General features: G+C 40.5%; 1 protein-coding gene across 3 annotated transcripts; it reads left to right on the top strand.

The window, feature by feature from the left end:
* Positions 1-29,802: 29,802 nt before the first annotated feature.
* Positions 29,803-132,954, top strand: LOC126174963 (uncharacterized). Of its 3 annotated transcripts, none has more exons than XM_049921432.1 (7): positions 29,803-29,883; positions 56,317-56,490; positions 56,685-56,775; positions 64,283-64,450; positions 89,967-90,109; positions 129,470-129,559; positions 130,936-132,954. In XM_049921432.1, the coding sequence occupies exons 2-7, from the start codon at positions 56,324-56,326 to the stop codon at positions 131,132-131,134; spliced, it is 858 nt and encodes a 285-aa protein (XP_049777389.1). In that variant the 5' UTR covers positions 29,803-29,883; positions 56,317-56,323; the 3' UTR covers positions 131,135-132,954. The 3 variants fall into 3 exon arrangements, with proteins under 3 accessions (XP_049777389.1, XP_049777390.1, XP_049777388.1); XM_049921433.1 differs by lacking the exon at positions 29,803-29,883 and adding an exon at positions 29,890-30,027; XM_049921431.1 differs by lacking the exon at positions 29,803-29,883 and adding an exon at positions 29,890-30,031.
* Positions 132,955-144,179: the final 11,225 nt, after the last annotated feature.

Raw genomic sequence — 144,179 nt, 5'->3', positions numbered from 1 at the left:
CAGATAGGCCAAGGGCTCTAAGATTTACTGTCAGTTTATACCATCCAACAGGGAACAGTATTTCAGTAGAGAGAGGTGTTGCTATCATCAGGTTTGCTAATGAACTGAGGTCCTGTCCTCATGGTCTTCTAGAGGTTTCCTAACATCAGTGTTTTGCAGGTTGTAGCAGTATGACGGCTGTTCTTCTTTCTTGGTTTGATGTTTGTTTGTAATCTCTTGCATTGTCCTCTTCTCATTGCACTTTGTTTTTCGGCTTTTGTTGTATAATGTGTTCTTGGATACTTGTGCGGCAGGTTTGGCCATCCTGTTGGTCGCCAGTGCAACTGGTTGCCCAGGCCACTGACCAGTTGGTTTTCAAAGTCCTGTACTGACAAGTAGCATTTCGTCACTGTCTGCCGGATCTGATCTTTCATCATTGGAATTCTAGCAATCTGGTGTTTCTCTCTGATGCTGAAGTTTTTGGGTAGGTGCAGCACCAGCCACACATTCTTTTGGGTTATCTCCACTTTATTCAGGGACATACCTGCAGCCTTTCCACACAATGTGGGAGTGTGCTCCAGCACTGGTCTGAAAAGTGCTAAGTACAGTGTGGTTCCGGATGTGCCTCTGCAAGGTTAGGATTTGGTTCAGTATGACACTGAGATATTTGCTAGTGTGAGACCAGGGTATGCGACTCCCATGGTTCGCACTGGCTGAAGCTGTGCTGGAATGTTATCCCTAGTGATGATCATGGCCTTGCTCTTGGCTGCCTTGAACTTGAGCTACCATTTGTTGGTCCAAGCCCTCAGTTTGTTCCAAGTCAGCTGCTGGTGTCGTCACATCAGTTGCACATTCATGGTTTGCATGGAAAGCTCAATATCAACCATGTAGAGTGCCTTTTGGATTCTTAGTATCTTCGAGAAGTCTGCTGTGACACGGGAGTACAGGAGAGGGCCAAGTTCGGGCCCTTGTTTTACTCCTACTCTGATGGAATGTATTTTAGGTTTCCCACGTGCATGTGCGTACAATCGAAGCAGGTGGGTGAGACACACTGGTAGCCCATGTGCAAGTAGATTGTACAGTAGGCTGTCATGCCAAACACTGTCAAAGGCCCTGAGACACAGAGTACTGCCTGCAAGGGACTGGCAATGCACCATCACCTGCTCCACCAGTCGTAAGAAGTGATGCTGCGTAGAGTGACATCTTCTGGAGCCAAACTGTTCTTCAGGCAGCAGGCCTTCATTCCTGATATGTCACCACAGTTACTTGGCAAAGCCTCTCAAATTTTGGACATAAGACAGATGGGGTGGTACATGTGCACCAACCTGATGTCTTTTCCAGCTTTAGGGTTGTCTACTCCCACAGCGTTTCCACTCAAGAGGTGTAGTTGCAGGTCCTGAGGGTGGAATTGAATATCTTAGTTTGGTTAATGCTTGTGATGGCAGTTGCTTCTTTTGGTTGTTCTTGATGTTGTCGCTCCGTTTGTCCTTGCTTTTCTGAGCTGAAGGTGGCATATGTCAGTGGTGTCTTCCACCAGTGTGAAGTTAGCTGTGAAGGCCTGAGCTAAGGCACTGACTTTGATGTCTGGCTCCACAATGTAACAGCCCACTTGCAGCGATGGGATGCGCTGGCATCACTGCAAGAAATTATTTGCTATATTCCACATGGTTCCGGTGATTGATTACTGTGGATTGGATCTTGCGACATAGCCAGTTTAGCAGGTTCTTTGTTCTCCCATTCCCAAAACACTTGGTTTTTCTCCTGGATAATCTGGATTGTCTGTGGGCAGCTGACAGAAGTAATCTCCAAACTTCCGTATTATGGGCTGCATCAGTTGTGTCCAGCGTGTGGAGTGTGAACACAGTGGGCTGCTTCTACACTTATGGTTCGGGCATTGTGGCGACTTATCTTGGCCAGGTTGGTCATGAATTGCTCCCAGTGAGCGTTGTGGTACTGCTTGAGACTCCATTGTCTGGACCCCGACTGTGCTCAGATCAGAGATCACTAGCAAATGATCTGACAGGCGCACATGGGTGGTCACAATGGCGTCGTGGGCAGCTGCCTCGATAGTAGCAATGCCCAGAACTTCGGGGCAACTGTGTTGTGGGTAGTGCAAGGGATCATATGGCTCCATCATTATCATGTAGTGATTGTTGGCCATTTGGAGTAGCCATCTACCACTAGTGGTGGTCACTCGAGAGCTCTGCTCCGGATATTTTGCTTTGAAGTTGCTGCCAGTGAAGAGACTGGCATACATCAACAGCAGAATGTTGAAGTTCCCATGTTGCAGGAGGCATTTCAGCTGTTGATATGCTGCAGTAAACATCATTCAGTGTGCCGAGGTGCTTGACAGCGCCTGTAGCATTGAGTGTTGACTACCTGCTGTTTTGTAGTCGGTGTAGTAGTACCGGGGGAGGTATAGTCCGTGAGATGAGTGATTGGTACTGACAGTTCCGGCGGGCAGACGGCGCTGTTGCCGAACGTGGCTCACAGCAGGCGGCACCCTGTCTGCTACACGCATTCTCTAGCAGAAATAAAAGCGAGACAAAATACAAGTCGTATTGGTACGCGTGAATTTATTTAAAGTTGATGCTTGAAATATATTAACTCGAAAACTGATAAGAGCTATTTAGTACAAGTATCTAAGATGCTGAAATATAATAAAGTTATTTGTTAAACTTCACAACTGAAATGAAAACTATTTTCGCAAGTTGTTGAACGTTAGCAGTTTTGGTTTCCATTGTTAAGTATTAGCATTATTAATTTGTTCTACTACAAGCTACAGAATAATTGGTCAGTGTATTAAGAGTTATAATCTGAAGAAAGTACTCACAATATGATGATCTGGTTGTAGATCGATAGCAAACTCCCTCCTTACATTCCTGAATACGTTGTAGTTACTGTAATGGAAAAACACCACTCACATCACTGTTAGAATCTGATTTGACATTTTCTTCCTCAGCACTACTCGAACTATCACTGCTCTCTCCCAGATATATAATTAAATTTTCGATGCATTCTTCCACAACCCCTTCGGTTTTGGCCTCTCTGATGGCACTTGCAGTGCTGTTTACAATTTTATCCCACGTCTCGCTTGTCACTTTATTGATAGCTGTTGGAAGGAGAGTTTCCACTTCAGAGATCGTGAATTTTTTATTGTTTGCAGCAATGTAATTTTTTATCTGCGCCCACACTCCTTCAATTGCATTGAAGTGACAGTGGTATGGAGGAAGCCGAACGATTTCATGCCCGTGCCTTTTAGCAATCTCGTCAATTACATATGTTGGAAATTGGGGTTTCTTTTGTGCCACAATTTCGAGCAGTTCCGCCTTCCTTAAATCTTCTCTGAAATCTACTTTTTTCCATTTCAATCACTCAATGATATCGTCTTTTTTTGTTGCCAAGGTTGGTGCCTTATCATGAACAACGGAATGATAAGGCGCATTGTCCATAACAATCGCTGATGGACTTGTCAGATTCGTCATAAGCGATGTCTCGAACCATTCTTGAAATACTACACTGTTCATTTCTTCATGGTAATCTCCCGTCTTTTTTGACCGAAACATTTTCAAGCAGTTTGGCACAAAACCTTTCGATGTTCCTGCATGTAAGACAATAATAACGCCCTCCTTTGCCAACAGGCACTGCCATTGTCCCCTCGGGCGTTCCATCATTCCAGCCTCTACGTAAAGAATGGCTGGCATTGACCGAAGTTTCATCTAACCACACTATACTTTCGAATTCCACACCCATGATCCTGCGCAGAAATCTGCACCGCCATGCAACTACATCTGTCCTTTCCATTAATATTTTGCGTTCGTTAAACAGTGAATAGCTGAAGCCTATGTCTTTCAACACTGTACGCAATGAAAATTTGCTCCCTTTAAAAAGATCGTCTTTCTGAAGCGACACCACTAATTTAGATAGAGTGGGATGTTCCCTTCTCTTATAATAGCTGTATATATGACGACGAATAGCGTCTTTCTGAAAATCGTCCAAAGCTGTCACCTGCTTATTTCTCGGTCGCTTCTTTCCTGGTGTGTGCAGCTTTGTTGTGCCACTCTCGTCACAATCTACCCTATACTGTTCTTTCCCTATCTTTACAACAGTGTTCTTACATATTTTCAATGCTGCTGCAGTTCTCTTCACAACCTGAACAATAGGAATTAAGGGCCCACCTTTGTCCTTTTCTTTCTCAAAGTAATCCCTCACAGAGCACACGAATTCACGGGCCTGGGTGTGTAGCACACTTTTCTTCCTCCGTTTCACTTCTTGTGTTGGGCTGGTACTACCCGCACTAGAAATTGTTTACAACGAAACATAAACAAAGAAACACTAAAAACAACAAAAACGAAATAAACTGTGAATTCAACTTCAGACGAACGACCGCACCACCTGCACGCGAGACACTGGTAAGTTTCATAAGCACGCGTGACCGGGTTTCAGAGCGGCAACGTGGCCCTTGCTACCCGCTCAAAGTTAGGCCGTCGTTGGCTGCCTGCCTGTGGTCGCTAGGCAACGGAAAGACGCTACCGAGCTGCCAATACCAAAGACTCGTCTCCCAGACTATAGTTGGGTACTTTTGTGGTGGTAGCCTCCTGACCATGCAGGGATTTGCACTGCTTGTGCCTGAGCTGGGAACTCCCCAGGCAAGCCAAGGAGTGTGTGCCCATCATGGCTGGGGCATAGGGCCTATTGGCAACAGTTTACTGACAAAGTAATTGTTGCTGTGACTGGGTGGCAACTGTGGGGAGAGGCCCCATTCAGAGTGGGTGGTACCATGGCAGAAGATTCACACATGAGGTGACTCGAACTTTATTTTGCTGGGAAAGATTATCATTAATCAGAGATATGATCCCATGATGTTTCCTTTGTGTAGGAGACACCTGTGACCGTTGTTCTACTCAAAACTTTGAATGTGGTCCAAGGAGTCATCTTCCACAGAGGCCTTACATTCTAAACAGATGAGGAACTCCTGACTAATCTCCAGTAGCGAGACATACATTTTATCAGATGTGTACAAAAAGGACCCAAGGATAATTCCCCCCCCCCCCCCCCCCCCCCCCCCCCCCCGTGGGTCCGGGGGTGAGAATAGGCCTGAGGTATTCCTGCCTGTCGTAGGTGGCGACTAAACGGAGTGTGTCACATTTCGGCCTTTGTGATGGTCCCTTGTAGGGTTTGACCTCCATTCTTCAAAATTTTCCCAAAGAGCGAGCCAATTGGGGATGAGTGCATTACAAGGTGCATCGTGAACCTAAGCCCACTTTCTCGTAGTCACATTGCAGTCCTGCCCATTCTCCGTCTGTTGGGCGAGGACACCTTCCTGGGTGTGTTTTCCACCATGCACTGCGCAGTGTCGATTTCTGTATCAACGATGCCTATGGTCTTCTTCGCACCTGATATCCAGCATGGTAGTCAGTCCGTTGTGGTGGGGCTGCCATGTACCCTGTTGGTTGTAGCCTGTAGCCCCCTGACCACACAGGGATCGCTCTGCTGATGCCTGCGCCGTTAACTCCCCACGTGTGCCAAGGGGTAGATGCTCATCTACATGGGGCATCGGGACTCCCAGCAATGGCCATCCTGCCAGGTGGCCTTTTCTGCAGCTGGGTGGCACCCGTGGGGAGGGCCCGTGGGTGGCATCAGGGCGGATGACACGCGATGAAGTGTAGTCCATCTTCTCTTGCTGGTGGTGAAACACCAGCAGTCTCTAAGCGATCACGAGCTCAATTCACCGCACAGAAGTATGATCCCAAATTGTTTCCCTCGCTGGCCACACCATGGGAGGAACGTCAGCAGCAGATCTTATTTGCCCCGATACCTTGTATGTTCGAGAGCTGATAGGGAATCTTTCATGATGATGAAGCCTCAGTTTTTTGTTGAGCATTTAGAGGACAAGTTTGGGGAGGTGGAGGGTTTGTCCAAAATGAGATTTGGGACAGTCTTGATCAAAACAGCATCCTCTGCCTAGTCCCGGGAGTTACCGGTCTACTGGTGTGATGTAAAGCCCTACATTCCTCCCCTGATGCGGTGCTTTAAGTGCTGGAAGTTCGGTCATATGTCTTCCCGCTGTACTTCCAGTGTCACATGCTGAGATTGCGGACACCCATCACATCCCAATACTCATTTGGCCCGCGTACCATCTGTATCAACTGCGGAGAGCACCATTTGCCTCGCTCGCCTGACTGCAGTATTTTCCAGAAAGAAAGGAAAATCATGGAATACAAGACCCTGGACAGACTGACCTACACTAAGGCTAAGAGAAAATTTGAACGCCTGCATCCTGTGCGTATAGTGTCTTACACCACCGCTACAACAGTTGTGGCACCATCAGCGCCGCCAATCCAGGTCACCTCTCAGAGCCAGAAGACTACACCTGCCCCCTAGATGGTGGGGAGCAACACCCTCCCAACCATCAGGGATGTCCTTCCCGACTTCTAAGCTGGAGAAGCGTTAAGTCTTCTTCGGCTTCTCTCGCTAGGAAGGGGTCCCTTGGGTTACTTCCTTCCCAGGTTTCTGCTAGTGGGAAAGACGACACCTCCCAGTGGCTGAAGAGCCCAAAAGCAGCTGGTTGTAGGGCTTCATGCTCATCCTCAGTCCCAGAGACCAAGCCAGTGAAGTCCTCCCAGCCAGGGAAACCCAAGGAGCAGTGAGAGAAATCTAAAAACAAAAACCCCTAAGACCAAGGAAATTGTGGTGGCACCCACACCACCGCTACCTACAAGCTGTGTGGCTGATGAGGTGGAGATTTTGGCATCTGCTGAGGACCTAGATCTCGCCAGACCCTCGGACACAATGGAAATAGACTGCTCAGGCAATAAATCTGTGGCAGCAGGTGACTGATGTGTAAACTGCCTCATTGAATGTTCATGCCTTCCCAGCCTCACGATGCCATCCTACAGTGGAATTGCGGCGGTTTTTTCCACTGGCTGGCTGAGCTACAGCAACTGTTAAGCTTTACACCTGCTATTTGCGTTGCCCTCCAGGAAACCTGATTCCCGGCAGTGCAGACCCCTGCCCTCCACGGCTATAAGGGATATTACAGGAACCAGAGTGACTATAATCGAGTGTCAGGTGGAGTTTGTGTTTATGTCCTAAACTCTGTCTGTAGTGAACATGTGCCTCTTCAAACCCCTCTTGAAGCTGTAGCTGTCAGAATAAGGACAACACAGGAAATAACTGTCTGCAATGTATATCTTCCTCTAGATGGTGCAGTACCCCTGAATGTATTAGCTGCACTGATTGATCAACTCCCTAAATCTTTCCTACTTCTGGGATATTTTAATGCCCATAACCCCTTGTGGGGTAGTGTAGTACCATGCTTACTGGCCAAGGCAGAGATGTCTAAAATTTACTGTCGCAATTCGACCTCTACCTCTTAAATACTGGGACCGTCACACATTTCAGTGTGGCTCGTGGTAGTTACTCAGCCATTGATTTATCAGTTTGCAATGCAGGACTTCTCCCATCTATCCACTGGAGAGCACACGACGACCTGTGTGGTAGTGACTACTTCCCCATCTTCCTGTCACTGCCCCAGCGTCAGGCACACGGACGCCTGCCCAGATGGGCTTTGAACAGTGTGGACTGCGGAACTTTCACCTCTGCTGTCACCACTGAATCTCCCTCATCGGTAATATCAATGTGATGGTTCTGCAGGTGACTAGCACAATTATTTCTGCGACAGAAAATGCGATCCCTCGATCTTTAGGGTGCCAGAGGCGTAAGGCAGTCCCTTGGTGCTCGCTGGAAGTCGCTGAAGCAAATTAGGAGCATCGGTGAGCTCTACAGCAGCATAAGTGGCACCGTTCCCTGGAGCACCTCATAGCCTTTAAATGGTTCCGTGCTTGTTTTCGCTACCTTATCAAACAATGGAAGGAGGAGTGTTGGGAGAGATATGTGTCCACCATTGAGTGCCACACATCGCCTTCCCAAGTCTGGGCAAAGATCAAACGTCTTTTCAGGTACCAGGCCCCCACAGCTGTCCCCGGTGTTACCATAAATGGTGAGTTATGTACCAACGCCATTGCGATTGCCGAGCACTTTGCTAGAGCCTCTGCATTGGAGAATTACCCTCCAGCCTTTTGCACTCTCAAACAGCAGCTGGAAAGGAATGTCTTCACATTCACTATACGCTGCAGTGAATCCTATATTGTCCCATTTACAGAGTGGGAGCTCCTAAGTGCCCCTGCACATTGCCCTGACACACCTCATGTGCTTGATCGGATCCACAGCCAGATGATTAAACATCTCTCATCTGACTACAAGCGACTTCTCATCATCTTCAACTGGCTCTGGTGTCTTTTCATCACAATGGCGGAAGAGCATCATTCCGGTGCTCAAACCCGGTAAAAACCTGCTTGATGTGGGTAGCTATTGGCCCATCAGCCTCACCAACGTTCTTTGTAAGCTGCTGGAACGTATGGTATGTCGGCGGTTGTGTTGGGTCCTGAAGTCACGTGGCTTGCTGGCTCCATGTCAGGGCGGCTTCCGCCAGGGTTGCTCTACCACTGATAATCTTGTGTCCATCGAGTCTGCCATCTGAACAGCCTGATTGCCATCTTTTTTGACTTATGTAAAGCATACAACATGACATGGTGACATCATATCCTTGCCACATTGTATGAGTGGGGTCTCCGGAGACCATTCCCGATTTTTATTCAAAACTTCCTGTTGCTCCGTACTTTCTGTGTCCAAGTTGGTGACTCCCATAGTCCCATCCATATCCAGGAGAATGTAGTCCCGCAGGGCTCTGTATTGAGTGTATGTCTATTTTTAGTGGCCACTAACGGTCTAGCAGCAGCTGTTGAGCCCTCTGTCTCACCTTCTCTGTATGCAGACGACTTCTGCATTTCGTGTGGGTGCTCCAGTACTGGTGTTGCTGAGCATTGCCAGCAGGGATCCATCCACAAGGCAGTCATGGGCTCTAGCCCATGGCTTCCAGTTTTCAACTGCAAAGTCGTGTGTCATGCACTTCTGTCGGCATCGTACCGTTCATCCGGAACCTGCACTTTACCTTAATGATGGTCCACTCACTGTAATGGAGACATACCAATTCCTAGGACTGGTTTTCGACACTCGATTGACTTGGCTCCCTCACCTTCGTCACCTTAAGCAGAAATGCTGGCAGCACTTCAATGCCTTCCGTTGCCTGAGCAACACCAATTGGGCTGCAGATCGCTGTACGCTGCTACAGCTCTACAGAGCCCATGTCCAATCCTGAATTGACTATGGGAGTGTGGTTTATGGTTCGGCAGCGCCTTCACCATTGCATTTACTCGACCCTGTGCACCACTGTGGGGTTCAATTAGGGACCGGAGCTTTTAGGATGAGTCTGGTGACCAGTGTATTTGGTGGAGGCTGGTGTCCCTCCACTGCAGATCACCAGTTACACAGCACACATTCATAGTGCCCCTGAAAATCTGAATTACCGTCTCTTTTTCCCACCCAGAGCAGTCCATCTCCCACATCGGCGGCCCAGATCGGGGCTAACGATTGCGGTTCGCGTGCCGTCCCTTCTCTCCGAACCGGAATCCTTCCCTTTACCACCTCTACTTGCGGTCCGTTCACGTATGCCTCCATGGTGTACGCCCCGGCCGCAGCTTCATCTGGACTTTTTGCATAGCTCTAAGGACTCTGTTAACCCCACTGCTCTTCGCTGTCACTTCCTCTCGATTCATGATGTGTTCCGGGTCTCTGAAGCGGTTTACACCGATAGCTCAATGGCTGATGGTCACATATGCTTTGCTTATGTTCACGGAGGACATATTGAGCAGCACTCCTTGCCAGTTGGCTGCAGTGTTATCACTGCAGAACTGGCAGCCATATCTCGTGCTCTTGAGTACATCCGCTCATGCCCTGGCGAGTCATTTCTCCTGTGTATTGACTCATTGAGCAGCGTACAAGCTATCGACCAGTGCTACCATTGCCACCCTCTGGTAGTGACCATTCAGGAGTCTGTTTATGCCCTGGAACATTCCCGCCATTCTGTGGTGTTTGTGTGGACCCCAGGACATGTTGGAATCCCCAGCAATGAACTTGCCAACATGCTGGCCAAACAGGCGACACGGAAACTGCTTCTGGAGATAAGCATTTCCGAAGTTGACCTGCATTCTGTCTTACACTGCAGGGTTTTCCAGCTTTGAGAGACGGAATGGCATAACAGCACGCACAACAAACTGCTTGTCATTAAGGAGACTACGAATATGTGGAAGTCTTCCATACAGGCCTCTTGCAGGGAATCAGTTGTCCTCTGCTGGCTCCGCATTGGCCATTGGCCATACGTGGCTAATGCATGGTTACCTACTCCATCGTGAGGACCCACCTCGGTGTTGCTGTGGCTCCCAAATGAGTCGTCCACCCCTTGCTGGACTGCCAACCTTTAGCTCTTCTGTGGCAGACTTTTGACTTTCCCAGTACCCTGCCTTCGGTGTTGGGCAACAATGTCTCCACATAGCTTTAGTTTCACGTTTTATCCGTGAAAATGGGTTTTATACTTCTATATAGGTTTTAGTGCATGTCCTTTTTACCCCTGTGTCCTCCACCCTAGTGCTTTTAGGGTGGAGGTTTTAGTGTGTTGCAGAGTGGCTGGCTTTTCCTTTTTATTCTCATGGTTGGCCAATCACTGTAATCTGCTGTCATGTTTTACTCCCTTCTGTTTCTAGCATCTCTGTTTTCTTGTCCTATTTTGTTCCTTTTAATGTTTGTTGCCTTCCCATCGTTCTTGTGGCTTTTCCTTACTTTCCGTTTTGTGTTATATGTTTCGTCCATTTTATTCTCACACTTGTGGCATTGTTTTATTAGGAACAAGGGACCGATGACCTCATAGTTTGGTCCTTTCTCCCACCTTTAAACCAACCAACCAAGGATAATTGTACGCATATAGATGCTTTTATGTTGGCCTTTGAAGGGAATGTCCTCCTGGAGATAGCCAAGGTCTTGGTGTACAGGTGTGATGTGAAACTGTATGTCTCCACCATCTATGAAGTGCTTCAGATGTTTACAATTCGGGCATGTCATCACACTTTGTGGCAGACCCAAAGTGCAGAAACTGTGGACGATTCCTCAACAAAGATAGTCCTTGTGAACATCCACCTTTGTGTGTCAACTGTGTGGAACATCACCCTCAGAGTTCATCAGTTTGCCCAGTTTTCAGGAAAGACCACAAGATCCAGGAATACAAATCTGTTGACCATCTGAATGAAATATGAACACTTACATCCTGTGGATGTGATGACCAATTACACTATCATGACCATCATCCCCTCCCCTACCTCAGCTATTCCCAAACCATATCTCGCGCCACCATCCTTGTTCGTGGTTCCCACGGTACTTTCTTCGGGAACTGCTCCTTGCACCTGGCCAAAGAAGCATACTCCTCCTCCATCATCTAACGATGACAGGGTGCTCTCTCTGGATCCCTGTCCTTGGCAACCCCCAATCCAGAGGCCAATCCTAGATGATGACTGAAGGAGCCACAGCCTGTGGGTCCCAGGGCTGTACACCCTTCATCTGTCCCCTTAAATGAACCTTGCCAATGTTTGTAGATGTAAGAAAGTACATTACACAAGAGCCTGCAGTTGAAGAAATGTTATGTGAAGTGCATTAAGCTTCTCCAAATAGTTTCAATCACGACAGCAACAACAGAACAGCCCTTAGACATTTGAAGTCATATCTCTGATCAACAATGGGACAGAAGCGATTGAACAACTTGGCTGTTCTTCATGCCCACAGATGTTTTGGATGAACTGGATAACCAACCAGTCATAAACGACTTCATATTCAGTAATCTACTCGACATTTGCACCTTTTTGATGACACGGTAGCCCTAATATTGGCATTTAGAGCAATATTAAAAATCTTAATAAAATATGGAATTAAATACATGCATAATGTTAGATCTTCAGTTTCAAAATATTAGTACTACTATAGTACTGTATTAGTTATTTTCAAATACTTAAATATTTTTAGGGTGTAAGACCCAATTAAAACCCGTATTTACATACTTTTTGACTGAAAGTATTAGGCATACTATATTAACTGTATTAAAGCATTAACTTTGAGATATTGTTTTTATTTAATGTACCCTGAGCCTTATTTAAAGTAAGCTTTATTAGCTATTTCACTTGTTAATCAAAGTGCTATTACTGTGCAACAGCAATATTTTGTTTTATTCTTTTAACGAGCATTTAGAATTTATTTAAATATAATTTCAGTCTTTTCAGAGCTATATATTCGCCAATCATATGACTCTAAAATGCTTAAAAAACTTTGACTCACTATTTTTCATCTAAAATTTAGCAAATTTCCCGGGGCAAGACCCCCAGTATGGACACCCACCCCCAATTATTTTGTATAAGTTGGCACCCCTGGTGACCAAAGAAATCATTGAAGGAGGAGGCACGGGGGATGGGTGGCCACACAAGGCAGGCAAACGGCATGCATACTTGCTGAGGATCCACTATCCTACTGCCATGAGTTTCTCCACAGTTGTAGATTTTTATCCATTTGTCACATATTAGTTGGAACATCTTCAAATGATTGAAAGACCAGTTGTTTTTTATTAGCGGTATCAGCTAACATATTAAAGTGTAAGTGCAGTCTCTCAATGTCTAGGTCATTTTTGAAAAACTCAGTTGATTTTTTTCAAATTTGTTTCACCTCTGTTTACTAAAAGCAAGGCACTCTTGTTCAACTGCAATGACCTGTGAAAGTCCAGTTGAAGCAAACTGCTCAGTAATACAAGACTGCACCCTTTCACAAACTTCAATGCTTTGGGGTTTTGAAAGAGTATGTGAGCTGGCTTCGTTGTTTTCGTACTTCTTTGGTATACTTAGATTCCGAGGAAGTGAAGGATCATCAACTTGTGAAGGTTTTTCTTTTAAACACAATTCCCAATTCTACTGGGTTCATAGCATGGCAGTAAAGACGTAACAAGAAATAAGTCTTGAATTGTAACATTGACTCATGGTAGTTTGCACATTTGTAGCCTGCCTCTGTTTTGTCCTCTGCAGAAAATGTTTAAAAAAAAACTCTAGAAGTTCTTCAAAGTTTTTCAATATTTTCAAGATAATAGAACTCGCATAGTCCATCGAGCTGGGCAAAGGGGTCGTAGACCAGCTTGGTCGTTCACACTCTCACAGCATACGCTTCTGAAAAGTTCCATCCTTTTGTTGGATTCCCTTACGGTGTTTATTAAGTCCTTGGCTAAAGCAATAATATCCCTCATAGACATAAGACGGCAGAGACTGTCTACAATTGCCAAGTTTAAATTGTGAACAGTGCAGTGCACATAATGTGCTTTTGGTTGTATATCCAAAACTAACTATTTTAGTGCTTTGAACTAACCTCTCATATTCGAGGCACAATCATAACACTGTCCTCTTAAGTTATCAATTGACAAATCAGTATGAGCAAAAACGTCTTTTAAAATACTAAACAGAGTTTATGATTCAGAGTTGGGGGTGACGTATAAGCCAATAAAATCTTACTTTATGATTAAGGAATCAACAGTACGAATACAAAAGACACTTGTTTGTGAATCAAAGAATCACTTGTTTCATCAACCATAATAGAAAAATATTCAGTCTTCTTGACTGAAGTCAATACCTTTCTCAACACAGACTTCCCTAGTAGATCAATGATCTCGTTTTGAATATTGTAGAACGTCCACTTATACCCCGAATATCCAAACCAATCTTTAAGCTCAGGTATGTCATTGTTTTGGAGTTCCAAAAATTGAAAAAAAATTGAGTTTACATCTTCGTGCGCTCTAATTGCTAGTCCTTGTCAGCATAGAAATTGCATGGTAGTAAAAATTGTCTAGAGCTAAATGACCTTTCTTCATATCAGTATCTAACTGTTCATTCAATTGGGAGGCCACACTTTGGTTAGCGATAGAATTTAGTTTCAGAACACCTTCATGTGTAAACGTATTTTCATGAAGACAGAATTTTTCCAAAGCCTTTTTCCAGTTAGAAAACCCGATAGAAGTAAATGCATCTTCTTTTCTTGAAGAAAATTGTAATAGATTTTTAGCGTCTGCCTCTTTGCAGATTTTACAAAAATTTTTTTCGGTAGATGCTCCATATTCTAGCCATGTATATTTGATCAACCAAGACTTCTGAAATTATCTTCCCTTACCAGACTGTCCAGGTTTTGACTGTGAACAGTTCTTGCATGAAGACGACAAAGCAATTGACGACACAATAATTGTTGGAGGTTGACTTGCAGTATCAACAATTTTCAAGCGCGCCCTTTTGGCAACAAATTTATCCATTGCAAACTTAACTCACAATACACTAAGAGACTAAAGTAAACATATAAAATAGTCGTATAAAATAGTTCACTAGACAGTCAGAACACTAAACAAGTCTGCAGCATGCACTGAACGAAACTATCCACACTGAATGACTGCAGCGGCAGGGTGGGCTGTATATAGTTGCGGCATCGTAATGTCTCGAAGCGTTAAGGCAACATGAGGCAGAGGGTTCCAGTCGCCTCTGCTGCAGTCCTTTTGATGTCATCACGGCCACAGCACTGGCGCCCGACTTTACCTGAAAGTTGGCGCACCGGGACAAATTCTAGGTGTGCCCACAGCACCATAACACTATCATGATTGACACCACTGGTTTTCAGTTAACCTGCTTACTACCGTAATTATTTGTTGTAATGCATTACTGAATGTATTTCAAAAAGTAACTATTGTCAAACAAGGAAAAAAATTTAAACATAATTTTGTGATTTTACGAAGCACAATATAACATAATTTTCTTAAAATAATTTGGCGGGGGGGGGGGGGGGGGGGGGGGGGGGGGACGGCGGGGGGGGGGGGCTCTTCCTCCCCACCCCCCCCCCCCCCACCCCCCGAAACGAATTTTTGAGGGGGCTCGCGTACCTCTTCTGTTATCTCCTGGAGTCTGCTTTCAGCACTTGCTACAGCAACTTTCCAGATGGGTTTTTGAACCCTTCACCGCCTTGCCTTCAAGCAGTGGCCCATGTTAAACTTGGCCTTCATTCGCTTCCTATGGATGCTACTCCAGCCTTGCTCTATTGCCTTCAGTTTCATGACCTTCGCATGGAAGTTTGCAATAGTATCTTTGTATACACTGATGGCTCTTGGACTGACCATGGGGTCGGTGTGCCTTCGTCATTGGGCACACATGTCTTTCAATACTGCTTCCGGCACACTGCTCAGTATTTACAGCCAAGCTCTTCGCCCTGTATCAGGCCATGGAGTATGTCCAGCGACACAGACTTTTCAATTGTTTTCTGCTCACTCGCTCAGCGCACTTCAAAGTCTATGTGCACTGTACACTGCCCGCTAGTTCCTCTATTCCCTCTGATTATCTCTGTGTTGCTGTCTGTCAGGAGGTGGTGTCCCTTTGGCATCGCCGGTGGTCCTCCCTTCACGGGAATAAGCTCCAGCTTATTAAGCCTCTCCCAGCGGCTTGGACGACCTCTCTTTGGCCCTCCTGCTGGGAGGAGATAATTTTAACTAGGCTGCGTATTGGGCACTGCCTTTTTAGCCAGTGTCATTTGATAAGTGGCGCCACCCCACCACTTTGTACATATTGCGCCCAAGTTTTAACTGTCTGATGGAACTTTTTTTAACTGTTGACGTTCCTGCTAGTGTTTGCCATTTTAGTAAATGAAGGCAGGCTGTTGACCGCATTTTACTTTTTATCTGCCGAAGCAATAAGGCGAAGGTCATTTAATTTTGGGCCTCTGTTTCTGTATGGTGTCTTTTTTAGCCCTTTCTCCACGTCCCTTTTTAGCTGTCTTCTCTTGTGTCAATTGGGAATGACGTATAGTCGTTTTTTTAACTCCTCTCCATCTTTGTGTTCTATAGTTTTGAATTGAGTGTGCATGGACCCAGTTGTTTTTTGTGCCCTAAAGCAAACCAAAACCAGTCGACCTCTCACTCACCTGGCACTGTATCATTTATACACCACCAATGCCAAGTATCAGATAGTGAGTAACACCCCAGTCGTGCCCTGCATTCCACCAACCACAGCACAGCTGGTCAAGTGCAGCTGCACATTCTCTCTATGATCAGTGACACCTGACAAGCATCACTATGCACAGTGCTCCACATTGAGGGGGAAGGGGGGGGGGGGTGGTCTGTAAGATCATCAATGTTAGCAACATTGCTTTCAGGAGTGTGTCTGCAGCAGCATGGAATATCTGCAAGCAACAGAGCAAAGACAGTTTGATCTAGGACCTCATCTGATGCAGATGTGCTGTTTTGTGCTTTGTCATAATAAAGTGTTGTTAACTTAATATCGCCTTGTTTGCATTCTTGGTACTTATCCCTATACTGATTTGGAAAATCTGCCATCAGTTATGTCAGCCAGAGTCCCAGCCACACCTCTACAAAGTGCATCAATTGCAAGAGCTCTGAAATCCATACTGACTCCAGCTGGAACACAATAACTCTTGCTCTTCCTTCAAGGTGCCGTCACTGGTCTGGCAATCAATGACAATATGTACAGGTAAACGAGGAAGTGATCTCGTATTCTACTTGGAAACTGAAGACATTAACATGGATCTACTTCTGGAGAAAGACTGCACCAACTGAGGGGACTGCAGATGTGATTCTTATGGCTACTGGATGTAAACATGAAACCATTTCTGAAATCAGTATTCCGGAACAGTGAGGTAATTCATATGTAATGCTAGTATTGGCACGAGATGCACACAGAAAGGACTCAACAGAATTTCTCTTGATCTCAAAGTCGAGACTCCAGCCCCACAAGATGCATTCAGTGTTGCTCATCTATGCAAACATATAATTGCAGTGAGAACAAATACAAATGCTTTTTGTCTGATTCTCAATGCATTTCACGTGTTTCAGGAATAATAGTTTTAGATAACACTGGTGTGAGCTGGAGTTTCGTTTTTTCATTTTCATTTTTATTTTGGGCTCTGCTGTTTTATCTGGTCATACTGCATGATGTGCAGTGCACTAGTTTGCGGGACAGGACTGTGAGGTAGACTAGGAAAGAAGCTGCACAGTGGGTCAATGACTAGCTAGTGCACCTGCCAGACGGTGATTTTTTTTTTTTTTTTTTTTTTTTTTTTTGCCAACACAATTCACAACTAGGTACCATAACTGATGATTGCAGTAATAGGAAACGCATCCAGCTGTGAAGTTAAATACGGATAAATTTGTCAAATTTTGAGTACAGTGGAGCTTGTAGCTAGACGGGGTAAACACACAAAAAAAAACTCTGCCTTGTTATGCTACTGGGTTTTCAAGTATACCCCCTTCCAGACGTTTACCTACACTACCACTTAGAACAGCGGTGCTTGTATTTGGACTTCACTCAGTGATCACCACTTTCAATCATTTGAAGATGTTCAACTAATATGTGACAAATGGTTAAAAAATCTACAACTGTGGATGATTGTTAAGATACCAGTTGTCCACAGCTCATAGAAACATGTGGCAGTATGGAAACCACCTTCAATGAGCATTGCAAACAGCACAAGCCATAATAGTCACAGCTGCTTTTATGAAAGTTATTTATGTGTATGCAAACCCAAAGACTGTCTCATTATGTGACGACATAGTGACACTGTACATGGAAAGTACAGGGGGGGGGCCTCAATAAACTGAATGTTTTGTTTTTTGATAAGTCACACTTTAAGGCTAGCACGCAACATTATTATAGCCACTGTAACAAAAAATTGAATAGGGCTAGCATGCAAAGTGATTTTTGTTACTGTGACAAAAAAAGTTTCACTGTCATGTCACATCTTCACAGTGGAATACACTCATGAAGGATGATGGTGACTAAACCTTTTTTTTGAAATACAACAGTCATTTGTCGATATGGAGTTTTAACAGACTGTCATTATTTGCAACCACATGCAAGGTAGAAAAAATCATGAAAAAGGACAGTGGGCACACCCCCTCTAGAGTGACAGGCAGCTAAGTAGAAAGTTTTACACAGTGTTTCATAAACTTTAACAACATCCAAAGAAACATTTCCCATATTTTCACATGAGTGTTGATAGTTTTGACAAATTACTTCACATTTTACCTGCATTAACACACACAAATACAAATGTGAGATTGCTTGTCCCAGCTGAACCCAAATTGTCCAAAGCACCTGAAAATATTGTATTATTGAATGATTTATTCCAATTTTTTGTGAGATGACAGTTGGAAAGCAAATAGGGAGAAGAGACTGTATGGAGAGTAATGATTTTTGTCATCAGTGTGCACAGCTACCAGAACATAGTTACACAGTGCAGTTTTGTCACAGGTCAGCAGACAAAAGTGTCATCTGGCTGTCACTTTGTAGCATGAGCACACATCTGTGTACATATGTAAAGACTGAACAAGAGTGCTGAAAGTGTCACGGTGCCAAAAGTCAACCATGCATGCTAGCCCGTAGTGTTGATCCTGACAACCGACATGTTTAAATATGCAGTTAGTGTGGAGTGCGAATTCACATTTGTGTGTGAAACATACCAGTGTACCAATTGCAAGCTACTGGTCTGACACGGAGAATTGAATGGCAGATAAACTATCCACATCTTCTGAAAAGATTCTTTGAAAACTAAACGATAAGGATCGATATTTTTCGATCCTTTGTTCTGCCGCATAATTGGAACTTAAATGTCTATAAACGGAAATTGTCTTGCCTAGTCTGCAGACAGTACTCAGTCACAACAAAGGTCAATGTACTATTCTGTTTCTTGAACAAAGTCAACTGCTTGGTACCAGTACAACATTTTACTTCCTCCACAATGATCTGCAACAGCAGCATTTATTAGATACCTACTTTTTCCAACCCAGTCCCAAATTTTCTTGCTGTTATGTAACTTTTCATCAAATTGAGGCCCATATTGATTTTAGATAGCAAAAACTTTGGCCCTCATACATTATCAAACTTGTTTGTCAAATTTGCTTTTTTCTATCCAGGGGTTTGTAAACCAATAAAGTTTGTCAGTATAACCTCACTTTTTTGAAGCATTTGCTGTTTGCTCAATGAAGTAAAAAAGAAGTGTGTGTTTAACATCCTTTTGACAATGTCATTAGAGAAAGTGCAAAAGTAGCTAGGGGTATATCAAGGATGGGGAAGGAAATCGGCCACACCCTTTCAAAGGAAGCATGCTGGCATTTGCTTTAGGCTGCATTCGCAGTGGAAGCCTTTAACAAGTATTTCACACTGTAGCCAGAGGTGATCCAATAACATCGGTCAATTGCTTGATCACAGTGCATCCGATCCGCATTATAGGTCATTGGCAGCCGTAGGCTGTGTTCAGTGGCATCAACAATGGGCATCAGAATTTGCCTGACAACATTGGCTGATAGCTTGGTCACAATGCATCTGACCCCCTTTGCCAGTTTTGGGTGGTGTCAAGGTGATTACGTAATGCTGGGTTAGAATCAATTCTATGTATGGAATAAGTTAAGATTTTAAACTCCTAGGGTGAGACGGATACCATGAAGCCTCTCTGCTTGGAGACAAGTGCTATTAAAAAGACACTGAATGTGTGACAGCTATATCTGTCTTGAAAACGATGTGGCAAGTATGGCACAGTTTTCAAGTTTTGCGAATATGTGAGAGGAGGGGAGAAACATTCTTTTACATACTCAAGATAATTCTTGGTTACCTAGAAAAACAGGATTACAAAGACAATTTTGCTGTATTTGTTTGAAGTTGTTCAGATGTACATCAATCAACCTAATAACTATCATTTGGCATATGTGTAAAAGAAAAGCATAAAGTTTAGAATAAGATGCTCTAAACATCTAAAACACTGAAAAGTGAAGGAAAGTGGAAACATGCTCTCAAATTTGTCAAAACATTCATATAACACAATCACCACCCTACTGTCATAAAAACGCCTATAGCAGCAACAATAACTTGTAGACATTTAAAACCCACTTACAACAACCTAAAAATGAGATTCAGTACAGTAACTATAAACATAAGATACGCCACCATTCTCACTTGAACAGTTTATTGACGTTATAATTTGCCTATATGCTCAGAATTTCCGGTAAATATTTGTCTGCTCGCAGTTGCCAACAAACCTTATCCTCAAGACACTTTCTTGGACTAAACTTGGCAGTTCTCACGGTTCATATTTCATGTGTAAGAACGTTGGTTCATTCGACCGAAGAAAACAAATTTGAATTTCACCTACTGTTGACTGAAGTATTTAATAGCGCACGGTAAGTTGACACTCAGCGTGCTGAGTAGTGTACGGTTGCTCATTCGATAAGAATTAAAGAGTTAGAATGTCATCTGTTTAGGCGGTAGGAAATGTGAGAGAGTTAATGATTGCTTAAGAATAATATGTATTTCTTGCTGAAATTTTCATTGGTACAAATTACTTATTGTAGTAGCCACAAAATATCTATATGAAGTGTAATGAGGCAGATGTGGTACATACAACAGAGGTTTACTGTCGATTTCTACTTGCGTTAGAAATTCTTCATATATAAACAACATACAATGTGTGAATCAAACAAGAAACTATATTAAGCCTACGAAAAGTGGGTCTAGTTAAGCGGGGGATACAACCCATCGGCTTTGAACAATGACGTCATTTCTTAGTCATAGATAGTAATGTCTTCACTTCAAGGCATAGATAATAAAGCAGTTCTGTGTTCTAATAAGCGCTATCATTAAAATAATTGAATGTGAATCTAAAAGCGATCGCTTGATATTAGATACAGATGCTTCAGTAGCTGATAAGTGTTTTTTGGCTTTTTTAAAAAAATCTCACGAAATAGAATAAACTGATCCTAAGATACAGATGCTTCAGTAGCTGATAAGTGTTTTTTGGCTTTAAAAAAAATTCTCACGAGATAGAATAAACTGATCCTACTTTATTAAGCAATCAATAAAAAAACTAAACTAAAACATAACAGCAAAATACAAGTGAAACGCAAAAGTTAAATAAACAATCAAAACATATAAAATGAAACGGGTTGCAAATGTAACGTACGTGTATTTCCACCTATTCGTGAGTAGGATCAGTTTATTCTATTTCCTGAGATTTTTTTTAAAAAAGCCAAAATACACTTATCAGCTACTGAAGCATCTGTATCTTCTAATGGGTGCGGGAGTTCCGACTCCTGGGGAGGTGGGTGGGTGTGAGTCGGAACTCCCGCACCCATTAGAAGATACAGATGCTTCAGTAGCTGATAAGTGTTTTTTGGCTTTAAAAAAAAATCTCACGAGATAGAATAAACTGATCCTAAGATACAGATGCTTCAGTAGCTGATAAGTGTATTTTGGCTTTTTAAAAAAAAATCTCAGGAGATAGAATAAACTGATCCTACTTTATGTTAGTAATAGCGGAGACGAAATAAACAGCACATCTACAATTTGTATCCCGTGTTCCACTTAGGGTTTACTGAAGCGGAGGATACATCGTTCAGGTGAAGAACGGAACAGTAATGCTAGTGAAAACGAAGAAATCGCCTTACAACAAACTCGTATTCCGGACTGTACTTAAGCAACACACTTCGAATGAGCTTTTAATTTGTATCGGGTTTCATTTGCGGTTTAGTGAAGCAGGGGATACATAGTTCAAGTGAACAACAGGACAGCAATGCTAGTTGAAACTAAGAAATCGACTACGCTGAACTTGTATCCCGTACTGCACTTAAGCAATACAGTTCGAAAGACTTTCGAGATAACAACTGACATACATGTAACGTGATGTATTCTTTGCTAGTAATTTCATTCATTTCTTTCCATTGTATTTTGCGGAGAAATACTAAGATACAAACACGCGATATCGTTAACGTGAAAATACTACTGGCCCTTACATATGTGAAATAAAGTTTATCTCTCTCGCATTCCTTTGTTTCTCAACATTCTCCTCAGCTCTTTCGTCTTTGTAATACATGCTCTCTGGCGACTTGTGACGTCATTGTTCAAAGCCGACGGGTTGTATCCCCTGCTACACTAGACCCCAAAAAGTTAGTCAACTTGAAAACAATAAAATTTATGTCGTCAATGGCTGCTTCAATTACACCATCACTCGTCCAATACCCTTTCTCCAATTGTACCACGTTCCGGCAGTAACCTACCCAGTGCTCTTAAGTTACAGACGAGGGAATCGTCTGTGTGTTTATGGAGATTTTCCCCAGTGACTCTGTGTTCCCGGAAAACACTTTTTCTTCCACTCACACAAGTTCGACTGGACAGGTTTATGACGTAATGCGTGGACAAAGACTTCAAACATGCACTTGGTTGGTGTGGAGGGAGTAAATGAGCGGGGCTTGTGCCGTGTCCGGGTCTGTCGCTAACGTTTCCTGGTTTATGTAGCCAAATTAACGAGCAAAGATGGTTCTTTCTCATGGTGTCCTCGCTATCCTTAGTATTTCTTTTTCTTCCGTATTCTCTTGAGGATATGTGGGAAGCATGTCAATCTACCCACTGTGGTAAGGTACAGTGTCTAAGACTATAACTGAGTTAGGTGGAAGACTTGGTAAAACTTTTTCAAAGTTATTCGAGTTCATCTGACTATGGTAATCACTTTGGTACAATTTCACAGAGAAGTTAAGCTCAGCTGCCCTCACAAAATCGTTCTTTGAACTGACAGATGCTAGTATCAATCTTTTGCAAACTCTTCTGCAAGCTACATCTTTGTTTTGCCAACGTTTTCTCCAAGTGCAAGGTAGCTGAAATGGGAATTCCTAATAAGTACTTTTGGTACTGAACTTCACACTAATCACCCACTGCAGTCCACGCAGGTTCTTAGGTCCTGATTTGGCAGCAAATGGCACTCCCAACAAAAATCTAAGCAACTTTGAATGGTACTTAATTTGGGGATTAAGTCACGTCATGTAAGACTAGCACTATTCAAAACACTACTTCCTTCGCTTGTCTCTATTACACTAGTGCCGGTATACGTTGAATTGTGAAGGAAACTCTACTGGGAAAAGTCACAATTCTCTGCCAGTGTCATAATGTAACTAGCTTTCCGCTCATGACGTGGCGATTCTCACTATCAAAATCTGGCTGTCTTACAGTCTCACCTTCGATATATATGTCGTGCAATTGTTCTTCCAAACTATCAGGAAGACCTTCGCGGTCTGAAGATCATTTAAATGCATTAATCCACAAAGATCCACTTCAGTGCACTGGAGAACTGGCAAATGTGATGAACTGTGATCATTCCACCATTATGCCACATTTGCGTCCAATGGAGAGGGTTGAAAAATCGGGTGTATAGGTACTGCATGTTCTAAATCAAAATCTCAAAAGTCAGCAGGTGCATCTCTGCTTACCATTCCTATCTTGTATTGTTACTGGTGATGACAAATGGTGTGTTTATGCTAATAAAAGGAAAAGAAAGGAAAGATTGAGCCCAAACAAGCAGTAACCCCGCTTACAAAGACCTGCTTGGATCCACAAAAGATAATGTTATGCATTTTGTGGAACATTTGCGGTGTAGTGTACTACGAATTGCTAGCTTGAGATGTAACCATCACTGCTGACATTTATTGTCAACAATTGAGGCATCTTGCAGATGCATTCGAAGAACAACGACCAGAAAGACTCCATGAAGGACGCTACACCATGATAAAGCCCGCCCATATTCTGCTAGAGTGGCAAAAAACATTATAGAGAAGTTGGGTAGGAAAGTCTTTCTGCACCCACCTTATTCACCTGATCTTGCGCCTTCACTTTTTCCACCCTCTATCGAACAGTCTTCAAGGACTTCCTTTCCAGATGAAAATGAGTCAGAACGTTGCATTAGAAAATTGTAGCGAAATGCAGGAAGATCTGCAGCGGATAGGCACTTGGTGCAGGGAGTGGCAACTGACCCTTAACATAGACAAATGTAATGTATTGCGAATACATAGAAAGAAGGATCCTTTATTGTATGATTATATGATAGCGGAACAAACACTGGTAGCAGTTACTTCTGTAAAATATCTGGGAGTATGCGTGCGGAACGATTTGAAGTGGAATGATCATATAAAATTAATTGTTGGTAAGGCGGGTACCAGGTTGAGATTCATTGGGAGAGTCCTTAGAAAATGTAGTCCATCAACAAAGGAGGTGGCTTACAAAACACTCGTTCGACCTATACTTCAGTATTGCTCATCAGTGTGGGATCCGTACCAGATCGGGTTGACGGAGGAGATAGAGAAGATCCAAAGAAGAGCGGCGCGTTTCGTCACAGGGTTATTTGGTAACCGTGATAGCGTTACGGAGATGTTTAACAAACTCAAGTGGCAGACTCTGCAAGAGAGGCGCTCTGCATCGCGATGTAGCTTGCTCGCCAGGTTTCGAGAGGGTGCGTTTCTGGATGAGGTATCGAATATATTGCTTCCCCCTACTTATACCTCCCGAGGAGATCACGAATGTAAAATTAGAGAGATTAGAGCGCGCACAGAGGCTTTCAGACAGTCGTTCTTCCCGCGAACCATACGCGACTGGAACAGGAAAGGGAGATAATGACAGTGGCACGTAAAGTGCCCTCCGCCACACACCGTTGGGTGGCTTGCGGAGTATAAATGTAGATGTAGATGTAGATGAACGTGACTTGACAAGTTCTTTGCCTCGAAACCATGTGATTTCTACTGTCGCAGAAACGAAAAGTTACCCCCATGTTGACAGACTGTTGTAAGTAGTGAAGGAGAATATATTATTGATGACTAAAGTCTTTTTTATGTGTACCTGTTGTGTTTATTAAAGTTATGGATAAACGCTACGCATTTATGCACCAACCCAATACAGTAAATGCTACACTACTGGCCATTAAAATTGCTACACCACGAAGATGACGTGCTACAGACGCGAAATTTAACCGACAGGAAGAAGATGCAGTGATATGCAAATGATGAGCTTTTCAGAGCATTCACACAAGGTTGGCGCCTGTGGCGACACCTTCAACATGCTGACATGAGGAACGTTTCCAACCGATTAATCGTACACAAACAGCAGTTGACCGGCGTTGCCTGGTGAAACGTTGTTGTGATGCCTCGTGTAAGGAGGAGAAAAGCATACCATCACGTTTCCGTCTTTGATAAAGGTCGGATTGTAGCCTATCGCGTTTGCGGTTTATTGTATCGCGACATTGCTGCTCGCGTTGGTCGAGATCCAATGACTGTTATCGGATTATGGAATCGGTGGGTTCAGGAGGGTAATACGGAAAGCCGTGCTGGATCCCAACGGCCTCGTAGCACTAGCAGTCGAGATGACAGGCATCTTATCCGCATGGCTGTAACGGATCGTGCAGCCACGTCTCGAATCCTGAGTCAACAGATGGGGACGCTTGCAAGACAACAACCATCTGCACGAACAGTTCGACGATGTTTGCAGCAGCATGGACTATCAGGTCGGAGACCGTGGCTGCGGTTACCCTTGATGCTGCATCACAGACAGCAGCGCCTGAGATAGTGTACTCAACGACGAACCTGGGTGCACGAATGGCAAAACGTCATTTTTTCGGATGAATCCAGGATCTGTTTACAGCATCATGATGGTCGCATCCGTGCGCGAACGGACATTGGAAGCGTGTATTGGTCATTGCAATACTTGCGTATCACCAGGCGTGTGGGGTGCCATTGGTTACACGTTTCAGTCACCTCTTGTTCGCATTGACAGCACTTTGAACAGTGGACATTACATTTCAGATGTGTTATGACCCGTGGCTCTACCCTTCATTCAATCCCTGTGAAACCCTACATTTCAGCAGGATAATGCACGACCGCATGTTGCAGGTCCTGTATGGGCCTTTTTGGATACAGAAAATATTCGACTGCTGCCCTGGCCAGCACATTCTCCAGATGTCTCACCAATTGAAAACATCTGGTCAATGGTGGCCGAGCAACTGGCTCGTCACAATACACCAGTCACTACTCTTGGTGAACTGTGGTATTGTGTTGTTTGACTCAATGTCCAGGCATATCAGGATCGTTATTACAGCCAGAGGTGTTGGTTCTGGGTACTGATTTCTCAGTATCTATGCACCCAAATTGTGTGAAAATGTAATCACATCTCAGTTCTAGTATAATATATTTGTCCAATGAATACCCATTTATCATCTGCATTTCTTCTTGGTGTAGCAATTTTATTGGCCATTAGTATATATTTTTCCCATTCAAGAAATATTTTGTAGAGACAAAATGTGCATGCAACTCTTTGGACAGCCCCTCATATTCTACAGCCCAACAGGTGCCACTAATGTGGAAATTTTCGTCAGTTTCTCACAGTCGATGTACCTTGTTTTGTTGGCCAACATCATTTGAACTTCACCTATTATCGTCCAAAGCCCGTATGTTCGAGCTACATTGTGACTGCGCACATAGTGGCATACTGATTTGAAAAGTTCCGACATCTTCCGCTGATGTCGATCGTTGGCAGAATCCACCAGCATCGGTACTACTTAGGGAAATCATAGGAAACATAAATCAGGACAATCGGAAGGGTATTTGACGTAGTCCTCCCGAATGTGAGTCCAGTCTGCTAACCACTGCACTACCTCACTAAGTGTGTTGTGAAGCATTTTGATTATCTTGAATGCTAGTGATGAAGGAAACGAAGCCTTCCTTGCATTGACTTTAGCACTGTGTACAGAGAAGAAAAAGAAAACAAGACGCTTACCCAGGAAATGATTGAAATCGAGAGTGAAATATACCGATGAAAATCTGTTAACAGGAAATATTACATCCAGAACTTGATGATTACATCAACTTTTTCCGAATGGACAGTGAAATTTTTAATAACCGAGTTACCTAGTCCTCGCATTCGGAAAAGAAGACAAAGGTATATGAAAAATTGTTCTCTTCTACTTCGTCGTTTAAAGGGAGTTCATTAAAATAGCACAACATACGAACATACACATCATGTGTGGATGAGCTGGAGAGCTCAGACCTTTTTTATTTTGTTTTATTGCGCATCCACTTGCATGTTGTGTATAGAATGTTGATTTTCTTCCTAACCTCTTAAATATATGACCAGGAACAAAGAAATACCTCTACCATTTTGATAACTGCCAGAGCTATTTTGCTCTGAACAGTGTTCACTGTTTCCATATTTGTAGAAATCCGCATTACAGTGAGATAAGTTGTGACATAACATTTTTCCTTAAACATCAACCAAACAGTACCTGACATCTTGTCAAATCTGCTGTCAATCAAAATTCCTCTCAAAGGCGCTCTATGATCGACAAACATGGTAAACAGTCAAGTTTCACAAACTGTTTGATCGTGAATGGGGTCTTTAATGAGTTAAGATCTCTTTAAACCGAAGCGAACGCGCAACAGCGAATGAGAACTGTCTCTGGTGTAAATGGTTGGCATGTGGTGTTCAGTCGCAAATGGGTCAGATTCACAAGTTTTGGGTGTCGGTTTTAGAGCGAAACATCAAAGGAAGTTCGCGTCCTCTCCGCTTCGGCGCTACCTCTGATGATAGACACAGTGCACTCGCTTTCCCGCAGAGTGCTGTCGTTAGTGTGCGAACAGTTATTAGTGTTGCTTATTGAAAGTCTTTTGTTTGGTGATGGAGCTGTCGTATGAATGTGTAGCCTACTTCTGTTGATAGAAGACTACAGATCCCATAGGCGCGTTTGGGATCCTAAAGATCCACACCACAAAATGACCAACAACAAAAAAGATGTTTGGCAAGAAATTGCCGGCAGTGCCACAAAAGAAGTTTAAGTTGTTTCATGTAATTGATGCAAGAGAAATAAATGTCATCAAAATAAACAGATAACGTAGATTAATGTAAAATAGAAATGCATGTAAGAGCTTATCATTCTCGTGGCTTACATTCAAGGTATCTGTCTTAACGTCATAGTTTAGCTGTTATTTTACGAAATTTAAATACGGTAGCAGAAAACTTAAGAACTGTTTTCCCTCCAATAAATATGTGGCTGGGCTTTCGTATTTTTTTTTTTTTACATCACAATACTCATTTTAATTACTGTATCTCCTTTGAATTTACATTTATAAAATCCACAAGTGTTTCGCATATGACACTGCATACTTCAGTTATTTGGAAATGGATGATATACGAAATAGATATTTGAGGCTAGCGTAGTTGTCGCCTATTGCTAAGAATTGCAGCGTTAGTGCTAACCTCTCTCCTGCTGATATAGATCGTCGATAATTGGTGTCTTACTTTCAAATCTTGGGCTCCATCTGAGGCATAACAAGATGAAAATAGTCCATCGATATGTGGGGGAAGCTTTGGAATGAAGTAAGCGATGGTTGCAGCTGCAGAGCGCCATTCAGATCCAAGGCACCACTTCTTAAATGCTTGCAAAAAAATTTAAACACCCACATTTTTCTGTGTCAAGCCGTTTTGCTTTCATGACCAATAATACACTCGCTACACAAAATAAACCAAATTGTATGTTTCGTTTCTTCTTCACGCTATAATGAAATGGGTTAAACAATTTTGCAACGACAACATTTTTGCGCCAAAAGGCAAAACGCATCATATGCTTCCTCTTCCTTTCGCTCTAGTGCATATGCTTATATTCGCAATTATATGTAGATGTCCATACCGGTTCTCCCCCACTAGCTTTCAGGCCAAAAAAAAAAAAAAAAAAAAAAAGTAGTGTAGTCAGGTGTTCTTCTTTCAAAGAATTGATTAAACGTCGATATTACGCAGGGTTTTAACAGAATCAGAACTAGAGCTTATTTATAGTTACTTAATAGCCACTCGTATTCCAAAGTACTAAAAATACCCCATACCCCTCAGGTCTGTCCCCTCCACACACGCACACACACCTACACACTAGAGTTGGGCATGACGATTCTTTTTCCCGTTTCGATTCGTACGATTCAATCTCACATTGCGAATCGATTCCTACGATTCGTTCACGATTCTTTCACGATTCGTTCTAGACTGCGATGGCTAGATTCTTACGGAATGCAAAAAGGTCTACATCTACTCGCAGATGGCAGGACATGTCTGAAATTTTCAATGGTGTTAGAATCGAACTGTGTCATGATAAGATATGCCAGAAATAATTTATGAGTAAACATGCATTTAACGTTACAAGTGTGATTCTCGATTTATACGTGTAATGCCTTGATTGATGGAAGGTCACGTTTGATTTGATTGCATCTATTGTTTTATTTCAGTATGCGAGGAAAGAGGAGTCGATTTGTGCGAAAGGTGGTGCAAAATTGCTTCCTTTGTTCACACGCATCCTCCACTTGACTGCCATCTGGCGGTCGTAATCATTCGGTACGACTCGGCATGATTCGGAAGTTGCCTTCAAAGCATAGCGTACTAAGAATCGATGAATCTTTGGAACTTGGAATCGTCACGACTCGGAAACACGCAATCGTTCTTACGATTCTTTTGAACGACGATTCGTCCTTATCACGATTCGGTTCTTACGATTCTTTATTTAGAGTCGTTCAAATGAACGACTCATTCACGAATCGCCACAACTCTACTACACACACACACGAGCGCGCGCGCTTGTCCCATCAATGATGTCGTTACACTTACAAGTCACTGGAGCACGCAACCTGTTCATTGCGTGCCACTCCGCATTTGATTGTGTTCGCTCGTATTCGCTTTGGTGTAAAGGGGGCTTTACAGCTGCCTCTCACTGTATGTATTCTTTTGTGGCCTATTACTATCGTTTGTGGGACGTACCCAAATCTCTATTCAGTTCTTCCAACGTATTGTCGGGTGAATCACCAAACTGTGATGCCCCGTTATTCCCCAAAATCTATGTCCTGTGTCCAGCCCTTTCAGGCACGAGAATACTAGAGTAATTTCTGAACACATTCAGTCTTGCGTGGACAAACGCGTTGGTGTTGTTAAGAGTTTCATGAAAACGATCCGCGAATTATCAATCATACCACATATTCGATATATGCTGTCGACTGTTCGATTGTTAATACTTGTGGATACCTTGTTCGCGGGAAGTCGTCTGCTATTGAATAGGGTGAGAGTGTGCTGATGTTCTATGTTAATCCCCGAATTGTAAATCATACCACATATTCGATATATGTAGTCGATTATTCGCTCGTTAATACTTGTGAGTTGTGAATTGTGATACGTTGTTCGCAGGAAGTCTTCTGCTATTGAAGTGGGTGAGAGTGCCCTGATGTTATATATTAGTGACGTCTGTTGATTATTGTTGAAATTTGCGCATTTTATTTAGCGTCTGTTGTGAATCGTAACTGAGATGATAATTTCTCACTGCCTTTGATATATCGTACCTTTACTGGGTGGTTGACAGATGGGCAGACGTTCATATTGCTACGTGAAACACGTCATTTGAATGTGAAGAGTTGTCATTCATTGCTACTGATTAAATTTGTTGATACTGAAAAACAGAAATTAATGACGTTATGTAAATGAATAGTTCGTGATCTAAAATGATTCACCTGCATCTATTTTCATCAACAATGGAATAACTTGTTTTTCCATGTCTCAGTTAACTTTATCTACTGAGATGGTATCAGTGATCTCGATAAAGTACTAGTACAGGAGCGAACATTGGGTGGTATCCAACTGTACACGTTCGGGAGTAACAAGATTTTGAAAATCACCCATTTGTTATGCAGAACTGTCGGTATAGATAGCAATTAAGTTGGCCAAGGATAATTTTACAATGATACAGATTTTGTTTATTACAATATTACGTGAAGACGGCAATTTTATTTCATAAATGACTAGGTTCCGCTGTTATCATCAAATTCAACTTTACATACTTAGATTCGGTTAAGTTATATCCTCCCAGATGCTGGCCTCCATACCATAGAGAAGTGTGACATTGATGACAATAAGTAGTTATTAATGAAATAAAATTGCATCTTGACAGAATGTAGAAATAAAAAATGTAAAAAATGATAATGGGCTCTTAATCAGTCTGTACATTTTTGTTTGTATTAAATTGATACACCCTGTGCAGTGAGTTTAATGTCACATAAACACATATGTAAATATATACACATGAATGCATTTGGGAGGATGACAGTTCAAAACCATGTCCGGCCAGCCTGATTTGGGTTTTCCTTGATTTTCCTAAATCGCTTCAGGCAAATGCCAGAATGGTTTCTTTGAAACCTGATTTCCTGCCCAATCCTTACGCCATCTGATGGGACCGATGATCTAGCTGTTTGGTCCCCTCCCCCTAATCGACCTACCAACCCAACACATTTATGTAACAGGAAGAGGACAGGTGATCTGCCATAGCCTTGTTGAAAGAACCATCACAGCATTTGCTTCAAGTGATTTATGTATACTGTTAATGATCTTGTGTAGTGTGTATTATTAAGAGGCATCAGTACGTTTAGGCTATCTTTCCAAATAACTGTGTTGTAGTTCTCATTTTCATCTCCTTGTACTTTTTTTTTTTTTTTTCTTCTAACTACTTCTTTTGGTTACTATTCTCATGACCATTTTCTGCTGTCTGAAAATTGCCTCTCTGAATAGAAACCCATAGCTAAGAACTGTGTGTGGCTGTTACACAGAAACACCCTAACAGGTCATAACATGCTGATGAATTCAATTTGGTGGTATCTTGATGTGTTCAATCAATTGTCTGTCACTATTAATCACAAAAAACTTTGTGTTTGCTACACAGCATATAAATATGTTATTTATGTTTAAAATGCTTTAAGCTGAAAGTCATGCTATTTGTTTTATTTATGTTCATGTAAGTGCTCAGCCAGTAACATTTCCCTGTGCTGTTATTTTATCTCCTCTGTCATTTTACCTATGTTTTAATCCCAGGTATGGCACCTTTCGCCCTTTCTCATGTGTCTTACAGTATAATACTCTCTCTCTCTCTCTCTCTCTCTCTCTCTCTCTCTCTCTCTCTCTCTCTCTCTCTCTCTCTATGTTCAGTATTAATTTATTAAATGCTGTCAAACTGTGAACATCCTTGGGGGTTTCATTTCATTTTCAACTAGCAGCTCTGGTTTTTAAATGTTTCTGTCTTCAGTAAAGAGAATTTATTCTCAATCTCTTATATTGTCTGGAAAAATATTGATATACACCGGTCTGCAAAGCTTAAGAATGAAATTAACTCTCACATGATGTGCCACTGCCAGCTAACTGAAAGAAATACACAATGAACTATCTACATTGTACTCCACAAGTCACCTAACGGTGTGTGGTGGAGGGTACTTCTGGTAACACCAACTGATCCCCTCCTTCCCTGCTCCGCTTGCAAATGGTGCATGGGAAGAATGTTGATGAACGTCAGTTTCAGCTCTTATTTCTCGAATTTTCTCATTGTGATCGTTTTGTGAGACATATGTGGGAGGAAGTAATATGTTGTCCTTCTCTCCTCCCTAAAGAACTCTCTCGAAATTTCACTAGTAAGCACATCTATGATGCGTGACACCTATTGTAATGCCTGCTACTGGAGTTTCTTGAGCATCTCTGTAGCACTCTTACGTGGACTAAATGACCTGCTTTTCATTGGATCTTCTCCAACTCTTCTGTCAGTTATACCTGGTAAGGGACCCAGATTGATGAAGCATTACTTGAGAATTGATCGAACAAGTCTCTTGTAAGCCACTTCCATCATGGATGAGTTAAATTGTCTCCAGATTTTTCCTATGAATCTCAAGCTGGCATCTGATTTTACTACTCTTTGTTTTGTATGGTCATCCCACTCAAGATCACTTAATGGATAGTTACTCCTAGATATTTTATGGCAGATACGGTTTGCACCAATTTGTCAACAGTAGTGTAGCTGTACAGTAGTGGATTTCTTTTCCCATGTAAATGCAATATGTTACATTTATTTATGTCTAGGGTCAACTGCCAGAGACTACAGTGTTCATCAGTCCTCTGCGGGTGATATTGCAAATCAGTACTGTCTTCCGGCACTGCTACTTGTAGAAAATTGCATCATCCGCAAACAGTCTTAATGAACTTCCAATGCCTTCTACTAGATCATTTATGTACATTGTAAACAGTAATGGTCTTATGACACTTCCTTGAGGCACTCTGGAAATTACTTTTATGTCTGTTGATTTTGTTCCATTAAGAACAACATTTTGAGTTCTGTTTGCATGGAATTATTGACTCAACTCACAAAACTGGTCTGGTACTCGGTAAATAAACAGCAAATGACACTTTTATTCAAAGATAACAATTACGCTGAAGTCACTGCAATTCACGGTGGCCCCCTGGGTGTTACAAAAGATGGGACATGCTTCTTAATAGCATGTGTGATCACAACAGATGACAATGCATGCCCTGTAAGGTGCTCCCATATTGGCCACCTGTCTGTAAGGAGTAATTGGCATAGGATGTTCCCATTCCTCCACCAGCACAGTTTACAACTGCTAGATGGCCATTGGTGCATGTGGACATGCTGCAATACATCTCCTCAATGCATCCCACAAACGCTCAGTGGGATTTTATCAGGGGAATGAATGGATGGGCCAGTACATTTGCCAAATATCATCTTATTCGAAGAGCTTCTCTACCTGCACTAGTTGATGCAGCTGTGCAGTGTCATCCATAAAAATGAAGTCTGGGCTGAATTCATCCATGAAAAAAAGATGTTCATTGGGAAGGAGTACAATATCACAATATCATTGACTGTCGAGTGTACTATCTTCAAAGATTTGAAGTTCAGTATCTCCATGCAACATTTTCCTTCCTCATTTCATATAACATCTGGACCACCAAAACAATCATGTTCAGCAATGTTCCCGGGTGCATTAAGTGTTCTCACATCTTGCCAGATGAGGATACATCCAACATTGACGAACATGATCAAATGAGAGAAATATGACAGACTTCTGAATTTGGCTCCAGTGGCATGTGTAATGCTCCATAGAGAAAGGTGGTCACTGCAGAGAAAGAATGTTAGTTTTTGATGACTACTACACTATCAGGCATCAACTGTTGCGGCAGTTCTATTCACAGCAATCAGTTGCAGGTTATAGTTGATCTGTAAGGCAAAGCCCATTGCTGTACTGTGGTTGAGGTCACTCCCCGACAGACTGCAACCATTCCCTATCACTGTACAGATGTACTAGCCACTTGTCTAGCTGCTGACTTAGGAAAACTAAGCGAGGCGACTATTCATTGAAGTGAGGCTGCCACACATGACTGTGGAAGATAAGTGCTCCAGATTGACAAACCTGGAAGAAGCACTTAACAGATTGCTCTGGATAGTTCTTTGCCTGTGAAGATGTTGTTATCTTGCCCTCATTGAGTTAAGTTACACCTGGAAGCAATGCCGCAAGCTGTGATGGGTGCAGTGTGCCGTGACGGTTGCTGGCAGGTATACTGCAGATTGCCAGTTCAAAACTGACCACCAGTAATTATTTATTATTTATCATTTGAAGAATAGCCTTGAAATATCTTAGGTTTTTAATGTTTGTTTATTCTGGAATATTTGATGTTTATATAAATACGATATATAAAATGCGTAATATTCAAAGATGTGTATATAACTGTGTTCTCTGTTGAGGAATTCGGTTCTGTTCTGGCTGTGCGGTGGTGTTTGTAATAGTTGTGTTTTCAGTGCTAAGTTTTGCATTTCATTGACAATCCTGATTTCGAATTTGGACTTGTGTATGGTTACAGCGTGTCAGTATGCATGTAACACAGTTGTCTCTGTTGAGGACTTAAAGGACCACTTGTGTAAACCCTGTTGTGATCAGCACTGTACCTTTGGTACCGTAGAAACCAAACTGTGCTGTGTTAAGAAGGTTGTGTTTATAACTTATTGGTCTGTCTTCCATAAACTTAAAGAATGGCGAGTGCAGGAAAATTGGCTTGTTGTTTACAATATTTTCTGTGTTCCTTTTGTTTGGTAGGAAAACTTGTGCACGCCTTAGAAACTCTGGAGAAAAAGCTTGAATTAACAGATTCTTATATTACATTTGCTTACTAGTTAGTCTTATGTTCCATGTATAATTAGTATGATTAATTGTAATAATGTGAAATGAACCATTTTGTGTTCTTATGTAAATATGGCTGCAAGCTGAGCATTTATAAGTTCTAGGCAGGCACAACAAAAAGACTGTTACACACTGAGCTTTTGTCCAAAGCCTTCACCAGAAAGAAAAAGAAAAACACCCACACGTTCACACAAGCAAGCACATCTCATGCACACATGGCCACTCTCTCCGGCCATTACGGCCGGTTGCTGGCTATGACATAGCGGTTGGAGAGAACGTCCTTTCTGAAAAAAGATTTGGCTGAAAGCTCAATTTATAACAGATATTTTGTTGTGCCTCTTGCAACACAATGTGTCATCTTAATGTTAAATAGCAATCTATTTGTTTCATAATATAGTTGATATTCCAATCTGGACTTTCTGTAGTTTCAGTTACAAGTTTCTTCCTTCCTCCCTCCCTCCCTCCCTCCCTCCCTCCCTCCCTCCCTCCCTCCCTCCCTCCCTCCCTCCTCCTCCTCCTCCTCCTCTTCCTCCTCCTCCACCTTCTTATAATTGCAGATTGCTTTAAAATGGCAATGTGCCTTGATGGTCACTGGAAATTGCTGTGGCCATTTAAGACCATAGGCGGGCCCTCTAACATCATAAGCGCAAATTTCCACACATGGGGTTATGTCTTCTGATCCCAACATAATCACAGAGTGTCTTGCCGAGCATTATGCTCGGACCTCTGCAACTGAGAATTACCACCCCGCCTTTCGCATCCTCAAACAGCAGGTAGAACGACGACACCTGTCTTCTGCTCCATGCCACACTGAGCCATATGATGATCCCTTCAGTGAGTGGGAATTTCTCAGTGCTCTTGCCGACTATTCTGACACATCCCCTGACTCAGATCGTTTCCATTCTCAAATGATTAAGCATCTCTCAACAAGTAACCATTGCTACCTCCTTGCCATCTTCAGCCTCATCTGGAGTGATGGCGAATTCCCATTGCAGTGGCAGGAAAGTATCATCGTTCCTGTGGTAAAGCCTGGTAAGAACCTGCTAGATGTGGATAGCTATCATCCTATCGGCCTCACCAATGTTCTGTGCAAGATACTCAAACGTATGATGAGCCGGCGGTTTTGTTGGCTCCTTGAGTCTTGGGGCTTTCTGGCTCCGTTCCAAGGCAGTTTTCAACACCACCACCACCAACTTGGTCCACCTGGAGTCTGCCATTCAATCAACCTTTTCCTGGTGACAACACGTTATTGTCGTCTTTTTTGACCTGACAAATGCCTACGACACCAATTGACAACACCTCATCCTGACTACTCTGCATGAAGGGGGTTGCTCCACACTTTCCAAATTCGTGTTGGTGCTTCCCGCAGTTCACCCCATATCCAAGAGAATGAGCTCCCGCAGGGCTCTGTCCTGAGTCTCCCACTCTTTTTAATTACTATTAATGGTCTCGCACTAGCAGTAGGGTCCTCAGTATCTCCTCCCTTATAAGCTGACAATTTTTGTATTTCCTTCTGTTCCTCTTCTATTGGTGTGCCTGAACACTGTTTTCAGGGAGCCATACAAAAGGTGCAGTCGTGGGCCCATACTCACAGAGTAGTGGTTCTGCCTGCTTTTATTTCTTCGTTTGTTGTCCTCTGTGTCAAAGTACTGCGTTGCTACAATGGCTGAAAAATGTGTTGTCGATTCTGACACTGACTACTGTAAATCATGTAGCCGACAGGTGCACAGTTACATTTCACAGTATTTTAATTTCACTGCTTACAACCCCCTAATAATATACAGGTATATATGTATGGCCAGTACACTATTGTGTAAACTTTCGATAAGCCTCATTAATAGTTAGCTAGCAAACCATCCACATACTGCTACAATAGTTTACAGTTGAACATCTATGAGCAGTAAAAGCTAACAACAAAGTTCAAAGTTCTTGAAGAATAATCAGGTACGTATGGAGCAGACACTGTCATTGTTTTTACGCATGGCCTATTGGTGTATCACTTATTTCACTGTTAAGTTGATCATTGTTGTCATTCTAAGCAACACAGGTTCCTCATCTGAGACTCGGCCGTGGACTGACTGTCTTCTGACCAAAAGTCGGGCCCTTATATATCATCACAATAATATGTACTGAAACTACAAAGTGTTTAAAGTTAAATTTATGGAAATTACAATTAAAAATTAACCCATTAAATTAACTGAATACATCGAAAAATCGGTTCTTTTTAACAGTTTCTTCTACTACAAGAGTTAGGCTGAATTATCTGTTTAAATAGTGAAATTAACAAATATAGTTATGCAAACAATACTTTGGACAAAACTGTTAATTATTTTGGAACTGATGAAGGGCTGGCTTTGCTAACGTGTTTTTGAAGAGAGCTAAATAGATACTTTAAGATTACTAGTATTTTGTCTTCCAAATGTTTATAATTAGTACAGAATTTATATTTGTTTATACGTCAACAATAGAATGTAAGTTACAAAACAATTACTGATTTCACCCCATAATGAAAGATACTAACAGGAATAGTCAAAATAAATTAGAAAATCAATTACATACATAAAACTAAGCACAAAATTAGATCTGGTGTTATATTATTTAAAACTAAGGGCCAATATTTCTCTTTTATGTAAATGCAGATAATATTCATGTATGTTAATGGTAAATAGTTAAAAGTAACAAAATGAATTTAAGGAGGCAGATGGCAAAACAAGAGGGGAATTAAAATTATTCCAGCTTGCTTCGTCAAAACAGCTTCCAGGTTTGGCCACCAATGCTTGTGTTATGTAGTTCTGTTGTCATATTACTGTCCACCCCCAACCAGAACTTTACCTAAATGACCAACTACTTGATGTAGTGGAGACTTAACACTTTTTGGGACTAGTCTTTGACACCCACTTAACTGGACTTCTGCATCTCCGTCAGATTACGGAAAAGTGCTGGTGGCTTCTTAATATTATTCGATGCCTGAGCCACACCGACTGGGATGCTGATTGCCCTACACTGCTACAGCTGTACAAAGTCCTCGTGCAGTCCCGTTTTGACTATGGGAGCCTGGTGTATGGTTCAGCATCGCCCTCCACGCTGCAGCTGTTAGGCTCTATCCACCACTGTGGAGTTCGGCTTGCGACGGGAGCTTTCCGAACAAGCCCAATGAACAGCCTCCTCTTGGAAGCTGGTGTTCCTCCATTGTGGCTACGGCACAAACTACTGCTTGCAAATCACACTGCCCACTTTCATAGTCTGCCTCACTACCCCAATTACTGTGTCATTTTTCCTCACTTCTTACTGAACTTGACACTTTCCCTCTACCACCTTTCCTGCGGGCCCTCCGCTGACAAATATTCTCTATTCTCGGCGAGTTTCAGGGCTCAGAAATAGTCTACACTGATGGATCAATGGTTGACGATCTTGTGGGCTTCGCATATGCTCACATTGGACATACTGAACAGTGCTCTTTGCCGGCTGGCTGCAGTGTTTTCACTGCAGAGTTGATAGCCATCTATCGTGCGCTCGAGCTTATCTGCTCCTGCACTAGGAAGTCCTTTATCATCTGTACTGACTCCTTAGGTAGCCTACAAGCTCTCGACCAGTGCTTCCCTCATCATCCTTTGATACTGACAGTCCCAGAGTCTCTTTGTACCCTCGACAACAGTGGACATTCAGTGACCCTAATTTGGGCCCCAGGACATGTTGGGATCCCAAGCAATGAACTCTGTGATTGCCTGGCCAAACAGGTTACCAGTAAACCAACTCTGGAGATAGGCCTGCTGGAGACTGATCTTGGATTGGTCTTCTCCCACAAAGTTTTCACGATCTGGGATACTGAATGGCACACCTTCAGTACACCAAATAAACTATGTGTTGTTAAGGATACAACACATGCATGGTGGTCATCCATGCAAGCCACTCGCAGGGACTCCATTGTCCTTTGTCGGCTCCGCATCGGCCATACTTGGCTAACACACGATCACCACCTCTGTTGCGAGGACCCACCTCGGTATTGCTGTGGCTCTCATATCACTGTTGTCCACATCTTGTTGGATCTGTTGTAGCCACTCTGCAGCGGCCTTTTAACCTTCCCAGCACCTTGCCTCCAGTGTTGGGTGACAATGCCTCAATGGCTGGTAGTGTTTAACATTTTATTTGTAAGGAGGATTTTTATCACGCAATCTAAGGTTGGGAGCCTGGCCTTCTCTCCCAGGCCCCCCTTCCCTCCATTTTAACTCTTCCTCACTCTTTCTTTGCTGTTTGTTTGCCTTGGTGTTCTTGTCCCTATGTGTGTTCATCTCACCTTCTCTTTTAGGCTGGAGATTTTAGTGTGTTGCAGAGTGGCTGGCTCATTCTTTTTTATTCTTGTGATCAGCCAGCCGCAGCCATCTGCTATATTATTTTAATACCTTCCACTACTTTTCCTTTTAGTGTATGTTTTCCCCTTTTGGTTAGCTTCTTTCATTTTTTCTTTCCATGTGGTTCCCCATTAGTTTTCTGCTCTTTTACTTTCCCTGACTCCTTTTGGGAACTGTTTTAACTTGAGCCCTGTTTGCATGAGGAAAAAGGGACTAATGGCCTTGTAGTTCGGTCCCTTTATACCCCAAACAAACCAGTCAACCAACTCATTGGAACTAGTCTGTTATGCAACCAACATTTTCTGTATTTACCATACACTTTCCGTTTTATAACAATAACTGTGTTGAATATGAAAAAGAGTGCTAAAAAGTCATGTACAAAATACATTGGGCTATGCTACAGATCAGTCTGTTTCCACAACCTTTATTTCACATTCACGTGTATTGGATTCACCAACTAACAACCAAACTGTCGTCCTCCACCTAATGTAGACAGTGGTAATGAAGCATTCTAAACTAGTCAGTGGGTTATGTTACAGAACAATCGTGCACAACAACTAGATTTGAACGGGGACACACTATCCCACTCTATGTACTCTGTAATAGGCCTTATTTAAAAAGTAGTCATTCCTCCACCTAATGTAGACAGTGGTAATGTAGCAGTCTAAACTAGTCAGTGGGTTATGTTACAGATCAGTCTTGCACAACTAGATTTGAAGGGGGACACACTATCCCACACTATGTACTCTGTAATTAGCCTTATTTTAAAAGTAGTCGTTTACAAAATTTGCTAGGTCCTGCGAATTTTCCATTAATCTAGGTCCATCTTTTATTTTTATGTTATCCTTAGCTACTGCTGTTGATGTGGCCAATTTTATAAATATATCCCCAAAAATTAATGTGAAGAATGTAGAAAATATTGCATCATCTGTTTTTTTCTTAATATGCTTCACCCTAAGTTTAGTTTGCCACAGCATTGGGGAAAAAAGTGCATTTCTATGTTTAGAGACAATCTTTATTAGGGATGCAGTTTTGTAGCCAGTCATGACTAATATTCAGGTGAAATGCTCCTGTGACACTTAGTCATAGAAACAGCCTATGCTTTAGGACACTTATTGCACAGACATCATTGTGAAAACATGATGTAAATTATAATTTTAACAGAAACTTTCATAGTTACTTTCTATTGGAAAAACTTTTGAAAAATGTAGGGAATACTTCTAGGGAAAAAAAATTATTCATATTACATTTGATATGAGAAAATACTGACAATAGTCTGACCCGAAACTTTTATATTCCCAAACTTATTTTTTCATACATTAATGTTATTTATTCTAGTCAAATACAGTGTAGGTAATTTTCCCACCACTTTTCATTTGCGAATGAAATGAGACATCTACATCTACATTCATACTCCGCAAGCCACCTGACGGTAGGTTAATTGTGATATGATGATGATAAATCCATGCTGCTGTTTGGCACACACTGCTATAAGTGCAGCTTCAATGAAAAATAATAATTAAAATTTATTTCTTCAAGTCAAAGTCAAGATTTTTTGTTGCGAGTTCCTGGTCACTAATTTATAATACAAGGTTAGTAAAAAAGGGCTTTCCAACTGTGGAATGATACAGAATTTTTTTGAGATTACTTACAGAATCAGTAGGCATGTCATTTTCTAGCAGACAACCTTAAGTTTAATTCATTATTGCATCAGTACCCAATTCCACCACCAGGACTGCCAGCATAGTGCACAGTTGAAATTTTAAATCCGCAGATCAGTGAAGATGCCTGAGATGGGATAGTTTACTACCAGAAAGATTGTGCATCACCTCATTTTCTCATGGAAATTCAATTTCCTTGACAATTGCTTCCCAAGTCAGTGAACTGGCTGTGGAGGGCAAATTGCATGGCCACCTTGCTCCCCAGATGTGGCACCATTGGATTTCTTTCTCTGGGGTTTCATTAAGGACCTTGTGTATGTTCCTCCCTGACAAACAATTTAGCCAATCTGAAAAATCGAATCTACACTTCCATTGCACAAGTTATGCCCGATTTGCTGCAACGAGTGTGGGAAGAAAACGGCACCTATTTCTACTTGGCTGTGCGGCCCTATTTTGCTAACGCGCCACTCCGAGTGACCTACACATAACACTTAGGTTGGCCAGTGGCCTCCTTCTGCCTGTGACTTGCGCCATGAAAACAGCTGTGTGTGCCCTCTCCGGCAGTTCTATGCCCCTGTGGCCTCTATTTGCCTTCGCAACTGCTGTGGGATGTTTGCCGCATCACAAATGGTAGTCACATTTAACCAAAATGACACTTGAGACTTGTATGTGAAACTTGAGGTTGTTTGCTACAAAATGATACATCTAACAATTCTGTAAGTTATCTCAGTAAATTTCCATGTCATTCTAAAGTTGTAAAGTCCTTTTTGATTCAATCTGCACATGGCTGTATGAGTCAGAATTTTTATAAGCAGTAGAGTTGATTTTTGTTTAATGCTTCTACTAATAATGACAATAGTTCATATAATGTAATACTGTATCTCCTAGTCAATGTGCCGCGCTACTGTTGAGTGATCTGCTGTAGGATGACTGAGAGATACGATGTGAGACAGAACGATGAATCATACGGGGATGTGCAGAGATACACAGGCAAGTTTGTCATTGACTTTATACATGCAAAGGCTACACTGTGCCACTACTGATCCAGGAGACAGTGGCACAGCATGTGTACGTTTGTCAGTGCAAATGCCAGCACTGGAATCTGCTGCTACACCACCAGGCTGCTCTGTCCTTGCAGACATAATGACCCCTGTCCTCATCTGGTGGCATGGCCAGCAGGGTGTATCAACCAAGCTGGAAGTCCGCTCTTGCCCTCTGAAGTGCAGCTGGCTATTCCCTCAAGCACTGCTCTCTTGGTCACCATGTAGAGGGCAAAGGAAAACAAACCAGAAGCTGTCATTGTAGTAGAGCCACAGCAGCTCCAGTCACTCATCCAGGGCAGCTCAGTTGGTGATTGAGTACAGCCTTGTACCCGGGAGGCCGCAGGATCACACCCATCCTTGCAGGCAGCAGCTTGCAGTCTGTCAGAATATGTAACACAGAGAGCAGAGACAGGCCTCTCCCTGCTCTCTGCAACTGTGCAGTGCCAAATTTCAGACCCACCTTGCCACGGTTGGCTGCTGAAATTCATCACCAGTTGGTCGTCATGGCTGGCCTACAGCTGAAACAATCATTATTCTCTCTGGTTCGAGACACATACAGAATGTGGCAACATGACTGCTTGCCTTGAATCTCTGGGTTCCCTTATTTATACTCCTGTTCCTATGCCTCTGACTTAGTCCCTCTAGAAGAGACGAGTGGAGTGTTCCGTAATAATTATAACATCAGCTTTTTCTGGCTCACTTTGGCCCCCACATAACAGGTTGCTACGTTCTATTGTAATTGCAGCATACACTTTTTTTGTAATGTGTTAGTGCCCCGTGCTGCACCTGATTACTCCGCACCCATCTCCTCACTTGTTTATAGTGCCTGCCAGGTCGTTCTTTCTGACCTATGAGTGATGTCATAAACCTGCCTCACGGAACCATTTGCTTAATGTCAAAATCACCAGCGCTTACTATCCAAAGTGCCCATCAGTCCCTTCACGTCTACCTTCTGGCCATAGCTGTGCAAAATTTTCAAGAATTCTCCAAATCTATGTATATACTTGTTTGTGACGCAGCAGTAATTTAGGAAAACTATGGAAAACTGAATGGTTAGAAAGGTTTTTGAAGTTTAGTCCTCCCCCATGTGAAAGCCCTGTCAGGATTAGTTAACACCGGCAATACCATACCAATAGACCAATGACTTCATTAACGTGGCAGAGAGATGACTCTTAGAAACAATGAATGGTTGAGTTACTAACAATACAAAAATATTAGTAAAATAAAATCTGACAAACGAATGAGACTTACATGGGAATATGGACTTTCGGGTAGGGTATTTTCTTGTTATTAATGCTGTTAAACATATTAAAAACTAGAAAATATCGGACTGCAGTGGGAAAATAGGGATTCTCAATCAGTGACATAAATGTAAATATGGAATGGGCAATGTACATATAAAAAACATAGAAACATTTGTTGGCAACCCATCACCTTTCAACGTAATTTGGACCTGAAGCTACACTGCAGTTCAGTTTCTCACAGGACAGGGGGGGGGGGGGGGGGGGGGGGGTTAATCACCACTGCATAAACAATTGCTGTAAAGGACTCGATCATGGCATGTATTTTCGAAGAGTTTGTTTCACAATATATCTAGTGGTCTACGGAGTATATTTTTCTTCTAAGAAGTCAGGTGCCGCCCCACTAAATCTATCTCATAGCTGTGAGAGGGTTGTTGTTTTTCCAGCAATTTTTAGGTAGTAATACCATCCGTTTGAGTTGCCCCTGAAGAGTGTGATGGAGAGTTCATATTGTCGTAATTAATGACAAAAAAACCCTGCACAAGCCCTGTCCGCTGTGGTATTGGATCACATAAGGCAGAACTGCATCTGCTACTATATTCACAATCTCAAACAATAGAAACTCACAAGTAGAAATATCAACAATGTAAGGAAAGACAGATTGCTACTTACCATAAAGAAGACGCATTAAGTTGCATACAGGCCTCGAGATACTGGAGATGGTGGTTGTGTAAGCTTTATATAAGTGTTTGTCTACAACGTAACATGTCTTCTTTATGGTAAGTAGCAATCTGTGTTTTCCTACTTTGTTGATATTCACAATCTCAAAATTCATATACCTACAAGAAAGAAAACTGCAGACTCAAGGCCAATTTGACCTACAACATTTCATCCCTGTGTGCTTTGCTCTACCTCCTGAGGAGAGGACTCCAGCTCAGGAAAGTGTAATGATGCTCATCAGAGAAATTTCCCATGACATACCCACACTACTTGTCCTTCCCGGAGCAGACATATTACAACTTATTGCCCAGCTTACAGTTCCTCTATTGCTGCTCGGCAACTGCAGTGCACACCATCCCATTTGGGGATCTCCCAGTGCCTGTGCAACGGGCACATTCCGATCAGATATTCTGGAGCAGCTTAACATTGTTTCCCTTAACACAGGTGAACCCCCATTTCTTTCAGATTCTACACATTTGTTGTCACCTAGGTCTCTCATTAGCAGTGCACCATTCCCCACCATCTAGAATGGTCCATTGTCTCAAACACACACTCAAGCGGCCATTTCCTGTGCATACTTCACTTGCTGAACCTTGTACAATCCATGCGTAAGATGACTTGGCAATTTTCTAGAGCTGCAGGAAATTCTACTTCTTATTGGCAACCTTTGACAAATAATTCTACTGCAGTGAGCACCAGAAAGAGTACTGTATGGACATCATCCTCTCCCTGAATGTACCATACCCCGAATGTCTTCTCTCCTGCAATAAACTCCTGTCATCTAGTGGACTGAGGAATGCAAAGAAGCAGTTCACATGCTGATAGATGCTCTATGTGTCCTTAAATACCACCACATAGTGGAGAACTGTCCGATTAAAACAGATGTGTGTAAAGAGCTGTTGAATTACCAGAGCTCGCAAAAAAGCTTCTTGGACCTGTTAACTCTCTCAACTATTTTGCACCCTCTTCCATCATTGAGGATAAACATCTTCATGTTGCTGTCAAAAAGATCTGTCTTTTAATACCTAGTCTGACCATTGCAAATAATATTGTAGTGGATCCCATTGATATCTCCAGTATCTTGGACTGGCACTTTGCAGAGATCTTGATCTTGCTTCCCATTACCATTCCGCCTTCCTATTTCGGAAGTGAGTGTTTCATTTTCATGAAGGCTACAATACTGTTTTTACTGTGAAGAAGCTGAAGCACGCCCTTCCATTACTACATTTCTCTGTTCTGGGACTGGATGACATTTACATTTAGATATTGCAGCACCTTTCTCATAATGACAAGTATTTTCTCCTCTATACATAAAACCGTACCTGGAAGAATGACACACTTCCTACATGGTGCCAGAAAACCACCATAACCCCTATACTTAAGCCTGGTAAAGGCAGAGAGTTTCCTTCCAGCTACCATTCAGTTTCCCTCACCAGTATATTTAAAATGCAGTCAACCATCTCATCATTCTGTTGACCCACATCATGGACAACTTTCTGCGTAAGAGCGATATTATGGCCATATTTTTTGATTTAGAGAAGGCATATGACACTTCTAGAGGATGGGAATCCTCCATAAGTTGCAAAGATGGAGCTTCTGAGGCTACCTGCCCCAATTTATTGTAGAATTTTTGAACGACTTGGTTTCTAATATACACATGTGAATGGGTTACCTCAGGGCTCCTGTGTTCAGCATGACCTATTTGCTATAGCATTCAAAAATGTTATTTTTGTCTCCAACCGGGCATCTTAGGTGCCTCCATTTGTTGATAATTTTGCAGTCTTTTGCAGCTCTCGGCAAACTCAAGTGGCAATCTCCGTGTTGCCTCAACAATGTAGCTTCTGAGGCTACCTGCCCCAATTTATTGTAGAATTTTTGAACGACTTGGTTTCTAATATACACATGTGAATGGGTTACCTCAGGGCTCCTGTGTTCAGCATGACCTATTTGCTATAGCATTCAAAAATGTTATTTTTGTCTCCAACGGGGCATCTTAGGTGCCTCCATTTGTTGATAATTTTGCAGTCTGTTGCAGCTCTCGGCAAACTCAAGTGGCAATCTCCGTGTTGCCTCAACAATGTCTTCCCGTGGAGCATAGGCAGTGCCTTCCAATTTTCCACTGGGTATGGGGGAGGGAATCATCCATTTTACTTTACTTTAACACTATTCACCATTGCAGAATCTGTTTAGCTACTGGTGTACTCCCCACCAATCCAGTTATGATACCCTGTGTGACGTACTCTGCAAATATGCTTGCCAATGGTCCTCAGTGCCTAGCCACCTATCTGATACTTCCTCTTTTGTTTATTCCATCCTCCGCCAGTATGAGGCAAGCTCTGCTTCCTGGTTGCCTCCTGGAGATTGCTTTCATATTCTACTTTGAAAGCTTAATCTCATGTTATCTGCTTTGTTCCCAGGATTGAGAGTCTTTCCCCCATTTGATCTGTGCAGAGATCTCTGCCCATCTACTTTGCTTCCAAGGAACACTACTCTGGCTTATATCATTTGCTTGACATTTCTGGAGCTTTGTATGAGTTTGGGGACAGCAACTCCATTTACACTGATAGGTCTAAGAACGACTATGGCATGGGATGTGCCTCTGTTGTCAGTGGAGAGGTTTTTACGAATTGCCTTTCAGACCAGTGCTCAATTTTTATTGTAGAGCTGCTTGCCCTTTATCAAGCCTTGTTGCACATCTGGCGATGTTTAATCTGTCAATCTCTTGTATGCTCTGATTCCTTCAGTTTCCTCCAGAGCCTCTGTGCAATGTACACATACCACCCTGTAGTTTAATGTATTCAAAAAGGCTGACACTCATTCTTCAATGCAAGCACTAATGTGTCATTTATATGGATTCCTGGACATGTCGGCATGTAGGGGAATGAAGCTGCTGATGCCGGTGCCAAGGTTGCATTTTTACTATCCAGCCTTATAGCAGTTCTGCCCCCTGGATGATCTCAGCATTGCTATATGCTGTCATTCTGGCACGAACAGCGTTCATCTCTGCATGGAAACGAATTCCGGGAGAGTAAACCCCTCTCTATGGCTTGGGCAACTACATCTTGTCCATATTGTGTGTGGAGGTAATTTAACCAGATTACTTATTGGGCACTATCATGTCAGCTATTGTTACCTGCTAAGCAGTGACCATGCTCTACTTTGCTGTCACTGTAACAAACCACTGACAGCATACCACATTCTAATCCAATGTAAGTTTTTTAACACCTTACACTTTCATGTACATTTGACATCTGAGCTATCTAATGTTTTAGCAGGCACAGCACAGGCTGTAGAACATGTTCTACTCTTTACTCACTGTAGCAATTTGCAAAGATTTAATTTTCGACTGTGGACTACAGTTATTCTAGAGACTTACACTGAGTGGAGTCTTAAAGGATGGTCATTGTAGTTGTTCATTTTACATGTGTGCTTTGTTGCAAAGAAAGGATATGGTACATCAGGATCAAAGGTAAATACAGAAACATCTCATTTAGTAAGTGTTCATGCCCCAACCGAGGACAAGGAGGAAGACATAAAAGATGAATTCTATGACACCTTAGACCACATGCACTCCAGATCACCACAGTGTGACATAGAAATTTTGCGGGAGACTTAAATGCCAAAATAGGACAAGTATGCCAATGGCAACCATATACAGGCATGTTCAGCTTGCACTCTGAATAAAATTATAGTGGTATAAAAGGCTCATCAACTTCGCCACAGCTAGAGATATGAACGTAGTCTGTACATCATTTCCCCAAAGAGACATACACAAAGCAACATGGACATCACCAGATGGGCTAACTAGGAACCAAATAGACCATGTGTTGATAGAGAAAAAACGTAAAAAGACAGTAACAAATGTTAGGACAATGAGAGGGGCTGTGATAGGAATGGATAATTCTCTCATGCTAATAAAGATGAAACAATCATTACCAAAAAAAAAAAAAAAAAAAAAAAAAAAAAAAAAAAAAAAAAAAAAAAAAAAAAAACAAGTAAGAGCAACACTGGCAAAATAACCCAAAGAGTAGGTGTGAGTAGGCTAAAAGAAGAGGAGGTGAATAGACATTTAAGATTAAGCTTAGAAATAGATTCACAGAATTAGAGAACAAAAACGGTAGGAAAGAAGATGAATATACAAAATGGAACAATAACAGCAGTTATAAAGACGACAGCACAGGTGCTATTAGGAGATAACAATAATGGCAATATCAAGTGCAAACCATGGGTCAATGAAACATGTAGAAAAGCTGTTCAGGCCAGGAAGGCAGCCAGACTGGCAATGATGAGCAATAACAAACATGAAAATCAAATAAAATACAGGACAGCCATGAGATAAATGAACAGCGCAGTTAGGTGAGAGAAAAGATCATTTATAAATAAACAGATAGAGAAGGCAGAGGAGGACTGGACCCAGAACAATAGTAAATAGTTTTACAGATCAATGAGAAGCTATAGAAAGGAGTATAGAGCTAATCCTGTGATAATGAAGGACGAGAATGGAAAACTGATCTCTACAAATGAAGCGAATCTAGAGAACTGGAGGAGATACTTAGAGAACTGCTGTACAACCCGGTAGCCATCTATAGGAATGAAAACAGGGCAGAAAACAACAAGAATGTTCAACCATTAGTCAAAGAACCAATCCTGATGAAGGTGAAGGAGGCAATGAGAAGACTGAAAAATGGGAAGGCCCCAGGCATAGATGTGATATCAGCAGAGCTCGTCAAAGAAGGGGCAGACAAGACATATGAATGGTTAGGCTAATTGATAAAAGAGGTGTGGCAGAAAGAAATAGTGCCAGAGGAATGGAAAACTGCTGCTGTATGTCCCATATACAAGAAGGAGACAAAATGTTGACACAGAACTGTAGAGGAATATTTCTACTACGGATGTGCCATAAAATAACATCAAGAATTATACTGAAAAGCCTCAACCCATATCCTAAAGAAATATTAGACACAGCACAAGCAGGTTTCAGAATGGATAAGTCAACAACCAACCAAATGTTCACACTAATACAAATATTGGATTAGAACTGAGAGCATAGTCAGGCTACCTTTTGTATGTTTATAGACTTCAGCAAAGCATAGGACAGCATAGTGAGAGAGGGGATGTGGAGGGGTAATGGCAGAGGGTGCAATACTGGACAAGCTGATGCTAACTAAAATGTGTGTGATGGAATCAAAGTGTACAGAAAAAGTACAGGGGGTGTACATTTGAGGCAAAAAGACGAGTGAGACAGAGAGACATTATATTGCAAACCCTTTTCAATTTGGCACTCAACAACACCCTGAGGAGAGTAAAACAAGAATGTGCAGGAGTCACAATGGGGAAAAAGGTATCTGTTCTGGCTTTCACAGATAATATTGTGGTGATAGGAAAGAGCATGGAAGACCTGGAGAAGATGGGAACTGTACTGATGGAAGAAGCTAAGACCATAGATCTAAGTATAAATAAAAATAAAACAAAGTTCATGATATAGGAAGAAGAGCTCAGTTAGGACCAAACCATCTAACAATCAGGAACCTAACAATACAGAAGTCGGACACATTCATATACCTCATGTCAACATCTATCAGCAAAATCTTATAGGACAAGAGATCATAATGAAAATTCAAGCCAAGGAAAGATGTCTAGGAGCTATACGTAACATCCTAAGATTGAAGTTACTATCCAGGCAGGCAAAAATAAGAATATAACAAACTATTGTCAAACAAAAAGTGTGCTTCACAGGTGAGACATGGACCCTGACAAAAAAAAAGTAGAAAATGAACAGTGGAGAATACGGAAAAACAGGGAAGTCAGACAATAATACACTCTTTTACATAGTAACGTGTGAAAACTAAAAGACTTATGTGGTACAGACCTGTGAGGAGGAGGGGGGTAAACACGGTAATACAGGCAATGATGGGTGGAGAAGCCGCAGGTACAGGACCACTAAGATGGTCGAGAACAAGATGAAAAGAAAATACCATGGGAGGCGTACAGATACTGGGTCTGGGAGATAAAGATGCAGCTGACAGGAAGGCTGGCATGAATGAGGCCAAGGGCTAGATGCAGTTTGCGTGGCCTGTATAAGTAAGTAAGTTGCTGCTTTTTAACAAGTGTTCCAAATTCATTGTCTTTATATTTTATCCAACTACTAATGCTGTTTAGGCTTCTATGTGTCAACTAACTTCCCTAGAAAATGGCCTATATTAAATCCTTATCTGGGCAATTTTAACTTCAGCTGTTTTGTGGCCTTTAAAATAAGTGCCATTGTTGCATCATTAGCATGACAGAGCACATATTCCTGTTGTAGTCTTTACTGCAGCTTTTATCAGTTCAATGACACACTTGAGCATGTTATTCACTTGAGATTTTCCCTATGGGGTCACAACTCTTGGTGGCCAGACAGTAGATCTGCTGAGGTGATAACATGTGTCTCCATGTTACTATTATCGCATTTGTAGTTATCACATTTGTAGCATTGTTTACAAGACATTGTCTAAGTGCAGAACACTATTCTTTGACTGTGGGCTAGGTTTAAAACAAAGTCCAAATGATAATGTTAGGGGCGTTTACTTTCAGTATTAATACAGTGTTTCTTAAAAGATAAGACATTGAGAACTATTCCCAGGTATTTGCAGTTAGCATTGGGGTGTTTAAATTCAACTTTTGGATTGCAAATAGCTTTACTTTTATTATAGGGTAGCTTGATAACATGACTGTCAGTTTTCTTTTGGGTATGTGCTGATATAGATGATTAACATGAACTTCATTGTGCCTGTAGCACTTGGTGAGGTGTTGGAGTAGTGTTTCTATTAATTTGTTTTCTGATAGTTGGAAGCTTCAGCTGAGAGCAGCTAAAATTAGATTTTTAGCACAAATGAGAGACCTGAGTTACTTATTGAACAGATGATCATTTGTAGATATGAAAATTGTGAAGTTTTACAGAACTGCAGGTATTACAAAATTGACAGACCAGAGCAGGAGGAGTGAACCACATTTCTGGTGGGCTGGTCTTTTGTAACACTGTAGTCTTCGAACTAACTTTCATCCTGAAGAGCGTTTTACAGCAAGAAGGGCCATGTCCGGAAGCTGTTTTATATATGTCTTTTATGTCTTTATATATGCCTTTACAAATGTCTGCTTGTGTCTGTGTATATGCGGATGGATGTGTGTGTGCGAGTGTATACCTGTCCTTTTTTCCCCCTAAGGTAACTCTTTCCGCACCCGGGATTGGAATGACTCCTTACCCTCTCCCTTAAAACCCACATCCTTTCGTCTTTCCCTCTCCTTCCCTCTTTCCTGACGAGGCAACCGTTGGTTGCGAAAGCTTGAATTTTGTGTGTATGTTTGTGTTCGTTTGTGTGTGTCTGTCAACCTGCCAGCACTTTCATTTGGTAAGTCACATCGTCTTTGTTTTTAGGTATATTTTTCCTACGTGGAATGTTTCCTTCTATTATATATATTATATATACAGCATATATGTGTGGATGGATATGTGTGTGTGTGTGCGAGTGTATACCCGTCCTTTTTTCCCCCTAAGGTAAGTCTTTCTGCTCCCGGGACTGGAATGACTCCTTACCCTCTCCCTTAAAACCCACATCCTTTTGTCTTTCCCTCTCCTTCCCTCTTTCCTGATGAGGCAACAGTTTGTTGCGAAAGCTTGAATTTTGTGTGTATGTTTGTGTTCGTTTGTGTGTCTGTCGACCTGCCAGCACTTTCATTTGGTAAGTCACATCATCTTTGTTTTTAAGTATATATATATATATTAGAAGGAAACATTCCACGTGGGAAAAAATATATCTAAAAACAAAGATGATTTGACTTACCAAACGAAAGCGCTGGCACGTCGATACACACACAAACAAACACACACATATATATATATATATATATATATATATATATATATATATAATTATTTTTCCATTGTGATATGTTGGTCAAGAGAAATCTTTTTCATGCAGTTTGCAGTTGTGTTTTGGTTCTGCCTCCACTATTTTCTTTGACAAGGATATTCACAGTTAGGAGAAATGATGAGGCTGTAGTATTTCTACAAAAGAGTGAGCTGATCCTAAGTAATATTCCACATGGATTTTCAGTTAAAGCTTTTTGGTAGTATAAATAATGGAAGGAGTAATCATAAACCATCAATGTATAATTGACTCATTGGGCAGTTGGCAACACTGGGCTCACATTCGGGAGGACGACGGTTCAATCCCGCGTCCGGCCATCCTGATTTAGGTTTTCCGTGATTTCCCTAAATCGCTCCAGGCAAATGCCGGGATGGTTCCTTTCAAAGGGCACGGCCGACTTCCTTCCCCGTCCTTCCCCAATCCGACGAGACCGATGACCTCGCTGTCTGGTCTCCTTCCCCAAAAACAACAACAACAACTGGGCAGTTGGCAGACACATAACTAAGACTGAAATTCTTTCCAAGTTTTTGGAGAAAATGTGCATCTTTGGAGCTGCACACACACACACACACACACACACACACACACAGACACAGAGAGAGAGAGAGGGGGGGGGGTTGCACTGTCAATGCTTTGAGGGGTTGGGCTATATGTTTGTTTCAGAACGTTACAGTAAGTATTGATATCTCCTCATTTACATTATATTTAGAATTGTTGCTGATGTAATTTGCTTTAATGCTGTGCTTTATACCACTTTTATATTCTCATTTCTTTAAAAGTTTACCATGTACCAACAGTGTGGAGTTTCATTACTGAAGGTCATATTTTTTTATTTGTTGGAGGATTACTCTTAATTTTTTGCTGGAAGTATAGGTGTGAAAATTAACAAAATTTATTAAATACATCCTGCTTGTAGAGATATAGAGCATTTACAGCAGTTTCTTGATCAGTATTTCACTAATTTGCGTTGTTTGCAGTTAAAAAAAAGTAATGTAAATTTCAGGAGAGAAACAATGTACGAAGAAAATACAGTCAACCACTCTGTTTTAGGTGAAATGCTTTATACAGGCAGTTGCATGCACATACACATATAACTAGGTTTTCAGCTCCACCACCATCACGGGAACATTTACAGTTGTAACATGGATTTCAAACCATGATATGTCTTAGCATACGCAAAACTTTGCCAGAGGTACTTATTTTAGTAGAGCTCATAATCTGGTAAAACCATTTGTTAGGGTATTACTTAAAGTGGCATGTGTCCACCTTGTCAAATGTCCAGCTGTATATTATCTGTGACTGTGATGAGTTCTTGTACTGTGTAATAGGAGAAGTGTTGCGACTCGCCGATTATTCAAAGTGCCGCCGCGCAATTACGCACGTCCTCTACGTGCGGCGCTGTCTGCCAGCCACGCAGCAGCTGCGCCACCTAAGCGGCCAGCCGAGCAGCGGCCGCTAGACTGAGACTCAGTGTTTAATCGAATGCCGACTTGTACACAGGTCAACTTACTCAGTGACTTATATGTGTTGTTGTTCGAAATATGTGTTACATTTGAAGATATAAAAATTGGCGACGAGGATGGGATTTTTCCTTTTCACCGTTGACTCACAGGGTTCCATGGCTACTGTCGAGCAGCTCTTGCAAAATCTCCTTGAACAGCAAATGCTTCTAACGACGGCGATTCGCAATCAGCAAACGCTTCTAACAGCGGCGATTCGCGATTTCGTCGCAGCATCAAATGCGGGGCGTTTCTCGTCGTTGGCTGTACCTCCTTTTCCACCTTACGACAAGACGGCGGAAGACTGGTCTGATTATGAAAAACGTCTTCGACAGCACTTCCTGGCATTTCATGTCACGGATGAACAATCATGTAAGTCTCTGTTCCTTTCCTGGATTTCACCTCAAATGCACACCGCCTCCAGCATTGGGCTCTTTACTTGTCCTGTTTCAATTATGAGATTCACTTCCGGCCAATGGCTCAACATGCGAATGCTGATGCTTTGTCTCGCCTTCCCATGGGTCCTGATCAGGCATTCGATAGGGACGAACTTTTGTGTTTCCACCTGGATGTTGCCGAGCAGCGGGTTGTGGACGGGTTCCCCATCACTGGGGACAGGCTGGCGGCTGCTACGGGTTCTGACCCTACCCTCTCCCGGGTTTTACGCTGTATTCAGAAGGGTTGGCCAGATCGCCCGTCCGCTAAGACTTCTGATCCGTTGCGGAACTACTACACTTTGCGCTACCGCCACACGGCTAGGGATGGTGTTATCCTCCTCTCCACTGACAATGCTTCGCCGCGTGTTGTGGTACCTGTGTCTTTGCGTGCTTCGGTCTTGCGCCTCCTTCACCAGGGGCACTGGGGTGTGTCTCGCACAAAATCTCTGGCACGCCGTCATGTGTACTGGCCTAGCATCGACTCTGACATCGCACACATGGTCGCTGCCTGCGGCCCTTGTGCGTCACAGGCCGCTGCCCCGAAGTCATCTTTGTCACCGTGGCCTTCACCTGAGAAGCCCTGGGAGCGCATTCATGCTGACTTTGCGGGACCCTTTATAGGTACTTATTGGCTCCTCGTAATTGACGCCTATTCTAACTTTCCTTTCATTGTCTGTTGCACGTCGCCTACCACCGCGGCAACCATCAGCGCTCTGGCCCGCATTTTTTCTTTGGAAGGCCTCCCCTCTACTCTTGTTACTGATAATGGTCCGCAATTTGCCTCTTCCGACTTTGCGGATTTTTGTGCTCGTCACGGCGTTACGCATGTCACGGCCCCGCCGTTCCATCCACAATCCAATGGTGAGGCTGAACGACTGGTCCCCACATTTAAGGCTCAGATGCGGAAACTTCTGACTTCTCCTGCTGCTGATGACGCGCTTCTCCAGTTCCTGGCGTCTTACCGTTTCACCCCCATGGGCGATCACATCCCGGCTGAGCTCTTACATGGCCGACAGCCCCGCACGCTACTTCATCTTCTGCGGCCTCCCACCTCACGGCCGCGGGTGCCTTCACTTGGTCGGTTCACCGCCGACGACCTCGTCTGGGTGCGGGGATATGGCCGGCGGCCAAAATGGAGCCCGGGCCGCATCTTACAACACCGTGGCAGACGCCTGTATGAAATCCAGATGGACACGGGCGTTGCAGTGCGTCATTCGGACCAGCTTCGGCCTCGGGTGCCAGCAACGCCTGTTCCGAATGCCGCCACACCACCTTTGGCTCTACCTGATGCTCGGGATCTTGGCATCTCTCAATACTCACAACGCAGTCCTCTCACCGTCATCGCGATGCCAGTACCAGAACGGACGCCACCAGGAGACGTGCGCATGCAGGAACCGGAGGACCGTCCTCTGTCAGAGTACATCTGCTCGCCTCCTCCTCCAACAGACGCCGACACATCGCCCATGTCTCCTGTCATACCCAACTGGACTTGCCGCAACGGGCAGATTGGTGCAGGGGGCCCCAGCAGATTCAACCCCTACGTCTCCTGTCATCTCAACCCGTTATCATCGGGGACACTTCCGTCCGTACGGGAAGCCTCCTCCTCGAGACTTTACGGCGAGTCAAACAACGCCTAAGGACGTTAGCCATCTCCAGGACACCTCCATCAAGACCAGTGCAACAATTTCAAAGGGGGGAAAAGTGTTGTGACTCGCCGATTATTCAAAGTGCCGCCGCGCAATTACGCACGTCCTCTACGTGCGGCACTGTCTGCCAGCCACACAGCAGCTGCGCCACCTAAGCGGCCAGCCGAGCAGCGGCCGTTAGACTGAGACTCAGTGTTTAATCGAATGCCGACTTGTACACAGGTCAACTTACTCAGTGACTTATATGTGTTGTTGTTCGAAATATGTGTTAAATTTGAAGATATAAAAAGAAGTCAGTAAATGAAAGTCAAAACACAGTGCTGGCACTCAGCAGTTCCCTCTCAAATCAAAAGAGGGTGTTCAAGCTAAACATCGTCACCCAAGTAAAAGGCCCACCATTGACAGCATCTTATGCTCTCACTCCTCTAGGCACTGTAGAACTCCTGAAATTTACTTTTGGAGACAGTCAGATAGTGTTGTTAAGGAGAACTACTTGCAACCATATGTTCATCTCTGCTGATAAATTCTTCCACCACCAGCAGTCAGATGAGCTAGCGGAGGGACATTTTATTATCCATTTATGTGCTTAGTGATTGGTTTGGATTAATCTAAAAACTATAGCCTTTTTTAAGTTTTTGGGATGATGTCTTAGAGGGATTTGCGAATATTCTTTGGAAGAGACTAAGTTAAATATTAGCAGATGATTGGGGGGGGGGGGGGGGAGACAGAGAGGTAAGAGGAGGACATTAAAATTGGACTGTTGTCTGTTGTCAGATTTTAACTATTTTATCGATCTTTGGAAAAAGAAACCAGGGCTGGATATGATCAGATTGCGATCTAGTCTTCTGTGAAAAATTTTTGTGTGTTTTCTAAAAATTTGCAGTGAATCTAAGTTCATAGTTTGTAGAGATAGTAACCAGTCCATGTTGATTTTGTAGGCCTTTTATTTGTTGTCCTAATAACCTGCAATGACAGTGCTTATTTCTAATTTCAGGATAGTAATGGAGAGCCTTGAAGAGATGGGAAAGAAAGCATACCAGAAACAAGTTTTTGAATTGTATCGTGAAGCCATAGATATCTATTCTGTGGCTATAAAGAAACATGGGGAAGATAAACGGTTTTTAAATAACAGATGCATGTGCTACATCAAACTTAAGGACTATACGAAGTGAGTAAGAATTCTTTTAAAATATTGTTAGTAAGTTCCATGCTTTTTCCTTTTGAAATACTGTTCATATTCCGTGGGAAAAAGGCAAAAATGAAATATGTGGGAATGTGAGGGGCCAAGACATTCACAATTTACATTGTTACTGTATTTGGAAATACTTTCTGTGTTGACACAGCACTATGCTTCAATTTCAGTGCAATGAAGGATGCTGATAAATTAGTTAAATATCATCCCAAATACAAAAAGTCGTTTTATCGCCAAGGTGAAATTATGAAATTGTTGAAGGTGAGTTGCATAATACTAACTTCAGAATGTAGAATATTTTGTAACTATGGCAAGGGTGGCATAATGAATCTAATAATATAGTATCTAAGTTAACAGCAGTTTATACAATAATTTTGATGATATTTTAATCAAGTAATGTAACTTTGCTTTACACAAACTGAATGCTGGTGGTACCTACAACATAATATGCATGCTTGTGTAGGATATATTTGTGAATATTTTTCAGTTTATAAAAAAATTAGCTTCTCTAACTGATCTCTATATTTTTAATATGTGGGGGAAAAAAAACACAGCCCATGGGCATAGAGTTTGATAAGAAATGAGCAGATCAGGATTTCCAGTGAAACTTCTTGTTATTTCAATTTTAATTGGACACTCCTGCTAAACCTAAGAAATTACGAAGAATGCAAAATGATAGTTCATAAACTATGGGAGACTGAAAAGATATTTCTCTAAAGTTTCATTAATCTATTGTTCTGTAATGGCAAATGATGAAAAATGCTTACTATTTCTGTAATGCATTAAGCCAGAGCCCCAATCCCAGTGGTTTCAAACAGCGAGTACTTCAGGGAATTCTGACATTGGTGGTGGATTGAGAGTTTGCTGGACAGGATCCCCCCTGAACATTTAACACCTGAAGTGCCTTACACTGTAAAGGCCCCACACATCAGGAGCACTCAGGAATGCTCTCTGCCATGGCTCAGAGCCTGTGTGGAGGATGCAGTCAGTAGGGAAAGGTGTACTTACTGCCCCCCCCCCCTCCCCACCCCTGCCCTATCCTGTGAAGCTGAAACTGTCATGTTGTGGTCTTCAGTCCTGAGACTGGTTTGATGCAGCTCTCCATGCTAATCTATCCTGTGCAAGCTCCTTCATCTCCCAGTAGTACCTACTGCAACCTACATCCTTCTGAATCTGCTTAGTGTATTCATCTCTTGGTCTCCCTCTATGAATTTTATCCTCCACGCTGCCCTCCAATGCTAAATTTGTGATCCCTTGATGCCTCAGGACATGTCCTACCAACCGATCCCTTCTTCTAGTCAAGTTGTGCCACAAACTTCTCTTCTCCCCAATCCTATTCACTGTCATAGCAACCATTTTTCCTGTTAGTGTTCTGAAATTAATAATGGATATGATTAGTCATGGAAATCCGATTTCTCTGTTTTGGGAGTAGTAGTTTTTGTTTATCCATATGGATTGACATCCACAGTGTCTTGTACATCACAAAATATCCAATCAGTTCTACTAAGAAGTATAACATCCAGTTTTATTAATAATGTTTTATTGTACACTCTTCATGCAGTACATTAAAAGTAGATAGAAATAAAAGCATACAGAGAGTTGTTAAGCTGGAATTAAAACAATGTACTAAGTTGTGTAAGTTTAAAAAGTTTTAGAAATATTCAGCAATAGCTCATGTACTATAACATGTTTTTGCTGTGAAGGTGAGTGGCAGTGCAAAGAAGGAAGCACTTTGAGAAAACTGTTAAGTTACTCACATTATGGTGTATATGCCAAGCTACTTTCATGTGAACCTCTCATAAAATCGTGTATGTTGACACTTGCACAAAATTTATTTCCAAGGCGGAATTGTGTAGTCAAGAGAAGAAGTTTGCCTTTGAAACAAAATGAATTGTTGAATCCTGGGTATGGAGGGATATTTAGAGAGACAGTTCAGGAAAGTGGGTCAGAACTTTGTTACTTTTTCACGCGCACTTGATGAAAATACACACACGTGAGACTGTGCTCAGCTTTCAATATTTGTGTGTGGTGTTGATGTGAAGCTGCTTGTAACTAATACACATTCACAGCTCTGGTCAGGCATACTGGCAGATGCCTGCAGTGGTGCTGATGCCGCACTTGTGCCTAGCCTTGTGTAGCACTCTCACTCTTAACATGAAAGAAATAGCAATGCTGAGCATCTGTAGTTGCCTAGATCGAGTGCCAGTGAGCGTCAGTGTCGAGAGGATGTGTTGATTTGTGCCATTCTTGTTTTCTATTCCTTATTTGACAGTTTGACTCGAAGTTAAGAGTCTACTTTATGTTATTATTAGTGCAATTTATTTCCTGAGTGGAAGTGTTTGTGTTAAGTTGAAAATGAAAAAGCCTGTAGGTCGGGTTTACAAACAAATTGGACACGACAGACTTTGACAACAGAAAAAATGCAGTTGAGGAAGGCATTTGTGTTTTGGTGGTGAAGCAAAACCATAAACAGTGATGGCGAAGTGTCAGTATCCGCATGCACACTCATTAGGAAATATTTGCAGAATGTAGACATAATCAGTAGTGGCATATCAAGAAATACAGTGATATCTTACCAATAAAAGCAACCACTGTAAGAAAAAAAAAATTGTGGGTAACATACAGGCTATTTGTGCTGCAGCTTGTGGCGTTGGATTAAGAACTGTCCAGAGCATGTGCCATGAAGAGAAAATCCCCAACATTTGGTCCTCTTCGGAAAAATATTCTACAACACAACTTTTTAACCAAACTAAAATAGTTTGAGAAAGACATTGTCAGGCGTACAGTCTATGAATTTTACGATACTATCAAGTGCACATCAGAAAAACTGAAAAAAAGTTAATTGAACAAATAAATTGTACTGGATCTGTTAAATCTGTGAGACACATGTTAAACAATGCAGGATTTAAATATAAGTGTCCAAATGATGGTAGGTTAAAGTTTAGTTGAACACAGCAACATAGTGTCTTCCAGAATCAAGCTGTTGTGGATGATTAATTCGCTGCATACTTAAAGGTGTCATGTAACCTATATTCTGTTCGGATGAAGCTTTGGTTACTCACACCCACTCACTAAAGCATATGTGGCAGTTTTTGAGCCAAACGGGGGGCATGTAAGGTACCTGCTTGGAAATGTGCCAGGCTGATTATTATGCAAAGGGGGTCAGTGAAGACTGGTTTCCTTAATGAAGAAAATTAGTTTTCAGATAAAGAAAAACTAAAACTCAGGTGCTTGTCGTTCTAAAACTAACACAGGAACACAGATAAGTGTATAAATCAGTTTGAGGCCAATTTTTTGAATTTAGTGGATGAAGGTTCCATCACCACCATCAACAACACTAAATGTCATTTGGTAGTCATGAACCGAGCTCCAACTGCAGGAGCTGAAATGTTGGATTACTTATTTATCGGTTATAAGTACTGGTAAATGAAAAGGGTCACCAAGTAGTACACTTAACAGCCTTATTATTGCCACTACAACATGACTGATCTCATATGGGCCCAAATCAAGAGAGAAGTAACCACGAAAAACAAGTTTCAAACCGAAGATGTTGGGTGCTTAGTTCATGAGACCTTGGAAAATTCAGAAATGAACAGTGTCAGAAATGTGTTCAGCATGCAGAAAATCTACAGAAAGAACTTATGAGAGACACTATAATGAAGCTTATAATCATCAACTGCAATGATGACTCAACAACCATAGGTGATGAGAACAGCAAGGAAGAAAGATAAGAAGAATGCCATTGAGGAGAACTTGAGCGAAGACAGTTGAGGTGGGACACCTGTTAGATTTTACACTTTTCTCTCAACAAGTTTCAAACCGAAGATGTTGGGTGCTTAGTTCATGAGACCTTGGAAAATTCAGAAATGAACAGTGTCAGAAATGTGTTCAGCATGCAGAAAATCTACAGAAAGAACTTATGAGAGACACTATAATGAAGCTTATAATCATCAACTGCAATGATGACTCGACAACCATAGGTGATGAGAACAGCAAGGAAGAAAGATAAGAAGAATGCCATTGAGGAGAACTTGAGCGAAGACAGTTGAGGTGGGACACCTGTTAGATTTTACACTTTTCTCTCAACAAGTTTCAAACCGAAGATGTTGGGTGCTTAGTTCATGAGACCTTGGAAAATTCAGAAATGAACAGTGTCAGAAATGTGTTCAGCATGCAGAAAATCTACAGAAAGAACTTATGAGAGACACTATAATGAAGCTTATAATCATCAACTGCAATGATGACTCAACAACCATAGGTGATGAGAACAGCAAGGAAGAAAGATAAGAAGAATGCCATTGAGGAGAACTTGAGCGAAGACAGCTGAGGTGGGACACCTGTTAGATTTTACACTTTTCTCTCAATTTACTGTGCAGTTACAATGTTAATATTTTGTGAGTAATAACGCAATAAATTATTGTATTGTAAACAAATTAAATCATTAGTGTTTTGTATTCCTTCACAACTAAAACCCATTTATATGACACTGAATTCCAAAGTGAACTGGTGAACTGGTGTGCTCAGTGCCTGTACAACAATTTGGAAAACAGGGTGGGTGTTTACAATAACCAGTTTGTTAGTAACTTTTTTCCCACAACTTCAGATTTCAGCTGTCTTATAGCTGGTATTAGTTTATTTAGAATATGTCATATAGACCGATTATGCATTATTATTAGTGTGGTAATCTACTTGACGGTCTTGGGAGAGCCAGTCCTGACAAAACTCTACCATCTGGTGAGCAAGATGTATGAGACAGGCGAAATACCATCAGACTTCAAGAAGAATATAATAATTCCAATGCCAAAGAAAGCAGGTGTTGACAGGTGTGAAAATCACCGAACTATCAGTTTAATAAGTCACAGTTGCAAAATACTAACGCGAATTCTTTACACGCGAATGGAAAAACTGGTAGAAGCCAACCTCGGCGAAGATTAGTTAGGATTCCGCAGAAATGTTGGAACACGTGAGGCAATACTGACCCTACGACTTATCTTAGAAAATAGATTAAGGAAAGGCAAACCTACATTTCTAGCATTTGTAGACTTAGAGAAAGCTTTTGACAATGTTGACTGGAATACTCCCTTTCAAATTCTGAAGGTGGCAGGGGTAAAATACGGGGAGTGAAAGGCTATTTACAATTTGTACAGAAAGCAGGTGGCAGTTATAAGAGTCGAGGGACATGAAAGGGAAGCAGTGGTTGGGAAGGGAGTGAGACAGGGTTGTAGCCTATCACTGATATTATTCAATCTGTATATTGAGCAAGCATTAAAGGAAACAAAAGAAAATTTCGGCGTAGGTATTAAAATCCATGGAGAAGAAATAAAAACTTTGAGGTTCGCCGATGACATTGTAATTCTGTCAGAGACAGCAAAGGACTTGGAAGAACAGTTGAACGGAATGGACAATGTCTTGAAAGTACAAGACGAACATCAACAAAAGCAAAACGAGGATAATGGAATGTAGTCGAATTAAGTCAGGTGATGCTGAGGGAATTAGATTAGGAAATGAGACACTTAAAGTAGTAAAGGAGTTTTGCTATTTGGGGAGCAAAATAACTGATTATGGTCGAAGTAGAGAGGATATAAAATGTAGACTGGCAATGGCAAGGAAAGCGTTTCTGAAGAAGAGGAATTTGTTAACATCGAGTATAGATTTAAGTGTCAGGAAGTCGTTTCTGAAAGTATTTGTATGGAGTGTAGCCATGTATGGAAGTGAAACATGGACGATAAATAGTTTGGACAAGAAGAGAATAGAATCTTTCGAAATGTGGTGCTACAGAAGAATGCTGAAGATTAGATAGGTAGATCACATAACTAATGAGGAGGTATTGAATAGAATTGGGGAGAAGAGGAGTTTGTGGCACAACTTGACAAGAAGAAGGGACCGGTTGGTAGGGCATGTTCTGAGGCATCAAGGGATCACAAATTTAGCATTGGAGGGCAGCGTGGAGGGTAAAAATTGTAGAGGGAGACCAAGAGATGAATACACTAAGCAGATTCAGAAGGATGTAGGTTGCAGTAAGTACTGGGAGATGAAGAAGCTTCCACAGGATAGAGTAGCATGGAGAGCTGCATCAAACCAGTCTCAGGACTGAAGACAACAACAACAATCTGCATGAAATTGCAGTAGTTATATTTTTTTATCCGGATAAAGAGTTTTTACCTCTGATTTGTGTTGATATCTACTTCATGTAAACATATAATACCTGATGTTGTCTATAATAATTCTACACACTGTAGACTGGAAATAAGGAACTGAACGAGAAGGCTTTAAATTAAAAAAAAAATGAAATTAAAATATTATACACTTACATTGCTCTGAAAATGATGTGACTGACAAATCCTAAATCAATATTTTGCTGCAAAAATGAAATTATATAATTACATTGATTTTTACATTTGAAGAAACCATTACAGTGATAACGGAGGTGCATGTGACTATCAAGTACATGTGAATCACAATCTGGCAACAGCTTGCCAACAGCCACCTGTTAGTACACCTGGCCAGAGCTATATACTACTCAGTTACATTCTCCACTACTTTATATTTTTGAAACTGTTTGTAAATCGGTGGATAACAGGGAACACTTCATGCTGTAGCTCCAGATGGTGCACTGAGAATAAAAAAAAGAAAAACTCAGAAGTGAGTTTTGAAAGGCGGTTCGAGCCATTATTGCTTCATTCATCGACAGTCATTATGTGCTGAAACAGAGGAACTCCGCTATTGTTCTACTTTACAATAATGGACGTAGACACAACAAAAATTCTACAGATTTGTCAGTCTCCTCTGTAATGTACAAGATGTTCACTAAACTTATCACCAACTATAAAGGAAAAAAATGCATTTTATCATGGAAAGAAACAAATATGCTTTAGAAGTGAATTTGGCATATAGAACAGAACAGTGAGCACGAATTACCACTTTACCCGGGATTCCTAGATTTTGAGAAAGCTTTTGACTCAATTTCTACAAAATCTATGATGACAGTCTTTGACAGACAAGGCACTGACTCATTCTGTCTTTGTATACTGGCTAACATGTAAATTAATGCTATAGCTTCCATCAGACTTCATCAGAACAGAGCAATTCATAATTGAAAGTGATGTGAGACAAGGTTATATCACCAATACTCTTCTCAGTAGCCCTGAAGGAAGCCTGCAGGTTCATGTACTGGAATAAAAGACACAAGTACTTATTAAGAAGTGCATATGTATTTAATTTTATCAAAAGGAAAATTACACACACACACACACACACACACACACACACACACACACACACACACACACACACACAGAGAGAGAGAGAGAGAGAGAGAGAGAGAGAGAGAGAGAGAGGTTGGCCAGTGCTTCTTTCCTCGAGGGAGGTAAACTTCTGGTACTGCCGGTAGACACATTTAAAAGTGAAGACTCTAATCCCAGTTTTCTAAACCATTAATTCCTCCCAAACTATTAGTTCCTTCCTCAGGGACGAAAGAGAGAGATGTTGGGGAAGGTTAAAAAGAAGTAGTAAATCACCCAGGCTCCAGGATGAGTGGGCCTACACATTGTGAGCAGGAAAAGAAACAAAGTTCCAACATCGGGGATTTGTTTTTTGTGTTTAAAATGTGTCAGTACTGGAATTTTGCTTCCTGGAGTAAATATTGCCCAGACATTTTGCCTCTTTGTAATTTTGTACTATCCCATTCGTTCTTGAATAGGCCTACATACTGTACAAATAAAATGGTACTCAACTACATTTTAAACATTGCTTCTTTCTTCCTTCACAGCGGTACCCGTTAGCAGAGAAAGCATTTCTTGAGGTTTTAAAACTAGACCCTTCTTGTGAAGAGGCTCGTCAACAGTTACTGGAAACACAAATTTTAGAGATATGTTCAAACCATCCATTTACGGAGCTTCAGGCTGCTGATGCACTTAATGCAACAGGGACAGTTGAGGTACTGTAGTACGTAGGAAAGCAATCTCTAATTCATTATAATACATGAGTACATAACTTTAGGCTATAGTGTCTGTGTAATATTTCATGTCTTAAATTAAGGCAATTTTAAATGAAGATAATGATGTAATTTGATTCTACTTGTAGAGTAAAACATTCGTACAGTATTTGGCGTTGCAAGAATTAATTTGAGGGAAGTATAGTACTTCTTTAAGAAAAGTGACAATTTTTATGTACTACTACATTGATACAAAAGCAATGAATGCTCATTTTAGAAAGGAACAATTTGACTTGGCATATAACAAGTTTCACCAAGATTGATCAACTCATTGGCAGTAGATGAACAGTGTACTACAGACTTGAAATTGCTCTCTGTCATAAAAATGTAGTGTAAGAGGTTTGACTCAAAAGTTATTAAACTCATGTTGCTAATTTGTGTACCTTCCAAATATGTTAAATTAATGATGTCTTTCTACAAAGCAGAATCTATTCCAGACCACACACATCTGTGTTAATTCCTTTGACGGCCTAAAACATTTCTTTTAGTCATTTTTCTGTAAGCTTACTTATGAATTCCACCATTTTCCAGCTCCAGAGGATGCAAAAACATATGTGTAGTAAACTGCTTGTCCACTGCCTCAGAGTTCACTGAATTTGGTGAAACTTCCCGCAGTTAAAGAGGGGGGAGACTGAAAATCTGTTGTAATATTGATTACTGGTTTTTCTCTATTGAATGATTATGTTCATATTGAAAAATGGTTTGCAAAGTGCAGTTTGAAAGAACACCGACCGAAGTCACAGAAGACATATTGTCTTCGATTATGAAACTTGAACACCATTTAAAACACTTGTACACCAATAAACCATGACAAATAGCTATTCAGTATTTTGAGCAGTCTCATTTGTTTAAGTTGAAGTAGTGTATTCTGTTGCCTGCAAAATGAACTTCTGTAGAAATGGCGATAAACCAAAGTGTCTGCTACAAACTGTTGAGAATTTAGTCAGGAGAGAATAGCAAGAATCATGTAAGATTGAATGCTTTCACAACTGTTGTCAGTTACCATTAAATTTTGACCACCTATCAGTTCATTGCTTCTATCATTGTATTCTCCCAATGTTTCAAATCTGTGGTGAAGTAATTTTCCAGAATTGAGTAAGGCACATGGTAATTAGAACACATGCACAAAAACAGAAAATGGTGAAAAATGTTATTATGCAACAAGTAGTTGCTTCTTATGCAACAGGAGGAGAGATACAAGAAAGGGAAAGGTTTTGTAAACAGATAAAGTTGTAGCAATGAGAATTTAAAAAAAAGGAATTATTTTTTAAAAGCTATATATTTCCAAATTGTTTACAAAATAACCTTGTCTGCTTCAAAATACTTTCAATTACAACTAATGGATTTGTCTCACCTGTGCTTCCACTGTTCGAAACATTTTTTTTGTAATCATCTTTAGAAATGGCTGACAGCTCCTGCCTCATTTTTTTTTTCCTTGAGTTCTTCAGTATTGTCAAATCATTGTCCTTTCATACCCCTTTTCATACTTGGAAATAAGAAAAAGTCACATGGAGTAGATCGGGCAAGTAAGGTGTGTGAGCAGAACCCTGCCATTTTTAGCAAAAAACTGTCCAACAGAGATGGCTGTGTGAGCAGGTGTGTTGTCGTGGTGGAAGAAAAAATCTCCTGTCTGCCACAAATTTGCTGAGCTGAGCTCCAAGATAAACCACTAATCTCTGACTGTTGATCATTTGTCTGTCGACTGTCTGTGAGCACAAGCTCTCAAATTTTTTCAATATTTCCATTGATTTGGCAGTAAATTGGCAGCAAGGGGGACGTTTTCTGTCAGCTACTTGAAGAAAATTAAAGTGAACATAACCTCTTTTGTTCTTTTGTAAATGTCAATTCTTGAAATGTGTATACCAGAAGAGCAACATTTATTGATAATATTTTTGTTATTTGAAGATGTGAACCTGCCCAAAATGAGCTCAAGAATGTTGGAACAGTCAGAATTGTATATGCTAGGAAGATGTGTATAACTGGTTTGAATAGTTTATATTCATTTCTATGGACAACTGATAAACATTCAATTGACACGCCACAAAATCTTAAAAATAGTTAGTTCCGCATACTGGTGATTAAGTCTTAACAGTTCATTGACAAAAGTGCAAGAGTGTAAAACGTAACCAGCTTTTGTCCTATATTTAAATTATTAACTTGCTGATTGTTGTAGAGATGATTGAGGTGTGTAACTAAGATTTAATGTAGTTATTCCACTTAAAATGGCATCTGGGTTCAGTTTTGTATAATGTAAGGCAGTTTGCAACGGGTTTGCCAAAAACAGTAGTTGAAACATACAGAATGCTTTTAAAATATGTTTATTGCATGACGACACAGATAAAACTGACATGAGTTTATTGCCAAAAAAGCTGACATAAGACTGATTCTCCACGGCTACTGCTGTAGCTGCTTGTATAAGAGGCAACAATTACCTGATCATGTTACGTATTGTTTAAACTGAACACAGTTGAATTTACAATTGCTATTTATATGTTTTCATAGAGCTGGTTATGGATTTTTAACTTTACAAATCATGACAATATCTGTAATAGTTAGTTTAGTGAAATATTCACTAGTAACAATGCCTTAATTATTTCTGTTAATTACTTTACAATTACTGCACAAATTTTGTTCCTAATATGAATCTTGCATCTTTACAGTGTCTCTATCATAATTACTTTTTCTCTTCTGTGCATTAATTTTACAAAGGATAATTTAGGGCTATGTTTACATTATGTTTGACATATTTTGGCTTGTAATAGGATCTTTTTATAAATAGGTCAGAATTGGATATTACTTGTTTAATTGCATGATAAGTCTACTAGTTTTCATAGATACAGTAAGCTACAAATGTTTACAGCTTAAACTTCTGCACACATACAATTTCCCGTAAGTGATAGTGTCACAATCTCCAGTATGTGTGAAACCGCACTTATCGTTTGATATTGTTTTATTCTACTACATTACAAATCCCCCACTAAATGTATCACATTTAAGAATTATTGCGAGAGTTTTGTCATGGCATACATGCACCAGAATGGGAAGTTTGCTTTTCAAAGTGACTATAGTGTCTGTATCTGTTTGTGAAATAAAATATTGAAAAATTCTAACCTATTGCTTACATTACATTGACATTTTATTCAAAGTTCAGCTTTAACATTACAAGGGTGGTTTGATAAATCTGGTAAAATAGCAAGAAAACTGTTTCTTCAGTAAACAACTCATATTACTTAACAACTTCCTTTGAGGGATGTACACTTGGTCTAGTGATCCTCCATCTTGTTCATCCCATCAGAAAAATAGGTTCTGTCAAACTCTGCAAAATACTACTTGAATGCAACTAACACTTCCTCATTTGATGAAAATTTCATCCTGACAAATCAAAGTTTCAAATTAGGGAACAGGAAGAAGTGCTTGGGGGTTAAGTCTGTTGAACTGTGTGGATGAGGAACCAATTCAAAGCCCAGTCATGCATTTTCACCATTGTTATCACTGATGTGTTGGATAGTGCATTATTCTAGTGAAAGAGCACTTTTTGCATGCTAACCTTGGTCTTTTTTAGGCCAACATAACTTTCAAATGATACAACAATAAAGCATAACGGGGTACTGTTATGGTTCTGTCTTTTTTTTAAATAATCTTTGAGGATTATTCTTAGAGAATCCCAAAACACAGTGGTTATCAATTTAGCAGCTGACAAAATGATCTTTGTCTTCTTCGGTGCACTTTCACTGGCTTTTATTTTGACTGTTGTGTGTAATCATGAATCCAGGTTTCACAGATGGCCACAAAAAGTCTAGCACATTATGGTTAAACGTTGCCAGACACTGTGTTGAAATGTTATGCTAGAAGCACATTTGGTCAACTGTGAGCAGTTGTGGCACCCACTTAACAAACAGCTTCTTCGTAGCCAATTCCCCATGCAGGATGTTATGCACTCACTCATTTGAGATGCCTACACCTTCAGTAATCTCACTAATTTTTATTCAGTGATCTTGTATTACCATATCAAATATTTCGTCAATGGTTTCCTTTGTGGGGACCTCAACTGGATGGCTGAGGCACACTTCATATTCAGTGCTTGTCCAATCGAATTTAAATTCATTAATCCAAAAGTATATTGTCTTCAGTTGGTGCAGTGTCAGCATGAACTTCATCCAGTTCCATTTTGATTTGTGTGACAGTCCAACCCTTCAAATGAAAATGTTTAATAACAATATCAAACTCGGTTTTCTCCATTTTCAATTGCAATCGACACACTGGCCAATTCCAGACTGTTGTCAATAATGAACTGTATACTGTACATTTTTTAAATTCTTTGTATGATCTTTGGAATAGTCAGGCTTATCAGCCATGAAAACACAACAAAAATGTTCCATTCTATCATGGAAATTAACCAGACTTATCAAACCACTCTCATCAATGTAAAAATTATTAACGTATATTTTTCTTGTATAAATTCCTTGTGAATGCCCTTCCTCCACACCCTGAACTCACAAGCACATTCAAAACTTGTATTTGAAGAATCACCACTCAGTATCCCACTTATCTTGAACTTCATTCAGGTGTTGGTCTTTCTCTTAAATAACACCCAAGTCTCTTTTGTTGACAGTTGAGTCAGAGCTCAACTGCAGTAAAATACAATTCTGAATGATCAGTACGCATAGTTAAGCTTTGCTGTTTCTAATACTATCCAGTGAAAAGTTAAAGAAGAGTTCTCAAGCGCATGTTCTCCATTTTGCTGTGTGTAGCTAGAGTCAGCCCAAACAAATGCTGTCCACTTTCCTATGATATCTAGTGCCAATGGAAAACCTCTGTTTGTTTCTTCTTATAAATAAAATTATTTTCAAAGTGAAATTTAACAAGCCCATTTGATAGAGTGGTCACAAATTAGTCTAGTCTGATATTTGGTTTGTGCCTGTCTGCAGGTTAATGTGTCTCTTTACAGTAAGTACCAATCTATCTTTTCCTTGCATTGTTGACATTCCAACCTAGAGATTCCCTTGTTTGATTCTCTTCAGTAGTCTAGACTTGTTACAAGAGACACTTAGTTGGTACTAAATATTAGGCTGCAACATCACTTTATTCCAAACATTTCCCACAAAATGAGCACTTGCCTGTGAAAGTCAAAGGTCCCGAGTTCGAGTCTCGGTCCAACACACAGTTTTAATCTGCCAGGAAGTTTCATATCAGCACACACTCTGCTGCAGAGTGAAAATTTCACTCTGGAAACATCCCCCAGGCTTTGGCGAAGCCATGTCTCTGCTATATCCTTTCCTTCAGGAGTGCTAGTTCTGCAAGTTTCGCAGGAGAGCTTCTGTGAAGTTTGTAAGGTAGGAGATGAGGTTCTGGCATAAGTAAGGCTGTGGGTATGGGTTGAGAGTCGTGCTTGGGTAGCTCAGATGGTAGAGCACTTGCCCGCAAAAGGCAAAGATCCCGAGTTCGAGTCTTGGTCCGGCACACAGTTTTAATCTGCCAGGAAGCTTCATTTTCCACAAATAACTATTCTACTATTTTCTTCATTTCAAGATGTACCATTATGAACTCATCAGATGTTGTCAGCATACTTCTTCATATTGTCATCACACACACACACACACACACACACACACACACACAATTCTAAAAACATTCATGATTTTCCCAGGTACACACACATACTACATGACACAACAGATCATCACACATACCACAGTGCAGAATAAACTTTCGTAACACATAGCAATCTTACCTTATTCATCATCTCCAAAATACTATAATACAACCTGTACTTCATCAGCATCTCATTAAAATGTGAATAAAGTCCCTTGTCCATTCAAAACTAGACTATGGGTGTTTCGTTTATGCATCTACACATCCGTCCCTCTTACACCGTCTCAATACTGTCTACCACCGTGGCATCCGTTTGGGCACTGGCGCCTTTTACACTAGCCCAGTTGAGAGTCTCTGCAGAAGCTGCCAAACTACCTCTGTCCTACTGCTGTAACTTTCTCCTCACCAGTATGAATGCCGTTTGTGTGCCTAGCGTGGCCACCCATCCTATGCCTCCTTCTTAGATGATTCCTTTGATCACCAGTATGGGGTGCATCCCTCTTCTCTGTTACCTCCTGGTTTTCGCTTTCGGCTCTTGCTCCAGCAGCTTAACTTCGCACTACCTGCAACTTTACCGGTGGGTGTGAACCTTTCACCACTTTGGCTTTGTGTGGCTGCTTGGCCTTCCTTCACTTCCTAAGGACACTCCTCCAGCCTTGCTGTATTGCTTTCAGTTTCATGACTATGCATGGAACTTTGTGACTTTGCGTATGCCGCTGGCTTTCAGAGTCACCGTGGTATTGAGTGTGCCTTCATCATTGGTTCTGACATTTTTTGGTACCGGCTTCTGGAACACTGCTCAGTATTTATAGCAGAGCTCTTTGCCATGTATCAGGCCACGCAATACATCTGGCAACACAGGTTTCTCAACTGCATCATCTGCTCAGACTTAGTGGCCTTCAAAGCCTGTGTGTGCTGTACACCATTCGCTCCTTAGTGCAATGGGTCCAGGAAAGCTGTCACTTGCTCACTCTTGATGGAGCCACTGTGATGTTTATGTGGCTCCTGGTCACGTCAGTCTGACAGGAAACGAGGCCGCTGACACTGCTGCCAAGGCTGCAGTCCTCATACCTGAGCCTACTAGGTCTTACATTCCCTCCAAAGATCTGTGTTGCAGTCTGTCAGCAAGTGGTGTCACTTTGGCATCACCACTGGTCCTCTCTTCATGGAAACAAGCTCCGGGTTATTAAGCCTCTCCCAGCAACTTGGACGACCTCCTCTTAGCCCTCACACCGCAAGGAGATCATTTTAACTAGGTTGCATATTGGGCACTGTCTTTTTAGCCATCGCCATTTGTTAAGTGGTGCTTCCCCACCACTCTGCAACTTGCACTAAATTTCTGACGGTCTGCCATTTCCTGGCAGAATGTCCTTTTTTCAACCGCTTACTTTCTCGTTTGTGTTTGCCATATGAGTTAACGGCCACTTTATCGAATGACGTGCGGGCTGTCAACTTCATTTTACTTTTTATCCATCATAGCAACATGGCAAAGGCCATTTAATTTTTATTTCTGGACCTCCCATCTCTCTATGACGTATTTTATAGACCTTTCTTCACATCCCTGTTTTTAGCTGTCTTCTCTTCAGTTGATTGAGATTGATGTGTAGTCGTTTTTAACCCCTCTCTTTGTCTTCCTGTTCTACAGTTTTGACATGGGCGTGTATGACCATAGTTGTTTTTGTGCCCTAAAACAAAACAAAACAAGACAAACTGGTATGCCATCATGTCTGCCATCACCCTTAGCAAACCGTCACATAGAGGTATCGATGCGGCTGTCCAGAGCACGACTGCAGCGGTTCTGTCACCAACAAACTTAGCGATACCCTACTCTTTGGGATACCCCCGTCAGAAGACAGTACCTTGGTGGACCTCCACAATCACTGTGGCCATTTGAGATGACAAATGGTCTCTCCAATGCCATAAGCAACATCCATCAATAGAACACCTTACCACCTTTATAAACGACTCTGTGCCTATTAAAACAACAGAAACAAGAATGCTGGGAATGGTGTGGGACTGCCATTGGACTGTATATACTCCTTGTCACATTTGGGAAAAGATTTGACGCCTCTGTGGACACCAGTCCCGCACAGGTGTACCTAGAATCTCCCTGAATGATGTTGTCTACACTGACCCAGATGCTGTCACCTAACATTTTGCTCTGTGTTATGCCTGCATTTCGTGTCCTGAAATAGCGGTTGGAGAGAATTCACTACACGTCACCTGGAGCCATTTAATGCTCCATTCAGTGTGTGTGTGTGAATTCCTCAGTGCCCTAGCCCTTTGCCCTGACACATCTCCAGTGCTACATTGCGTCCCTAGGCAAATGCTTGAATACCTGTTTGTGGATTGCTAACATTGCACGCTAGCAATTTTCACCGTATCTGGAGCGAGGGTGACTCCCCATCTCAGTGGCAAGAAAACATGATCGTTCCAGTGCTGCAAGCAGGTAAACACCACCTTGAGATTGAGGTCTATTGCCCAGCTACTTTCACTAATATTCTCTGCAAGTTGTTCAGACACATGGTGGAGCTGGCGGCTGTGTTCGTATGTTGAATCTCGGAGCCATTTTGCTCCGACCCATGGCAGTTTTCGCCAAGGGTGGTCTACCACTGACAGTTCGGTCTGTCTGGAGTGTGCTATCCAGATTACTTTCGCCTGCCGACAACATCTTATCACTGTCTTCTGTGACTGGCCAAGGGTTTAAGATATATCATGGTGTTATCACATCCTCATTATCCTACGTGAGGGGGTCTCTGGCACCCACTCCAGATTTTTGTCTGGAAATGCTTGTCACACCTTACTTTCCCGATTCAGGTTGTCGCTTCCTATAGTAACTCCTCCCCTCCCCTCCCTCCCTCACTCCCTCCAAAATAAGAGAAGGTGGTTCTACAGGGCTCCCAATTGGGTGTGCCCTTTCCCTAGTAGTTATCAATGATCTAGCTACAGCTGGGGGGCCTACAGTGTCATCCTCTTCATATGCTGATGGTTTTGCTTTTACCATTGCTCCTCAACTGGATATTGCTGAATGCCGACCGCAGGTGCCATGTGAAAGGCCCAGTCTTAGGCTCTCACCTATCGGCCACTAAGACACAAGTCATGCACTTTTGTCACCATTGTACTGTCCATCCACAACCAGAACTATCTCGATGATCAGTTGCTCAATGTGGTGGAAACTTACCACTTTTTGGGACTGGTTGCTGATGCCCAGTTGATGTGGCTGCCCCATCTTCGCCAACATAAGCAAAAGTGTTGGTCACATCTTAATATTCTTCGCTGCCTCAGTAATGCCTTCTGGGATGCAGATTGTGCGACCCTTCTGTGGCTTCACCAAGCTCTGATCCTGCCACTTCTTAACTATGGGAGTCTGACACATGGCCTGACATCGCCTTCGGTGTTGCAGGTGCTGTACCCGTTACGCCATTGTGGGGTGCAACTTACAACAGGCACCTTTCTGCCCAGCCATGTGACTAGCATACTGGTGAAGGCTGGGATCCCTCTGCTACATCTCAGATGCCAACAAATGCTGCTCAAACAAATGATACCATTCGCTGCTCCCCTGAGTGTTTGAATTACTGTGTTCTTTTTCCTAGTAGGGAATTCCATCCCCTGCAACAGAGAACCCTGGACTGGAGTCTCAATCACAGTTTGTGATCAGTGTATCTGCTCTGAACTACACCTACCCCCACTGTTGCCTCTTCTCAGGGAGTGACCACATATGCCCCATGGTGTGTACCCCATCCTTGGATCTGTCTTGACATACCCTTTGGACTGAAAGACTCTGCTGACCCCATGGTGTTTTACCACCCATTCCCAGCCATCCTTGATGCATTTCCGGATTTAAAGTGGTATACACTGGTGACTTAGCGGTTGACAGATGAACCGGTTTTGCTTACCAGGTACACAGATGCAAGGTGCTGTGCATTATGCTCCCTGCTGAACAGATGCAGTGTATTCATTGCTGAATTGGTGGCCACCAATCAAGCCCTCAGTCATATTAGTTCTTGCACTGGAGAAATGTTCTTAATGAGCAGTAACACGTTGAGTAGTCTTCGTCCACAGCTACTGTTAACACCCATTGGTTGACAATATCCAGGATCTCATTTCCGATCTCTGCCAAGCTGGATGATCGGTCATCTTCATCTTGGCGGTTGGTCATCTTCATCTGGACCCCTGGTCACATTGGATCCCAGGTAATGAATATGCTGACCCTTTGGTCAAGTTGGCTACCAGGATGCCGACTTACGAGATTAGGGTACAGGAAGTGCACCTTCGGTTGACTCTATGCCATCAGTTTTTGGAAGCTTGGAACAGAATGGTGTGCCCTGGTTTCTCAGAACAAATTGCAATAAAGGGGGCCATGACCATATGACAGTCTTCCTTTTGTGCTCTCCACATGAAACCACCACTCTGTTGGATTTGCATTGAACGCACTAGGCCAACCAATGGCTACATCTTACAACATGAGGATCCCCTCCACTGTCAGTGTGATGCCCATCTGATGGCGGCCCACATTCAAGTGGATTGCCCTAATTTGGCTTCTTTATGACAAAATCATAAAATTGCTGACATGCTGCCTCTGGTGCTAGTGGACAATGTCAAAGCAACTGATCTTGTTACAGGGTTTTCTCATGAAGGTGATTTCTACCTTTCAGTGAGGTAGGGCACTTTGGCCTCTCTGACTTCTTAAGGAATTGGACGGGTGCCCATTTCCTGCTCTAACTTAGTGGGCCCTATATTTGCCTCTTTTCAGTGACCTGGCATGGCTTTTGCCCTTCCCATCTTTGCATTTTTCTTATTCTTTTACATTTGTCATTGTTTTAATTTCTTCTTCTTCTTCTTCTTCTTCTCTTTCCTGATATTTTATCAGCTTGTCTGCATTGCTAGTCTTTCTTTTATTAATGGAGGGTGAGGAAACACTGGTCAGATGCAGAGGATTCCTCTCCCACTGTGTAACATGTCCTGGTGGCTTCAATCTGCTTTCTGGGTGGAGTAACTCACCCACCTTACTTCTTCTCACACCTCCCTCACTTCTACTTGCTTCAGTCTCTTGGTTCTATTGCTTCTCGGATCAGGTTCTTCAAAATTTGTCTTCTGTATCCTTCACCTCGGAGGACTCATTGCAGCTTGATGCATGTAGGATGGAGGGACCAGTGGCCTTGTAGTTTGGTCCATTTAACCCATCAATCCAATCCAGACCAACCCAATCCAAATCCCTACATTTCATCGTCATGGCATATATAGACCTACCTTGACATAACATCACTATACTCATAGACAACTTCTCTTATTTTAACATAAACACTAAACCTTACTGTCTCTTCATTATAGAATGTTCCTATATGAGTTTAAAAAAAGAGATCAGAACCAAGGGCTGGTGCAAAAGATGAGCACAAGGTGATAACACTGGTGCAGGAATACCATCAGAAGAAACTCCAAGCAAAGAGAGTAGTAAAAGAAGGAAAGGAGAAGAGTTGCGAAATATTCACACAGAAGTAGACGAAGACAGCAAGGGAAACCAAAAACTGGTGTTGAAAAGTAAAAGATGTGATGACAGAGAAGATATACAACTGATTGAAGCAGATGACTGGAATATTGTATGGCATGTGGAAGACATCAGGGAAATGATGAAGAATTATTTTGAGACCTTACTGTTTGGGGACAATGAACAAGAAACTGACATCGAAGTCAAGTAGGGGAAGAACAGTATCCAATTTTCTGGGCAGAAACTGAAAATGCCCCAAAATAAGATGAAAGGTGGGAAGGCAGCAATAATAGATTAGTTGATTAAGGCAGCTGGAACCCAAGGAATACAGTGGTTACATCAGATGCTGGAGGTGATAGGGAAAGAGAAAAAAGTGTGAGATGATTGGAAAAAGGGAATTACAATACCATTGTTTAAGAAAGGAAGCAAAAATAATTGCACCAACTTCTGACGAATCACACCGCTGTCACATTACCTTAAAGTAATGGAAAAGATCATAGAAAAGAGTCTGGGAAAAATTCTAGAACATCAGTTTGAGGAACAACAGCATGGTTTCGGGAATTCTAGACCTTGTTTTTTCCGTGAGTCAGTTGACGGGGAAGTATTGGAAAAAAGCAAAAGATCTGATGATAGTGTACCTGGATTTGGAAAAAGCATATGACAATGTACCAAGGGGTAAAATGCGGAAGTGGTTGAGAATATACAATGTTCCTGAATCATTAATTTAAAAGGTTCAGATAGTATATGAAGGTTGTGAAAAACAGTGTACAAGAGGGAGTGGAAGATCAAAATGATTTAACACAAAGAGAGATGTTCAGCAAGGCAGTTCACGTTCCCCATTACTCTTCATTACACTTATGAACACAATCATGAAAGTAATCAAGGAAGTAGAAAATGAACATCTCAGTGCTTTAGATTTTGCTGATTACATCGTCATTTGGAGAGGGATCTAAATGGAGGGTTCAGAGGAGGCTAGATTATTGGAATAAAAATTTAAAGAATTCAAGTTGATTGTGAGTAAGAGCAAGACAGTGGCAATGAAGTTTGGTATGAGACCTACACCGTGAAAAATACTGGAAAGAGAGAAGGTCGAATCTGTGAAAAGTTTCAGTTATCTCGGTAGTGCCAAACAGGAAGTTTTAAACAGAGTAGCAAAAGGGTCCAGTTTCTTCCACCAAGTACGAAACCTAATCTGGGACAAAAGAGCCCCTTTAAGTGCTGAACAGTCCCTGTATAAAATGTAGGAAGACGAACAACGCAAAAAGAAAAAAGTATATCTCATTTATGGCAGAGACAATGCTGCAGGCACAGTCACAGTAAGAGAGGTCACCATGAAATAGCAAACTAGATGCAGTACCAGTTCTTCTTCTCCTCTCCCCCCCCCCCCCCCCCATATGGATAAATCCCTGCCAGGTGCTAATAACAATTATTCACATGCATACTTGATTTTGAGATCATTGCCATTATTGCACTCATTTTGCTGTATCAGATACAATTATCTGCACTGTATATGGCACAAGTCAATTATAACATCATCAATAATGTAAACTAAAACTATGAGATAAGGAAAACCCTGGCAGTGAAAGACTGCTGTTGGATATTAAGCTCGAGAATTGGATATATATTCCACCACTGTGAAATATATTCCAAACAGTCAAAACAGTAAATAGTCTTTGCCACCAGATGGTGTTGTGCAAATTCCACAATATTTCCTCAGAGCAACTTTCCAACATCTTCAGGTGGTTCAACCTTGCTCCTAGGTATGACTGACAGTATCCGCATGTCAATGCCCTGTTTATAGAACACGGTCACGAAAAAAAATTCAGGGGCGGAAATCACGCTTGCACAGTGATTAGCAGATTGGTTGTGCCATACTCAAATGCCCTCTACTGAAAATCACAGAGCGACCCTTCTGTTTGTAAACATAGCGTATAGTGCACGTGCAGGAGGGTCACTCTCCGATTTTTGGCAGAGGGCAAATCATTGGGCAGACGTGATTTCCGTTCCTGCGCATTCCATATACAGGGCATAAAAGTGCGGATACCATCAGTTGTACCTAGTCTCCAGTAAGGTTGAACTACATCAAGATGTCGGACAGTTGCTCCGAGGAAGTATTGTGGAATTTGCGAAGCGTCATCAGGTGGCAAAACCGTGGAGACTATTTACAACATATCTGCTGGGAAAGCTTGAAGAGTCAAATCAAAACATTTTATGACAGCACAAGCAGGGCCAGTGTTATGGGGGAGGGGATAAGTGGGGCAAAGGTACCCCAGGCGCAGGTCTCCAAATGGGGCTCATCGGCCCAAGTGCCCAAATCAATACGCAAGAAACACAAGTTTAGTGTCTGCACTATGATTTTCAACCAAAGTCTGGGGGAAGAGGCCCTCACTGAGCCTGCTGGATTGTTTAAAAAACACATATTCATGCATAACTTGTGATTAAATTGATGGAAAATACTGTTGAATTTATGTAAACTGTGCGCATTAAAAAGGACGTTGTTTGATTTTTTTGCATTAAAATTTGCTGAGTTTATCCAAAAAAACCAAAGTTTAAAATGAAAAATTTTGGGGAGGGGCCCAAGAACATTTTCCCGGGGCCCGTAGGTCCTAGCAGCCCCCCTGAGCACAAGGTGGTCACCAGCCAATATGTTAGGAGAGTAGTGTGAGAAAGAGGATGAAGAGATGAATAAATTCTTGTACAATGATTCAAGTAGGAAATTGTTTATTACCAGTTAATATTACTAAAAAATAAAATGAATATCTTAAATGACTTAAATTTAAGGGAAATTAGTAAAAACACAATCTTCACAGACTTTTTGTAAATTCCTGCTACACTCTGTCAATGAAAACTTCTTTATTGTCAAAAATTAATTTTCTGCAGATGCCCATCATTGCTGGGCCATTGAGATGACTTTCTACCATCATGCTTTTCAACCAAGTTTTTATTCGTCTTAAACTACTAATAGACTGTTCGGCAGTGCATGTTGTACAAGGGAGAGTAATCAAAATTTTCAAAGCTTTTTATGTTTCTGGAAAGAAGTTTTACGTTTCTATAATTATATCACAAATAGTTAGCTCCTCTTGGTTCTGTGTATTTCACCATGTTTTCTTCCAGTTTCACTTCTAATGTTTGACAAATCATAAAATTTGGCAAAGGTTTCACAAGCTCCTATCAGTTGATCAACTGATATGGTTTTAATTTGTGTTGGATGTAATTTTGGTAAAGTGAATGATGGAGTGTTTTCATTAGCAAAACACACTTTGAGAGAGGTAATAATGGAGTGCAAATAAGGTATTATAAATGACCTTCTCCAAAACTCCACAATCAATTTTTTGCAGGAGGGTTGCTTTGATGTTGCTGACTTCCAGCAATACGTGGCATTGGTTTTATGTTTTCAAGACCGATTTTTTCTGCAGTGCCCATAGCTTCTTTCAAAATCTTGTCTGTTACTTTTTCTGCATTGTCACAGTGAATTTTCAGCAACTGCAAAATTAATTTTGTGTGTTACGAGGCCTTGACTGTGTCTAAAGTTATGGACTGCAGAATATGAACCACAGTTTCCGTCAAAGCAGAATATTTGGCAATTAAAATTATGCTAACAATAAACGGTAAGCCAGAAGCAGCCACATGGCACTGAAAAGCGTATTTTCAGGTCAAACTGTTTCCTTCACTTGATAAGATTTCTAAGGCTTCTGTTATAGTAGGAAAATACTCCTTGAAAGTCTGACGTTTTTGTGCTTTTCACTCCATCGTGTTTCACACAACAATGAAATATTGGATATAAGCTTCCTCCTGGGCACTGATTCACGAAAAAAATTAATAATGTCTTTGATGGTTCCCATGGCGTTCCAAATACCAGGAAATTTGTTGAGATCATTGATCACTAGATTAAATTTGTACGAAGAGCAGTGAAAGAATAAAGCTTTCGTATATTTTTTATATAAGATTGCTGTGTGTTTACTGGCCATTGTTGTACAGTTATCAAATCTCAAACCAACACATTTTGATGGGTCAAGATTTACTTTTGACACAAATTTGTCAATGATCTGTGCAATGGATTTAGCATCTAGAGCTTTCAGCTTGACAAAGCCACAAACATTTCTTCAACTTTGTTTGATTCTTCATTGAAATACCAAACACCAATAGATAACTGTTGGCTTCCAAAAATATCAGCTGTTTCATATTGTAATATACTGAATGATTCAGCCTTTTTTCACATTCACTTTAATATTAGCCTAGAACATCCCCACATATTCCGATAATTTCATTTTGGATATGGGCTGATCGATAACTTGAATTTTTTTCCCTGTTCTCAATATGGTATTTCAGAACTATGTCTCCTGCTTCAGTCTGTTCCTTATATAACCCTTCAATAACTCCTTCACCATAGTACTTACCTCTAAGAGCAGTGGAACATTTCCAGACTGGCTAAAATATGCTGAAGTTAAGCCTCTTTACAAGAAGGGGGATAAAGAGATACCATCAAACCATTGATCAATTTCACTTTTGCCGGCTTTCTCAAAAATATTTGAAAAGGTTGTCTTCAAGTGTCTCCTTAAGCATCCGACTGCAAATAATGTATTGTCCAAGTCACAGTATGGACTTCTTAAGGGTTCTGATATAGAGAAAGCTATTTACACTTACAGTGAGAATGTACTTAATTCATTAGATAATAAATTTCTAGCTACTGGCATTTTCTGTGACCTGTCAAAAGCCTTTGATTGTGTGAACCACAGCATTCTCTTGAGTAAATTAGAATATTATAGTGTCACTGGCAATGCTGTGAAATGGTTTGAGTCTTATCTATCTAACAGGAAACAAAGGGTGTCATTGTGAAATACCTGTGCAGTAAACAGTCAGTCTTCATCTGACTGGGAATTAATTACATGTGGTGTTCCTCAGGGTTCCATCTTGGGTCCATTGCTTTTTCTTGTGTACATTAATGACCTCTCATCTGTTACATTGCCAGATGCTAAGTTTGTTTTGTTTGCAGGTGGTACAAACATTGCAATAAGTAGCAAGTCAAGTACAGATTTAGAAATAGCTGCTAATCATATTTTCACCAACATTAGTAACTGATTTAAAGGTAAGTCACTGTCACTAAACTTTGAGAAGATCCACTATATGCAGTTCAGAACCTGCAAGAGATTTTCTTCCAGCATGTATATAACGCATGAAGACATGCAGATCGAAGAGGTTGACAGTGTTAAATTTCTGGGATTACAACTTGATAATAAATTCAGTTGGGAAGGGCATATCACAGAATTGCTTAAGTGCCTAAACAAGTCTGTATTTGCAGTTATAATGATGTCAGATGTAGGAGATATAAATATAAAAAGACCTGCATATGTTGCTTACTTTCATTCTAGTGTGTCATGTGGGATCATATTCTGGGGCAACTCATCAAACCGAGCAAAAGTTTTTAGGGTGCAAAATCATATGATAAGAATCATTTGTGGTGTAAATTCAAGAACATCATGTAGAAACCTGTTCAAGGAAATTTTGTATTCTAGCCACTGCTTCTCAGTATATTTATTCCTTAATGAAATTTGTTGCAAGTAATACATCTCTATTTCCAACCACTAGTTCAATACATAGCTTCAATACTAGGAATAAGAACAATCTACATAAAGACCTAAAATCACTTACCGTGATCCAAAAAGGGGTCCAATATTCAGAAACACACATTTTTAATAAATTGCCAGCAACCACCAAACACTTTGTTTCCGATAAACCACGGTTCAAACAGAGTTTGAAAGACTTTTTGATAGGCAACTCCTTCTACTCTATAGATGAATATCTTAACAGAGACTGTCAAGCCAGCTTAAGTAAAAATGTCTGTTAGATTTCAGTTTTGACAGCACTTGGTCACAACAGTCAAGATTAGGTATTTTGTGTATGATAAATTTATTAATAGTGTATAACAATGTTAATCGGGCAGGTAGGTTAGAAAATTTAAAAAGGGAAATGGATAGGTTAAAGTTAGATATAGTGGGAATTAGTGAAGTTCGGTGGCAGGAGGAACAAGACTTCCAGTCAGGTGACTACAGGGCTATAAACACAAAATCAAATAGGGGTAATGCAGGAGTAGGTTTAATAATGAATAGGAAAATAGGAATGCGGGTAAGCTACTACAAACAGCATAGTGAACGCATTATTGTGGCCAAGATAGATACAAAGCCCACGCCTACCACAGTAGTACAATTGTATATGCCAACTAGCTCTGCAGATGACGAAGAAATTGAAGAAATGTATGATGAAATAGAAGAAATTATTCAGATAGCGAAGGGAGACGAAAATTTAATAGTCATGGGTGACTGGAATTCATCAGTAGGAAAAGGGTGAGAACGAAATTTAGTAGGTGAATATGGATTGGGGGTAAGAAACGAAAGAGGAAGCCGCCTGGTAGAATTTTGTGCAGAGCACAACTTAATCATAGCTAACACTTGGTTCAAGAATCATAAAAGAAGACTGTGTACATGGAAGAAGCCTGGAGATACTGACAGGTTTCAGATAGGTTATATAAGGGTAAAACAGAGATTTAGGAACCAGGTTTTAAATTGTAAGACATTTCCAGGGGCAGATGTGGACTCTGACCACAATCTATTGGTTATGAACTGTAGATTAAAACTGAAGAAACTGCAAAAAGGTGGGAATTTAAGGAGATGGGACCTGGATAAACTGACTAAACCAGAGGTTATACAGAGTTTCAGGGAGAGCATAAGGGAACAATTGACAAGAATGGGGGAAAGAAATACAGTAGAAGAAGAATGGGTAGCTTTGAGGGATGAAGTGGTGAAGCCAGCAGAGGATCAAGTAGGTAAAAAGACGAGGGCTAGTAGAAATCCTTGGGTAACAGAAGAAATATTGAATTTAATTGATGAAAGGAGAAAATGCAGTAAATGAAGCAGGCAAAAAGGAATACAAACATCTCAAAAATGAGATCGACAGGAAGTGTAAAATGGCTAAGCAGGGATGGCTAGAGGACAAATGTAAGGATGTAGAGGCTTATCTCACTAGGGGTAAGATAGATACTGCCTACAGGAAAATTAAAGAGACCATTGGAGAATGGAGAACCACTTGCATGAACATCAAGAGCTTTGATGGAAACCCAGTTCTAAGCTAAGAAGGGAAAGCAGAAAGGTGGAAGGAGTATATAGAGGGTTTATACAAGGGCGATGTACTTGAGGACAATATTATGGAAACGGAAGAGGATGTAGATGAAGATGAAATGGGAGACACGATACTGCGTGAAGAGTTTGACAGAGCACTGAAAGACCTGAGTCGAAACAAGGCCCCGGGAGTAGACAACATTCCATTAAAACTACTAACGGCCTTGGGAGAGCCAGTCCTGACAAAACTCTACCATCTGGTGAGCAAGATGTATGAGGCAGGCGAAATACCCTCAGACTTCAAGAAGAATATAATAATTCCAATCCCAAAGAAAGCAGGTGTTGACGGATGTGAAAATTACCGAACTATCAGTTTAATAAGTCACGGCTGCAAAATACTAATGCGAATTCTTTACAGACGAATGGAAAAGCCGACCTCGGGGAAGATCAGTTTGGATTCCGTAGAAATATCGGAACACGTGAGGCAATACTGACCCTACGACTTATCTTAGAAGCTAGATTAAGGAAAGGCAAACCTACGTTTCTAGCATTTGTAGACTTAGAGAAAGCTTTTGACAATATTGACTGGAATACTCTCTTTCAAATTCTGAGGGTGGCAGGGGTAAAATACAGGGAGCGAAAGGCTATTTACAATTTGTACAGAAACCAGAGGGCAGTTATAAGGGTCGATGGACATGAAAGGGAAGCAGCGGTTGGGAAGGGAGTGAGACAGGGTTATAGCCTCTCCACAATGCTATTCAATCTGTATATTGAGCAAGCAGTGAAGGAAACAAAAGAAAAATTCGGAGTAGGTATTAAAATCCATGGAGAAGAAATAAAAACTTTGAGGTTCGCCAATGATATTGTAATTCTGTCAGAGACAGCAAAGGACTTGGAAGAGCAGTTGAACGGAATGAATAGTGTCTTGAAAGGAGGATATAAGATGAACATCAACAAAAGCAAAACGAGGATAATGGAATGTAGTCGAATTAAGTCGGGTGATGCTGAGGGAATTAGATTAGGAAATGAGACACTTAAAGTAGTAAAGGAGTTTTGCTATTTGGGGAGCAAAATAACTGATTATGGTCGAAGTAGAGAGGATATAAAATGTAGACTGGCAATGGCAAGGAAAGCATTTCTGAAGAAGAGAAATTTGTTAACATCGAGTATAGATTTAAGTGTCAGGAAGTCGTTTCTGAAAGTATTTGTATGGAGTGAAGCCATGTATGGAAGTGAAACATGGACGATAACTAGTTTGGACAAGAAGAGAATAGAATCTTTCAAAATGTGGTGCTACAGAAGAATGCTGAAGATTAGATGGGTAGATCACATAACTAATGAGGAAGTGTTGAATAGGATTGGGGAGAAGAAAAGTTTGTGGCACAACTTGACTAGAAGAAGGGATCGGTTGGTAGGACATGTTCTGAGGCATCAAGGTATCACCAGTTTAGTATTGGAGGGCAGTGTGGATGGTAAAAATTGTAAAGAGAGACCAAGAGACGAATACACTAAGCAGATTCAGAAGGATGTAGGCTGCAGTAGGTACTGGGAGATGAAGAAGCTTGCACAGGATAGAGTAGCATGGAGAGCTGCATCAAACCAGTCTCAGGACTGAAGACCACAACAACAACAACAACAACAACAATGTTTCATTCTGACAGCGTGTTAATTCTGTAAATATTAGCTGTTGCAGTTTACCGCATTGTATTCACCTATTTCAACAATCTCCTTGACAAATGATCAGGGTAGTAAGTATTATATTCAAATGTTTTATGTTTTTATGTTATACTTTCTGACATGTTCCACAGCCACGAGAATTATCTCATATTTTGGGTGGGCCTATGGAACAAAAACTGAATCTAATCTAATCTAATCTAATCTATGTTGTAAGTCCCACAAAACGTAATGCAAGAAATAATGGATTTAATAATTTTCCTGTTTTCTTCGAATGTTTTCTGAGAATGTGTGTGGATTTGCACATTCACTGGCACACTTGAAACAAATGCCCTAACAGCTTCCAAAGCCACTTTTTGGAAGTGAGTTTCTATGTGCTTTTTGCATTGCTCATGTACATATTTAAACTTACAGAATGGGCTAACAATAAAATGATCCCTATATACCCCTGACACATTTAGGATTTGGAGGAGACAATACACAGTATTTGCAGGAGGCTCCTTTTTTGAACAGGAATGTACAAGCCATGGCAAGTAAGTCTCCAACCGAGAATAACTGAATTTCCGTTTGAAATATGTTGCATCTTTCATAAAGTCATAGGACACTGGAGGGTCCAACAATTATCAAGCAGTTCTCTCTTCAGTTTGGTCGTTATAATTGACGCTCAGTTGACATATTGGCCAATGTCATTTTGGTTGCAGTCGTTCATTCCAAAATTGGCATCTGGGTCCATTTCCAGATCTGTAGAAAAGGATTTATATTACGGATTGGCATTGAGTACCGTAGGAGAAGTACATAAGGCTAGTTACTTTGTGCACTTTGGAAATGCTGTTGAATTGTAGCTGACTATCAGATCGTGGGGAAACCAGAAAAGTCAACAATTTCCGAAGTTTTCCCCCTGACTCCATGAAAAACATACATCTTGAAGTGCTGGATTTTGACAAAACGACACCCACATAATCATTACAAGGTAGAGCATCACTTTCAGGCTTTTGAAATAGTTTCCTAGATTGAGAATCTCAGACTGCAAAATCCAGGTCTTTCTCGTTCTCTATCCCTTGATCCTACTGATTGCTGGCTTCTCACTATCAATGTTTCTGTCTTCTGCCCTTTTTCTCTTTAAACTTACTGCAGAATTATTGTAGAAACATATATAGCATTGAAATTTTATTTATCTATTGATAAAATTTCTTGATTTGCTTACCACAGAGAAGATACATTTTCTTAGTAAGTTTGCAAGGAAGTTTGTTGTACTACATTATAGCAACCGATATGTTGAGGAAGTTTAATGAAATAAATTCACCAGTCAGAACTCATAAATTGATAACTAAGCCCAAGTGAAATTCAGAAAGGAAAAAACGGGAAGAAGCAAATACCAGCATTAAATTTATCATTGTATAGGTCGCTAAGAAGTTATTTTTAGATTAGTTGCTGAAAAGCATACTGGTTACCGAATCAGAATCAATTAGTGTTTTTTTTTTTTTTAATTTTTTTAATCTATGAGAATTTTCAGAAGTCTCTTTTATTTTATTTTTTAAAATTAATATTTATTTATTTATTTTTATATGAGCAAATGAAGTGATATAGTAACAAAAGGCGCCATTGACCCAATTATCGAAGACCCTAGTTCATCCAAAGGGGTGGCCTTCAGATTTGTGCATCCTTAGCTGTTGATCCAAGAGCAACTCCATCGAAGCAAGATAAGCATTTCCTTAACTGACAATTTTCAAACAACTGTTGAAATATGGAATTGTTAGCAATAAATATGCAAATTCTCTTTCATGATATGTCATCTACGTGTATAATTAAAATTGTAATTGGCCAATGCCTATACATAGGAGATATTTAAGAAAACGTAAAATGATCAGTCATTGTAACAGGAATAGGCAACAAAACAATTACTTTAGACTTTTTGTCTATCTGTTAGTATGTTAATAGGTGCTTGATGCAAAAACTAAATAATCTGGTACATGTTCATCTTGGTACATGTTCCATCTTGCTACACAGCCTAGAAGCTGAGTTATCACATTTTTGCCATAAAAGCGTGCGTAGTTGCACCGCAGGGTATTGTCTCCTTACGTGAACAATGAAATGTGCCTGCATGGCAAAGCTTTGATGGTTGTAGGTCACACAAGCTCTTTACTCGCGTGGAAGGTCACAAGAAAAAGCTAGTTAATAATAAATAGCAAGATGCTTGAATGAAACCTTCCATCGACAATAATAGTAAAGACTCTATTTATAACGCACTTTTTGATAGGAAGAAGTTTGTATTAGAAACAATAGAAACAATCACTTAAAAACAATCATGTAGGCCTACTAAGGACCAGTGAGGTGCGACATTGCAGCTCTTTAATTTTAATTAATGTTGAGAGCAGATATCGCCAGTATGTTTTGCTGTGGGTCTAAGTCAAGTAAAATGTGTTGAGAAATTGGTTAGAATCTCTTAGTAACAGTACTTATTTTTTGAACAAAGAATTAGCTTTTATTAATTTTAATTACCACAGAAATTGTGTTGGTTCTGTGTCAAAACACAATACTTTCAATTTGAGCTCTATTGTATTGCACCGTAGCAGTGTCCTACTATCCATATGGTTGTCATTGCAAGTATTCTACAGTCTCACGTATTCGTAGAATATAGAATTCCAATCCAGCAGAAAAATTGAGCCACTGTGTAGATGCACAATGGGCAAGTTCCTGTTAAATCAAGAGGTTCCCTCTGATTCTGGCCATTCTGTATGCATGGATTCAGGTATTGACTTAACCGCAATAATAAGAGGTTTACTTCGGACACATGTGACATGTTTGTGAGCTGTGAGATACTCTCACTCCTCACCCATTTGTTCTTTTATTCACTGCTTTTATAGCCGATCCTTAGTTAGAGAGTGAAACTGCTAATTAGTATGACTATTGTTTGGAGCAAAAAATTGAATTAGATGTATCATTACATGAAGTCAGCAGGGATCACACCTATTTTCTATACCTGCTCCTTGCAGATGGTTTAATGCTGCTCTGCTTGTGAGCAACTTAAAGGGCTTAATCAAAGCCCCAATTTCGAACAGAATTATAAATATGGTGTCAAAATATTAATGACTATTTCCTCAAATTAACAGTACACAAAAACTGACGTTTATATCAACACTAATAAGCAATCATGAATAGATGTATATAAAAACTGAAAGCAGTCACTCACCAAAAAAGTTTCTGATATCCATGTTGTGTGGCTGTACGTCTGTCTGCAGCTCTGTACTTCCAACAAGCTGTTGCTGTCCTAGGTGTGGTCTCATGGCCCACTAGCATTTAGTGCTAGTCTGTTGCCAATACTTAGTGTTGGGGTAAGGATTAGAGCGTTTTCTGGTCTTTCTTCCCAATCAAATATTCATTTTCTTCGCCAGTAGCCACTACCTGCCTCAGACACCAGACCTGGGCCCTGCCTAGTGGTTTCAGTGTTCACCTGCCGTTTGTCTTACCGGGTACAGACTTGAAGGGTACTATTTTAAAATGGTTCGATAGCATTTCAGAATGCGATGTCGCATCAGAAAGTGCATCCATTTATTGGGTATTCGGTGTAACAGAGCAAAGCCTGTCGATTGTGACAATGCAAAATCTACGCAAGAGGGATATGCTGTGTGTTGAATACTCTACTGCATGAGTCATGACAACTTTTATTGAATATATATATATAGAGCTCAATCACAGATAGAGGCTAGAGTGTCTGTGTGTATCACATGAATGTTGTAATGACTGTATACACATCATGGTTTTCAATGTTTCTGTCTTCTGCCCTTTTTCTCTTTAAACTTACTGCAGAATTATTGTAGAAACATATAAAGCATTGAAATTTTATTTATCTATTGATAAAATTTCTTGATTTGCTTACCACAGAGACGATACATTTTCTTAGTAAGTTTGCAAGGAAGTTTGTTGTACTACATTATAGCAACCGATATGTTGAGGAAGTTTAATGAAATAAATTCACCAGTCAGAACTCATAAATTGATAACTAAGCCCAAGTGAAATTCAGAAAGGAAAAAACGGGAAGAAGCAAATGCCAGCATTTAATTTATCATTGTATAGGTCGCTAAGAAGTTATTTTTAGATTAGTTACTGAAAAGCATACTGGTTACCGAATCAGAACCAATTAGTGTTTGTTTCTTTTTTTTTTTTTTTTCAATCTATGAGAATTTTCAGAAGTCTCTTTTACTTTATTTTTTAAAATTAATATTTATTTATTTATTTTTATATGTGCAAATGAAGGCCATTGACCCAATTATTGAAGACCCTAGTTCATCCAAAGTGGTGGCCTTCAGATTTGTGCATCCTTAGCTGTTGATCCAAGAGCAACTCCATCGAAGCTAGATAAGCATTTCCTTAACTGACAATTTTCAAACAAGTGTTGAAATATGGAATTGTTAGCAATAAATATAATCAAATTCTCTTTCATGATATGTCATCTACGTGTATAACTAAAATTGTGTGTTGAATGCTCTACTGCATGAGTCATGACAACTTTTATTGAATATATATATAGAGCTCAATCACAGATAGAGGCTAGAGTGTCTGTGTGTATCACATGGATGTTGTAATGACTGTATACACATCATGGTTTTCAATGTCCTGTTGAGTCTTGAATTAAACACATTTTTAATTTATTATTCTTAAATCTTGTATTGCTTGCTGCACACCAAATGGTCGTTGTCTACACCGAGCCTCATTCCAATCAATGGTTTGGTTTTTACGTTTTTGAGATGTTACTATATTGTGAAACATATGTTCAAAAATCTGAAACGTTACTTGCGTTTGTGCTAGATCTATAGCACCTTGACAAACAACATTCAGTGGGCAAAATTAGTGTAATGTAGAGCTACAAAAATCAAGTAAAAGCGAACAAACCACACTACACAGTCCAACAGTGCATCTTGCCAGTAGTGTCCTTTTCCAGATACAGAATTAATTAATTTTCAGCTGTTCTTCAAATGAAGGCAGCCATGACCAGGATGTCTGAGTTTTGTCACCAACTGGGCGACCAGTACGAATTGAAAAAAAAATCTTCGGATCTATAGGGAAGGCAGCTGTCCTTCCTGGTGATGCCCTTGTCTGTAATCATAAACGTAGTTGATGAAAATGGTCTAACACATGAGAACAGACATGTATATATATTATAAAGTCCTCCCCCAATGCCCCACCGAATCCCAACGCCCTTGTTTTTCTGTTTGTATGGAAGGTTAATTTCAGGAACTACTGTAGCAATTTTGATAGAATTCAGGAGGAAGGTTTGTATATATACTTCATTACTGCTATGCTAGCAAGTCATCCAGCTGTAGATGCTTAGTAGTACTGAGTAAAAATAAGTACTGAAGTGGCTCATTGTGAAATTCTTGAAAGTGTGGTACTCTTTTCCATTTCAAGAAAATAAAATGCTTTTCATAGAAACGTACATGGGTCCTATTCTGACACCATTTTATTATTTGTCATGTTTTTTGTAGCTATTCATTATTATGCTGTCATCCTCATTGTCTGTTACTGTCATTGGCATAAATTTCTTCATTTTCCATTCCAAATTAAAGGTTTAATCTCTTTTTGTTTCCCTCTTTTTCAGGATGCTGTAGCATTGCTGAAGTTAGGGGAATTTGATATTTCCTGCTACGACACTGACTTACAGGATGATGATGTGTACCACTCTGATGATGAAACTCCAGTGTCCACTGTCACCGAGAATAAGGCATATGATCCACTGACAGAGTAAGCAGAAGTTTTGATCACATTTGTGTAGCTGTGATTTTTTGGAAGCACTTGACAAAGTTGTAACAGATACTAAAGAATTTGGTTTATTTTGTTGATGGTACTTTCACAAATTTTTCAGTTCTTACTACCTCCATTCACTAATATTTTGTTTCAGATTTCCATTTTCTATGTATTTTCCTTCTTTTAATCCCCCCCCCCTCTCCTGCCCCCCCCCTCTCTCTCTCTGTCCCCCTCCCTCCCCCCCCCCCCCTCTCTTTGCCCTCCCCTTTCTTTATTGTCCGTTGAATTCCTTGCTGTATCTCTGTATACTATTGTGATACCCCATACACTTGATCTATTTTATCTCAGTTCTATGACATTGTGCTGTTAGCTTTGAAGATAGCTTGCTTACATATAGAATTGTATGGGATCCTATATCCTCACAAGTCATACTATTTACTATTTTACTGCATGACCTTGTGACCCATCGATATACAGCATGAGCATGTGTTTGAATTGTATTCTAACTTCCATGTTGTGTAGTTTTGTTACTGTGCTTTCATTTGGAAGTAAGCAGCAAATAATTTGTGTGTGTGTGTGTGTGTGTGTGTGTGTGTGTGTGTGTGTGTGCGCGCGCGCATCTCACTTTTTTGCACTGGTGTTTCTTTTATTCACCAGAGGCAGGTTCTCATGCATTGACATAGTAGTATCAATGAATGCTGCTGTTATTGCTACTATTGTCTAATATAATTTGAGTCAGTAACTATTAAATAACAGTGGTGCCTCAGATCTTGTGATATCAGCATTAGGTGCAGCAGCTCTTGCAGCATCTTGCATTGCTCTTGCTTTCATTTTTATGCGAGCACAACCTAGGCTTGAAATTAATTCCTCTGTTTATTTCTGACTTGTTGAAAGAACTGTGTTCACATATAGATATGTCTGTGGATTGAGCCCAAAGCAGAATTGTGATGAAGGAGGTGACTGCCATCCACAAACAGCTGAAGCTGCATTGGTCACTGTTGATTGACTTCATATGTCCTGTAAGCTCTCACCCTGTAATTTCCAACAGTCCAACAGTCCTACAGTCCTACGATCCTAATGGTTGGCTCTTGGATTATAGGGAGATAGACTTACTTCAGCCTTGATCACATAGAAAACTGAACTGCAGCCTAACTGTGCTGGATGTGATTGTTGTCATGTACAACAAAATTGATTGTAAAAGATACAATGTTCATCGGAAATAAAAGTTGATGCTCTTTAACATAGTTTATTCAACTTACAGACAATAAAAAAATATGCATAACTTTGTTGCAACCATTCACTTTGATTAACGTGACAAATTCCAAGAATTGTTCACCCGTAAAAAAAAACCACAGACAACTCGACATTCCTGTTTCAATGAAATACTCTGCTCATTCCACTATTAATCACTTTTATCTTAATTCTACATATTTCTGACCCTCTTCTCTTTCCATAAGTGTTCTCTACTGCCTTCATGAGCTCGCTACTGAAGTACATTGTCAATGTGACATGACAGGGCCCTGTCTACCAGGAAATTACAGAACATTCTAGAAGCTAAGGCTCACCAGATAGCACCTGCTACTAGATAGTTCACTGGCAAGGATCCTGATCATGGTATCCTTACAGGCTACTGCAGATTACTTTGGTGGCAAGTGGCATGGGGTCTCCTATTGCAAGGACTCTGCAGGGCTTGCCAGCTATTCCTTTTGCCAATTCTGATCCTCAGAGGAACCCCATCTGTCACCTGATGGTGGCTGGCAGGATGTGTCCTGATGTGGAGCTGTTTCACGAGGAATGTTGTATGTAGCTAATGGTGAGAAGACTAGTCTCATAACTAAGCAGTTTTAAGGCATTGCCTCCCACTAATCATGAGACACAACCAGTGGCCCTTCACCCCATTGCTTGTTCAGCAGTCACTCCCTGGTCATACTCAGGGAACCCATAGAGGCTGAAGGAGGAGCTTTTAGTTGTGTGCAGTTCCAGTGTTAAGAGTGTGATGGCCCTTCTTTGGGAAATAGAGTCACAGGAGGAAAACTATACAAATGCACTTTCGGTGTGCTTCCTAGTGGAAATTTTCTGTGAGGGGGAATAGGCAATCCTAGATTGTGAGTAGCTGCAGATTGTAAATCAAGTCAGCATAAACTGTGTGTCACTTGTTTTCTGAGAGCCTTACATCTGTAAACTGCAGTTTTTTGAAGATAGCTAGCCTCACCTAGTGATGTCTATACATGGCTTTTGATTTGAAGCATCATTCTGAGGTCTGATCGTGGCACTCTGGTGTGGAGCCGAGACTTGACTTACTTGACTTAATTCCTTTGGCCCCTATGGGGGCATAGGGCATCCAGGAGAACTCGCCATCCGTCTCTGTCTTTGGCCATTTGCCTCAATTCTGCCCAGGTCTTGCCAACTCTTTTTGCTTCCCCTTCCACTGTCCTCTTCCATGTGCCCCTTGGTCTTCCTCTCTTCCTTGTTCCCTGGGGATTCCATTCCAATGCTTTTTTCTCGATGGCTCCATCTGGTTTTCTCAAGGTGTGCCCCCAACCAGCCCCACTTTCTCTCTCGTATCTGGTCTTCTATAGGTATCTGGTTTGTTATTCGCCAAAGCCCCTCATTACATATTTTTTCTGGCCACCAGATATTCATGATGCGTCGAAGACATCTATTTATGAAGCTTTGTAACTGGGTTGTTATCTTTTTATCCATTTTCCAGCTTTCACTGGCGTACAGAAGGACGGCCTTCACATTTGTATTAAAAATACAGAGTTTTGTTTTGTATGTGATATTTCTATTTTCCAATATTGGATACAATTGTATGAAGGCAGCATTTGCCTTTTTAATGCGGTTTTTCACGTCATCTCCAGCTCCGCCATCTTCCGCCACTATACTACCCAGATACAGGAATGAGTTGACAGTCTCCACTCGCTGCTCACCTATTAACAGGGGCATCTCCATGTTACCTGAGTTTACTCTCATTTCCTTTGTTTTGCCTGTATTTATCTTGAGGCCAGCAGTCTCTGCTTCTTCTTTCAGCAAGCTTAATTTAGCTTGCATATCAGTCAGCCTTGGAGCTAATAAAACTATGTCGTCTGCAAAATCCAAATCCTCCAGACGTTCGTGGATCCCCCACTGGATTCCTCATCTCCTGCCTGCTGTGACTCTTCTCATAACAGAGTCTAGAATGAGTAGAAAAAGTGTTGGTGACAAAATGCAACCCTGCCGGACTCCGGTTGTTACTTTTATGGGCTCTGTCATATTTCCCTTGTGGAGTATGCAGCATTTGTAGCCATCATATAGATCTTTTATGATGTTTAAGATCTTCTGTGGTATGCCATACTTCCGCAACACCTGCCAGAGCACTTTATGTTTCACGGAATCGAAGGCCTTTTGAAAATCAATGAATGCCAGGTACATGGTTGCTTGGAATTCTTTGCTTTGCTCTAAGATGATCCTAAGAGTGTTAATAAGATCAACACAGCTGCGTTGTGCCCTAAAACCGGCCTGTTCTTTACGCAGTCGCTTTTCAAGGGATTCTTTAATTCTGTTTAAAATAATTCTGGTGAGGACCTTACTGGGCACTGACAACAATGTAATACCACGCCAGTTGTTACAGTCTGACAAATTTCCCTTTTTTGGGAGCTTTACCACCAAGCCATTTTTCCACTCCTTTGGAGATTTCTCTTCAAGCCAAATATGCTTCAGCAAAGGATGGAGCATTTTAACAGTACTTTCAGTATTGGCTTTTAAGAGCTCCGTTGCTATGTTGTCTAGGCCTGGAGCCTTTGTATTTTTTAGTGTTTTCAAGGCAATCCTAATTTCGTCCATTGTGGGGCACTGCAAATTTATATTTTGGTCTTCTTCGACTTCCTCTGGAACATCTCGTACTTGTTTCTCTTGGTTGTCTTCACAATTCAACAGTTCCCTGAAGTGCTCCTCCCATCTCTGTAGCTGTGTCTGTTGAGTTGTAAGCGTCACACCATTCTTGTTCTTAACTGGTCCTTCATGTTTGAAGTTCTTCATTGACAACCGTTTGGTAATGTTGTAGAGGTCTTTCATATTTCCTTGTCTTGCTGCCTCTTCTGCTAATTTTGCTTGCTCATCTATCCATTTCCTTTTATCTCGACGTAGCAATGTTTTCACTTTTTTGTTTGCCTCCATATATTCTGCGCTCTTGTCTTACAAAAATTTAACTTAAGTTTTAGTTCTTTCCTGTGGCTGATTTCATTCCATGTAGCATCGGAGATCCATTCTTTCCTTTGATGTGCCTTAAATCCTAGGATTTTTTTCTCCCACATCTAAATAACAGTTCTTGATTTTTTGCCAGCATGTTTCAATTCCCTCTTCCATAAAGTTTTCTTCAGAGAGGGCCTGGAATCTGTTTTGTAGTTCAAGGGCAAATGTTTCTTTGATCTGTTGGTCTTTTAATCTTGCCACCTCGATTTTCTTGCACCTATGATTGAGCTTGGTTCTATTTGCCACTATTTTCAGTATGAATTCCGCCAAAACTAGGTGGTGGTCACTTCCAACGTTTGCCCCTCTTCTATTTCTGACATCTAACAGAGAGTGTCGGAACTTGCGACTTATGACTATGTGGTCTATTTGATTTTCGGTAACGTGGTCTGGAGAAACCCATGTTACCTTATGGCAGTTACGATGTGGAAACAATGTGCCTCCAATGACTAGGTCATGTTGAGCGCATGTATCTATCAACAGTTCACCATTTACATTCCTGATCCCCATGCCATGCACGCCCATGATATGTTCAGGCCCTTCATTTTCTGAACCAACTTTTGCGTTCAAGTCACCCATTAAAATTTTTATGTCCCTAGAATTTATCTGTCTAAGAACTCCGTTAAGCTCTGTATAAAATGCATCTTTTAATTCTCCTTCAGCTATTTCAGTAGGTGCATAGCATTGAACTACAGTGACATATCGCACATTTGTTTTAAAGCGTACGGTTATTATCCGTTCTGAGACTGGTTTCCACTCCAGTAAGCTCTTCTTGCTGCTTTTAGATAGTAAGAGCCCTACACCATTCTTGTGCATCGCGTCCTCACCGGTCTGACCCGCATACAGCAACACTCCACCATTTTGTGTTTGGAATTCCCCAGATTCTGGCCACCTTACTTCACTTAGTCCCAATATATCTAGTCGATAGTTCACCATCTCTTTTTCAACTTGTCTTAGCCTTCCTGCCTCTCTCAACGTCCTTACATTCCAAAAACCGATACGGGTTTTCCTTTTCAGGCCAAAGGTCATATCCTTAAGATCCATCCGTGTGGAGCCGAGAGCAGGTTCTTAACCAGAGACCTCGTCATGTGTCACAAGCTTGGATGAAGATTCTTTGGCTTATGCTATGCAGTGGAAACTTGTTTTGTTGCCCTGCCTAGGTTAGATGTGCCCTGTTCACTTGAAACAGTCACTTGGCAGAGAATATGTGGAATTCAGAGTAAGTTTTTTTGATTAGGCAAAAATTTGTCATGTCCAGTAGAGAAACCAGCATAGTTTAAGCAACTATTTCAGCAGATTAGATATCAAGTTGTAACGCGCACACGTGGCACACAATACTCATTAAAGCCTGTACTATGGTAAGTTGACGGGCTTCACCTTATGAGGAAGGATTTTTGTATAGATATTGACCGCGTGTACCTGAATGGAGGCAAATCAGACTTACACCCATTCTGTAATAACAATGATACATCAAGCAAGTCCGAAATGCAACTGCACGTCAGGACGGACAAAAAGCAACACAGCAGATGCTACCAATTTGTTAATAATACGGTCGCCAGCCTAATTAGGCATTAACTGAGTTTCTTCCCTGTACAAGTTGGCAGATATTCGTGCAAAGCAACAAGTAGTAACACTGCATAATATGGTAAATTTTAGAACTAGAAAATCTATTGAACTGATAGTTTCACTTTCTGTACTGATAGGGAAAAACCATAAATACATAACACTACACTATAATGTTTACTACAAAACTTCATACTGTCAGTTGATCTGATTAAAATTGGGCATAGGTTACCCTAGAAATAGCAATTTCGAGCCACAAACAAAATGTCAATTTTAATAAAGATAAAACACTGATAAATTTTGGTTTTTATATTGACTTTAGCTTTGCTGGTCAAATCAGTTTAGAACACTTCAGAATTCAAATGAATAAAAAAGGGGGGGTGGGGACCCTGAAACTGTTATGATCACTGTATTAAAAAATTTGATTACTGAAATCATTATGTGCTCAAGATTTCCAATATATGAGTCACTACTCTTTTTATCTTATTTCCTGCTCATTTAAATACTATTATATCTGTCTCGAAATAATTAAACTTCATTACTAGATCAATATCAAAGTTATCTTCCAACTTTGTCAGACCTTCGTTATTCCTCTATTGGTTCATTAACAAAACAGTTCTTTAAACATCATTCTAACATAGCTAGGTCTGCAGGTAATTATTATTAACACAAACTTTAATTTTTCATTTCGGGACACTTGGATTGCACAACATGTGGAAAGGACCCTAGCTAGGTTAGTTGTGAGGATAATTAAATGATAGGACAGTTCTGGTAAAATTTAAGTTGTTATTGAACAGTATGGATCAAAAGTAACACTGGTCCACACGAATACAGTACTAAAAGTTTCAATCTGTTCGTATCGATGCGGCGGTTGGCGAGCGGCGAGATGGCGAGGCACAGAGCACACATACATCCACAGCAATGGCTCTTGACGTATCGGCACTTTATTTCTTCATAGCATCGCAATACTTTTCCATTTAGTACCTATGGAATTTTACCATGCTGTATGGACGTAGGAATGGCATATCCGAGGCTCAATGAAACTGCGTCTTCCAGGAGAGCCTCCTCGCTCCAGAACGTGTTGCTCAGACCAATGCCCAACTCCGACTACTTCTACTGAGCCCGTTGTGCCGTGCCGCCCGTGTGTATTTTCCCGTGCTCACCTGCCATCCACCTTTTACCGCTCCCTTATAAGCTGGGTACTCACCCGAGGTTTTACATTCTACATATTCTAATACATTGCCTACGTATGGACCAGACGCACAGTTACAATTTTAAACATGTTACAACAGTTTCAACATTTCTTACACTTCAATTCTATTACAATATTGCTTGAAATTTGACATAAACATTAATATTCACATCAAAATTTGTTTACAGTTTTCTTAACACAATGACATGAAACAAGAAAAAGGAAATGAAATCAGAACATCGATTGCACTAATTTATCGAAAAATCAGAAGAAAAAAATATTATATGTACAATAGTACAGCGTTGTTGTTGTTACACATGCCCCTGTTTCCAGTAAATTTCACTAAGTGCAAATTTGACGGGAACACTAAACTTTATATTTATACAGGGGTTCTGAATCCTTGAGTGAATGTACCATCATAAATTTTTGTAGCACTAAACTTCCTTTCTCGAACATTATAGAGGTCTATACTTTTTAAGGTATCGAGAACATTTACTTATCACTTACTTAAGTGCCTTTGGCACAGTCCATCCTCCTATCACAACATTATTTAAGTATCAAATTTCTCATTATTATTATATTTCTCAAATAAATAAAATCAAAATTTGGAACACAAACACTTATCTACAAAAGCAGTTACAAATACCTATATACACTATAAAACAATATGTTGCTGCTTGCATTGAATGGCAGTCCATTTCCTTATTTACTAACAAACACACAATAATATTCAGAAAAATTACTACACATATTTGCTGCCTATTATTCAGATTTGGGCAGTCCATTTTGTATCATTTTATCACATCACCTGCACCACACTTACAATTCTCCTTTGACTATTTATCTGCCCTCTTTGGTGTTTGTCAGTCCTTTATATTATGACTCATATACTGCCCACTTTGATTTTTGGCAGTCCCATCTTTTATTTGGCTTACAGCATTTGCCTTTTCTTTTCAGTCATTTTCTCCATACATCTTTACATTTATAGTACATTTGGTAATCTGAAACTTACATAAGTACATTAGCACACCGACATTGGTATACATACATTTACAAAGATTTGTTACATTTAGAATAAAATAGTTTCATCATTATATACAGCATATTTACTGCAGATTGCTTTCTGAGTGTACTTAGGTTACTCACTCCTAGGAACATACAGTTTCAGGTCCACAACGTTTCTTACACCTAAAGGTCTCTTGGATTTTGGGTAGATCAGGTAGTAAGCATTATCGTGTGGAATGTTCTGTATTATATACGGTCCAATATATATATATTTAAATTTGGAAATTTCATGGTTCAGTTCACTAGATTTTTCGTGGGTTTTTAAAAGAACATAATCTCCAATTTTAAATTTTGAAACTTTCAGATTTTTATCGTGTCTTTTAGATCTGGATTCAGCTTTTTGCTTTGCCCTTTTTCTGACTAATTCTTTCTTTTGACTCAACCCCAAGCTTGTACAAGGTGGAAACTCTAGTTTTTCCTCAATTAAACTTTTACTTCTGCTGCCTAACAAAATTTCTTCCAGTGGGAACCCAGTAGATTCATGATGTAAGGTGTTCATGACACTCTCAAAGTCCAATATAAATCTGCCCCAGACTCTAAACTATGCCCCTTTCTGTTTTTTCCACAACACACCTTGGTTGACTGTGACATCGTCCCAAGATACGTTCCTGGCCTGTGAACCATTTATATCTGGTGGCTTTCTAGGTTTCTGGAGTTCAAAGTCTTTGCTTACTTGAACTCTTTGCAAAATAAACACTGAGTCGTCCGGTGGTTCTTTTTTTCTGTGTTCAGTCTCAACATCTGGATTTTGTTTTGAAACTTCGTCATCAGTAGGTACAATATCGCAATTAGCTGTATTCCCATTATTTTCACTAGTACCGAAATACTCGTCATCTGAACTATCATCAGAATCTGACCATTCTGGATCACTTTCAGGTTCTAACATAAAAGCTTTTCTGAGACAGGCACTAAGTTCTTCCTCTGCATTTTCATTAGGCTTTGATTTTAACTCAGTATCCTCTTTCGGCAAAACGGCCTCATTATCAGCTTTACTCACATCCACTGTTACTTCATATTTAGTGTAATCCTTGTGGACTTCAATTACTTTTAGGTAATTATCTGCCCCTTCCCCACGGTGCCTTTCAGTCGCAGCTTGTACTGTTGGCGGATCGTTAACAGAAGTTACTTCCTCATCAATGCTTATGATTTCATCCTCCAATTTCTTCCTATCTTTAACCTTCGTCCTATCGGCAGCATGCGTACTTTGCGCTGCGCTATTTACTCTCTTCTCTTTAAATTCGGGCCATGTCACCTTATCGATGTCCCTACTATTTCCTTTTTCACTAATTAACCTCCTTGCCTCATATTCCTTCTTAAAATCCTCCCAGTCACATTGCTTGAGGCCCTTGTACAGATCGTCGATCTGCACACGCCAATTAGTTACTTCTGCTAATTCATTCTCGCCATTTACTTCATTGCTAACACTGCTAACCGCACCTCTCGGTGTATCCACTGTTTCATCTACTATTTCCTTCGCCACGGAATTACCACTCATAATGTATTCACCAGCTCTTACGGCAATGTTCGTACCTAATGCTGCCGCATTGCTAGTGGCTTCTCTCTGAACAGCTGTTCTGCTAGGCTGGGCCATTGCCCTCTGATGCTTCACTCTCCTGTTAACATGTATCGCTCTGCACGGCGAAGATGACTCATCTGCGCTCGCACCTGACGCTTGTTCTGCAACAACACGTTGCGTCGTTCCACGCCTGTCTCTAACCTGTCTCATAACTTAACTGTCAGTCCAGTAACATTTCTTAAATCGGGGCTGATATGTTCTGTCCGCTTCCGTTTGGCCCGCAACGTTCGCGGAAATTAGTTTCCCGCGTTGTTATTATTTTGCGCGGTGTTCCCTCTACCGCGATCTAGATAACTCCCTCTTCCTCTTCCTCTGCCTCTACCACTCTGTATCATGTTGACACGAAACCCATCGCCGTCATTTCTCTTGTCATTATTGCGATTAGTTCTGTTACTAAAATTCTGATAATTGGCACGACTTTCGCGCCAGTGGTCTTCGTCTTCGACCCTTTCGAGAAACGCTTGAACGCTACGATGATTGCTTCCCACATATCTCTTCGAATCTTCTGGAAGCTTTTTATATAGCTCCCATATGATTTCAGAATCGGATCTTCTCCCTCTTAAATGTGTCAACTTTCGGTACCAATATTCGCAGAAATCTTTCAAAGAATTCCTGCCCCTGTTATCATGAAGCTTGGCCATGATAAACTCGCGCCACAAATGATCCTGTTTTTGTTCGGACCAATATTCTTCCGTAAACTTTTGTTTAAATTCTTCGGACGTCATTTGTTCGGTATTCAAGTTAATCCCCCAGCGCTTAGTGCCACCTGCTAAGGCGCTAATTACTACGTTTATCTTTTCCTGACCAGACAAGTGTTCAGGAAACATCCTTTCGCAATTTTTGATGAAATCTAACGGATGCCATCCGTTATGTTTTTTGGCAGGATCGAAGCGTTCCTCACCTTCCAACAGCTTCGTAAGTGGTGTGCCATTACAAACAACACCAGGCCTATCTTTGATTTTACTCTCGAGATCAAAAATTTTGCCTTGAATTTTCGATGTATTTTGTTCACACTTTTGTACACATCTGGTAACTTTCTCGCCTAAATCTCTTTCAGTGCCTGAAACTGCCTTTTTCAACTGTGAGATTCCGCGTTGACATTCGTTTACGATCTCAGTTTTAAGACCGAAAACTTTTTCGTCTACTTTTGTTTCAACTAGAGGCTCTACTTTCTCTTGGATGTTGAGAATTTCAACATCAAACCTATTGTTAATGTTGTCAATTTCCCCCTGCATAGTATCCATATTTTTATGAATTGTGTCAATTTCAAACTTCATAGTATTTACCACAGAGCTTAAATTACCCACTTTTTGTTCTACCTGTTCTATTTGTTTACTAATTTTAATTCCTTGTTCTTCGACCTGTGCTTTAAGCTGACCAACTTGTGTTTTAAGCTGCTCGTCAACGTGTGTTTTAAGCTGATTACTTTGTGTTTTGAGCTGCTCATTAACGTGTCTTTTAAGCTGATCATTCTGTGTTTTGAGCTGCTCACTCTGTCGTGCAGTTTGTTTGGTTAATTGTTCAAATAAATCGTTCATGCTTAAAATTTTCACACTGTTTTGTTCTACGGAATTGGTGCGTTCCGATCCTACCTCAAAATTTTCTTTCGATTCTTTCTTTATCTGTGGAGAATCAAACATGTCAGTGGATTCGTTCACGTACCCACTATCATCTACAAAGTCATCCTCTACTTCCTGTTTTTTTCCTTGCTGTGTTCTAGGCAATCTCGACATTTCAATCTGTTTGTTAACATGTTCGTGATATTGTATGTACGCCTATTGTCTACCACTAACGCCATCTATTATCTGGTCGCGTAAACTCCTGTCATTGCCATGCACATCTTTCATTACGCTCGGCACATCTACCGTGTCTACATTCCTGTCCATACTGAACGCAAATTACACCACACTACCGTACTTGACGTTCACTGCTGTTTACTCTACTGAATATTATTGCAATTCGTGCCACTGAACATCCACTGTTCGGTATTCACATTCATTTGTGACCGACAACAACTGGGTGTCCTGTCACCGGGAGCCACTTGTAATGCTGGCACGTGTGGCACTCGATACTCCTTAAAGCCTGTACTATGGTAAGTTGACGGGCTTCACCTTATGAGAAAGGATTTTTGTATAGATATTGACCGCGTGTACCTGAATGGAGGCAAATCAGACTTACACCCATTCTGTAATAACAATGATACGTCAAGCAAGTCCGAAATGCAACTACACGTCAGGACGGACAAAAAGCAACACAGCAGATGCTACCAATTTGTTAATAATATGGTTGCCAGCCTAATTAGGCATTAACTGAGTTTCTTCCCTGTACAAGTTGGCAGATATTCGTGCAAAGCAACAAGTAGTAACACTGCATAATATGGTAAATTTTAGAACTAGAAAATCTATTGAACTGATAGTTTCACTTTCTGTACTGATAGGGAAAAACCATAAATACATAACACTACACTATAATGTTTACTACAAAACTTCGTACTGTCTATTGATCTGATTAAAATTGGGCGTAGGTTACCCTAGAAATAGCAATTTCGAGCCACAAGCAAAATATCAATTTTAATAAATATAAAACACTGATAAATTTTGGTTTTTATATTGACTTTAGCTTTGCTGGTCAAATCAGTTTAGAACACTTCAGAATTCAAATGAATAAAAAAGGGGGGGTGGGGACCCTGAAACTGTTATGATCACTGTATTAAAAAATTTGATTACTGAAATCATTATGTGCTCAAGATTTCCAATATATGAGTCACTACTCTTTTTATCTTATTTCCTGCTCATTTAAATACTATTATATCTGTCTCGAAATAATTAAACTTCATTACTAGATCAATATCAAAGTTATCTTCCAACTTTGTCAGACCTTCGTTATTCCTCTATTGGTTCATTAACAAAACAGTTCTTTAAACATCATTCTAACATAGCTAGGTCTGCAGGTAATTATTATTAACACAAACTTTAATTTTTCATTTCGGGACACTTGGATTGCACAACATGTGGAAAGGACCCTAGATAGGTTAGTTGTGAGGATAATTAAATAATAGGACAGTTCTGGTAAAATTTAAGTTGTTATTGAACAATATGGATCAAAAGTAACACTGGTCCACACGAATACAGTACTAAAAGTTTCAACCTGTTCGTATCGATGCGGCGGTTGGCGAGCGGCGAGATGGCGAGGCACAGAGCACACATACATCCACAGCAATGGCTCTTGACGTATCGGCACTTTATTTCTTCATAGCGTCGCAATACATTTCCATTTAGTACCTATGGAATTTTACCATGCTGTATGGACGTAGGAATGGCATATCCGAGGCTCAATGAAACTGCGTCTTCCAGGAGAGCCTCCTCGCTCCAGAACGTGTTGCTCAGACCAATGCCCAACTCCGACTACTTCTACTGAGCCTGTTGTGCCGTGCCGCCCGTGTGTATTTTCCCGTGCTCGCCTGCCATCCACCTTTTACCGCTCCCTTATAAGCTGGGTACTCACCCGAGGTTTTACATTCTACATATTCTAATACATTGCCTACGTATGGACCAGACGCACAGTTACAATTTTAAACATGTTACAACAGTTTCAACATTTCTTACACTTCAATTCTATTACAATATTGCTTGAAATTTGACATAAACATTAATATTCACATCGAAATTTGTTTACAGTTTTCTTAACACAATGACATGAAACAAAAAAAATGAAATGAAATCAGAACATCGATTACACTAATTTATCGAAAAATCAGAAGAAAAAATTATTATATGTACAATAGTACAGCGTTGTTGTTGTTACAAAGTCCAAAGAGTCAATCATAAAAAATTAGTCAGTAAATGCGGGACTATTCACAGAAAAGTGATAACAGTTCTTGTCCCTTGTAGAAAGCAGCTCCCTTCATATCATATTAGAAAGTGGTTGAAATCTGAAACAGAGAATAGAGAAATTTATTACACTGCAGGGAACGTGTAATGGAATGATAGATTCTCTAGTGGAGTTCAAAATAAAGGACTGCAAATAACAGTGGAAAAAAGTAATCCAGGGTGGTGGACTTAGTCACCAGATTATGACACATTGGTTATATAGGATGATCAATCATTAACGCAACCGGTTTCGCGGCGTGTGGCTGACCAACGAGGCTGTCTGTTGTGCGTGCGCGCAGGTGACAGGAGGTCCACAGTAAAAATAGTATAGTTTTTTGCGTAAGTTATTTCTAACAAACATAATGAAAACACTTACCAAGAAAAGTAAATTATGCACATATATTAAGCAAGAAGATGCTGGAACTGGCTCCCTTCATTGTTCAAGCATTTCTGACATCTGCGTAGGAAATGCTCATTACCCTCTGCAGTTTCCTATGAGAGACAGCAGCAATTTCTTGATGAATGTTTGTTTTAAGTTCATGTAAAGTTTGTGGATTTGATTTGTACATTTTCTTCTTTAATGTGCCCTAGATATAAAAGTGGCAGGGGTTTAAAACAGGGAATGAGGGGGTCATATGATTTTAATGAGTATTTAGAAACACACCATGAATTTCCTGTAATGAGAAGTTGGCTACATGTGCTGTCACTGAGATCAGCTGAAAGGCAGCAAAAGCATGTTCTTGTTTCCTGGAAAAATATGGAGCCTATTATTCTCTCACCACTAATAGCACACCTCACTTGTAGTTTTTGGTCATATATGGGTGCCTCGTGTATTACAGCAGTCTTTTCAGTACTTGAGTAACAGTTACTTTGTGAATTAATGTAGGCACTTACATGGAAGCACAATTTGTCTGAGAAGAAAGTTAGATGAGGGTCAATTTCTCCATCGTGAACCCTGTTCAAAATCCATTCACAAAACTGCAACATTTTTGCAGGGTTACCCAGTTTAAGTTAGTGCCCAACAATTATTTTGTATGGTTGTCACTTCAATAACTATGTAGCCACTTGAACAAAGACATAAGAAATTCCCATTTGCTCAGAAAGAAAGCAATGTGATTTCCTAGGAGACCTTTCCAAAGCATACCCAGTGTTATCCATAATTTCTTCTTTGAATTCTGTATGTGGTTATCTGTGTTTTTTGCCAAGAACATTTCTTATTTCACAAAATTTATTGACCAATTGATGAATTGTACTCCAATTAGGAAAGAGAACATCAAGAAATTCTTCATGAAATAATCTCCTTACTGCATGTGCTTATTCTGTATGCATGAATGAATCATACATGAATACTCTTTGGTGAGTAGAGTACTTGCTTTCCATCATTTCACATGAAACGCTTTCAGTCAATAAACTGCATTGTGTCACCTAACAAATACATGCTACCTGGGTAATATTTCTACACAAAGGCCTTGCAGTGGAGGGGAAATATACTCCCCGTCAGTGCTGCTGCCAGCTTGCTACCATCAGGGCCAAGAACTCCATGCCAGGTGGTTGTGTTAAGGACTGATCATCCTGTAGTTTCATTCAAAGATTACTTAAACTTGTTAGCATGGCATCCTATGCATATGGTAGTAGTAGGTAGTGGCTTTAACCTGCCCAGTATCAACTGGGAAAACTACACTTTATTAATGATATGAACAGTCTTGCAAAATAATACATTGCCTGAAAACTGCATCGAACAAGTAGTTCTAAATTCACATACAAAGAAAATATTTTAGAACTTCTGGTTGTAAACAAACCTAGTCTTTTTGAGAATTTCACCAGAGAGAGAAGGTTAGGCAACCATGATGCTGTACATAAACACTGGTCACCAAAGGCAAAAAGGACATCACAAACACTTGGAGATTATTTGTATTTAGTGATTCTAACAGGCAGACAGTTGCCATCAACTTATTTAAAGGATGAACTAAGATCATTCATTTCAAATTTGGCAAATGCAGAACTATTGTCTTTAAAGCTGAAATATATTGTAAATGAGAGCCTAGATAATTCATCTTAGGTTGAAGTTTTTGTGTCTGTGTTTGCTTCCAAATAAAAATAAAGGGATTTTTTGTATTGATTGACCCAGACATGTTTCTGTGAAGTTACATTGTCAGTGCTTTTTTTATTTTCTTTCAGTATAAAAAAATAAATAAAACACTTTGCCATCAGTACACACACACACACACACACATACACAAGCTGGAGTTTTTAAGAAAGTATTAACAAATATGAAAACATACAAGATTTCATATGCTGTGGTTTTTGGGGTTTCCTGTGTTTTGCATTACAGTTGTCATTCTTTCACAGGTTGTCATCTGCAGCCATAGAGAACTTAATGTAGAAAATTATTTGCATCAAAAATTTATGACTGGAAATGTTATGTGGAAGGTGTGTGTGTGTGTGTGTGTGTGTGTGTGTGTGTGTGTGTGTGTGTGTTGGTAATGATCTGTTTATGTGCTAGGTGTCCCTTGCATTTTTGTTTTAATTTTGTGATTCAGTTTATCTGTAATGTTTGTGTTGCTTCCATTGTCCACAGCTATTTGTTTGATTATTTGCAGTTGTCTTCACTATGTGGAATTTTATTCAGTCTCTGCTGCATGTATTAGAAACCATCATTTTTATGTGTAATCAGGTGGTTTGAATTTTTGTGTATGGTTGTGCTGGCAGTCGTGACTTTCCTGAATATGGAGAATTGATGTTGGTTTTATGCATCTAGGTGCATCTAGGTTGTGCTGGCAGTCGTGACTTTCCTGAATATGGAGAATTGATGTTGGTTTTATGCATCTAGGTCTTGTGAGAGCACAGAAGTTTTAACGTTTTGTCGTTTTCTGTTTCTATGATACATATGACACATACATCTATAATCTGCAAACCACCATGAGATGTATGGCAGAGGGTATGTCCTATGGTACTTTGATTTGATTTTATCAGGGAAGCAAAGACAACATTGGTCAAGCCTGCTGCTGCCTGACCTGAAACAAAGTTTATTGTGCGGTACCATTCCCTGTGTCTATAGTAAAGCCAACCAATGCCCTTGAACAGTGCAAGGAGATCCTTTACCAGTGCTTTGCTAGACACAATTTATTCAGATCTAGTTGGTCCAAATATTCTGTCTTTTAATTTCCAATGCCTCGCGTTCGAAGATCAAATGGGATGCAGTTTCTTCGCTGATACCACACGTCCTACATTTGGAGTCATCTTCTATTATCCCCATTGTATATGTAGGTGTTTTTTGAAATTCCCATGGCCTGTCAATAGTCCAACCATGAGTTTCATTTCTCTCCTGTTCAAGCCCAGGATTGAGAGACTTCTCTTAGAACATAGCTTTGGCATCAATACCTTGCCATATTTTTCTTTTGGACCATAGCCCAATGTTCACATGCTGTCTCCTCATCCAGTCTCGTAGTTTTATTTTGATCATCGCCTTGGTGATTGTCAGGACAGGTTCTGGCCCAATAAATGGTGTCATCGCCCCTATCGTGGCCAATCTATCAGCTTGCTCATTACCACTAATCCCTGAGTGACCAGGGTCCCAAAGTAAGTTTACCCTATTGCTTTCCCCTAGCTGCACAAGGACTCTGCATTCTGCCACGATCTTTGATCTTGTTGCAGAGGCTGCCAGTGCTTTCAGGGCTGCTTGGCTGTCAGAATAAATGAAAATCCGATGACCTCATTAGCACCTCCGTAAATTCTCCTCCATGCACTCCCAGATAGCAGAAATTTCTGCTTGAAACACAGTGGCCATCTCCCCTAGAGAGATTGCACTCTCCAGTCTTGGTTGCATTCTGTATACCCCAGCTCTAACACCTTGGTCTATTTTTGAACTGTCAGTGAACCAGACTATGTCCCCAGTATGGTGTTGAAATTTGTCTCCCAAAGCTCTCTACTTCCAGTTACTACATTCAAAGGCTTGTCGAAGCAGCTGGGTGTTATTATACAGTATTTTGGTGTGAGATCCTGGATACCCCAGTGAGTTCCAGTTTTTGCCAGTCTTTAACGTATGTGCTCCAGCTGCTGCCTCCATCTTTACCAACAGATGTAATGTGGGCATGTTCACCATGGTTCCCATCCCAGCAGTGGGCATGCTGCTAATTCCACCTGTAATGGCTAAGCAGGCCAATCTCTGTGCTTTAGAAATCTCCTTAGCAGCTACCTGCTGCTCTACCTTTTTCCACCACACTGTAGCCTCATAATTGATCATAGGTCTTACTACTGTGGTGTACATCCAGTTTTTACCACAAACTGTCCTGGTACTCATTAGAGTACCTTCCGCCTTGGAACAGGTGCTCCTTATGCGAGGGTTCCACAATAGTTTCTCATCGAGGGTTACCCCTAGATATTTCACTAACCCCTTCACTGGTAGAGTTTCATCGAGGAGCTTGAAATTCCAGTGTGTGTGTTGTATCTGCTTCCTCATAAATGGTATTACAATAGTCTTCTTAGACTTAGATCCTGTTTCCTGCTCCAGTTTTGCACAATGTTAAATGCTCCTTGTGCTGTAGTTCTGACTATACTTGAAAATTTGCCAAGTATTACTATGACAGGACTGTCAGTGTATCCCTGACAAAAGTACTGTCTAGAGTTTAATTTTACAATGAGTTCATTCACCACAAGGTTCCACAGTAGAGGATACAGGACCCCTCCTTGTGGACAGCCTCTTGTGGTGTTGATTACAATTTTTTCTTGCATCATGGTGGCTTCTACCTTTCTACCGCTAAGCATGGCTCTAACACACCTGCAAATGGTGGTCTCCAAGCTGTGCACCTCTGCTGCTTTAACCATGTATTCGAAGGTCGTGTTGCCAAAAGCCTCTATGATGTCCAAGAAGATGCAGAGGGCTATTTGCTGAAAGTGTAGTGCTTTCTCCACCTTCCCAACAAGTTGGTGGAGTGCAGTTTCACGCGATTGTCCTGGTTGGTATGCATGTTGGTTTATGTGTAGAGGGACCTAGTTAACCTCCCTTCCCGAGTGTATACTTTGAGCAGTTTTTCTAATGCTTTAAGAAGAAAGGAGGACAGACTGATTGGTCTCATATCCTTGGCCTTGGTATGATCAATTCTCCCTGGCTTTGGAATGAAGACATCCTTCACTGCCCTCCAGACATTAGGAATGATTCCTGCTGCTAGGCTAACGCTAAATAATGTGCATAGAAATCTTATATAGTTCACTCCTGCTTCTTGCAGGACCGCTCGAAAAATTCCATTTGGGCCAGGTAACTTGAATGGTTGGAATGTTCCCACTGCCCGTTGGATTTTACTATGGTCAACACATTCTCTGACAGCTTCCCAGTTCTCCCTTCGAATACCTGAAACCAATATCTCACAGGGATCTTGTCCTGGTCTATGTTGCCTGTCAGAGTACAGTGAGGAAAATGACCCTTGAGTAGTAGTTCCAGCATTCCATGTGCTGTCCTTGTATACTCTCCATCCCCTTTCCTTCAAGTTGCTCCAGGATTAATTGGTGTCCTAGTGAGTATTTTGTGAAGTCTGGCCTGACTAGCCATATCCTCTATCTCCTCACAGAATACCTTCCAGGACACCTGCTTTGCTTGCTTAATTGCAAGATTGTATTTGACAAGGGTCTCCCGATAGTCTGCCCGTTGTCCTTTCCTTCTCAGAAGGTTAAACAGTCTTCGTACCTGTTTCTTTTGTGATTCCAGGTTGTTGCTCCACCAAGATACATTCCTATTCATGCCTTTCTTGGTGACTGAGTAGTTGTTGTGGCATGAGGTCATGATAGCCTAGGTCACTGCTTCTGTTACCTCCTCAAACTCTACTGGATTCCTTATCGAAGTACTGACTTAGGCTTGAGTCAAGGTCCCTGCTGTACGCCTCCCAGTCCATTTTCCTGGGAGTCCTGTAGGACATAGTCTGTCTAATGCCCATTACAACCTCGAACTTGATACACATGTGATCTGATGAGGATGGCTCTAAAGCCACATGCCATTGTTTCACGTAACTACCCATCAAAGTGGAACCAAAGGTTATTTCAATTACCTCTTCCCTTCTTATATTCCTAAATGTAGTTTCCTTGCCCCTATTGAGGATCTCTAAGTTATTAGCTTGAAGAAATTCTAAAAGGTTGTCTCCTCTAATGTTTGGTGTCTGTGCTGCCCCACACTTAAGTTGTGGGCATTAGCATCGCATCCAACCAGTAGTTGATCGCTGTGTTGTACACAGGCATCCATCAATCTCCTCACCTCCTGAGGAGGAGGAGCACTGTCCTAGTAAGGAAGATATTCCAAGGCCATTATAAACTCCTTCGTGATACCTTCCTCATGTTGCCGCATCCTGATGGTCACTAAGTCCCTAGAACAAAAGCCCACCATCAATATGAAGGGGAGTCCATCTTTTACATAAATGCACTTTCTGGAGTTTCTTAAATTTCTAGCATAAACCAGCTTACCTCCAGTGCTGCCAAGGCCCGGTACACCCCCTTTATATAAATAGGGTTCCTGAATCAGGGCCACGTCCACTTCTTGTCCTCCCAGAAGACGACTCAGGGCAGCAGTGGCCCCTTTACTGTGATGCAGATTTATCTACAGCACCTTCAGTCTTCATTATGCCACCATTGTTGTTTCTGATGTCTTTGATTACCCTGACGGTAGTCTGCGAGAATCCCAAGAATAGTCTCAGGTCCTGTTCCCGCATTGCCTTCAGGGTCTTATCTCCGACTTCCGCCACAAGGGTTTTGTACTAGTTATTAGGGTTTCTTTCTGTTCCTTTCACTTATGGAGCACGGGAAGAATGATTGTTTGAATGCCACTGTGCATGCAGCTATTATTCTAATCTTATCCTTATGAACCCTGTGTGAGCAATATGTAGGGGGTTGTGTATATTCCTAGAGTCATCATTTAAAGCCGTTCCTTGAAACGTTGTTAATAGATTTTCTTGGGATAGTTTACATCTGTCTTCAAGAGCCTTCCTGTTCAGTTTCTTCTGTATTTCTGTGACACTCTCCCACAAATCTAACGAACCTCTGACCATTCCTGCTGCTCTTCTCTGAATACATTCAGTATTCCCTGTTAGCCCTACTTGGTATGGGCCCACACACTTGGACATTAGTCTAGAACCGCTCGCACCAGTGATTTTTAAGCAACTCCTTTGCAGACTGATTTCACTTCCTCAGCATTCTACCAATAAACTGAGGTCTCCTTTAGCTACAACTGAGTCTATGCTATGGTTCCCTACAAAGTGTTACAACCAGGTATTGGATGAGTTTTCTGATTCCAATAATGACTCATTGATGTTATAGTAACAGGATACTACATTTTTTAGTTTTGTGAATTGCACAATTTTACATCATCCCTATCAAAAAGTCTTCAGTCCAGTCACAAATTTCACTTGATACCCCATATGATTGCACTTTTGACTATAAGCGTAGGTGTGGTGCTGAGTCAAATGCTTTGTGGAAGTCAAGAAGTACTGTGTTTACCTGACTGCCTTGATCCAAAGCTTCAAGTATGTCATGTGAGAAAAGTGTGAGTTAGGTTTCACATGATTAATGTTTTTGAAATTTTTAGATGACACTGTTTGTCATTATGGAATTGTTGGACACTTCAGGCTGTTTCATCTACAAGGCATATGTTATCATGTAGTGATGCCAATATACTACTCTGTAATGTTTGAGTCTTACTATGCATTCAAATATTTTGTTCTCAGTTTGGCTAAGGAAGATATTGACTAGGAGTCCACTGGTTGGTGACCCTGTGTGAAGCCCATCTTGTTACGAGTAAAATTGGCTGTCAAATGAGAAATAGTTTTTCTCTGTGATTAGTGTTAGAATGTTTATTATTTCTTTTATGTGGGGCATGGGAATGCCCCCATATATTGTTCTAATTGCTATTTGATGATGTTGATGGTTTCTGTGGTGAGGATGTCAGTGTACATGGATTTGATGGTGAATGATGAGAGTGTGACTGTTGTTGGTATGTGAACGGCGAAACATATCTGGGAAAAAAAGACAAAATTTTGTTTGCTCAAGGCAACCCCATCCAGAAACAAATTTGCAGTTTAGATAAGTACAGCAGCATCCCAATTGTCCAGATGTGGATTATTCACACATAGTTCGGTGATTTCTAAAAAAGAAATAATAATAAAAAACCAAGCCTGATGTTTTCATTTAGAATGCATCATTATGTATGTGACTGTGTTTTACTGCCAAAAGACAATGTGAGCCTCAATTTCACCTCAGATATCCCTGGAATATTTTTCCATCGTTTCCCACTTCATCGTCAGGTAAATAAGAGGAGTCGACCTTTGCAACTTGTTAGTGGCCAATTCCCCATTTATATTTGTGTAGATGTTTCCCTAGGAACTAAAGTTTGAATGAATATTTCCAGTGTCTTTCAGAATTCTTACTTCGTGTTGATAAAAAATGAGAGCATACTGTTAGAGATCAACAGGAGGAATGCATCACTGATCACACTTTTCTATGTATGTACAGATCTCAATAATATTGTAGCTTCTGAAACTGACTGTTGACAATTAGTGTTCGTTCATATCAGATTTCTTGATGTTGCTTAAGTTACAGATGATTCATGTGTGCTAGAAAAATGAGAAATAAATGCAGGCATGTTATTATAATGATAAAAAATAAATTAGAAAAGAGTAAACCTGCATTAAAACATTCTCAGGATATTGAGAGAAGCATATAATTAGTGAGAAACTTAATGAAAAATAAAGAAAAGTTTGCAACCAAAGCTGATAGGCAAGCTGGATCATCACTGGGTGATTGTCTGAAAATTGTATGTGGATTTCTCTTAACAGGCAACAAAACTCAGGAAATGGAAGGGAAATTTAATGCTTGACTTGATTTAAATATCGCTAAGGGATTTAAGAAGTTGTTGTTCAGGGTGAGCAACTTAACACTAACAAAGAGGCAGCTGACATTTAGAATGCTGATAAAATTGTACTGTGTTGGAAGGGTACACCCACACGAACATTAGCCTCTTGGACTGATGTGCAGGCTACTGGGCATAAGCCTAGTTAAGAAAGGCTGACTGTTCTGTTCTGCTCAAATTCCAGATGTGAACTAATTGAAGCTACTCATTATTGGCAAATCAAAAGAATTTTAGTACCTTATATCATGAATTGGAGAACAGTATGGGTGGACAGTGTTACCTTCAGAGATTAATTCTGTTCATTGTTTTCTCCTGCTTGTGTGTTCATATTGGGATGGTAATGGTTCACCTGAAAGAGGCGTGCTTGTTTCAGATGATGAAACAATTTTTGTGAGATACCTTCTGCTTTGTGCTACCACTAACGCGGCTAGTGGATCAAGGTATGGTCATGGCTGTGAAACAGCATTCTTGATCAAATCTCATGAAACACTTGTGCAAGAAGGGGACAGTGTGAAGGTACCAATAATACCACTGCTACATGTGTCATCATTCTTGTGAAACAAATTAATAGTTATGAAGACATAAATGACAAAAACATCCTCAATTAGTTAAATACTGACGCCTGTGAACCAGGATATGAGCAGCTACGTGACACAGATATAGTGAAAAAAATGTCTTTAGTAGAGGAAAAGAATAAAGACCATCTATTGTTAGAGTATGAAGGACAAAATTTGTTTGTGCTACTGTTTTGATTCTGGAAAATGAGAACTATTATCAGGAAAAAAAGTGAATGAGAAACAGGAGCAGGAATTGTTGGATGATTATTTCCCAGAAGTGAACAAAAAAAAAGTGATACGAACCAGAGTGTTGTAGGTGAAATTTTATGAATAAGTAGTCAGTTTCTAGCAAGTAACACATACTGTATTTACTTGAATCTAAGTCGCACTTTTTTTCCGGTTTTTGTAATCCAAAAAAAAAAACCGCGTGCAGCTTAGAATCGAGTGCAAAATAAGCAGAAGTTCTGAAAAATGTTGGTAGGTGCCACCACAACTAACTTCTGCCGTCTAATATATGTAGCACTAAACAGGCATGCTTTGCGGGCACAAACATAAATACTGGCGCCAAAACCTGTGCGTCAGTAAATAAATTAAAAGAAAAGGTAGAAAAATGTAAACATTATGCCATGTATTCTTTCGTGCTGGCTGCTATATCATTTAAATCCTGTCTGCCTAATACGCTACGAAACTAGAGTGAGACAACAGCAAGCGCGGAAGAATATACATATAATTTCATGTTTATATTCGTATTATTCTTATGCTGAATAGTGATACAATCAGAAATGAAGCACGAATCTAAGATGGCTCTAATTTCTGTGCAGAATGTAATGTACTAAAGAGGCGTCTGCAATGATTTTCAAACGGAGAAAAATTTTTGCTAAATTCTCGTTCCGAACAAATTCTATAATACACAGTCTATTATTTGGTTCTTGTTGATCATTTTAAAAGAAAGCAGCAGTGTAAGTAACAACAAATAGCAGTCTCTTGCCATTGTTTCGGTTATGAGACAATTCCTCTCTTTTATTTTATTGTAAGTCGCGGTAGCGCACACAAAAGCAAGCCATGCCGCGAGCGGCAACAGGCCGTAAACACTCATTATCAGAATGCAGCAAACAATGCATGACACAGTACAATTTTGCATTTTCAGCTTAGAGTGACGTAAACACCTATAACTAAGAGAATGGCACGTATCAGAAAAAAGCAAAATAAGCAATTGATTCAAACCAGACGAAGCACGTGAAAAAGGAAGGGTACCCGAATAAGTACGGATGGAGCGCCTGACACATAGCAATGGCTACTTGGTAAAGCTTAACTGTTAAGCTTACGACTCGAACCAAACTACTGTAGCTGTATCTTCATCCATTCGACCTCAATTGTGTCTCATGTTACAATGGACCAACTTTGTTTCTATTTGGAGGGGCAGTCTAAAACTTTTCTCTCCCCTTGAATTTCGAGTCTCAAATTTCAGGTGCGGCTTAGATTCGGGAAAATTTTTTTCTTTAATTTCGAGTCTCATTTTTCAGTTGCGGCTTAGATTCGAGTGCGGCTTAGATTCGAGTAAATATGGTAAATAATACAGTCGGCTTTCAAACGTGACATGGAACGTGTAGTGTAAGCGTAATGTGTTGTGTAAACATAGTAAATAGCAGCCTCTGGTAAAAATATGTGTATTTTTGATTATCCATGTTTTTTTTATTATTATTATTATTAAAAATAATGTCTGCAGTATTGTGTCAGCATTAATTCAGATAATTGGGAGCTTTCTATACATATCAAGAGTAGTGGTAAAATTCCTACGTTGATATATTGATACCTTTCAGATAAACTTATGAAAACAGAAACTACTGTACTTTCACCACAAGAGACTCCAGGGTTACTGATAGAGAAAAGTTGATAGCAGCTCACCCATCCTTAAGAAGTGCCATGTGTGAAGACTACAGTAGTTGTCTCTGTCAGATCCTGGTGAAGGATCTACCAGAAAATGCTAGGAAGTTTTGATTGTTCATGAAGACAGTAAACAGGTCCAAACCTACCATTCAATCTCTTGTTGATCTTTCTGGTGTTGAAACTGAAGGCGGCAGAAAGAAAGCATAAATATTTAATACTACATTTAAAAATGTACTTTCACATGAGGATATTACCATACCAATGTTTGACTGCCACACAGACTAACAAATGAGAGATATTGACAACAGCACTGGTGGTATTGAAAAACAAAGAAGACTACACAAAGCAAGTCAACCAGTAGTTGATCGCTGTGTTGTACACAGGCATCCATCAATCTCCTCACCTCCTGAGGAGGAGGAGCACTGTCCTAGTAAGGAAGATATTCCAAGGCCATTATAAACTCCTTCGTGATACCTTCCTCATGTTGCCGCATCCTGATGGTCACTAAGTCCCTAGAACAAAAGCCCACCATCAGTATGAAGGGGAGTCCATTTTTTACATAAATGCACTTTCTGGAGTTTCTTAAATTCCTAGCATAAACCAGCTTACCTCCAGTGCTGCCAAGGCCCGGTACACCCCCTTTATATAAATAGGATTCCTGAATCAGGGCCACGTCCACTTCTTGTCCTCCCAGAAGACGACTCAGGGCAGCAGTGGCCCCTTTACTGTGATGCAGATTTATCTACAGCACCTTCAGTCTTCATTATGCCGCCATTGTTGTTTCTGATGTCTTTGATTACCCTGACGGTAGTCTGCGAGAATCCCAAGAATAGTCTCAGGTCCTGTTCCCGCATTGCCTTCAGGGTCTTATCTCCGACTTCCGCCACAAGGGTTTTGTACTAGTTATTAGGGTTTCTTTCTGTTCCTTTCACTTATGGAGCACGGGAAGAATGATTGTTTGAATGCCACTGTGCATTCAGCTATTATTCTAATCTTATCCTTATGAACCCTGTGTGAGCAATATGTAGGGGGTTGTGTATATTCCTAGAGTCATCATTTAAAGCCGTTTCTTGAAACGTTGTTAATAGATTTTCTTGGGATAGTTTACATCTGTCTTCAAGAGCCTTCCTGTTCAGTTTCTTCTGTATTTCTGTGACACTCTCCCACAAATCTAACGAACCTCTGACCATTCCTGCTGCTCTTCTCTGAATACATTCAGTATTCCCTGTTAGCCCTACTTGGTATGGGCCCACACACTTGGACATTAGTCTAGAACCGCTCGCACCAGTGATTTTTAAGCAACTCCTTTGCAGACTGATTTCACTTCCTCAGCATTCTACCAATAAACTGAGGTCTCCTTTAGCTACAACTGAGTCTATGCTATGGTTCCCTACAAAGTGTTACAACCAGGTATTGGATGAGTTTTCTGATTCCAATAATGACTCATTGATGTTATAGTAACAGGATACTACATTTTTTAGTTTTGTGAATTGCACAATTTTACATCATCCCTATCAAAAAGTCTTCAGTCCAGTCACAAATTTCACTTGATACCCCATATGATTGCACTTTTGACTATAAGCGTAGGTGTGGTGCTGAGTCAAATGCTTTGTGGAAGTCAAGAAGTACTGTGTTTACCTGACTGCCTTGATCCAAAGCTTCAAGTATGTCATGTGAGAAAAGTGTGAGTTAGGTTTCACATGATTAATGTTTTTGAAATTTTTAGATGACACTGTTTGTCATTATGGAATTGTTGGACACTTCAGGCTGTTTCATCTACAAGGCATATGTTATCATGTAGTGATGCCAATATACTACTCTGTAATGTTTGAGTCTTACTATGCATTCAAATATTTTGTTCTCAGTTTGGCTAAGGAAGATATTGACTAGGAGTCCACTGGTTGGTGACCCTGTGTGAAGCCCATCTTGTTACGAGTAAAATTGGCTGTCAAATGAGAAATAGTTTTTCTCTGTGATTAGTGTTAGAATGTTTATTATTTCTTTTATGTGGGGCATGGGAATGCCCCCATATATTGTTCTAATTGCTATTTGATGATGTTGATGGTTTCTGTGGTGAGGATGTCAGTGTACATGGATTTGATGGTGAATGATGAGAGTGTGACTGTTGTTGGTATGTGAACGGCGAAACATATCTGGGAAAAAAAGACAAAATTTTGTTTGCTCAAGGCAACCCCATCCAGAAACAAATTTGCAGTTTAGATAAGTACAGCAGCATCCCAATTGTCCAGATGTGGATTATTCACACATAGTTCGGTGATTTCTAAAAAAGAAATAATAATAAAAAACCAAGCCTGATGTTTTCATTTAGAATGCATCATTATGTATGTGACTGTGTTTTACTGCCAAAAGACAATGTGAGGCTCAATTTCACCTCAGATATCCCTGGAATATTTTTCCATCGCTTCCCACTTCATCGTCAGGTAAATAAGAGGAGTCGACCTTTGCAACTTGTTAGTGGCCAGTTCCCCATTTATATTTGTGTAGATGTTTCCCTAGGAACTAAAGTTTGAATGAATATTTCCAGTGTCTTTCAGAATTCTTACTTCGTGTTGATAAAAAATGAGAGCATACTGTTAGAGATCAACAGGAGGAATGCATCACTGATCACACTTTTCTATGTATGTACAGATCTCAATAATATTGTAGCTTCTGAAACTGACTGTTGACAATTAGTGTTCGTTCATATCAGATTTCTTGATGTTGCTTAAGTTACAGATGATTCATGTGTGCTAGAAAAATGAGAAATAAATGCAGGCATGTTATTATAATGATAAAAAATAAATTAGAAAAGAGTAAACCTGCATTAAAACATTCTCAGGATATTGAGAGAAGCATATAATTAGTGAGAAACTTAATGAAAAATAAAGAAAAGTTTGCAACCAAAGCTGATAGGCAAGCTGGATCATCACTGGGTGATTGTCTGAAAATTGTATGTGGATTTCTCTTAACAGGCAACAAAACTCAGGAAATGGAAGGGAAATTTAATGCTTGACTTGATTTAAATATCGCTAAGGGATTTAAGAAGTTGTTGTTCAGGGTGAGCAACTTAACACTAACAAAGAGGCAGCTGACATTTAGAATGCTGATAAAATTGTACTGTGTTGGAAGGGTACACCCACACGAACATTAGCCTCTTGGACTGATGTGCAGGCTACTGGGCATAAGCCTAGTTAAGAAAGGCTGACTGTTCTGTTCTGCTCAAATTCCAGATGTGAACTAATTGAAGCTACTCATTATTGGCAAATCAAAAGAATTTTAGTACCTTATATCATGAATTGGAGAACAGTATGGGTGGACAGTGCTACCTTCAGAGATTAATTCTGTTCATTGTTTTCTCCTGCTTGTGTGTTCATATTGGGATGGTAATGGTTCACCTGAAAGAGGCGTGCTTGTTTCAGATGATGAAACAATTTTTGTGAGATACCTTCTGCTTTGTGCTACCACTAACGCGGCTAGTGGATCAAGGTATGGTCATGGCTGTGAAACAGCATTCTTGATCAAATCTCATGAAACACTTGTGCAAGAAGGGGACAGTGTGAAGGTACCAATAATACCACTGCTACATGTCTCATCATTCTTGTGAAACAAATTAATAGTTATGAAGACATAAATGACAAAAACATCCTCAATTAGTTAAATACTGACGCCTGTGAACCAGGATATGAGCAGCTACGTGACACAGATATAGTGAAAAAAATGTCTTTAGTAGAGGAAAAGAATAAAGACCATCTATTGTTAGAGTATGAAGGACAAAATTTGTTTGTGCTACTGTTTTGATTCTGGAAAATGAGAACTATTATCAGGAAAAAAAGTGAATGAGAAACAGGAGCAGGAATTGTTGGATGATTATTTCCCAGAAGTGAACAAAAAAAAAGTGATACGAACCAGAGTGTTGTAGGTGAAATTTTATGAATAAGTAGTCAGTTTCTAGCAAGTAACACATACTGTATTTACTTGAATCTAAGTCGCACTTTTTTTCCGGTTTTTGTAATCCAAAAAAAAAAAACCGCGTGCAGCTTAGAATCGAGTGCAAAATAAGCAGAAGTTCTGAAAAATGTTGGTAGGTGCCACCACAACTAACTTCTGCCGTCTAATATATGTAGCACTAAACAGGCATGCTTTGCGGGCACAAACATAAATACTGGCGCCAAAACCTGTGCGTCAGTAAATAAATTAAAAGAAAAGGTAGAAAAATGTAAACATTATGCCATGTATTCTTTCGTGCTGGCTGCTATCTCATTTAAATCCTGTCTGCCTAATACGCTACGAAACTAGAGTGAGACAACAGCAAGCGCGGAAGAATATACATATAATTTCATGTTTATATTCGTATTATTCTTATGCTGAATAGTGATACAATCAGAAATGAAGCACGAATATAAGATGGCTCTAATTTCTGTGCAGAATGTAATGTACTAAAGAGGCGTATGCAATGATTTTCAAACGGAGAAAAATTTTTGCTAAATTCTCGTTCCGAACAAATTCTATAATACGCAGTCTATTATTTGGTTCTTGTTGATCATTTTAAAAGAAAGCAGCAGTGTAAGTAACAACAAATAGCAGTCTCTTGCCATTGTTTCGGTTATGAGACAATTCCTCTCTTTTATTTTATTGTAAGTCGCGGTAGCGCACACAAAAGCAAGCCATGCCGCGAGCGGCAACAGGCCGTAAACACTCATTATCAGAATGCAGCAAACAATGCATGACACAGTACAATTTTGCATTTTCAGCTTAGAGTGACGTAAACACCTATAACTAAGAGAATGGCACGTATCAGAAAAAAGCAAAATAAGCAATTGATTCAAACCAGACGAAGCACGTGAAAAAGGAAGGGTACCCGAATAAGTACGGATGGAGCGCCTGACACATAGCAATGGCTACTTGGTAAAGCTTAACTGTTAAGCTTACGACTCGAACCAAACTACTGTAGCTGTATCTTCATCCATTCGACCTCAATTGTGTCTCATGTTACAATGGACCAACTTTGTTTCTATTTGGAGGGGCAGTCTAAAACTTTTCTCTCCCCTTGAATTTCGAGTCTCAAATTTCAGGTGCGGCTTAGATTCGGGAAAATTTTTTTCTTTAATTTCAAGTCTCATTTTTCAGTTGCGGCTTAGATTCGAGTGCGGCTTAGATTCGAGTAAATATGGTAAATAATACAGTCGGCTTTCAAACGTGACATGGAACGTGTAGTGTAAGCATAATGTGTTGTGTAAACATAGTAAATAGCAGCCTCTGGTAAAAATATGTGTATTTTTGATTATCCATGTTTTTTTATTATTATTATTAAAAATAATGTCTGCAGTATTGTGTCAGCATTAATTCAGATAATTGGGAGCTTTCTATACATATCAAGAGTAGTGATAAAATTCCTACGTTGATATATTGATACCTTTCAGATAAACTTATGAAAACAGAAACTACTGTACTTTCACCACAAGAGACTCCAGGGTTACTGATAGAGAAAAGTTGATAGCAGCTCACCCATCCTTAAGAAGTGCCATGTGTGAAGACTACAGTAGTTGTCTCTGTCAGATCCTGGTGAAGGATCTACCAGAAAATGCTAGGAAGTTTTGATTGTTCATGAAGACAGTAAACAGGTCCAAACCTACCATTCAATCTCTTGTTGATCTTTCTGGTGTTGAAACTGAAGGCGGCAGAAAGAAAGCATAAATATTTAATACTACATTTAAAAATGTACTTTCACATGAGGATATTACCATACCAATGTTTGACTGCCACACAGACTAACAAATGAGAGATATTGACAACAGCGCTGGTGGTATTGAAAAACAAAGAAGACTACACAAAGCAAACAAGACATCAGACCTTGACAGAATTCCACTTAGATTTTACATTGAATAATATACGGAATTAAGTGTTTTCTCAGCTCATATTTATCAATAATTTCTTGGGCAGTGAGTACTTCTGCATGACTGGAAAGTACTCTGCACTTTTTCAAAAAAGTGGCAAAAGATCAGTTGCACAAAATTATGGAATAATATTGTTGACATTCATCTGTTGTGAGACATTAGATCTTGAACATCATGACATTCCTGATGGAAACAAGCTTTTTCTCAAAACATCTGTGTGATTTCAGGAAAAAACGCCCATGTGAGATGCAGTTTGCTGTATTCGAATATGACATTTTGCAAACAACAGATGGAGGTGAAGAGCTAGATTCTATTTTCCTGGATTTCCTAAACACATTTTGCACTGTACCATGTTGTTGACTACTACTCAAGATATGACCATATAGAGCAGGGTCGGGCAAACATTGCACGCGGCTCATGAGCGCACAGCGCTGCACGTGTGCTGCTCGCGTGCAATCGTCGACTGGGGCAGTTGCGACAGCCAGCAGGTTGCGGCAGTGTAGTACCAGGCTAAGCTGCGGACGTTGATGCGTAGCGACCACTACGTAGTCAACGTTGTATTTCAAGAACCGGAGAATGCAGAGTGAAACAAGGAAACGGAGAAGTGGAGATTTGCTATCTTTTAAAAAGTAATGGGAGAATCATTTTTTCTTTGTGCAAAAACGTGAAAATTCAAAATGTTTAATATGTGGCAGTATTCTCGATGGTCAGCGGAAGTTTATAACAAATTTCACAAGGACGAGTACAATTTATTGTCGGATTCTGAGCGGATGGGGAAATTGACTGAGCTTAAGAAGAGCGATCTGACGGTACTAGATGAATCTGTTGTAGTTGCTGTGGTCACGAGAGATCTGCGACTTCCTTTCGTCATGTCTCTCATGTAACTGATTTAACATTTTATGGAGCACTGTTTTCAATTTTTCAGGACGGCAACAATAATAGCCCAGCGGTATGAGCTTAATATAGCGAGAGCTGGAAAACCATTTGCTGAATTAGTAAGTGTCGGTTAAGAGCAAACATCAGTGATGAAAATTTAAGTAACTGCTTGCGTTTGTCTGTATGTAGAAATTTTGTTCCACTCCACCTGTGATAATTAAATAAAACGTATCATAGGTAATAGGTACTCTTTCAAAACACGACATCTTTCAAGCACTCCTACTAACCTTATTTTGTTCCACTCCACCTGTGATAATTAAATAAAACGTATCATAGGTAATAGGTACTCTTTCAAAACACGACATCTTTCAAGCACTCCTACTAACCTTATTTTGTTCTACTCCAACTGTGATAATTAAATAAAATGTATCTTAGGTAATAGGTACTCTTTCAAACTACGATATCTTTCAAGCACTACTACTACTAATCTTATTCCTACATTCAATAAAGCAAGCTGGGAAACAAAACGCATTGCACAGGAAGGAGCGGATAGAAGGTATGGTGGCGAGGGGAGATAAGCGGGTGACCAGCTTGCCCCTGTGTGCACGCAGAACACCTGTTAACTGCACGCGTGCAAGTGCACCGCATACGTGCAGGATTCCTGCCCGCCCCTGATATAGAGCATGTTCACAAGTATGTAAATGGCTCAGTGAATATTTGACTAATAGCGTGTTACACTGGACAGTTAATATTCTACAGAAACTAAAATAACATAGTGTGTCCACAAGGAAGTTTATTGGGATATTTGATGTTCTCAATATTATTTATCATATAGGATGAGTAGAACTATATGATTGCTTACAGTGGTGTTGTCTACAGGAAAGAATCACTATTGGCTGATTGTAAGGAAATGCAGAAAGATTTGACAAAATTTCCATTCTTGTTGTGAATACCAGCTCTCTTTAAAAGTGGATGAGTGTAAGATAAAGCTTATAACATAAAGATATTTTATAACAAGATTAGTGGTGACAGTATTAAGCACACCTCATCATGTTAAGTATTTAGTGGTAAATGGTTGCAAAACATACTTGACCTTTTAGTATCAAATAACCCTGAGCAAATAGGGAAATCCAGGAAGGAATGTAACAATATTAGAGAAGGAAAGTTGCAACTCACCATATAGCAGAGATGCTGAGTCGCAGATAGGCACAACAAAAAGATTCTTACAATTATAGCTTTCGGCCTTTATGGTCTTTGTCAATAAAACACACACACACACACACACACACACACACACACACACACACACACACACACACACACACACACCTATTGTCTCAGACAATTGAAACCACACTGTGAGCAGCAGCACCAGTGCATGATGGGAGTGGTGACTGAACAGGGATAGGAGGAGGCTGGGGCGGGGAGAGGGGGGGATAGTATGGTGGGGGTGGCGGACAGTGAAGTACTTAAACAGAGGAAGGGGAGAAGGGGGGGGGGAGAAATAGTGGAAAAGAAGAGAAATAAAAAGACTGGGTATGGTAGTGAAATGATGGCTGTGTAGTGCTGGAATGGAAACAGGGAGAGGGCTGGGTGTGTGATGACAGTGACTAACGAAGTTCAGGCCAGGAGGGTTACGGGAACGTAGGATGTATTGCAGGGAAAGTTCCCACCTGTGCAATTCAGAAAACCTGGTGTTGGTGGGAAGGATCCGTATGGCACAGGCTGTGAAGCAGGCATTGAAATGAAGGATATCATGTTTGACAGTGTGTTCAACAACTGGATGTTCCACTTGTTTCTTGGCCACAGTTTGTCTGTGGCCATTCATGTGGACAGACAGCTTGTTTGTTGTCATGCTTACATAGAATGCAGCACAGTGGTTGCAGCTTAGCTTGTAAATCACTTGACTGGTTTCACAGGTACCCCTGCCTTTGTGGGATAAGTGATGTTAGTGACTAGACTGGAGTAGGTGGTAGTATGAGGATGTATAGTGCAGGTCTTGCATCTAGATCTATTATAGGGGTATGAGCCATGAGGTAAGGGATTGGGAGCAGGGGTTGTGTAAGGATGGACGAGTAGATTGTGTAGGTTCGGTGGATGACGGAATACCAGTGTAAGAGAAGTGGGAAGGATAGTGGGCAGGACATTTCTCATTTCAGGGCATCACAAGAGGTAATCAAAATCCTGGTGGAGAATGTAATTCAATTACTCCAGTCCTGTGTGGTACTGAGTTATTAAGGGAATGCTCCTCTGTGGCTGGACAATGGGACTTTGGGAGGTGGTGGGAGACTGGAAAGATAAGGCACGGGAGTCTCCCACCACCTTCCAGAGTCCCACCGTCCAGCTACAGAGGAGCATTCCCCTAGTAACTCAGTACCACACAGGACTGGAGCAACTGAATTACATTCGCCACCAGGATTTCAATTACCTCTCGTCGTGCCCTGACATGAGAAACGTCCTGCCCAATATCCTTCCCACCCCTCCTACAGTGGTATTCCGTCATCTACTGAACCTACACAATATACTTGTCCATCCTTAAACAACCCCTGCTCCCAATCCCTTACCTCATGGCTCATACCCCTATAATAGACCTAGATGCAAGACCTGTACCATACATCCTCATACCACCACCTACTCCAGTCCAGTCACTAACATCACTTATTCCACCAAAGGCAGGGGTACCTGTGAAAGCAGTCAAGTGATTTACAAGCTAAGCTGCAACCACTGTGCTGCATTATATGTAGGCATGACAACCAACAAGCTGTCTGTCCACATGAATGGCCACCGACAAACTGTGGCCAAGAAACAAATGGAACACCCTGTTGCTGAACACGCTGCCAAACATGATATCCATCAGTTCAATGGCTGCTTCACAGCTTGTGCCATATGGATTCTTCCCACCAAAACCAGGTTTTCTGAATTGCACAGGTGGGAACTTTCCCTGCAATACATCCTATGTTCCCATTACCCTCCTGGCCTGAACTTCGTTAGTCACTGTCCTCACCCACCCATCCCCCTCTCTGTTTCCATTCCAGCACTACACAGCCGTCATTTCACCATCACACTTAGTCTTTTTAATTCTCTCCTTTTCTGCCACTCCCCCCCACCCCTCTCCTCACCTCTCCCCTGCCCCTGTCTAAACTGCAGCACTTCACTGTCTGCCACCCCCACCATACTATCCCTCTCTCTCCCCGCCCCAGCCTCCTCCTATCCCCACTCAGTTGCCACTCCCGTCATGCATTGGTGCTGCTGCTCGTAGTGTGGTTTCCGTTGCCTGAGACACCAGTTGTTTGTGTGTGTGTGTGTGTGTGTGTGTGTGTGTGTGTGTGTGTGTGTTATTGACAAAGACCTTAATGGACGAAGGCTATAATTGTAAGAATCTTTTTGTTGTGCCTATCTGCGACTCAACATGTCTGCTATATGGTGAGTTGCAACTTTCCTTCTCTAATATTGAGCAAATAGGGAGCATCATGACTGATACAGGGATTAGTGACCACAAGGCAATATTAGTGAAACTGAATACTGTTACAACCAAACTCACCAAAAATAAACACAAAAGTACATCCATTTAAAAAACCAGATACAAATTCGCTTGACACTTTTCTTTCTGATTTGACTGTGTAGCATAGACCAGCTGTGATTTGAATTCAAAGAAATAGTATCAGTGGCAGTCAAGAGATCACATAAAATAGTAAGAAATGGTACTGATCCCCCATGGTACACAAAACAGGTCAGAACACTGTTACAGAAGCAAAGAAAAATTTAAAAGAATGCAAAGTCTCAACGATTGGCGAAGTTTTACAGAAGCTGGTTTTAATAGTTTCCACAATGAAGCCCTTTTCTTGAAATCTGTAGAAAACCTAGAGAGATTCTATGTAAAGTACACCAGCAGCAAGACACAATCAATACCTTCACTGCGCAATAACAGTGGTGATGTCGCGAAACATGATTTTCCAATATTTCTTCACCAAAGATGGCAAAGTAAATATTCCAGGATTTGAATCTACACTCCTGGAAATTGAAATAAGAACACCGTGAATTCATTGTACCAGGAAGGGGAAACTTTATTGACACATTCCTGGGGTCAGATACATCACATGATCACACTGACAGAACCACAGGCACATAGACACAGGCAACAGAGCATGCACAATGTCGGCACTAGTACAGTGTATATCCACCTTTCGCAGCAATGCAGGCTGCTATTCTCCCATGGAGACGATCGTAGAGATGCTGGATGTAGTCCTGTGGAAAGGCTTGCCATGCCATTTCCACTTGGCGCCTCAGTTGGACCAGCGTTCGTGCTGGACGTGCAGACCGCGTGAGACGACGCTTCATCCAGTCCCAAACATGCTCAATGGGGGACAGATCCGGAGATCTTGCTGGCCAGGGTAGTTGACTTGACCTTCTAGAGCACGTTGGGTGGCACGGGATACATGCGGACATGCATTGTCCTGTTGGAACAGCAAGTTCCCTTGCCGGTCTAGGAATGGTAGAACGATGGGTTCGATGACGGTTTGGATGTACCGTGCACTATTCAGTGTCCCCTCGACGATCACCAGTGGTGTACGGCCAGTGTAGGAGATCGCTCCCCACACCATGATGCCGGGTGTTGGCCCTGTGTGCCTCGGTCGTATGCAGTCCTGATTGTGGCGCTCACCTGCACGGCGCCAAACACGCATACGACCATCATTGGCACCAAGGCAGAAGCGACTCTCATCGCTGAAGACGACACGTCTCCATTCGTCCCTCCATTCACGCCTGTCGCGACACCACTGGAGGCGGGCTGCACGATGTTGGGGCGTGAGCAGAAGACGGCCTAACGGTGTGCGGGACCGTAGCCCAGCTTCATGGAGACGGTTGCGAATGGTCCTCGCCGATACCCCAGGAGCAACAGTGTCCCTAATTTGCTGGGAAGTGGCGGTGCGGTCCCCTACGGCACTGCGTAGGATCCTACGGTCTTGGCGTGCATCCGTGCGTCGCTGCGGTCCGGTCCCAGGTCGACGGGCACGTGCACCTTCCGCCGACCACTGGCGACAACATCGATGTACTGTGGAGACCTCACGCCCCACGTGTTGAGCAATTCGGCGGTACGTCCACCCGGCCTCCCGCATGCCCACTATACGCCCTCGCTCAAAGTCCGTCAACTGCACATACGGTTCACGTCCACACTGTCGCGGCATGCTACCAGTGTTAAAGACTGCGATGGAGCTCCGTATGCCACGGCAAACTGGCTGACACTGACGGCGGCGGTGCACAAATACTGCGCAGCTAGCGCCATTCGACGGCCAACACCGCGGTTCCTGGTGTGTCCGCTGTGCCGTGCGTGTGATCATTGCTTGTACAGCCCTCTCGCAGTGTCCGGAGCAAGTATGGTGGGTCTGACACACCGGTGTCAGTGTGTTCTTTTTTCCATTTCCAGAAGTGTAGAACAACTGCCGACATGAGTAACTTAGAACCCCTCAGTGCAACAAAGGTGAGGCCATCAGTCCAGATTGTATACCAGTCAGATTCCTTACAGAGTATGCTGATACAGGAGGTCCATACTTAGCAGTCATATACAACCGCTCGCTCTTTGGGAGATCTGTATCGAAAGACTGGAAAGCTGCCCAACTCAAACCAATGCCCAAAAAAGGGAATAAGGAGTTATTTGCTGAATTACATACCCATATCACTAATATCAATTTGCAGTAGGATTTTCTTATATTCTGTATACTGTGTTCAAATATTATGAATTTTACCTGGAAGAAAAAGATTTGTTGACAAGTTGTCAGCACAGATTCAGAAAATATTGTTCTTGTGAAACGCAACTAGCTTTTTATTCTCACAAAGTAATGATACTGTCAACAGATGATGTCAAATTGATGCCATGTTTTTAGATTTACAGAAGAGTTTCAACACTTCCTCACAAGCATTCTCTAATCAAATTGTGTACCTGTAGAGTATCACCTCAGTTGTGCAACTGGATTCGTGATTTCCCATCAGAAAGGTGACAGTTCATATAATTGATGGAATGTCATCAAGTAAAACAGAAGCAATATCAGGCATTCCATAAGAGAGTGTTATAGGTCCTCTGCTGTTCCTGATCTACGTAAACAAAGTAGGAGACAATCTGAGCAGCCCTCGTAGTTTGTTAGCAGATGATGCAGTCATTTACTATCTTGTAAAGTCATCAGATGATCAAAACCCAATTGCAAAATAATATAGAAAAGCTATCTCTATTGTACGAAAAGTGACAGTTGACTCTAAATAATGAAAAGTGTGAAGTCATCCACATGAGTACTAAAAGAAATCCGTAAATTTAAGTTTAAAGATAAATCACACAAATCTAAAGGCTGTAAATTCAACTACATACTTAGGGATTATGATTATGAATAACTTAAGTTTGAATAATCACATAGATAATGTTGTGGGTAAACCAAACCAGAACACTTAGATAGTGCAACAAGTCTACTAAAGAGACTGCTTACAACATGTTTGTCCGCTCTCTTCTGGAGTATTGCAGTGCAGTGTGGGATCCACATCAGATGGGACTGACAGAGGATATCAAAAAAGTTCAAAGATGGGCAGCTTGTTTTGTAATACCTCGAAATAGGAGAGAGAGTGCCATGGACATGATATTTGAATTGAGGGGGGGCTATCATTAAAACAAAGGCATTTTTCATTGTGGCAGGATCTTCTCATGAAATTTCAATCATCAAATTTCTCCTCCGATTGCAAAAACATTCATTTGGTGCCCGCTGCATAGGGAGAAATGATCATCATGACAAAATAAGAGAAATCAGAGCTCACACAGAAAGACTTAAGTGCTCGTTTTTCCCATGCCACGTTCAAGAGTAGAATGATAGAAAAGGTGGTTGGATGAACCCTCCAGCAGGCACTTAATTGTGAAATGCATAGTAGTCACGTAGGTGTAGACGTATACCAAGAAGTGATATTAAATGAGGCAATCATGTAAAATCAGCATCTATAACAGAATTCACATACAAGACACTAGTTTGGCCAATTCTTGAGTATTGTACCAGTGTTTGCTATCATGGCTCCATTGATATGGACTCCAGACATAGAATAAATTGAGAAACACGCTGCTTGGATCCTAATGGGTTATTATAGCCCATACAAAAATGTAATTGAAATGCTTGGGGAACTTATATGTAAATTCTTAGCAAAATGCAGTTCTCAAGATCTGCTGTTGACTAAATTTAGAGAAGCTGTATTCAAAGTCTAAGTGACTGTTATGCTGTCACCATTGTATGTCTGGTGTGGGCATAATGAGACCAAGATAAGGGACACTGATTATGTACAGAGGAATATGAACAGTCGATTTCCTCTCACTTAAGAAATAAATGGCATAGGACATGAAACTGATAATGTAGATATGAATTACCCTCCTCTCACAGCGTACAGTAAATTGCAGAATTTATAGTAGATGTAGTAACAAGGTATTGCTTGCAGTAAATGTGCTGCAGACTTTGACTTTTACAGGTATTTACACATCTTACCGTGTTGCAAATAAAATATGATAATTCTTATCTATTCTTGGTAATTTGTAGTAAAATGACTCTCTACATAGCCTGGGGTGATCATAAATGATTCAATCACATACTTATTTACAGACAAATTCTGACACTAAATGCTTTATTAAGAAAGCCCTTGGCAGAATATATGTAATGGAGCTCATTTTTGTTGGCTAGGGAAAAACAATGCACCCTGAAAGTTATTCAACAGTCTGTGCTCATTATACAAACATAACATTTTCTTTTTTAGCCCTTCTAATCCATTCGGGAGCTGTACAATATGGATTGGCAACATAACTGCAGCAGTAACTGAAAAGATGCTAAAGGAATTATTTTCTAAGTAAGTATCACTTCAGTATGCTATTTTTTTGAAGCACAATGTAACAAATATTTACATGTAAACGTAATTGTATGTGAGGAACTAGGAGTTGCCAGATTGGAAGATATCACGACCCTGAACATGAGAACTGGAGGATGGGAAGGAAAGATCTCTTATCAAAGTTGGAACAGGTGCATATCCAGGAAGCTGTAATCAAATGTCAGACTTGGTTTAAACTGTTCTCTGCCATATACTCCCTCTGTGAAGTTTATAAGAATAGGAGTGTTGTGAAAATAAACCTTAAATATCTATAGTGATAATCATATCAAAATTATGAGTAAGATATAATTTAAAAGGACAATAAATGACTGTGCAGTTGAATGGATAAAAGCAATCACGAATGTTGATATTTATCTTTTATTAAGTACATTTCTGAAGTTTGTTATTGCCATGATTATGTAATTGTAATGTACAGATTTTTAATGTCACCACCCATTAATTGGGATTTAATTATTTTATTTGCAATTAATATGGAAGGCAATTTCAGGTTGTGAACTATTTTTATATTAAAATAGAAAGCAATGGAGGCAATGTTAAATGAAACAGGGGCCTCCTTAATTAAATGACTGACTTAAGTCTGAACTTTTACGATAGTTTATGCAGCTTCTTCTGATAGTAGTAACAGCTCACAGTTTTGGCTTGGAGAGCAAATCTTTTGATAAAATTTGTTGCTGATTGTGAATTTAAATCTGTTGCCTTGTGGTAATTAGTATTAAATTGATTATCAGACTTTGTAATATTAAACTGATTGCAGGTTCTGTGGTATTTCACAAACAAAAGACAATGGTGCATGAAATGGTGCACGCAAACTATAATAACCAAAAGAAATGCTTCCGTATTTAAGAAAACACACAAAATTATGAATTTGTAAAGAAAAGATAGCTTTGTAAATGAAATATGGTTAAACTTTGACTGTATTATTTTAAGGAAATAAAAGTCTACTTAATTTATTTCACACATTTGATGCCAGATATTTAAAACAACAGATCCTCTACGTGGAACATACGACATTCAAATGCACGCACTTGATATTCTGATTTATAATAATAGATGCAGTTCAAATAATTAAGTATTAAGTAACAGTACAAGAACAATTTCTTGAGCAACAGAACAGAGGAAAAGGGAGCAGTGCCCTTGTTTCACTGCTATTTATACTAATTACACATTATGGTCTTTGTATGATTGTCAATATATTATCCAGAGGCATCTGGCATAGATACATTACTTTGGGTAAATTTCTTGTAAAAGTTGGGGCCGTTATAAAATATATATCCACTTATGTTATGCTTCTAATAAAGCAGATAACCAATATATATTTTTTTAAATTTCTCTTTCAGGTATGGAACTATACTCAGTGTCCACGTGTACCCAGAAAGAACTTGTGCGTTTATTAACTACAAAGACAGCAGTTCTCCTGGGAAAGCTATGAAGGCTATGCAGGGGCGTACAATTGCTGGAAAGGAAATACTTATAAAATTTCCAGACAGGGTAGCCAATAATGCAGCAGAAGCAGCCACTCACAAGAAGAAACGTTAATTAAGTTCTCCAAGTTCTGTGAATACAAACATTGTAAGTCAATGTTGTGAACTGTACTGTAGGGAGATTGAAACTTTCTTGATATGTCAACAGATCCTGTTTTGGAGAAGTAACATAATTGAGTGTTAATCTCCTTATTTGAGGACAGTAATGGAGATAACAGTGAAGTGGGTAATGTACTTGAAATGGGACCAAGACAACTCAGATTTGAGGTGTGAAGTGACAATGTCCCATGTTGCAGGAGATTGTAATATATATGGATTGTTGAATTTTTTTTCGTGGAATAAGTATATTACAAAGCTGTAAAAATCAATCTCAGGACACCAGTCTCCACTTATGAAGGCTGGGGAAGGAAGTGTCATTCTGATGGATACTGGACTGCATGAGACTACATGGAAAGGAATTAGCAGATACAGCTGTGAAGGTGTGTAGCGATAATCAGGTTGTTCATTGTGCCATCTGTTTCCATACTATCACATCACTCTTGAGATACAAAGGCAAGTGTAGATGGAAAGAAGAAGGGCTGGAAGTGACAGACAGTAAATTGTGACCAGTAAAGTCAGTAAAAGTGGCTATGGCATACCTCCTTCCAGCCACAAAGAGATGTGACTCTTCTCACTCATCTACACATTCATAGAAACATTGTTCAGACCTAAATTATCTACTACTGACAAAAGTCTGAATGTCTGCTGTTTTAATTAGTTCATTAAAGAAATATCCTTATTAATTTTTCCTGCCTAAATTTTTTACTATGTTCTGAAAAGTTCTTGTTGCTGAATGAACTTTGTTTTCCTTGAAAATACATACATTTTGATTCTCAGATGACTTTTCTTAGAATTTTACAGTGCATTTTGTAATGTAATTTAAGACACCTCCCCCCTAGTTTTGCATGGTATTTGGATTCCATTTATAACCCTCTATTTGCACATGTTAATATTTTAGGACAACAGCTTTCAAAGTGAAAGATTATGTTATATTTTTCAATTAATACTGAAGATATTGTGTTCATTTTTAATTTGTTTTACAAGCTCTGTTTCAGCCCCGAGGACCATGCAATGGCATACAGCCACTGTGTCATCCTTTGCTATTGGTGTCATTTGGATGCAATACGGAGGAGCATGGGCTCCAGCCCACTGCCCCCCCCCCTTCCCCACTGTTGTCATTTTTTCCAAACCTTGGAGGCACTATTTCTCTTTCAAGTTGGCACCACAAGGATGAATTCGCCCCATCCCATTCCTCTCACCAAGAAAAAAATTCTGGCATGTCCTCTGCATGTCAGTAAGTCATTCTGGCCACTCAGCTATAACAGATGCAGACATGTTTTATTTGTTACTCTTGTAGTTTTCCAATTCTTTTTATTTATATCATGTGCCCACATATAAAATGTTAGATTATACGAAATAGCAAGGGATTGAAAAACAGATGTAGAATATGTATGTTCAAAAAATTAAAATTAAAATCTTCATTTAATTTTGCCTTATAATGATTAGAAATTTAATAATGCATTCAAGTTGTTTCATAAATAAATCAAAATTGCCAGATAGATCCCTGTCTGTTGACTGTTACTATCAATTATTCCTGAATTTCTTCTTCCTCAGCAAGCTACAGAATGCTGATAAGTGCAAAATCTCAGTAAATTGCATTTGGTGACACTAAAATAAGTGGACAGCTTAAGAGACCTAGATATTCAGTTATAAAATTTTTGAGTCCTTGTTTCTAATATTATGTTTGTTTTTATACTATGTAATTTATATTATGTGTAACGATTTACAGTATATAAGAGTGTAAAAGGATTATGCAAACCATGAAAATAATAATAATAGTGCAAAATCTAAGTGTGTCATTTTTACTATATTTGTATCCCTGTATATATATATATATATATATATATATATATATATATATATATATATATATATATATATATATATATATATAAATAAAAATAAAAAGTGGCAACTGTTCCTTTCTCCATACCTAACCTGCAGTTAGCTAGGTGCTAATTTATACCCATCAATATTCAGCATTCCTTTTCAGTGGTCAACTGATGTTCATAAACAAATATTACATTTACAGGATTTGTAAACTGCAGTTGATCCAAACAAAGTTTCTTTATTTTATTTATTAACACACTAATATCTTGCTGCCAAAAGTATATCTTAACCACCCTTTTTCACTACATTTTGGACTCAAAACGTTTAGTTACATTTACTTCTCTTGACATGAACAACATGAAACCTGAGTTTACACTAAAAGTTTGCTGCCCTTACACCAGTTACTTAATGATACTTCCGCGAATGGCGGTCTCTTCCCCCTCCCCCAAGGTTTCTGTTATCAACACAGCCAGCCAATGTTTCTTCTCTATTGAAAAGTAGGCCATGAGTTCTTAAAGCCCAACACTGAGCCTGTAAACGAATTGCAATTTGCACGAAAATGCTGTGAGATGAAGTGGCCATTGGGATGCTCTTTAAGACTTTTAGATGTCTTGACCACATTTTTTTATTATTTCTCAAATTGCCCGACATTGTGATTTTCAAAGGCTATAAAATTCAACACAAAACTGGTACCAAAAGATATAAAAACATGTTACATTTCACCATTGATTAGAGACATAGTTAAATGAGAAGAACATGTATGTCTAACTCACCATTGTTATGTCAGTCATATAAAATTGTTCAGTAGACACATTGTATGTCATCAATATTCTCACTCATGAGACAAATGCAAACTGCTATTAAGGAACAAATTGAAAACCAAGTGGACTAGATTGCTAGGTGGTGCTGGATACATGGTACATGCTGCATTTGTTTGTTCACAACTACATTTTCATCATTACATTGTATAAAACAATTTTGTCAGTAAAATAATCAAGTAATTGTGAATAGCCGACATGTTAGTATTTAATTGAAACAGGTAAAATATGGAAAAGTGCATAATTCTTCTCTCGTCACTGTACCTATTTCAATGCCTAATTTTATACATGAGAAGCATTCATAAATCATCACATGATTTTGTATTTCATATTTTATAAAGCCGCTCATCCATGTGTGATAAGAGCTGATGTTGTTCTAAGCCAGTTAAAATGGAATGTTTAGGGAAAATTGTCGATGTGGTTTCATTGGGCATGCAGTGAGGAAGATGCTGAGGCACTCAATAAGGTTCTTCTTTGGAATTGTGGATTATGCCAGAAAGCTCAGAAAATCATAGAATAAGAGTTAGATGTCTCTTAGCTGGTCTGATATTTCTTTTGAATATTTATTAAAATGATTACTAGAAATGTTCAATTATAGTTCAGTATAGTATAGTGAGATCGTCACTTTGACAGAGATCCTTTTTCTCTTGACAAATGAACTGCTGACAATCTTCCCTGTATGTGCTTGGTGTGTGTAGCCAATAGGGATTGTGGGAGAGGAGATACGTGTTGACTGCTGTCTGCCACCAAATACTTGGGCTCTAAGCACACTCTCTCTCTGGTACCAACTTCCAGCTGGCTAGGGCATGTTCCCTTCCTAACTATTTTTACAGACTTCAGTTCAAAAATGCCCAACTTATGTTTTCAACACATCACCTCTCAGCCTGCCATAATTGGCGGGTGCCTTGCGAACCAACCTTTTTTACTTAAAAGGAATAAACTTCCATTTTGTTCATAAAAATGTACATCTTACAGTTTAACATCCCCTAAAGATCTCCACACTTTGACTGTCCTGACGAGACTCACTCTGCTTTTTAACCACTGTGTGGGCAGAATTACAACATGTGAAATGTGGGTATGGTAGTCAAAGGAGTAAAAGAGAAGTGGTGCTGAAAAATGGTGGCAAGCAAAGAGAAGACAAGCAATGACTTTGGTGGCAAATTCAAAATTCAGTTAACCAATAGGATTTGCTGATTACTAAGCAAAATCATGAGATGCAAGAGCCATATGCATCTGTAGATTAATATACTGTGAACCATAACAGTGTTAGCAACATTTCAGAGAAGCCAAAGAAAAACAAAACAGGAAAAGAATTCTGTTGCTATGCAGCAGCCATGAGAGAGTATAGACCATCAGCTACAAGGAAACATTAGGTTCAGGATACCAGTTCACAAGTTTTGTAAAACCAAGTGCTGGTCTTAGCCAGGTAACAGAAAACATGAAATAGATGTGTACGGATTTCAGCAAGGATGATCAGATGCTTGTAATAGGGGAGCTGAAAACAACATGGTCAGAATAGGAGGTCTGGGTTTTGTTTGAGGTCCTGTGATGCGATTAGCAGCCTTGGGTTAAGTCTGCTGTGATGTGAGTGAAGCACAGATTGGGGCTAGCTCCTTGGAATGGGTGCAAGATCTCATGTTGGTGCTATTCCAGTGGGTTCTATGGGAAGATTGGGATGTACGTCTCATGGCCTTCACCTAAATAGAATGGCTAAAGACAAGTCAGCAGATCTAGAAGAAGAAAGCTTAGGGGATCTACCAGCACACAAAAACATATCCCTGTGGTTACTGGATTCAGGTGAGATGAATGTTTTCGGTTAAATTCAGGCAGACAGCAATGAAAAAAATTCAGCTGATCAAGACTCCCACTTTGTCACAAAAAGAGTAGGGAGAAAGTAAATTTGCATTAGAATATAAGGGGGATGAAAAGTAAAGAACATGATTTGTTTAGATCTCAGAAGTTGGAATGCAATTGATTACATTTGTATGAACACCATGTAACAACTGGGATAGAAAGTCTTACAAATGTACAAAGTGGTTATAAATGTAGATCCAGTATCTTAAAGGAGGATTTCTGATGTTAATAAAAAATGAATGTAAATTCAAAAATACAAAAGTAAGTAAATTTGAATAGCTCAAAATATAGAAATGTGCTTGTGAGTTAATATTCAATGCTGTAACATTTGTTATTGTTACAGTACTCAGGTTACCATTGGGTAGTTGTGATAAAAAGGAATTATATGGAAAAAATGATCTAGAGATGTTATTAACCACATATCATTTAGTGTCATCCACTCGGGTCACTCATGATAGGGTACACTGATATATAATGTATTTACACAACAAACACATGCCTACGCTGTGGCGAACAGTGTCAGATCATGATGCACAGTTAGTTACATTTCATACTCTCTAGAAACACTCAACAAAAACAATGATGGTGATTATTAGGTCTACAACTTTCCTTCTGCTATTTTTTCTCAAACATCAAGGCTATATTATGAAAAAATTATTATTCAAATTATTGGCAATCACTGGCCACTACTTTTCCTCCACTTTTGGGCAGCATAAAAATTCCACAGCAGAAGAACTGGGCATCTTTCAATGAGATCCATGGGTCAATCCAATTTTGCCCTTGTTCATCTGACTGGAAGTGCTGGTCATCCAGGCTGTGTGTCATTGATTGAAAAAGATGGTAGTCAGAGGGAGGGTTTTGAGACATGGGGCCAAGCATTGTTATGCTGCAAAATCACCTTTTCATGTCTTATCATTGTGTCGTGGGCGTTTGTCTTTCAATGCTCAGTTCAAATGCCATTCTCAGTGCATTCAGCACTAATAGGTGCCTCATTATAGGTTTTACCCAGCATTTTACGAGCCTGAGCCACAGATTTATTCATGTTAAAGCAGAAAATTACAACTTCCTGCAAATGATGAGATTTGGGCTTGTAAATTGACATATTGAATCAAGATTAACTCTTAGGATGCAATCACAAATTGACTGATTTTTGATGGCATTATGTTTATAAATGTCTAAGCTTATTTTATGACACTTACAACCTCCCACTCGCACCACCATTTGTCGCTACTGCCATCTATTGCAAAATGGTGAAAGCAAAGCTGTAGACCTAATAAAAGCAAAACAGTGAAAGGTTTTATAGAAAGTTTAAAAATGGTGGGTGAAGTTTGCAATGAATGTAATAGCAGCTATAATTTCAACATATTTGTTAGTAAGTTTGTAACCATTTTTGAAAGCAGTTTTACTAATAAAATAATTAAACACAGCATTAGGAAATCTTCAAAGAAATCTTGGATCAATACTGGTGTCGACACCTTGCGTCACAACAGGTACTGTAGTACTTTAGAATGATAAAGCAAAATCTACATAGTAGCCGGAACAAGCAAGGATCCTCTAGTACTTTCATTACAAACAGAATTGTAACATTTTAAGAAAAGTTGTAAAAATCCTGGAGTATTCACATCTTGTCAGAAATTGGCAGATCAAACAACAAAATAAAATCAGTATGGAGCATTTTTAAAAGAGAGACGGGGAAAGAACCCCCTACAGGATAACACTATTTCTATTAAAGAGCACTGGAGCACTATAAAATGTGGTTCGTATATAGCTGATATTTTTAATAATTTCTTTTTAAATGTTTCTGGGAAAATCTGATCAGAAATGAAAGCTAAACAGCTTTCTGATGGATCAGTATGGAGGAAATTACTGAAATGAAAATATTACACACATCTCCATCTGAAATAAGGAAGGTTATCATGACCCTCAGAAGTAAAAATTTGGGGAAGCTGTTTATATTTTCTTTGAGTACATAATAAAATTTTTAAATGACACAAGATCAGTATTTGCGATCGTCTGTGTATGTCTGTATTCCCAAGCTGTATCAGACTTCCAGCTACTACAAATACACTCCACCAGGATAACACCATGGCCAGTACGATAACGCTCACAGTGCACACTCCACTGCTTGTTCCAATGGCTTAGGCCAGCAATAGCTCAAAATGTATATGCCAGAGTGCGATGTGATCACATCAGTTGGTGCGCATGAGAATCAGCGTCATCTGAGCGATGGATCCACAGTGATTTATAGTAAGATTGTGCCAGCTATTGCATTTTCACGGTAACGTTGTACTGCGCCACAACTCCCTCCCCACGCCCCCCCCCCCCCCCTTCCTCTGCCCCAAGCAGCAACTCCTGGGGGGTAAGACACAACAGGTGTGCAGTCCTGATGAGCAGCCACTGGGGAAATGAGAGAGTTGATGTCCATAGGCATCACTGTGGAAGGCCAGAGCAGGACAAGGCTTGGTGGGAAATGCTCAAGTTTCCAGGAATGAGGGGGTCCATCAGGAGTGGGGAAGCAGGTGGCTGCTGCCCAAGATGGCAGAGACGAAGTTGGTTCCAGTGGCACTACAGAAGTCCATGAGTGTAGGCCACAGTATGTAACAAGGATCTGTGGTGGGCAGAAGTCATCCCGCAGATCCACATTGGGTGGTGCTGAACTACCAGATCTAGACTGGGGTGTCAACCAGAAGGGAGAAGTCTCAGGGATGACGTGTGCTGGCAGTGGGCACAGCATACCCAAAAGTGTATGGTGAGGCTGACCACAAAGCAGCTTTGATACGCTGCAACCCTCGATTAGGGTGGCCCTATAAGTTGCTAGAAAGCTACATAGAGCATTAGACTGCAGTCTTTGACATCATTTCATCAAGGAACTGCATTTTAAAAGTGCAGGTAGTGTTCTTCACAACTGTTGGAGGTCAGGCAAAAAAGTCATGGTGCAAAGGTGCTAGACCTTGTTATGGGCACAAAATCATTCAAAGATACTAAAAGTAAATGCCTTTCCATTATCAGGAACCAAGTTGCATGAGGTGCTTTCCAGGACAAAGACTTTTTCCAAGGCCATAGTAGTGACTTGAGACATGTGGGACACAACAGGGAAGAGAGAAAAGGAATCAATCATGACTAGCCACATGAGCCCAAAAACAGGCCAGCAAAATATAATTGGATACCCTCCCAAGGTTCCAGGCTAGGGAGAGAACCACTGGGAAGGTGCAGCTTGATGAGCCTGACAGGTGAAAAGTTAGCATAGTGCTGCTGAGAAGCAGGTAAGGTCTTAGAAGCATATGCAACAGGGAGTTTGGTGCTGGGGGTACTTGGGATAGGAATGTGCCAATACCAGAGGGGGACAGGTGTGGGCATGCCTCCATTGCTATTAATAAAGGCAGACTAGGAGTGTAGGTTGCTAAACATGGTGCCCACTTCAAGCAATCTTTTAAAAGTCCAGAAAGCTTTCTGACAGGCAGGTGACCATTCAAAAAGTGTGCTTTGGTGCTTCAGCTGGATCAATGAGTAGAGTCTTTGTTATTGTGGGATTTCATTTTATCCAATCCGTTTGCCTAGAGTTTAAACCTTAAATATGTCAAGGAAAGTTATGTACAAGAATACTTGCACATGTTGCATTGAAGTCGTCTTGCCACCAGTCTCTGTAAGAAAAACTTGAGATTGTGAAGGTGATCCTCTGTAGTTACACCTTTGATCAAAGTATCATCAAGGTACAGCACAGCTGGGTCTACTCTGAAGTAGTTGATCCATAAAATACTGAAATATGGTAGGGCCTGAAGGAATTCTGAAAGGTAACCAGTTGTGATGGTAAAAACCTAATGGCATGTATAACACCAGATAAGTTTGTGATGCTGTGTCCAAGGGGATTTGAAAACACGTTTCTATGAAATCAGTTGTGCTGAATAAAGTGCCATAGCCTAATTTTGAAAGCATTTATCTGGGTTTAGTAGAGGATAAGTTTGCACTTCAGCTTGTGCATTGATGATTACTTTGAAATCATCACAAAATCTCAAGGTGCCTTTGGGTGTGCATGCTGCTACCACAGGAGTGGCCCATTGAGTACGGGAATTAAGTTTTAATGTGTCTTCATGAGTGAGCTTCTCCGTATTTGTTTTGAGGGCATACTTAAGAGCCAAGGGCACGAGGCAGGCTTCAAAAAAATTCGGGGCTGCTGTCATCTTAAGTGTGAAGTGAGTTTCAAAATCAGTTGTCTTCCCTATTCCAGGTGAGAAAATTTGGGCATACTTATTACAGAGAGTCCTTAAGGTGTTGCAAGGCCCTTTGGATTGCATGGTGAGCAATGTTTCATGGACCGCAAATCCGAAAGCATGGAAAGAGTCTACCAAAAAAAAGTGTGTTGCTGGGCGAGTGAACATGGAATTGACTTCTGATCTTGCAATTGTCAAGTTAGTTAGTCCATTACGAATACTGTAGATCATATTCATGATAAATGTTATGATGTGTAGCATGTCAGTTGAATAATTATATAATGGCCATTGCCAGGTATGTAATTGACTAATTATTTGTTTTCAACAATTCATCTTAGGTATGGAAGGAATTGTTAAGGAGAAACACCTTTAATCTACATTTGGAAATACTTACACTGCTTGTCTGATGTCTTATTCCAATAAGCACATTGTCAAAGAATTTTTAGCTGAGCATTGTGTTTATTTCCGTACAAAATTTAGATTCACTAGAGAGAAGTGAAGATCATTTTTCCTTCTAGAATTCTGTGTGTGAATATCTTTATTACTCTCAAGCTGCATTAGTTTATTGACAAAAAATTTCATGAGTGAATAAATGTAGTGTGAGGTGGTGATTAGTATTCCCAGTTGTTTAAATAGACACCTGAAAAATGTACAGGTGTGAACTGAACATTTCATTCCAATTACTTTCTTTTGTGCAGTGAATACTATTTGAGGAATTGCTGCAGAATATTATTTGTAGGGCATCAGTTCATGAAAATACTTCAACTTACCAATCTGTATGTCCTCAAATTTGGCAGTTAATGCTTATGGCAAAAGTAGCTGAACTTAAACACTTTAGCAGAGCTATTATACTTTTTTTTCCACCAACATGCACACCAAGAAATAAGAACTTTTTAACCTGTTTTTTGTTGGTAAACTAGATTCACAATACATGGTTAATAAAGCATCATTTACTATTTTCGCTGTGAATGTTTCTTTGGTCAGGTTGGCAATAATGCTTACAATGTCTGCAAAATGACTAATTTTGTCTCCTGATTTAAATAAAAAGGTAGACCATTAATGTAGAGAAAGAACTGTAATGAGCCCTAGATCAAACCTTGCAGAACACCCCTTGTGATTTCTCCCCATGATAGTATGGTGTGCCTGTTTGTATTACTCAGAAATCCTAATGTAGCATTCCGCATAATGTTTCTTAAATAGTATCCAAACCATGCACATCCTGAACCAAATATCCCATAAAAACATAAATTTTACATTAGTATAGTGGCATCACTCGATGTTACCATGCAAATTGAGTAGTTGGTGTAGCATTACTATCAATCACTGTGATGATGATTGGATTGTGGAGTGTTCAACTGCACGGTCATCAGCGCCCATACATAGTCCCAATTGTTTTCACAGTCCAATTGTTTGCATAGTCCAATCTAGCTATCTAGCTACTGTCATGAAAGATGATGATGATGACATGACGAGGACAACACAAACACCCAGTCCCATAGCAAAGAAAATACCCAACAAGGCCAGGAATCAAACCCGGGACCTTGTGATCCAGAGGCAGCAATCCTAGCCTCTAGACCATGAGCTGCAGACATCAATCATTGTGACATCACTACTCACATGCGAGTGATACTTACATGCACCCTCTGATGGGATTATGCCCCACTCTGGCATATATGCTTCCTCAAGGCCGGCCTAAGCCTGTGTTGATGTGAATAGTTGTGTGCACACTGCGAGTGTTATCATATTGGCTATGGTGTTATTCTGGTGGACCCTATTTGTAATAGATAGAACTCTGATATGGCTTCAACTGGATTTTGCTTTGGAGTACAGACTTAAGGTAGCTTGCACATTCTTAGTAGCATCTTCTATATACACCTCTTGTTGTGAATAAACTCTGTTGTCTGCACGTGTATTACAAAAGTGGCAGTGACTGAGGACCTGTGACATGTACAAATCAAATTTTGAACAATTTTGTTACTAAGCAAGAGTGCAGGTTTCAACCATGGAATATTTACAACACCTAGTGCAAACTGTACAGGTTTATCAGGAGCTAACAACAGCTATATTACTGGTAGTGCAAGCATTAATGAATGTAGAAGCAACATTTCTCATGCCACCTGTGTCTATGGCCTTTCAACCATTTAATTAACAAAGTGAGGAGGGGGATGCGTACTGCCAACAAGTGCAATTATTATATTTTTCAGCTTGTCAAATTTCCAACACAGAAAGACAAAAGGCCATGTTCTTGTCAGGAACCCCAAACTGTACCAGCTAATATAAAAATTAAGAGTCATTAACAAAGCTGGTGGAACTTGAACCACCTAGAATGTTTTATCTACTGCAAGAACAGTTTTCAGTGGAGAAACATCTTATTGCAATCAAGTCAGAATTTTTGCAGTGTGAAAAGGGCACCTGTCACTCATATGTGGACTGTTAATCTACAAGGATTAAGTAAAAACTGCAATTTTAAATGTTCATATGGGAAGAATTAGGCAGACACTCTAGCCTGGGACACTATAGTGACCCCCAACTCGGAAACAGGAAACCACATACTGAGAAAATCATATCAGTCTCTTTAATGGAAGTTATGCTAATAGTACAAGCTCACGAAAGTGCTCAAGCAGCACAGAATTTGTTTATGATGGAAGAAGCTGTCACCGCAGTCAACTCTCCGACACCAGTTACACAGTACACGTGTAACTACTGGTGGGCCTGTGCACTCTGTAGCCCTGATGATCTCATAAACAACCACACCAGTGATGATGAAGTGCATCAGCAGCAGTGCTGTTAACCAGCTGTAAACACTGTTTTCTTTGATAAGCATGTAGTGCATGCCCCAACCGGTGAGCGACATGCCACAAGTGTGGGAAAAAAGGACACTTCCAAGATATATGTTGTAGCAGTTTCAAGGCAGGTGCATTCCAAACTATGGAAATGAACCAAGTGTGTGAGCAATCTACTGAAGTGCCAACTTGGCAAAATGCAGTCCAAAAAAGATATTTGGGTGCATCTCTGAGATTACTTTTGGACACTGGTGTTTCTGTATTATAGCAGAACCAATCTACTTACATTAGTGTCATTGCCATTGCAAACAAACAAGATAAATATCTGGGTCTATGGATATCGTCATTTGTCTTTGCTACAAAAGTTCCCAGTTTTACTTACTTAATGAACTAACCAATCTGACAATAGCAATATCAGAAGTCAATTCCGTGTTCATCCTTATAACTAACAGAACCAGTCGATCTAACTTCATGTTGACCGTGCTCACAGACCTGTTCACCTGGGGATGGTTATAACACCTCAAAGCAGGAACAAACATGCATATGTTTGTCTGCCCAAGCTACCCTTACCATTTCACTTTCAGTACTGTAGCCATGATACCTATCAGTCAGGATCGCCTGATTTACTTCAGCTACATTCCATTACCCATGTTTTAGTTTTATTGGTTTTGATCTTACAATCTCTTTTCAAGACACCATCCATTTTGTTCAACTGCTCTTCCAAATCCTTATATTTCTGTGACAAAATTTCAGCGAACTTTAATTTCTTTTCCAAATTTCTCCTTGGTTTCCTCCACAGCTTGCTCAATTTACAGATTGAATAACATTGAGGATAGGCTACACCCCTATTTCAATCCCTTCTCAACTGTGGCTTCCCTCCCTCAAATCTTACAACTGCAGTCTGTTTTCTGTAAAAGTTGTAGATTTTTACTTTCTATATTTTATGCCTGTTATTTTCAAAATTTCAAAGAACGTAGGCCATTTAACATCACCAAAAGCTATCTCCAAATCTACATCTAAAAATGCTATAAATGTAGATTTGCTTTTCATAAATCACAGGGTCAGTACTGCCTTGCATCTTCCTACATTTCTCTGGAACATCAGCCTCTACCAATTTTTCCAGTCTTGAGTAAATAATTTGTGTCAGTATCTTGCAACCATTATTTATTAAACTGATGGTATTCACAACTGACAGCACCTGCCTTCTTTGTAATTGGAATTATTACATTCATCATGATTGTCTGCAGGTATTTCACCTTTATCATGTATCTTACTCACCAGGTTGAATAATTTTGTCATAGCTGGCTGGCTCTCCCAAGGATCTCAATAATTCTGAGAGAATCCTGAGTCTTTCTGTGCCTGTCAAATTCTTCTTGCCATATCATATCTCCCAACTCATCTTCACTTAATTCTCCTCTTCTTTCTATAATGTTGTCCTCAAGTGTGTTCCCATCATATGGGCCCACTATATATTCCTTACACCTTTCCCTTCTTTTCTTTGCACTGGT

This window comes from Schistocerca cancellata, chromosome 3, assembly GCF_023864275.1.
Source record: "Schistocerca cancellata isolate TAMUIC-IGC-003103 chromosome 3, iqSchCanc2.1, whole genome shotgun sequence".
Classification (NCBI taxonomy): Eukaryota; Metazoa; Arthropoda; class Insecta; order Orthoptera; family Acrididae; genus Schistocerca; species Schistocerca cancellata.
This window is presented reverse-complemented; position numbering and strand designations above follow the sequence as displayed.

Bases quoted from the DNA above. Each gene is read 5' to 3' on its own strand.
- LOC126174963 (XM_049921432.1), top strand. From the start codon at position 56,324: ATGGAGAGCCTTGAAGAGATGGGAAAGAAAGCATACCAGAAACAAGTT. The intron at 56,491-56,684 runs GTGAGTAAGAAT...CTTCAATTTCAG, and splicing joins AAACTTAAGGACTATACGAA to TGCAATGAAGGATGCTGATA. The intron at 90,110-129,469 runs GTAAGCAGAAGT...TTTCTTTTTTAG, and splicing joins GCATATGATCCACTGACAGA to CCCTTCTAATCCATTCGGGA.